Source organism: Phacochoerus africanus, chromosome 7 (genome assembly GCF_016906955.1).
Source record: "Phacochoerus africanus isolate WHEZ1 chromosome 7, ROS_Pafr_v1, whole genome shotgun sequence".
Taxonomy (NCBI): domain Eukaryota; kingdom Metazoa; phylum Chordata; class Mammalia; order Artiodactyla; family Suidae; genus Phacochoerus; species Phacochoerus africanus.
In genome coordinates this window covers 19,924,105-20,062,554 of record NC_062550.1, presented here as the reverse complement: position 1 = coordinate 20,062,554, position 138,450 = coordinate 19,924,105, and the positions used below count along the sequence as shown (strand labels likewise).

The window sequence follows — 138,450 nt, the reverse complement described above, 5'->3', positions numbered from 1 at the left end:
CATCCAAATGGGTCCATGTTTAATCCCGTGGTTTAAATTCTATCTCAGGAGTCCCATTGTGGCTCAGCAGTAAGGTACCCAACTAGTATCCATGAGGACGTGGGATCAATCCCTGGCCTTGCTCAGTGGATTAAGGATCCAGCATTGCCAGGAGCTGTGGTATAGGTCACAGATGTGGCTTGGATCTGGCATTGCTGTGGCTCTGGCATAGGCTGGCAGCTACAGCTCTGATTAGACCCCTAGCCTGGGAACCTCCATATGCCATGGGTTCAGCTCTAAAAAGACCAAATAACAAATAAATGCTATCTCAGACATGCACCCGACTTGACGAATTCAAAGGGAGGCTGGAGGCCTCGTGGTTCAGAGCCTAGAAACAGACCACCTTGGCTCAAACCTGTCTGAGCTACCTACTGGGTGACCTTGGGCAAGTCATCTAACTTTTCTGTGCCTCATTTTCTTCAGCTGTAAAATGGGAATGGGCAAAGCCTCCTTGCATTCTCTCACAAGCATCTTATTTTAATAAATCTATTTCTTGCCTATCAAAAAAGTAAATAAATAAAATGGGAATGGTGGTGTCCCCACTGTGGCACAGTGGATTAAGGATCTGGCATGGTCACAGCTGTGGGCTAGGCTGCAGCGGTGGCATAGGTCACAGCTGCGGCTCAGATTCAGTCCCTGGCCCGGGAACTTCCACGGGCCATATGCCGTAGATGTGGCAAAAAAATAAAAATAAAAATAAAACGGAGATGGTAATACCACCTCATAGGACTTTTGCAAATTCTGTGTATAAAAAGCCTGGCGAGCAGTAATTCCAAGGTAAGTGTTTGCTGTGAACACTATGGAAACAACTCGTAATGATGAGACATTTATTCCAAGATCTTACACTCTCCATAAACTCTCCCAGCTCCCTCGCACCCACCGGTATTTTCTGTTCTATGTCTCTCCCCCGATTTTGCTAACTCCCAGTCCAGTTTCAAAACTTTTCCAGTCCAGCAAAACTCTCCTCTCACTCATTTGGCCTGACTCAGAGCCCCTCTCCCCTCCACAGCTTCTCAGGGGAAATATGCTTCTGGCTCACCTTCCTGCCACATGAAGCTGGTTTTGCCACAGCCTCAGAATGGTGCCCTTCTGGAAGATTCTAGCCAATCATGGTAGCTGTTGAGTCACAATGCTGGCAGCAGCTATCTCCAAGCTGAGTGATTACACCTGCTTTTATTTTCTTATTTTTCTGTGTTTTCTGCAACAAGCATGACTTATATAATCCATTTACACATGCCATATGCACGAGGTAAAGGTCATGAAAAGGACAACAGGGAGGGCCCATTGAGGATGCTGGTTCAATCCCTGGCCTCACTCGGTAGGTTAAGGATCTGGTGTTACCGTGGGCTGTGGTGTAGGTCGAAGATGTGGCTCAAATTCCGAGGTGCTGTGGCTGTGGTGTAGGCTGGCAGCTGTAGCTCTGAACTTCCATATGCTATGGATACAGCCCTAAAAAGAAAAAAAAAATGCCACGCAAAAGACAATATACTAAACCACCTTTTCCAACCTCATGCATAGGGAACAATGCATCATTCATTGCATGATTGAGTTATTAACATGCTGGCGATTATTACTGTAATGAAAGGATGCCGAGTGCCTCCCTGCATGCTGGCAAGTGGGTTAAGAGCTTACGGGTGCAAAGGAGAAGACAGCGCTGGTGGCTTATCCAGAGGCCTCAGGAAATGGACAGAAAAGTGTACCATGATTTGTGGTGCAAATCCAGCAGCACAGCCAGCTGCCTTGGGTGCCACTCTTGTCAGATTCTTAACCCTAACCAAGTTAGTAAGGAAACTTTCCGTGGATGGCCGCCCTGGATAGAGAGAGTCTCATTCTGATAATCACCGGTTCCTGCCTGCACCTACTACGTCCCAGTAACTCAGTGAATCCTTGCAACAGCCTGAAGTGGTGGGTTCTTTGATTGTCTGTTTCATAGATTAGGACACTGAGCCATAGAGGCTCTGAGCTAGAGCTGGGATTTGAACCCAGGTGATCTGGCTCACAGCCCACGATATTTTTTTTTCTTTCTTTTTTTCAGGGCTGCACCCGTGGCATATGGAGGTTCCCAGGCTTAGAGGTTTAATTGTGAGCCTACACCACAGCCACAACAACATGGGATCCGAGCCACGTCTGCAACCTACATCATGGCTCAGGGCAATGCCAGATCCTTAACCCACCGAGCGAGGCCAGGGATCGAACCCTCATCTTCATGGATACTAGCCAGGTTCTTAACCAGCTGAGCCATGACAAGAACTCCATCATAGCCCATGATCTTAACCTCTATACTCTACTCCCCAGGCTAGCCTGCTCCCCACAATGGGACCCAGCTGGGAGACTGCAATGAGGTGGTACCTCGAGGCCCCATCCGAGAGGTAAACCCACACTGCAAATCCCTCCCTTGCTGACTTCACTTGGCCCCGCTTCTTGGCTCAAACTGTCAGTACAGCCTGAAGTGTCCTGTCCCTTTCCTGCCCCCCTCTGCCCCCCTCAGCAACTCTACCTCCGAGAAGCCCATGACAGCGTCCCTGGGACACTGAACCCCATCACCAGAGGATGGATTCAGGTCTTCCCAGCTGGGCAAGTAGGCTCTACTCGCTGGTCCCGGACACCCGACTCTCTGGGTGGGTAGGAAGCCTTGTCAGCGCATCCCCAATCCAATGGCCTTTCACAAATCTTTTGAATGATTCCAGCTCTCGCAAACCCCTGAGATGTGACCACCGAAACATCCTTTCAACCAGCAGGTCAAGTAGTTGCCTGGGAATGAGCATTAGGTGCTGCAGGAGGTCCCCATGCAGGAGGGGAAAGCTCCCTGGAGCGCCAGCCAGGAGGCTAGGGCCGTTCTTGGATGAGCCCTTCCCTTATCCGGAGCCTCAGCTTCTTCCTATCTGGGAATGGGGAAACAGCTGGTCTCTCTAGGTCTCCAGCGACCTCCCTGTTTGAAAGCTCTCTGCCTGGAGATTCGTCAACAAGGCCCTTGTCTCCCCGGAAGTGGGGATGAGAAGTGGCCCTGAGCCCCATTCTCACAGTCTCTTCGCCCTCCAGGAGTTTGCAGTAAGTGGCGATCTCCACATCCAGGCCCAGCTTGGAGTTCAGCACCTCCTGGTACTCCTTGAGCAGGCAGGCCATGTCCTGCTTGGCCTTCTGCAGGGCGGCCTCCAGGTCCGCCAGCTTGCAGTGGGCATCATTGAGGGCGGCCTTGCCCTGCTGCTCTGCCTCTGCCACCGTGGCCTCCAACTTGCAGCGCTGCAGGGAAGGAGGGGTGGGAAGGAGCTTAAGAAAGATGTGGGCGTGGGAACTCTCATGGGTCTCCCTGGCCTGGGTCATCCTAGTTCATCTCCATTCAAAACGGTCCATTGTTAAATGAACCAGGCAGGGAAATCACAGCCATTTAGAGCTTCCTTCTTTTTTTTTTCTTTTTTTTTTTTTTCTTTTTTAGGACCTCACTCAGAGCATATGAAAGTTCCCAGGCTAGGGGTCAAATCAGAGCTGCAGCTGCTTGGCCTATACCGCAGCCAGAGCAATGCCAGGTCCTTAACCCACTGGGTGGGGCCAGGGATCGAACCGAGTCCTCATGGATACTAGTTGGGTTCGTTACCACTGAGCCACAACGGGCACTCCCTTCCTTCAGTTTTTGTAACCACTGTTGTAAAACTCAAGTCCATAGTGAGCCCTTAGGGAGAGAAAATATCAGCACTAGAATAGGGCTACTGCTAATATGAGATAATTTGTGATATTATCTTTTATTTTTATACTGTTGTGTTTCCAAGGCACTTTCTGTGCCTTGGAAAATATTATCTTATTTGACCTTGACGTTACTCTTGATTTTGTCAGAACAGGCATCATTATTCCCATTATGTAGATGAAAAAATTGAGTCTCAGAGAGGCTGTGACTTGCGCTGAGCTACCCAGCTGATGAGTGCCAAGCCCAGGGTTTCAGAGGCCTCTGCCCAGGGTCTCATTCTTTGGCCCACTGAGGTCAGCATGTAGGGAGAAATGCCTATGACAACACCCCACACACTAAATAGAGCTCCTCCCTCTGTAAGTTCTTTCCGTGTCAGGTACTCCTGCAGCTCGAAAACAAAATAATAATAATAATGGTAATAATAACCCAATTTTTAAAATGGGCTTAGGACTTGAATAGACATTTCTGCAGAGAAGACATATAAGTGCTAACAGGTGTATGAAAAAAGGTTCAACCTCACGAATTCTCACGGAAATGCACATCAAATCCACAGTGAGCATCCCCAATATTTTATAACTTTACATGGAGTATAATAGATAAAAATTTTGAATCGCTGCATCATACACCTGAAACTAGTATAATATTGAAAATCAAAATACCTCCATTTTTAGAAAGAGAGAGGCGAGGACAGAGAAAGCAGGAGACAAGCACAATCCTAAACCATATGGTCTAAGGTGTATTTAGGAGAGAGAAACAGTGAAAGGACACGGAGGGCAATGAGAGCAGAATTCAAAGGCAGACAGATGAATCTTCTCCCTAAACATCCTGTGCGCTGTTGGTCCTTCAGATGCTGATGGTTAAAATATAAGCCTCTCCTAAGTTAGCAGCAGCCTCTCCAGGCGGGAGGAAAGCAGAAAGCAGACCCGCAGCAGCAGCAGTGCGCTGACCTGCTGCTTGGCGTTCTCCACCGCGGCCGTCAGCCTCTGGAGCACACGGGTCAGCTCCTTGATGTCCTCCTTGGTCCTGCGGAGGGTCTCACCCTGCTGTGTCACCGTGGCCTTGAACTGCTCGCACTGCAGGTTGGGAGACAGACGTGGGGAAACAGCTGATGATCTCGAGGTGGCCGAAGAAGGGGCTGGGATGCGGCTACGCAGAGCCAGCTCCCTGTTCCTCTGGAGAGTCCCGCCTGCTGCCCCCTGCTCTGCCCAGACCTCCGCAGTAGCCCCCCTGAGTGCAGGGGTGCATCTCCAGGGGAAGCTCCCGAGGATCCTCTCTGCCCTGTAGGGCAGCCCGACCCTCCAGCTCACCTTGGTTTGGTACCAGGACTTGGCCTCAGCCCAGCTGCGGCTGGCGACATTGTCATACTGAGCCTTGATGTCGGCCACGACCGAATCCCTGCTGAGCTCCCGGCTATTGTCCGTCTTGACCACCACCGACGTGTCAGAGATTTGGGACTGAAGGAGGTAGATTTCCTGTAGGGGACACAAACCAGGGCCTTCCGCTCCAAAGCCCCCTCTGACTCCCAGCTCCGCGGATAATCCAAAAAACAGCCCCAACGCTGAAACTTCAGAAAAGAAGTTAGAAAACTCCTGGCAAGCCAGGACATTTTTTCAAGGGCCGCTTTACTAAAAGGTTAGATTTTGGAGTTCCCATCGTGGTGCAGTGGTTAACAAACTCAACTAGTATCCATGAGGACGTGGGTTCCATTCCTGACTTCACTCAGTGGGTTAAGGATCCAGCATGGCTGTGAGCTGTGGTGTAGGTCACAGACATGGCTTGGTTCTGGCATTGCTGTGGCTGTGGTGTAAGCTGGCAGCTGTAGCTCTGATTCGACCCTTAGCCTGGGAGCTTCCATATGCCACAGATGCGGCCCTAAAAAAGATAAAAATAAAACATAAAAAATAAATTTTTAAATAAAAGGCTAGATTTTGGACCTTGACCTCAAGGCAAGGAATAAGGTGGAATTCCACTAATGCCTGAATCCACAGAGGTAGATTTCTAGGGATAGAGACAAACTGGATCCCTCCACTTGGGGCCTAAACTACCCAGATCAGCTGTGACTATCTGCATAAATCTAATGCACCAGATTACAGATAGGTTCAGAGTCCTGGGTTTTCTAATTGCATTTTCACACTACCCAAATTTTAAGATACAATTATTATATCCATAGCAAATCTTCACGTTGTGCTGTGTAGACAGGCAATGAATCACAGTCTTTCGAATATTTTTCATTTGTTTGTTTGGGGTTTTTTTTAATTGAAATATATGTTCATTTACAACGTTGTATTAGTTTCAGGTGTGCAGCAAAGTGATTCAGTTAGACATACATAATCTATCTTCTCTTCGGATTCTTTTCCCTTATAGCTTATTCCAAAACACTGAGTATAGTTCCCCGTGCAATCAGTGAGTCCTTGTTGGTTATGTATATTTCATATATGGTCTCGTGTATAAGCTGATCCCCAAAAGGAAGGGCATGACCCATTTCCATTTTGAAAGGAGACCTGAACCAGAGAAGAACCTCCTCTGGTCCCAAAAGGAAAGGAGGTTGAGGTCCTAGAAGAATAAGGAACCAAGCAGAAAAACCAAGAACCCCCCCCTCGCCCCCTCTCCCACCTGCTCCTCCGGAGATGGAGAGGGACACTCACCCCATCATGGAGGGACCGCAGGAAGCCCATCTCCTCCGTCAGCGCCTCCACGTTGGCCTCCAGGTCAGCCTTGCGCAGGTAGGTGCAGTCAATGTCCTGAAGGGGACACACAGGAGAGCAGGGCACAGGGACGTTCAGTGCCCCTGGACCTCTGCACTCTGTAGGGAACCTTGAAGCCATCCCCCAGCCCCCCACTCTCCCATCACATAAACCTCAGTGGGACCGCTCGATGGAATAGGAAGTAGAGAGAAGCCTGACCCCTTCTCTCTAGCTCCTCAAGAATTGGGGATCCTGCAGGAGCAAGGAGCCTTAACACCACAGCCCGAGGTGTCAGGCTGCTGCCACCAAGCCCACAGAGCACGACCACGTGGTGGCTGCAGAGCCAGGGGTGCACGTCCCCAGCAGGTGGTCCTTGGCACCCAGATCTGGCACCACCCAACACTCATGCAGCTGACTCTCCTGCCTGAGGCCAAGGTCACACCTCTCCTGGCAGATTTTCCACCAGCCCTCTCTCTGCTCCGTGATTGCTAACAAATAAGGCGTCTGGTCAGCACGTTATGTACAAAGAGCATCGACATACTGAAGCCACAGGGAAACCATCAGCAGATTTTCCCTCTGGTGTTTTCATCTGTATTTGCACTGAATGAGGCCACAGCTCACCCAGTCACTAGCAAGTCAACACCTCCCGATCTGGGAGGCAATGTCCTCAGGAGAGTGAAAATGATTTGAAAGTGACCTTTTCAGCTAATCAGGGAATTTGCAAAAAGCCAAAGAGCAGCATGATGAGGTCCCTTCTTCGGAAGCCTCCATCAGCCTAGTCTGGGTTCCTGCACCGGGGCCAAGCTGGCTTTAACAGCCAGACCCACGGGCCAACCTCCTTTTGCCAGGGGACTGGAGGGCCTGGCTGCCACAACCAGACTATTGTGACCTTGGCAAGATGCCCAGCCTCAGAGCACCCAGCATCCAAGATGTAATTCCTCCCCTTGTGGGAAGAGACACTCACCTTCTTCAGCACCACAAACTCATTCTCAGCTGCGGCCTTGAGAGCCACCTCTTCTTCATACCTGCAGAGAGAGGGCACAGGTGGAGGTCCCCGGGGATGAGGGCCTTGGGCTGGCCAGGGGAGCCCTAGGTGTTCATGGCTCCCTGGTTCAGCCCTTGACTTTCTGTGTGTCTTCAGAAAAAAGGCTTGGCCTCTCTGGACTTCTGTTTCTCAGCCATAAAGAACCCACTAAAAGGATGCTGGGCACGGAGTCCAGGTGCCTGGTTTCTGGTTCAAACAGAAGCTGATGTCACTGCAAATGCTCAGACGAGGCATTGAATCTCTCTGCATCTCGGATTAAATTGCCTGGTGTGCGATCAGGCACTCAGTAAATATTTGTGGAATGAGCTAAAGACAGATGCTCCGGGGCAGGGGGGTCTTTCGACCCTGAAATTGTACACAAGGGCCAACCCGCCCCATGACGGTCATCACCCCTCCCCCAACATCCAAGGCCTTGAACTCATGGAAGCCGCCCACAGTGCCCAGACCACTGGGGGCATTTCCACAGCCCTCCTCTAGCAGTCTGGCCTGTTCCCTTGCTCTTATCCTTGGAGCAGCCCTGGCCCAGTCTGACAAGGAAGATCAGAGTTCGCAGAGCACGGTTTTCACAAGTTTTTAATGACAGGGATAACTGGGGCTGCTGTAAAGTCTGAGCCCTGTCATCACCGGCCCTCACACCCCTAGAGCGGGAGACAGACCTTGACACTGGCAAACGGAATTCGTGTCCAAGTTTGCCTCCCCCGAGGGGAAGAGAAACCTCATTGCTAGATGCTTCTGGACAGTAAAGCCTGATCTCCCAAGACCAGGATTTCAGTTACTTCCCAGTAAAGTTATCGGGACAGATTATGTCAAAATTACCCTGCACTCTGTCTGTACCTACCAGGTAAAGAAGAGCAAGTTCACAGGGACCCACTGAATCTAAACTAGGTAACAGCCAGACTAGAGATTTACATGGGCCTTTGAATTGCGGAGACTTGCAGAACAAGAAGACTTATCTGCAGAATCAACAAAATTATCCAGGGTCATCAGATGCCTTGAATGGCACGGGCCAGATCATGTTCAAGGTCTCTCTCCCAGCACCTCTCCTTTCCACCCACCCTAGCACTGACTGCTCCCAGCCCAACTGTTCGCCTCTGTCCTGCTTCCTTTGTTCCTCTCTGTCCATCTCTGGGTCAGGTTGTGCCCTGGATGGTGTGACCCACCTCTCCCACGCTGGGAGCTCTTCTTCCCTGAAAATCTTTGCCCAGTTCCCAGGATAGGGCTGCAAGAGCTGGAAGCTAAAGCAAAGATACAGCAGACCGATAAAGCAGTACCACCTGCTAGGTAGCCTGGGATAACCCCGACTTTCAGCCATTTCCACCTCCAGGAAAGTTGTGTGAGCCCAGCCAAGACCCACTCCACATCTATAACCACTCCCATCCCAGCCACACTCACTTCTTCTTGTAGCCCTCCAGCACCTCCTGCACGTGCTTGAGCTCGGAGGCCAGCCTCCCGCTGTCAGCCTCCACGCACTCGGCCTCCCGCCTCAGTGTCTCAATGTAGCCATTGAACAGCGGCTCCAGGTTGCTCTTGCAGCACTTTCAGTTCTGGTAGAACTGCCACTTGGTCTCCAGCAGCTTATTCTGCTGCTCAAGGAAGCGCACCTGCCACCCAGGGTGGAAGAAAGAGACTCAGGGGCAGCCCCAGGAGGGGCCAGGTCCCCCAGAACTCTCTCTGCCCTTGGGGATGGCCCCTGATCTTCAGATCCCATGACCTTCCCCCAGAGGCCAAATTATTTGGCAAAGTCAGAAAGCACAGGTCACAATTGTTCCCCAAGGAACTACCAACATCACCCCATCCCTTCTCCCAGGAAGAGCATCCAATTTATTTGTGATTAACTTATGCTATACAGAGTGACTTAACATCTGATCCTGCGAAAATATCCCAGACCACGTGGGGTAGGCCCAAAAATGGATCCTCGAGGATGCCCATAGCCCAGTCCCTGGAACCTATGAAAATGTCACATTACATGGCAAAAAGGATCTTTTACTGCCTTTTTTTTTTTTTTTTTGCAGGTGGATCTGAAAATCAGAGTGTATCCTGAAAAATGAAGGTGGCCCCAAGGAAATCACATGGGCCTTTTAAAGCCGACAAGGAAAGGAGAAGACTGAAAGAGATGCTTAGGAGAAGGAGGCAGAGGAGAGATCCGAACCATGAGAAGCTCTGGACCTCCATCACCTTTGAAGATAGAGACCAGGCCATGAGTCTAGGAACATGATGGCCCCTAGAAGCTGAGACCAACCTTCAGCAGCCAGCCAGCGAAGGAGCAGGGACCCTGGTCACCCAGGCACACGGACCTCAGTTCTGCCCAAAGCCTGACCCCGAAAGTCTTCCCCAGGGCTTCCAGAAGAATATGCAGCCCTGCTGACATCTTGATTTTGGCTTCATGAGGTAATAAATTTGTGTGAATTTAGGCTGCTAAATTTGTGAACTTTTATGGCAGCGATGAAAAAAGGCAGCCCATGTGACTCTCCCTCGCTCTGACCATAGACGGGCGATCTTGCAACAACAGAGAAGTACAGTTCAATGGCACCTCCATGGCTCTCCTCCTTAAGTCTCTCAACTCACTCTCTTTTTTTTTTGCTTTTTGCTTTTTGCTTTTTAGGGCTGCACCTGCAGCATAGAGGTGTTCCCAGGCTAGGGGTCGAATCAGAGCTGCAGCTGCCAGCCTACACCACAGCACAGCAACGCCAGATCCGAGCTGCCTCTGTGACCGACACCGAAGCTTGCAGCAACACCAGCTCCTTTACCCACAGAGGGAGACCAGGGAGCAATTCCTCATCTGCATGGATACTAGTCGGGTTCTGAACCTGCTGAGCCACCATGGAAACACCTCAACTCGCTATCTTTCATCTGTGTAAGTGTTGAGTCAGGGAGGGCATTTGGGCCTGAAGTCCTGGAAATTCTCAGCCTCCTCCAAAGTCTCTCAACCAGGATGGAAGAGGAAGGGAGCTTCTGGCTCCCCTGCGTCCTGGCTCCCCTGCCCACACTGAGAATGGCACCATCTCCTCTAGGAGAGGGTCGGACACCAGCCTAAGCAGAGATGCCCAGGCCGCCTACCCCCTTACTAGGTGATGGCTGAGATCCAGAAGATGGGGCCACAGACACACACTGAGCACCAGAAAGTGTTTCTGGTTCCATTGGGTGTTTCACATCCAAGACTTCATTGGCGTCTCTAGGCAACATTTGAAAATCAAGACCCTGATTCAGGGTCCATGTGCTCGGGGCTAATCAATAGCAGGGCAGGATTCCAAGTGTTGGACCTCAGTCCATCACTGGGTTCCAAGGCCCTTACGTTTCCTAAGCCACAGCCCCAGGAAACAACCCAGACACCCACCTCGTCGATGAAGGCAGCGAACCTGTTGTTGAGACACTTGATCTGCTCCTTCTCCTCCTGCTTCACACACTGCGCATTGGGGTCGATCTCCAGGTTGAGGGGTGTGAGGAGGCCCTCAATGATGGACACAGTGGTGATGCAGGGCGGGCTGGGGCCACCAAGGCCCCCTGCCCGGTAGCCAAAACTGCCCCCGCTGCAGAGAGGCCATGCACAACTCGCTGCAATCCGTGGGGACCCCAGTGCACACAGGCTCCGGCTGCCGAAGCCCCCGAGACGCCTGTAGCCAGGGCCACCTGGACTGCCCCTGCAGAAGGCCAGGCCACCAGCAAAGCTGTGAGCCTCAGGCTTGGGTATGACGGCCGAGCAAGAGCTGAAGTTCCTGACCCCATGGCCGGAGCTGATGCAGTAGGAACGGCTCGCCATGCCTCTGCTCAGCAGGCCAGTGTGGGGGACCAGGATGGGGACGCGGGGAGGACAGAAGGACACCAGGTCCCATGCTGGAGACCACGAGTGCTCCTGCCTTTTATCAGGCAGACGACAGGCCTCTCGACAACATAAAAGGCAAGAGAGTTATTAAGGCCATTTACGAGCGTGGGAATCTCCCGCTAGGCAGCCCCAGAGGAAAGCTGGAACTTGCCTCCTTTAATAGGCGTATCAGGGAGACCCTGTGTCACAATAAACCTGCCCCTGCCTTTTCAACCTCACAGGCCTAGACACATCTAGAAGCCCCCGATTCCCCTCCAGCCCGGCGAGCAGACCTGAGCTCATTATCCCACACAGGCAAGCGGAGACTTGGGCCGGCACCTTCCTGAGACTCCAAGGGTCCCGTGTCCCACGAAGGTCCCTGGGTAGCCCATCCTTCCAGGCAGAGTCCAGGACTCCTGGTGCATCCCTCAGGATGACCAGTGGACCCCTTCAAGCCTTTCCCCATTGCTGCTGAAGGTTCTGGCATCATACACGCTGCTGGCTGGCCCGCCATTCTTCCCTTCCAACAGCAGAAGGAAGGTGATCGCAGGGTCACGCAAGTCACTCACTGCACAAAGTCATCCTGTCTTATAGTAGAGTTATCGGAGCCAGTAGTGCCCCCTTGATTCAGAAATCGTGCCTTATCTGCTTTTATAGCCTCACGGGAATCAGCACATACCAGGTCCTCAGGAAGCTCTGCTTGCATTGAATAGACGGGACACCGGAGGGCATGGCCAGTAGGAGCTTCTCCATCCAGTCCCTGGACGACAATTGACCCTCCACACTGTGCCAGGTCCGGGAGCCAGCCTGGAGGAGGTGCCTTCATTCTCCGGCAAGAGCTAAAGTCCCACCAGAGCAAGATCTAGATCCAGATACTGAGGGAAAAGAGGGGGGTGGACAGAGGTGACCTTGAGGAATCTGGATTCCATGGGGAGACCAGATAGAGGCAGGAAGGGTCAAGGGCAAGAGAAGGCAAGAGGACCAATCAGGCAACGGGAGTGCTCCTGGCTTTCTGAGGAGTGCCGCTCACTTAGGGCAGGCTAGGGGGTCCAAAGGAGGTGGGCGGCAAGGCAGGTCCTGGAGGAAGGGAAGGTCTGGCAGACAGAGTAGAGGAGGGGGATGCCAGGCAGAGCCATGATGCAAGCTCGACACCAGAGAACTTGCCCAGTGCTTGAGACCCCTGGAAAAATCAAGGTCCTCAGCCCTGGCCTCCCATCCCACCTCCCAAGATGCCACAGCCCAGAAGAGCAGGATGGAAATGGGACCTGGGGGAGAAAGCACCTGCCTTTTGTAGAGAGTGCCATTGGATTTTTTTTTTTTTTTTAATGTCTATCCACTGCAAATGGAAGTTCCCAGGTCGGGGACTGAATCTGTGCCGCAGTTACGGCAACGCTGGATCCTTTAATCCACTGCGCCAGGCCAAGGATCAAACCCGTGCTGCTGCAGTCAAATTCTTAACCGACTGCACCACAGCGGGAATTCCAGGAGAGCGCCGCAGGCAGCCCTGATTACTATGGTGCCAAAGCTCTCAGCTCCCCAGTCTTGAGGAAAGAGCTCATTGTAAGAATCTCTGTGCGTGAAGCCAAGAAGAAGGTATGACCTTCTAGAGCTCCCTCTTCAGGAAATGGGCTTGGGGAGAGGGCACAAGAAAAGAGCCAAACAGTATAAAAGAGAATAAGGTCTCTCTGCTCTCTTTCACTCTCTCTGTGTCTCTCTGTCTCTGTCTCTCCCTCCCTCTGTCTCTCTCTGTCTCTCTCTGTCTCTCTCTCTCTCTCTCTCTTTCACACACACACACACACACACACACTTCCATGCATGCACCCCCCCTCACAGCAGGAAGCACAGAGGATAGAATCCCACTCAATGTGGGGAGGGCAAGGATGGATCCAGAGGGAGCAGGACGAGCCCCAGGAGCATGGGTCTGAGACGAGGGTCCAGTTTCTGCCTCTGGAAGACAGAACCCCAAGGGTGACCAAGTTTGTAGGATGCAGAGACACCCCACAAACTGTTTCCCTAAGTTAAGCTTACAGAAACAGCTTAACTCCAGTCTTTGACTCCTGTGGCCACACGGCTGCCGCCTCCCTTGCTGGCACAGCTCCCACACTAACCATGACTACTGGGCTAGAAGGCTGCATTGCTTCTCCACGTGGACTCACTGAACAAGGGAAGCAAAACAGAAACCAGAATTCAAAGCGGATGCTCTGGAAGGGGCCTGCCTCGTGCTGGTCTCTGCACATTTCTTAACGCTCGACCAGTATTTATTGAGATCCTCCTACGTGCCAGGAGCTTGGGATGCTGTGAGCTTGGGATGCATCCAAGAATAAAACACAAAGATGCATATTTTTGTAAGTTTCCATTCCTGGGGAGGAGACCGACAATAACCTTAATAGACGAATATATTATATATTAGATGATGATAAGTCTTATGGAAAAAAGAAAACGAGCAGGACAAGGGGAATCAGGAGAGTGGAGAGAATGGGGGCCAATTTTAACAGGGTGGTCTGAGAAGGTGACAGTGAGCATATTTTTAAGGAGATAAGGGAACGAGCCACATGGGCAGAGGAAGAGCCAGGGCAGCTGCCCCAGATGTGAACAGGCCTGGTGTGTTTGGTCCAGGAGTGGGGAGGCTGGTGTGGTTTGAGGATCAAGAGGGAGTTGTGAGCGTAGGCGAGTCTGGGAGATACAGGGATCCTGGGGGCCAGTGGGTGACGAGAGGACTTCAGCTCCTACTGAGGACAGTGCGGAGCTTGGGGAGGCTTTGCGCAGAGGACACACATGCACTGATGTGTTAAATGATCCCCATACACACAGACAGCAAGGGAGGCAACAGAGAAAGGAGGGAGAAGGGTCCGTGGGTCCTGCAGGACCCCAGGAGATGGTGGAGGAGCGTACCGGGGAGGAAGCCCTGCAAGGTGTGAAAGTGGCCAGCTTTAGATGCAATTGGAAGAAAGAGCCAACCAGGTTTCTTGGCAGATTGGATGTAGGATGTGAAAGAAGGGGGGGGACTCAAGGATGCCTCCATGCTTTCGTGGGGGTAAACCTGTTTTCACAACAAAGAAAAGCAGTGATGCAGTGAGGAAAATGCCAAGGTCAACACCCCCAAGTGCTCGTCCTGGCTCTGCTGACTCTGCAGCCTGGCATGAGTCACCTACCCTCTCAGGTCCCCGGTGCTCTCAACCGAAGAGGCAACGCTTGGACCAGATGCCTTCCAACATTTCCAAGGGAAGCCATGGGCCTTCTGTTTGTCTGGAATCTTTTAGAACCCATCACACCATTGGTCCCATGCTAAGTACACTAGTGGGATGATTGATAGATAGATAGATAGACAGACAGACAGAAAGATAGAAGACAGAGGACAAATTAATAGTAGATACTTAGATAAATTGATAGATATTTATTTGGTTGATAGACACCTAGATAATAGATAGATATAGACACTTACCAAATTGATTGATTGATAATAGACACAGGTGATAGATTAATAGATATTTAGATAAATTGATAAACATTTATTTGATCAATCGATAGATATACTTAGATGACAGATTGATAGATACTTAGATAATAGATACTTATTTGATAGATGGTCGATAGATAGACAGACAGATAGACAGTCGACAGATAGGCAGTGAGACGCTGGGCTTTCTTCCCCCACCAACAGGCCCATTCCCCACCATGTCCCATTCTTTACCTGTGTGTATCTGAGCTGCTTCTTGCCCCAAGCACTGCTTGGGGGAAATAAGAGCAAACCTACTTTTCTGTCTTTGGAATTGAAATGATGTGACCTGCCCTCAAATCACTGTGACGGTAGCCTTTTAAAATCTGAGTTCAAATCCCTCTCTCTTTAGCAACATTCACTTCTTTGAATGCCTAACTCTCTTTTCATTAAAATTATTTGTGACAATATTGTCAGAATTTCATTTTTCTATTCTTTCATAGGGTCTCTGAGTACACAGTCATACGATTTTTTTTTTTTTTGCTTTCTTGCTTTTTAGGGCTGCACCCTTGGCATGTGGAAGTTCCCAGGCTAGGGGTCCAATAGGAACCACAGCAACTCAGGATCCAAGCTGCATCTGCAGGCTACACCACAGCTCACAGCAATGCCAGATCCTTAACCTGATGAGCAAGGCCAGAGATCAAAACCGCATCCTCAAGGATACTAGTCAGGCTCATTATCATTGAACCACAATGGGAATTTCCATACCATCATTTCTTGAAATTTAATTTTAAACTATACTTTTCTAGAGCTTGGTAAATGATGAGTATGTTCAGAAATGTTCCTCCGCTGCCATCGTAGAATGGCGAGGGGCGAGGTCTCTTCCCCCTATAGGTTTATTTACTGTCACACCACAAACCAGAGCCTCCTGGAGCAGGAAGGCAGGAAGGCATGGTTTCCTCTGCTGAGAAGACAGAACTGTCGAGGAGGGACCCCAAGAATCACAGACACTCTGCTCTGAGCATCTCTGTTTACGCACCTGGCAGGTGTCCCATACATGAAATCCTTGACTCAACAATATTCAAGTCCTGCATTTTTACAGCATCGCCTCCATCCTCCGGATGAGATGATTGCTTTCATCCAGTTTTGCTTCTTTTCCTCTTTCCTTTTCACCGAAACACCTCCTTCCTTAACTCCATGGGTTTTTTTAATGATGTCTTCACAGTGAGACTTTCTCCCCTTCCATTAAAACTCTTTCTTCTGGGAGTTCCCTTTGTGGCTCAGCGGGTTATGAACACGAGTAGTATCCATGAGGAGGTGGGTTTGATCCCTCGCTCATGGGTTAAAGGATCCAGTGTTGCCGTGAACTGCAGTGTAGGTCACAGATGCAGCTCAGATCTGGCGTTGCTGTGGCTCTGGCATAGGCCAGCAGCTACAGCTCTGATTCATCCCCTAGCCTGGGGACTTCCACATGCAGCAGTTGCAGCCCTAAAGAGAAAAAAAGAAAAAAGAAAAAAAAAAGTTCTTTCTCCTGTATAAAATCAACTGTTCTTTAAGTCCTGAGTTCCATCCCAACAAGCGGGGAATTTACAACTCAGGGGAGAGCCAGGTCTGTCCGGTGCCCAAGGCCAGTGTCCTATGCCTCATACCAGGCTGGCTGGCTGTCTCGAGGAGGCTGGACCGGAGAGCCGGGGCGCAGGCAGAGGTTGGGAGTGTCCTCAGTTGCGCCTATTCCTGCTTTAATGACAAGCACTCAGCATGTCCCTCACCTGCCACAGGGATGATGGTTGGCACTTAATACCTCTGCAAAAAAGCTTTCCAACCAGGCACCCTGTATAAAGAAGACTCTATCTCCCTGGGGTCTTACATAAACCAGGCAAGGGGCAGTTTTGCAGCAGGAACGAGCAAAAAAGACAAGAGAGCGGGTGAGAGCGTGTCCTCTGCTCTTCCCTAAGCATCTGGACCCTGATCCCAGCCCTGCCTGGGCTTGATGTGACAGTCATAGGGGCACTCAGCTGAGTGACATACTGCATGCTCAATAAATGATTGCCACAGAGTTCCCATCATGGCTCAGTGGTTAATGAATCCAACTAGGAACCATGAGGTTGTGGGTTCGATCCCTGGCCTCACTCAGTGGGTTAGGGATCCGGCGTTGCCATGAGCTGTGGTGTGGGTGGCAGATGCAGCTCAGATCTGGCATGGCTGTGGCTGTGGCGTAGGCCGGTGGCTACAGCTCCAATTAGACCCCCAGCCTGGGAACCTCCATATGCTATGGGTGCGGCCCTAGAAAAGACAAAAAGACAGAAGAAAAAACAAAAAACAAAACGGTCGCCAATGTGTACGAGAAATAGCTCAGGCCATGGTGTCCTTCGGCACAGGGACAAGGTATTCCTGGGGTCAGTGTGCAGGTCTCATTAAACGTGTCTGTGAACCAGCATCACACTAGAGAGGCGCTACATTCTTCTGCCAGCTGCTGTGACATGAGGCAGCGACTCCGGCGGGGGGCGGGGGGTGGGGGAGATCCCTGGCTTCAGAGCCGGGAGCTGGCATTGCCAGTTCTGTCTAGGCCTTGAGCTGGTCGTGGGGCACAAGGACAGCCACACACCTGCTCTCTCAGCCATTCCCGACTCTGCAGAAGGAAGGATGGCATTGCGTTCCCTGTGGCCCTGAGCCATGGGATCAACCTCATGTCACATGCGATGCACTTTAATGTAACAGGATCAGCAACAGAAATGTCTCCACACGCGCAGAAGTTTGGGGCTGAACTTCAAGTATTTAAAGTTTTACTCAAGCTAACCCCTCTTTCCATCACAATTCCAGACCAGCAGAACGTTCCTGCCTGCGGGTTGGATCCCTGCTTCTGAGATGCTTTCAAGCTAAGTGAGACATCCAGAGATGGGGAGAGGATAGACAGCCCAGCGCAGAATAAGAACCTGGAATGGGGGCGAGAAGGGCCGAGACACGGTTCTATTGAAGGCCGGGGGGGGGGGGCGGGGGGGGGGGCAGGAGCAGGGCTTCTGGGGCCTGGAGTCATCAGAAGAATATCACAGCCAAGACCAGCTCAGCAGGTTGGGGCTGAAGAACCAGTGCTGTGAAACTTAAGGGGAAAAGTTAACATAAAACAAGACAAAGAGGGAGTTCCCGTCATGGCGCAGTGGTTAACGAATCCGACTGGGAACCATGAGGTTGCGGGTTCAGTCCCTGCCCTTGCTCAGTGGGTTAACGATCCGGCGTTGCCGTGAGCTGTGGTGTAGGTTGCAGACGCGGCTCGGATCCCACGTTGCTGTGGCTCTGGCGTAGGCCAGTGGCTACATCTCTGATTCAACCCCTGGCCTGGGAACCTCCATATGCCTTGGGAGCGGCCCAAGAAATAGCAACAAAAACAACAACAACAACAACAAAGACAAAAGACAAAAAAAAAAAAACAAGACAAAGAGGCATTTATCTTTGATAAATGGCATTTATCTTTTATAAAGGAGGGAACCAGGGGACTCAAGGTCTCAGGGACCAGGAGCGCCACCTCAAGAAACCACACTGCTTTTATTGTGCTCTTGAGGATTACGTCCAGTGAGGAGGGGGCTGTCGGTGCAGGATAAAGGTTTTTTTAAGTTATTTTAAAAGTTGCATCGCTGGTTGCTGATTAAGCTTTTATTCTGACCTTTAGGCATTTAACAGTCATTAGCATTGTGGAAGCTTGGCGTCAGCTATCTATGCATAGCATCAGAGAATCACCGTCGTGCTTCTGCAGAAGGCGTGCCTATCTGTAGCAACCGGGCGTGCCTAGGTTTGCACCTCTGTTCTCCTTGCTAATACATATCTTGCTAACGACCCTTCATAAACCCCTTGGGGCCATGAGGCTCATCTTCCTCATATTCTTTAGAGGACATATCATGCTGGGCAAACGGCATGCCTATCTGCACAGGTCTGCATGCCTAGACCAATGCATTACGTCCTCATTCAGCAGACCCTATGAATAACTGATGCCTTTAGGTCTTTGTTTTTAAGCTTAAGTCATGTACCAGCACTGCGACTGTTTTTCAAGCAGGAAGATGGGGTAAAGTAAAGCAGGACAAGGTGGAGTTTTCAGCATAGAAAATAGAAGCAAAGAGGCTAAGAAAAGATTGTAGAAACATGTCTCGCGACATCACATCATTGGGGAAGAAGGAGGACAGCCTGGGGGAACTGAATCGAGTCTCCTGCATCTGACCGGAGATGGAGACAAGGGCTGCTTTGATTTCTAGGGTGAAGGAGCCATTAAAGAGCTATGAGACAGACCTGCAATAAACCAAGGTATTGGAGTTCCTATTGTGGCTTCGCGGGTTAAGAATCCGACTAGCATCTATGAAGATGAGGGTTCGATCCCTGGCCTCGCTCAGTGGGTTAAGTCGCAGACGTGGCTCGGATCTGGCATTGCTGTGGCTGTGGCGTAGGCCGGCAGCTGCAGCTCTGACTTGACTCCTAGCCCTGGAACTTCCATATGCCATACATGCAGCCCTAAAAAGGCCGAAAATAAATAAACAAATAAACCAAGGTATCCACCATGATATTGCAAGTGGAATGGGGATCCAGTGCTTTTTTTTTTTTTTGTATGTGTGTGGCCCTAGAATGTCAGCCAAGTCCCAAAGCTGTGAAAAAAGGATGATAGTTCCCAGGTTCTAACGCAGCTACTTATTGGGCCCGGCCTCATGGGGTCATCATGGTCACAGACCCCAAAGATGGTCTGGGAGGACAACTGAGTGGAAGGGCCACACTCTTGCCAGAACCCAGCAGCGTGGAGAGCAGAGGTGGCCAAGCATCTCAAGGCAGCACCAGTGTTGGGGGACCTCAACCTTCAAATGCCAGGCTTGTGGGGCTACCACCCAACTACAGAGATGGTCATGGAACCTACACCCCCTCCAGCTGCCACCTGGGTAGGGGTCTCTTGACAATACCTCCCCCTGGTGCAACACATATTGAAAAGCTCCAAAAAGGAGGAGGTGGAAGTATGTGATGAGAGATACCGCCCCACCAAGCCAAGCTATGAGAGCCATAAGCGGGCTGGCTGGGCACTGGGGAGGTAGTTTAGATGTGAGAAGAGAGAAGAGGGTTTGAGCAGAGCTTAAAGATGAAATTTTACGATGAATTTAAAATACCTGAAATTCTGGACAAAGATGATTCTAATAATCGAGGAGTGCCCACTGTGGCTCAGCGGGTTAAAAACCCGAGTAGTATCCGTGAGGATGAGGGTTTGATCCACAGCCTCGCTCAGTAGGTTAGGGATCTGGCCTTGCCACAGCTGTGGTATAGGTCAGCAGCTACAGCTCTGATTTGACCCCTAGCCCAGGAACTTCCATAAGCTGCAGCTATGGCCCTAAAAAAAAAAGTCTAATAATCTAGAATGTTTGCAAATTATTGAATCCAGCCAAGATGTCTCTTCCAGTAACTATGGTTGTGTAATAAACCTCCCCAAACTTAGTAGCTTTAAAAATCAGCATTTGTTTTACTTCTGAATCTGTGACAGGGGCAGTGGTCAGCAGGGACAGCCCATTCGCAGACTCTAGGAGCTCCTGAACCTGAAGGCAGCACCCACGGACACACAGTGTCCAGAGCCGTGGCACCCCCTTGCCCTCTGCTGCTCAGACTACACAGGAGGAAGAGTGCCCAGTCTCAGCTCCCTCACTGCTGGAAGGACACTGCTGGCCAAGACAATACCCCATGGAGGTCAAGGGCACCTGCGAGGAGTCCTGAAGACGGGAAGGTTTGGTGTCTTTCTTGGGGTGGGGGATGAGGTGGGTGTGGAGGGGACATGTGAGACATCTGTACCCACAAGCACTACAGGACATTCAGCTTTGGACTCTACTTAAAGGCCACTTCCAGGGCTGCCCCACCTGGTCCAGGAGATAGGGAGGCAGCCAGCTGCCCAGAGGGCACCATGGGACCCAGTGTCCTCCAGAGTTCCAACTCCAACAGCTCAGAAGCCTTGCCATAGAAGGAGAAATTTCAGGAGTCATTTAGGAAGAAAACTTGGCCCCCAAACACCTATAATTGCCCCTTTTCTGTCTACTTCCAGGACTTCGTCCAGCTGCATCACACCTGCATGACGTAGAACCCATTTCACAGACCGAAACCCTGAGCTCTGTGGTTCAGCCAAGCCCATGGGGCTGTGTGAGTCACTGCTCTGGGGCAGAGGTGCCCTAAGAGAAGCTCTTGGACTGCCAGGACTACCAGGCTTCCCCACTAGAGGGCACCCTAGCCTGGCTTCCAAAAGCCCCCAGTGCCGTGATGGGGAAAGCCCTTTCCCTCCAGGAAGCCTTCCCAGATTGATGGATACAAAGTCTGGCTTTCCTGGCTCTGCCCTGCCTGGATTTCTCACTCTCCCAGCAGCCTCCCTCTGAGTGTTCAGTACCCTGTGATGTACCTTCCCCAGGCCACCTGCAGCCATCACCCCCATGTGTTAACTTCCTTACAGAACTTGTGTACCAGGCTTTTCTCCTCCGGTCCTGCCTATGCCTTGACAGTCTCAGCTCCCTAAAAATCTGCTTCCAAGACACATCTCCCCAGCCACCAAAGGCTCTTTCGCCTGGAAGGCTCCTCAGCCCAGTCCTCAGGCTGGCCCCAAGGAAGCTCTCTTTCTCATTTCCTAGGTCCTTCCACTTTCTTGGTTTTACTTTTGGGTTTTTGTTATTGTTGTTGTTGTTGTTGTTTTTCGGACCTCCTGGGCAGAGAGTTGAGTCCACCACACTCGCCGGTTCTTGGCACAGTGTTCTCACCAGCCCACAGAAGCCCCTTCTCTGTTTCATTCATCAGTTCCCTCATTTCTAATCCCTCCTCTCATTCTCTTCGCCAAAGACACCCACTGTAGAGTATGTTGTCCCTAAATATGTATTTATTAGTGTAAAGTAAGTAGCAGCGCTTTTGCATATATTTTTATTAACGCATAGTTGGTTTACAATGTTGTCTCGATTTCTGCTGTACAGCAAAGTCATATATACATACACACATTCCTTTTCTTATATTATCTTCCACCATGATCTGTCCAAAGAGACTGGATATAGTTCCCTGTGCTACACAGCAGGACCTCATTGCTTATCCATTCTAAATGCAATCGTTTGCATCTACTAACCCCAAACTCCCAGCCCAGCCCACTCCCTCCCCACCAACCCCTTGGCAACCACAAGCCTGTTCTCCATGTCTGCGAGTCGGTTTCGGTTTGTAGATAGGTTTGTGCCATATTTTAGACTCCACATACAAGTGATATCATATGATATTTGACTCTCGCTGACTTACTTCACTGAGTATGATAATCTCTAGTTGCATCCATGTTGCTGCAACTGGCTTTATTTCTTTTTTACAGCTTAGTAATATTCCATTGTGTATATATACCATATCGTCTTATTCCATTCATCTGTCTATGGAAATTTAGGTTGCTTGCCTGTCTTGGCTATTGTGAATAGTGAAGCAGCAGTGCTTTTGTAAAGAATCTGTTTTTGTTTGTTTGTTTGTTTGTTTGTTTGTTTGTTTTGGCCATGCCCATGGCATGTGGAATTCCTGGGTCAGGGATCGAATTCATGCCACAGCAGCAACCCAAGCTGCCGCAGTGACAATGCCAGATCCTCAACCTGCTGTGCCACAAGAGAATTCCTAGGGTGTCTGTTTTATTTACATAAATGGTATGATTTTGACATTGTTTAATTCAACACTAAGCACATGGATTTTGTGGCTTCCGACTTCCCTAATACACATTAATCATTTTTCTGCCCTCCAGGCTGCCTCCCACATCCTTTGCCAGAAACAACGCCTCCACGAACCATCTTGTGCTTGCATGATACCTGCTCTCAGATGTGGGGCTGGGCTTCCCTCTGGAGTGGGGTTTCTGGGTCCTAGGGTTTACGCAGGCCCAAATCCTCCGCATAATGCTACCTCCCTTTCCAGAACGTCTACACTGGCCACCTTCCCATCCCCCGTGTACAAGGGCCCCCATCTTCCCAACTTTCCACCCATTGTTGGTAGCTCCCACTTTCTAATCCTTGCCATTCTGATGGCACAAAGCTACCTCGTGGTTCTAGTCTGCATCTTCCAAGGGCTGGCAGGAGCATCCTTTATGCACTTGTTGGCTCTTTGGTCGTTTCCTTTGGGGGACCCTCTGTGCAGACACTGGTTACTTTCCCCCTGCGTTTCCGGTCTTTCACTTGTTCTGCAGGAGCACTTGTATTGTAGATATTAAGCTTTTCCCAGGCTATTGACTCTCTGTTAACTTTTTCTTTACACTGTTAGAAATAGAACTAGAATTCTTAATTTTGTTGTGATCATGTCAATCAATTTCTTATCTTGTTCAATTTCTTGTCTTATGGTTTGAATTTTCTGTGTGTTGTTTTGATTTTTAAGGTTTGCTTAAGAAGTCTTTCCCCACCTCCTAAGTCACAAGGATTTTCTCCTACATATTCTTTGTGTGCCTTATGTTTTTATCTTTTATTTATTTCTTTTGTGGGGGGGGGGGCCTGCACCTGTGGCATATGGAAATTTCCAGGCCAGGGGGCAAGTCAGAGCTGGCTTACACCACAGCCCCAGCAATGCCAGATCCAAACTGCATCTGTGACCTACGCCGCAGCTTGCAGTAATGCCAGAAACTTAAGCCAACTGAGTAAGGACAGGGATCAAACCCGCATCCTCACGGACACCAGGTCAGGTTCCTAGCCCACTGAGCCACAACGGGAACTCCTATACTTTAAACTGTTATGTCCAGTCCTTTCAGGCATCTGAGGTCTCCCATGGCATATGGTACAAACTGGACTCCAGCCTTATGCTTTTCATTCAATAAGTCTATTTCTACTACTCTCACCAGCTGAGTAAATAGTCCTTTGCTTGTTGCCACCATCATCAAACACCATGTTTATGTTACGTTAAAGGGTCTGTTTTGAGCTCTCTCTTCTGTTCCAATGGTCCATATACCGGACCTACATAGAAACTAGACTTTTTTTTTTTTTTTTACTATTCTGAATCTCTAATTCTCAGACCATCTCTTTGCTTTCCTTTTTCATAACCCACTTTATTATAAATGGATTTTATCCTTTCGCATAAAAATTAGATTAATTTTATCAAGTTCCCTCAAAAGAAATTCAGCTGGAAGTTTCTTGCATTATACTTATACATTAATTTAGAGGAAACAGATATCTTGAGGACGTTAGGTCAAATTTTATCTGAATATGATGTAATTCTACTTAATCAGGCTTCCTTGTATTTTTTTGTAATAGAGTCTTACGCTGTTCTCCACAAAGATCATATGCACACTTTGTTGCTATATCACAGCTTCTGCACTGTTTCTATCACTCTTGGGAATAGTATCTTCATTTTTCTACTTATTTTTTAGTTGGTTGTCACTCATATGGAAAAACACTTTTGCAGTTCCCACTGTGGCTCAGTGGGTTAAGAATCCAGCATAGAGTCTGTGAGGATGTGGTTTTACCCCTGGCCTTGCTCAGTGAATGAAGGATCTGGCATTGCCACAAGCTGCAGCATAGGTCACAGAGGCCAGCAGGTATAGGCCAGCAGCTGTAGCTCCAATTCTACCCCTAGCCTGGGAACTTCCATATGCCAAATCTGCAGCCCTTAAAAAAAAAAAGAAGAAAGAAAAGCATTTTTATTGGGTTTTTTTGTTTTTGTTTTTGTTTTTTCTTTGGTCTTTTGTCTTTTGTCTGTTGTTGTTGTTGCTATTTCTTGGGCTGCTCCCACGGCATATGGAGGTTCCCAGGCTAGGGGTCGAGTCGGAGCTGTAGCCACCGGCCTACGCCAGAGCCACAGCAACACGGGATCCGAGCCGCGTCTGCAACCTACACCACAGCTCACGGCAATGCCAGATCCTTAACCCACTGAGCAAGGGCAGGGACCGAACCCGCAACCTCATGGTTCCTAGTCGGATTCGTTAACCACTGCGCCACGACGGGAACTCCAAGAAGAGCATTTTTAATTTGCTAAGCTGACATTGTAACTAGCAGCACTGCTCTACTAATCCTATTATTTCTAGAGTTTATTGGTTGATTTGTATTGGGGTTTCTCTGTAGTTCATCTCATTGTCTAGAAATAATGCCAGCCTTCTCTCTTCTCATAGTTGCATGTATTTCTTTTCCTGGCCAGGAATTCTGGCTTGTCAGGCATGGCATTGAAAGTGGGCGTCCCTGACTTCCTCCCAAGCGTCACTGGATGAACTTCACTGGAAGTTCATCCTTTAGGTCTGACGTCCTCTGAGCTCTACCAGTGCTCATCCAGCCCTTTGCATAGTCCTGGGCTTTTCAGCCACTCTCCTCCTGGCAGAGGTTCCACCCTTCCGTCTTCCCTAACTTCTTCCTAAACTTCAAAACCCAGGTCAAGTCAGACCTTTCCTACAGAGCCTCCAGCGATGGCACCAGCTCACACTGCGCTCCTCCCCTGAAACAGACAAGACTCACCCAGTAAGGAAATCGACAATCCCCAACTGCCTTGAAAAACCACTGCATCTACCACCCATTTAACTTGTACCTATTTACCCATCTACCCGACTAAGCGGTCAGCTCCTGGAGGACAGGGACAGTTGTGGAGTATGTGAAGATGCCACGTTTTATCAGCTCCAGTCCACAGGACTCAGTGTGTTCCAAATTCAAGGCCAGAAGGCAAACCTGGAGGCAGCAAGGTTTTGGAGAACAGAGCAGGCAAAGGCGCAGCAGTCCCCGTCTTGGCTCGCAGGTTCAGACCCTGGGGGCTTTCACATTCCCATCTCAGTCCACCCTCACGGAGGCCCAGGAAACCAATGTTCTAATCATCACATCACAGACGAAGACATAAGGGACTCAGAAATGGACTCACTTGTCACGTAGTTAGTCAGAGCCAGAAATGGGATTTGCAGCCACACTGCCTGACTCTCAGATCCTCTATTTCACCGCAGCAGCCTCCCCACTTCCACGGCCAGACAGGCGGCAGACAGGCACAGCCTGGCCAGGACAGTCCTTTCAAACCCAGCGGTTCAACCTCCAGCAATTTATTTTAAAGAAATCAGTAGACGGAGGTCCCTTGGTGCCTCAGCAGTAATGAATCCGACTAGTATCCATGAGGATGCAGGTTCAATCCCTGGCCTCTCTCAGTAAGTTAAGAATTCGGCATCGCCATGAGCTGTGGTGTAGGTCGCAGACGTGGCTCAGATCCGGTGTTGCTGTAGCTGTGGCATAGGCCTGGCAGCTGCAGCTCCAACTCAACCCCTAGCCTGGGAACCTACAGCCTTCAAAAAAAAAAAAAAGAAAGAAAGAAAGAAAGAAATTAGCAGATATGGGCGTGATCTATCTTTGAATGTTCACTACAGAGTTGTTTATCAAAAATCCATGAGGAAGAGACAAAAATCTCAAAGGTCCATGGATATTTAAGCAAGAAGAAATGACAAGTGTCAGGGCCTCCGAGGGTCAGAGGCCAGGCAGACCAGCAGGTGGCCACTTGAAAACCATACATTTATGAATAAGGCCCAGAGGTGCTCGCAGCTCCAGGGACAGAGGCAGGAATCTCAGCCCGGAGCTGCGGGCAGGTCATCATTCCAGGCAACAGGCCAGCCGTGTGAAGGTCGGGGCGCAGGCCTTGGCCCCTGAACAAGCCTGGGGCTCAGCTAGAGCCTTTATAGCCCACGGTGAGGGCAGGGGCCAATCCAGCCTGGAGCCCAGGTGGAAGAGGCCGCCTGTCCGGCTGCTGCTCTCCCTTTGGCAGCTTCCTGTCTCTGTCTGTTTTCAAGGGACTCATCCAGTCTCCGTTCTCTTTGTTCTGGGCCATTTACAAAGAGCTGTTCTGATTAAAGCTGGCTGAGGTGGCCATGATTGCTTTGTAATGCTGCCAGGCTGCTTTCTGCTCACACAGGGATGACACGTCCCAGCTGATGCTCACTGTCCCTTTGCATATCACCCAAACCAGTCATCTTGTCAGTGCACAGTCCTGGGAGGGGTGGGGGAGGCACCTCCCCCTCCAGACACTCACCTCATCCTCCCAACAGCCCAGCAGGCCTGGATGGCCATTCATATTTTACAGGTAAGGAACCTGTCCCAGGTCACAAATCTAGTAAGGGGCCTTTTGATCGCCGGCCTTTGCCATCCCATCATCTCCCATCCGAACAGGAGCCTGGGCCCACTTGTGGCTCCCTCAACCCAAGGAGGTGGGTTTATCTGCACAGAGACCCTCACTGAAGGGTCCAACTTGATACGGAGCCACCTGGGTTGGGGCAGATGAGCAGGATCCGAGGACAGAGGCGCAATTACCAGGGCTTCATGGATGATGTGCCATCTTGCCCCCCTCGGCATCTGACTGGGAGTTAGTGCCACATAACCATTGAACTCGCCGGGAGACCCTTCCAGATGCTCACCAGTTCCAGCTGAGACAAGAGAAGAGAAACATCTGGTTCTCTCTTGGCAGATGTATGACCCAGCAAAGGCTGGGCATGAACGTACCCACCAGCCACAGAACTGGTCCAAAAATCACAGCTGGAATCAGCCACCCCAGTGCCCCCAAGCCTGGCCTCTTCGTGTATCTCTCACACCAGAAGTCCCTGTCCCACAGCCCACAGCCATAGAGTTCCCACCCCAGTCACAGGAGTCTGCAGACATCTTTCCATAGGGCTCAAGAGGAGGGGCTGGGAGGGTCCATATTTAGGATTTGAGTGGAGGTTAGCCAGCCCCCGATGGCTCACCACAGCCCTCCCATCCCCCAGCCTCCCAGACCAGATGAGCCTGGGACACAACTGAGAGGCAGGAGGGAGGCCAAAAGGTGAGGCTCCGGGAGGAGACCTGGAGGGCTATTTTTAGACCAGATCAAGTCAGCATTGGGCTGCGAGGCTGGTCAGGAGACAGGCCCATCAGAGGAGTCATCCCAAGTACAAAGACACACGCTTAGAAGGGTTTATGGGCTCAAATCCTCATGTCAGTGGAAGATCCTGGCTCGGCTCCACCGTCCACCCATCAAAGCCATCAGTGGTCCAAGCCCCAAGGGGAAGAGGCGGAGGAAGGGATCTTGACCTTCAGGACAGCTACACAAGCCCCCACCTCCACTCACCCCAAGGGTCCGGGGAGAGGCGAAAGTCACCATTTCAGGACCCAGGTAGCCTCCCCCCACCTCATCACTTTTCACCCTTCCCAGTGGGTGTGGACACACAGCCATCACTCAGCTTTCCTGCTGGGAACCCAGAGAACTCCCACCCCACCCCCCACATCAGACCCCAACTCAGCCTGGGCAGCAGGGGCCTCTCCCCCACCTGTGGCTTCTCCCCTGCCCCACTAGGCAAACGTTGGCACCCCCATGTGCATGCCACCCTCTCTTACAGAGCGAGGCAAAGGATCAAACCCGAATCCTCATGGATGCTAGTTGGGTCCTGAACCTGCTGAGCCACAGTGGGAACGCCAAATAATTTTTTTTTTATTAGAAAAAAAAAAGAAGAAGAATGTACGGAATGAATGAGGGAATGAGTGATGACACAGCCTAGTCCCCAAAGCAGAGTTGGACTCCTTTCCTGCCTCCCATCATTTCTATCCCTATCCCACCCAGTCTTCCTTAAACTCACCTCCAAGAAGTCTTCCCTGATTAATCCCTGTGGCTCTGCAGTATCTCATTCCCACTCCTGACCCCTGGCCCTCCAGCAGCAAAGCCCAGAACTCTGAAGAACAGCCCTGGTTCTCACCTGAACTCTCTGGCTCAGTTTCTTCCATGTCCCAGCAGGTGCCCCATGGCTCCTGTCTTCCTAGAAAACCCAAAGGACAGGGACCATGCTTCCTCCCAAATCTATCCCCCCACTCCCACCTCTGACTAGGCTCTGCGTAGGAACACATTAGGAGAAGCTCATAGCGACAGTGAAGAAATGAACGTGCTTTAAGAGACAGAGAGGAGAGTTCCCTTCGTGGCGCAGCGGCAACGAATCCTACTAGGAACCAGGCAGGTTCAATCCCTGACCTTGCTCAGTGGGTTAAGGACCCAGCGTTGCTCTGAGCTGTGGTACGGGTCACAGATGTGACTTGGATCCTGCATTGCAGTGGCTGTGGTTGTGGCATAGGCTGGCATCTGTAGCTCCAATTGGACCCCTAGCCTGGGAATCTCCATATGCCCCGAGTGCGGTCCTAAAAAGAAAAAAAGAGAGAGAGAGAGAGAAAGAGAGAGACAGAAAAAAAGACAAAGAAGCCCAGAGGTTGTTGTTTGGGACACTGCCCCCAACTTGGGACAGGTCAGCCCCTCTATTCCAAGGCCAGATCATAGGTCCAGGGCCATAGCCCAGCTTCCAGAAAAGGATTCGGAGAGCAAGCTCCACCCAGGTCACTGCACCCATTCCCTGCACTCGGAGCACGGAGTCCACCTAGATGCTTCCAGGAGGTCTCCACTTCCAGGAGCAATGGGAGGGAGAGGCAATGAGGAAGCTCATAAAGGGCTTTGAAGATGAAAAAGGCCTGCAGCCAGGCTTGTTGACACAGCTACACTGAAAGGCAAGCGGGTTGACTCCTAAGAGGCCGGGGTGATGCCAAGCCAATAAAACGCAGCTATTGTCTCTTTGCTGCCCCTTTTACTGCCGGCTGCCCTGGTGCATAAAAGGGCCTGCCTCAGTCCAGGGAGCACAGGCCTTTAGCTCCGTCCTCTGCCAGCTTCTCCACTGTTCAGACACCTCCCTGTCTCCAGCATGACCTGTGGCTTCAGCTCCATGAGCTCTGGATTCAGCGGCCGTGCTTTCAGCTGCGCCTCAGCCTGCGGACCTCGGGCAGGCCGCTGCTGCATCACGGCCGCCCCCTACCGGGGCATCTCCTGCTACCGCGGCCTCACGGGGGGCTTTGGCAGCCGCAGCGTCTGCGGAGGCTTCCGCGCTGGCTCCTATGGCCGCAGCTTCGGGTACCGCTCTGGCGGCGTGGTCCGTCCCAGCCCGCCCTGCATCACCACCGTGTCCGTCAACGAGAGCCTCCTCGCGCCCCTCAACCTGGAGATCGACCCCAGCGCCCAGTGTGTGAAGCAAGAGGAGAAGGAGCAGATCAAGTTTCTCAACAACAGGTTCGCCGCCTTCATTGACAAGGTGGGTGTCCTTGATCACACCCTTCCTGAAGCCTACCTATGCTCAGGGCCCAGGCTGGGCATTGAGGAAGTCAGAGACAGACCTATAGCAGCTGTCCAGAGGGAGAGGCAGCCATACCTCTAGGACAGAGACAGAAAGACAGAAAGACAAGACTAGGGTCAAAAGCTGCCAGGTCTGATGGAGGACACACACTGAAAACACAGAAAGAGAGCTAAGGGTAGAACCTCTAGTGCCAAGAGAGAATATCTTATGAGCAAAGAGCTGCTATGTGGGTGTTCAATGCATCTGAAGCCAAACAACTGCTTACATGGCAAAGAGATGCTCCCTGTGTCCAGGGGTGGGCTGGTCAGTGTGATGCTGAAAGACCGCCTGGCAGGAATCTCCTGGATCACACAGAGCAGCTTCTGTACCAGTGGCGACTTGGCCACTGAGCAGGGACCAGAGCGGTCTGTCCAAGCCACTGTACCCGAGGCTCGGGATTCAGGGATGAGCAACAGACATGGTCTCCATTGTCTTGGGCCTCATGGGGAGGAAGGCAGCATGTTGTCTGGACATGGTTGAAAACACCTGCAGCTGTTAGTGTCCAGCCCAAGTCTGCAGCTGTCTTCATCAAATTCAGGCAACCACCACACGGCAGTGGTTTGAGGGGCCGAGGGAGAAGCCTTCACTGATGAAGAGGTTCTGGGGCCAGGGAAGGCTCTCCGGAGCCAACCTTGAAAGAAGTAACGCTGGAGAGCCACCCACCAGGAAGGGCTGAAAAAAATCTGGAACTCCTAACAGCATGAGAAACCATGGATAGCACAAGAAAGGACTTACCAGGGATGTGACAAAGTTATCACACAAAGGGATCCAAATGGGGTGGAGGACCGACATCATGGCAGGGAGATGGACATGAAATTTTCTTTGCACGCAGTAATTATTACAGTAAGAGAAGTAGCCCCCTGCCAGGCAAGAGATGAGTTTTTCTTCTGCCACCGTGAGGTCTCAGGCACTCAGGGAACCTCCCCAGGCCTTCAAGTCCTCATCTGGAAAAACGGAGGTTTGAAGCACACGACATCCCTGTACTAATAGTCCAAGAGTTTATTACTCTAATTGCACTGTTGTTGTAGAGTTTTCTTTTTTGTTTTTGTTTTGTTTTGTTTTGTCTTTTGTCGTTTTAAGGCCACACCTGCAGCATATGGAGGCTCCCAGGCTAGGGGTCTAATCGGAGCTGCAGCCACCAGCCTACACCACAGCTACAGCCACAGCCACGCCAGATCCGAGCCGCATCTGCAACCTACACCACAGCTCCCAGCCACGCCGGATCCTCAACCCACTGAGCTAGGCTAGGGATCGAACCTGCAACCTCATGGTTCCTAGGCGGATTCGTTTCCGCTGCACCACAACGGGAACTCCTGTTGTAGAGTTTTAATAGTTGGCACATGCTTTACTTTTTTAACTTTTATGGTCTGCCTTTCTTAAAAGGGTCACCTGTGCATTTGCACACTGACAATCACACCTGTCTTAGAGTAGTAACTGTTCAGCATATGCAGGTGCCCTTCTGTACCAGGGCTCATTCAACCCTCCTAGCGAAGCGAGCCCTCTGCACCAGGGTTAGCTGCTGAGCCCTCGGACACAATAGTAACAAGTGGCAGCAGCATCTGGGCTCAGCACGGCTTAGCCCTTTCCATGTCACTAGATATACCGCCTTAGAGGAGACGGAAATGAGCACACAGGAACGACTTCCAGGCGAGCCGACCAAGCCTGAACGTGATTTTGAGAGAGGTGACATAAGCCTTGCCAGGGAGGACTCTGGGTCAGAGAGTTGGGGGCCTGTGGGTCCTGGTTCTGGGACCCCTGCTCCTTGCCCTCTGGTCCTGCAAGAAGAGATTCTCAGACTCTGCCTCTGGGCGGCAGGTGCGCTTCCTGGAGCAGCAGAACAAGCTGCTGGAGACCAAGCTGCAGTTCTACCAGAACCGCCAGTGCTGCGAGAGCAACCTGGAGCCGCTCTTCAATGGCTACATTGAGACGCTGAGGCGGGAGGCCGAGCACGTGGAGGCTGACAGTGGGAGGCTGGCCTCTGAGCTCAACCACGTGCAGGAGGTGCTGGAGGGCTACAAGAAGAAGTGAGTGCAGGAAGGGGCCAACTCTGGAAAGGGCTTGAAGGAGGCTCCCAGCACAGGGGCATGTCCAGACCTGTGGCTAGATCTCTGCCTGAGGATGGGAGGCAGAGACCTGCACCCCCTGCCTTTCCTTAAACCACATGGGTCCCCTGGGTGGGTCCTAGTCCCCTGGGGACAGACCTCACCTTGACTTCCTACCAGCAGGTCAGGGAAATGATGCTTGCTCCCTTTCTCCATCCTCCAGACCCTTCTCTCAGGACCCCAGAAAAATTAATCTTTCTGATCCCTATTGAGTCTAGCCCTCAAAGCCCTGACATTCTTCCTAAGTTCACTCTGTCACTCAGCTAACACTTTCTGAGCACCTCCCAGTACCAGCCAGGTGCTGGGCTGGATGCTAGCGATCCAGGGGCAAACGGTAGATTCAGTCCCTTCCTGATGGGGCTCACGGTCCCCTGGGAAGCAGGCGTAGCAGAGTCACAGACATAGACCTCCAGGTCTGATATGCTGTGAAGGTGCACACTGGGTGCTCTAAAGGAATCTGTTTTTGAGGGCTGATCAGCTTCCTTCAGTGATGCTCTCAGCCATCCCAGCCCACTGTGCTCCCCGCCTCTGGCTCTGACTCCTCTTGGCTAAGCGAGGAAGGGAATGACAGAGGGGAGATGCCGCTGCCTGTAGCTAAGCCAGGGGCAAGGAGTGGGGTCAGAGGAAAGGAAAATGGAGACCTGGGTGCAAAAAACAGGCACTTCCCGCACCCCAGGCACACACACATGCTCGTGCATGCACACACACTCACACACACACAGTTTCCAGATCCTGCTCCCCCACCACACACACACACACACACACCCACACTGAAAAGCTCAGAGGTGATGTGCGAGTGGCTAATTTAACTCTCCCATGTGACCTGGAGGCTGGACCAGCAGCCTGATTTCTTCACGCCCCATTTCTCTCGGAGGTGGGCAGACCATCCAGGGAAGGGGCTGGGACTCAGGCTTGTCCGCATGCCTGCTTCATGGCCAAGTTGAGACCTTCTCAGGCAGACAGCTCCTGTTTTCCCCGCCCACCTCAGGTATGAAGAAGAAGTGGCACTTCGAGCTACTGCGGAGAATGAGTTTGTGGCTCTAAAGAAGGTGAGTGCCTGAGCCAAGCCCAGCCCTGAGCCCCTGGCCATCCTGTCCTCTCTGCCCGGCCACACTGCAGCCAAGCCCAAGAGCGCCTTTGAACCTCACACCCCCTTCAACCCCACACAGGACGTGGACTGTGCCTACGTCCGCAAGTCAGACCTGGAGGCCAACGTGGAGGCCCTGGTCCAGGAGCTCGACTTCCTGCGGCGACTGTATGAGGAGGTGAGCGGGCTTTGAGCCATAGCGGGCATCTCCCATCCCCTGCCTGGGCCTGCGGACATGGGAGCACAGGCGGAGGCTGGAGGGTTAGAAAGAGCAAGGAGAGGGAAGAAGGGAGGCAGAGGCGTGGAGGATTAAAAGGGACAGAATTAGTAGGGGGCAGGACAGGGTGATCGCTAGGACCACTGGGTCTTGGAAATCAGAATACAGACCCACAGCCTGATTTCCCTGACCCAGCTTTTCTCTGGCAGCCAAAAGCCTTCCCTTTGGGTGGCTGGTCCAGGAGAATGGGAAGTGGGTCCCAACACAAGGGTCTGGACCCCCAGAAAGTAGGTGCAGCATGCTGGCTGCAGGGACCCTGCCGAGGTGCAGGTGGCCGGAAGAATGCTCAAAGCAAGCATTTGAGAAGCAGTTGCATTTTCTTCGAAAGAGGACTTCTTATCTGTATAGAAAACCATGCAATTTCAGCAGAGGACTGACTGCTCCAAACCAGAGACTTTGGCTCCAGATGGACCCAAGAGATTATAGGCACCAGCAAGTGAGGAAAAGCCCAGATAACTTGCTTATTCTTCCTCTTTACTGCTTCCACAGGAGATCCGCGTTCTCCAAGCCCACATCTCAGATACATCGGTCATTGTCAAGTTGGACAACAGCCGGGACCTAAACATGAATAACATCGTGGCGGAGATCAAGGCTCAGTATGATGACATCGCCAGCCGCAGCCGGGCCGAGGCTGAGAGCTGGTACCGCAGCAAGGCGAGTGGCCCAGGACACCTGCATCCTGTTCATGACCATGGGAGGAAGGCGAGGAGTATCTTTTGCCTGGGGATTCTGATTCCTAAGGATGGTAGGAGAAGGGCAGGCAGCTGTCAGGTTATAGTGCAGGACGGGGTTGCCCTGTGTGGTGGCACAGGCTGAGCACTGTACCACCTAAATCATCAGCCTCACAAACCTCTCTGCTTCCCCCCAGTGTGAGGAGATCAAGGCCACGGTGGTCCAGCACGGGGAGACCCTGCGCCGCACCAAGGAGGAGATCAACGAGCTGAACCGCATGATCCAGAGGCTGACGGCCGAGATCGAGAATGCCAAGTGCCAGGTAGGGGTCCCTGGAGGCCCACCCAGGCTCCCACAGCCCGTGTGCGCCCAAATGGATCTCACCACTCATTCTCCAGCCCCTGTGCATGACTAGGTGGTGGTCACTCAGGGAGACCCGTGTGATGAAGGGGAGAGGCCTGTTCCTGGGGTGATCCCTGCTGGCTGGGGAGAGCCTGGACACATCCAGGACGTGGGCACAGAGACCCAGGGACCACAACCCACCTTGTTCTCTTCTGGGCCCCCAGAACTCCAAGCTGGAGGCTGCCGTGGCTGAAGCTGAGCAGCAGGGCCAGGTGGCCCTCAACGATGCCAAGTGCAAGCTGGCGGAGCTGGAGGCCGCCCTGCAGAAGGCCAAGCAGGACATGGCCTGCCTGATCAAGGAGTACCAGGAGGTGCTGAACTCCAAGCTGGGCCTGGACATCGAGATTGCCACCTACCGGCGCCTGCTGGAGGGCGAGGAGCAGAGGTAGGGCCATCCCGGCTGCCCCAAGAATTCCTCTTGCATAGATCTGCCCACTTTCGATTTCTCTATACCCCAGTCTCAGTCCCAAGAACTGGCCCCAAGCTAGACTCTGGGGTCTTTGGAACCCACATCTCAAAAGACTAGAATTTGGTCATAGCATATAGCAAAGAAAGGAAGGTCAATGCCACTATGTCCAGAGTCACTGAGAGCCCAGGGCCTTCCTAGGACTAGAACTTGGGCACCCTGCTTCTTGGGTAAGGACATCCTCAAAGTATCCCATCCTCGGCTCTTGCAAGATCTACTACTCCCTGCCTAGTTTCTAGGCAACCACCCTGCCCTAGGGTGGGAAGGCTGGCCAAATTCTGATCCTGGCCTCGTTTCACTGCCCAAGAGAGAACCTCTCCCTTCCTAAAGCTGAGCCCATCCATGCATGGCATGTACAGTTGTTCCAGCCATGCACTGCACAAAGGCATCTGGCTGAAGAGAATTTCAGCCTATACTCTGCTTGCCAAATATTGTCCTAGAATTGCTGTAACTGTCGGAAAGTCACTTTTTACAAGTTACACGAAGGCATAAATATAGGCCAGAAATCGCCCTGAGATGATGCATCCCAGCTCCTGGGGGGAACGGGAGGATCTCATTCTGACCCGTTTTCTCTTTCCTGTTTTCACCTTTTCTCCACTCAGGCTGTGTGAAGGCATTGGAGCTGTGAATGTCTGTAAGTACCCTGAGCCCCGAAGAGGAAAATTCAAAGTTGGGCAAAAAGAATGCCCTTGGCTATGAGTATACAGAGATACTGGGAGGAGTGTTTCCAGTAATTTCCCCAGTAAATGGAAGCGGGCTGGTCATGCAGCAGGAGAGACTGAGGTTAGCTCATAGGAAGACCCTCACAGCACAGAAAGCGGTTGGGAAGCAGCAAAGAATAGTATGTCCCTGCAGGAAGGGACCTCAGATGTCACCCTTACCTTGTATAGGTGAGGAAGCTGAAGCCCAGGGAGAGGAAGGGACTTGCCCAAGTTGGAAAAGCAGAGCCAGGGCCAGAACCCAGGCCTCAGCACTCCCGGGCTAAGGTTCCTTGCACACCTTCAGAGGTAGAACTGAAGGCCCTCTGAGTCTTTCCCAGGAGGGCTGGACAAATCAGAGAAGCCAAGGGTGCCCACCAGCTGGACCTCTTGACCCTGACCTTGTCTCTGCAGGTGTCAGCAGCTCCCGGGGCGGGGTCGTGTGCGGGGACCTCTGCGTGTCTGGCTCCCGGCCCGTGACGGGCAGCGTCTGCAGCGCCCCCTGCAGCGGGAACGTGGCAGTGAGCACCGGCTTGTGTGCGCCCTGCGGCCAGCTCAACACCACCTGCGGAGGGGGTTCCTGCGGCCTGGGGAGGTATTAGGCCGCCCCCTTCCCCGGGGAGAGCCAGAGAGGCCCTTCGATCCACCAGTCGTGCCACAGCCCCCACTGCCAGCTGAGAACAGCGGCTCCTTGGTAGATTTCCACCCGCGTTCCTGAGAATACATCACGGCATCCTTCGCATCAGCCACTCCTCAGTGCTTCTGGTCCCACTGGAACGGGTGCTGCCAGGGAAAGGACCCCTCCCTTCCTGGGTCTCGGCCCCTGGCCCCACCCAGGAAGAAGGGTTCTCCTTCCACGGAAAGAGTGCCGCTGGACCCCCTCCCCTAACTCTCTGGTCTCTTGTCCCCTGTTTTTCCAATAAACTGAGGGACCTGCTTTCTGTGGCGTGACATCCTGCTTTCTTGGAGTGACCCCCTGCTGAGCACCCCAGGCACGGGAGGATGGCCTGAAGACTAGGGTGCTTCTGGCCTGCCCTCAACCCCTGCACCTGCAGGATGGGTTCCCAAACAGTGCCAGCCTCCCTTGGCCAGACAGTGCGACCTTCCACCTGTCACACCTGTTGGTCTGAGGTAGCTGGGGATTTATTCCTCTGACTTGTTTTGAAGGGAACCAAAGGAAGTCATGGGATCTGCTGGAAGGCTGGGGGGGGGGGATTAGCCCCCTCTCCACCCCCACACCTTTTCTTGGCACATCTTCACCCTGCTCCACACACACACACACACACACACACACACCCCACAGCAGCAACCACAAGCACCAACAGCCTCTTGAGGGGGCCACCCTGCGTCAGTCTGGACTCCACCCCACCCCACTCCCTCTGCTACCCATCAAACAAGGGCAGATGGGACCTTTGGCATTGCCCCTCCCCCCATACACGCACCTCTTGTGCCCCTGGAACACCCTCCACAGAAGCCCCGTGGCAGGTGAGGGGACCCTGCCCATTCGCCTTCTCCACCGTCCCACTCACTGCCTTCACCCCAGCCCCCGGCCCGGTACCCCGAGCTTCAGCTCCAAGGGTTCGATGGCCCCTGCCCCCTGCGTGGCCTGACCTTGCCTGTTCTCTGTCCAGGAAGTGTCTGCGGGCTCTCAGGCAGAAGGCCCTGAGGGGTCACAACCCCACTCTGGTAGCAGCAGCCCTGGAATGGCCCTCCCCCTCCCTCTCCTGGGCTGCCCATGACCTTTTCCCTGGTCTTTCATATCCCTGTGCCCAGCCCCAGCCCAGCCCCAGTGCTGCTCCTTCCTCAGGCCCTGAGCTTCCTACCCACTGTCTGAGGAGGACCCCCTCTCCTGGAGTTTCTAGGGTCCTCTCTGCTTGTCACCTAAGCCACTTCTGCTCCCCATTACCCTCCTCCTTCCCCTTCCTGAGCCCTGAGTCTCCAGCCTTTCCCTTCCTTGTTCTGCAGGCCAGGCCCTCGGCCTCCTTCTCTCACCCAGATGACATCACCCTCAAGCATGAGCGTGGGCTCCTGGGCTCACCTCTCTGCACACACGGCCCAGGCCATCACATCAGCCTCTTGCCTTCAGTAATAACAGCAGCAAGGATAATAAATAGCAATTTCTGGGTATTAATTGTGTGCCACACTGTACTCTAAACTTGGTATTGTCTCCCTGAATCCTCGGAAATGGCCCTGGCTTTTCCTCCTCTCAGAGACAAAGCCTGTCTCCCCTTCCCTTGAATCCGGCCAGCCCGGTGACTGCTCTGACCAAGAGAATGTGGTGGAAGTGACATTCTGAGGCTTCTGCACCCAGGCCTCAACAGGACTGGCTGCACGGAGGAGAGCAGAGCCGCTGGCCACCACCCCCAGCTGAGCGAGCCCTCAACCGGTAGCCAGCATGAAATGTCAACCTTATGAGTGACGGCATGTGGACCTCCCAGAGCCCAGCCAACAGCATGAAGCACAAGAATCACTTGGTCAATCCGCGCAATGGTGCAAAATATTGTCGTTTTAAACCAGTTCCGTCTGGGGAGGTTTTCTCGTACAGTGCTGTTGCTGAACCACACTTGGGTCTGTTTGCCCACACACAGTAAAAGCCCAGCTACCAACACTGGTTCATGGTGAACGAAAGTGCCGTGTTTATTGCAGGGCACCAAGTAAGGAGACCTGGTAGCTAGTGCTAAACAGACCTGAACCCCTCTAAGGCTTTCCAGGGAAATGTTTTTAAAAACAGGGTGAGGGAGGAGGGTTTGGGCATGTGCGATCAGTTCATGGACATTCTTCTGATTGGTTGGTGATGAGGTCATTGGGAGTCAATATCATCAGCCTTTGGGCTCCAACTGGTCTGGGGGCTGCGTGCTTGTGGGCAGAGTACAGTTAACTTCTTCCACCTGATGGGGGTTTCAGTACTTGCAAAACAGCTCAAACAGTAAGTCTCAGATTATCTATAGCCCTTGAGGAGGAGCTAAAGATCCTTGACTTTGTTTAATGGCTAAACTCTTGTTTTGTCTTGCTTGATGGTTTTCCTTTCTTTCTGCTTTTTCTCATTTCTCTGATTAATTTTACTCTTTGGAATCTGGAGAAGGCTTGGAGGCTGAAGTTTTTCTAGAGACGAGAGGCAGACAGGGGACATGGATGGGGGCAGGGGGTCCATGCTGGGAAGGCCCCAGAGGATCCTGCTTGGTTCCAGTATGGGAGTAGGTAGTGAAGGAGAAATTGGTACCTGGAAGTGGGGTGCTACTCTAACAAAACCTAAAACCTATGATATTGATTTCAGGATCAGGCACCAGACAGACACAGGTGACCATTAGTGAAGGCTGTATGGACTATGAGAAAATTATTATTAGATGCTGGATAAAAGTGACCCATATTATGTAGTGGTAGAAAGTTTGGCAAAACTATTGCCTGTGATTATATGGATGATAAAAAGGGCATCTAAAATTTGTGGATCTGTCTAAGGAGGTTTCTGGGCAGAGTGTTGAAAACACCCCTGGCAGAGTTCCATCATGGCTCAGTGGTTAATGAACCCACATCCATGAGCACACAGGTTCGATCCCTGGCAACATTCAGTGGGTTGAGCATCCAGTGTTGCCAAGGCTGTGGCATAGGCTGGCAGCTGCCTCTCTGATTCAACGCCTAGCCTGGGAACTTCCGTATGTCTTGGGTGAAGCCCTAAATAGCAAAAAGAAAAAAAAAAGAAGAAAGGAAGAAAGGGAGGAAGGAAGATATCAGAGGAATATTGGAAAATATAGAAAATGTTAAATCAGAAACCACCCAGAAAGCTTTCAGCGCACAACATACCCTGCAACTTTCACAATAATGATAGTGCCCCACAAGAAACAAGTCACAAAAGACACACAAGAAAGAAAGAGAGAGACCGAGACGTCGGGGATGGCAGCGCGAGGAGGGAGCCCTCGGACTGCATCCTTGCTCGAGGGATCTGTCTGTTCCGTATAAACTCTGTCACCTTGGGACGAGAAGTGACAGGATCGTTTTGCCTCGTTGCTATTATCCAGTGAACGGTTTACCACCCCTATGCGAGCTGAGGGAACAGTATGAATAGACAGAATAAGAGATTGAGGTTGAGTTTCGAGTTTATTTTTTGACGATGACCGTAATCAAGGACCTAAGAGAGCAATGATAAGTTAACGATATCCAGAAAGATAAACCGAAAGTCAGTTAACCCCCCTCTCCCCGTAACGAAACGTTCCATCATAGGATATTTATTGATTTAAATCAATGTCTTTTGCTTAAAGTCACCCTTTACGTCCACCACTAGAAACGAAAAGTTAATTCTTAAAGACCCCATCGGTTTACACGCTCGTACCAAAGTACCATCTAAAGTAATAAGATTATTCCCAAGAAAGACTTGACAAGAATAGGCCAAGACTCTATTAAATAAAACTTTTCCTTCTCCCTCGCACAATTTTCTGAGTCAATATGAATTCAAAGAATTCACTGATTATCCCACGTTAACCGACGTATTAGACACCGCCCCCCTCTATACAGGCTGCCCCGCTAAGCGCCATAAAAGTCCACCGGCAGACATCATATAAATAGATTATTGTTTTTAAGCCTCTAAATTTTGGAGTGATTTGTTATGTGCAATAGATATCTGAAACCCCTCCCTACAGCCCAGTAGATACCATTATTCCATTTTACAGATGTAGAAGCTAAAGCTCAGTGAGGATCAGTGAACCTACCCACAATTACAGAGTTAGTAGGTGGCTGAACCAACATCCAAACATAGGTTGGTATTAACCAAACTCTTTTAAATACTTAATCTCACTTAGGGAGCCAGAGGAGACCTTAGGAATAGGGTCCAACATCCCTCATTCTAGAGCCAAAGAAACTGAAGCTCAGTGGGTAGAAGCAATTTGCCCAAGTCACACATTTAGGAAACAGCAGAGTCAGGACTCTGAATTACAAGCCTGGGTCACTTGACTCTCAACCCAAAGCTCTTCCTCTCCATCAAGCTGTTGTCTCACAGGCCTCCCTTCCATTCTCACCTTCCCCCATTTCCTGTCCTTCCCCACCCCAGAAGTGGGGGGTCACCTTGGTTGAGAAGATCTAGGGTACATCTGGCCACATCTAGAGTCATCTTTGGTTGTCACAATTGACTTTTTTTTTTGTCTTTTTGCTATTTCTCGGGCCGCTCCCTCGGCATATGGAGGTTCCCAGGCTAGGGGTCGAATCGGAGCTGTAGCCACTGGCCTAGGGGCGCAGCAATGCAGGATCCGAGCCGAGTTTGCAACCTACACCACAGCTCACGGCAACGCCGGATCGTTAACCCACTGAGCAAGGGCAGGGACCGAACCCACAACCTCATGGTTCCTAGTCGGGTTCGTTAACCACTGCGCCACGACGGGAACTCCCTGGTTGTCACAATTGAGATGCAGGGGTAATACAGGCATTTAGTGGGTAGAAGCCCGTGACACTATTAAACATCCTAAAATGCATAAGACAGCCCCCTAACTAAGACATCTCCAGCCCAAAATGTCAATAGCGTTGAAATTGAGAAACCTTAGTTTAGAGAAACGCATGACCATGCAAGGCAGGGAGGGACTCCCCCACCTCCATGGGACTTCTCTTGTTTTCCCAAGGCTCGGGTTGCTCAAGGCCAGATGGGCAGCTTCTACTGCTGTCATTTCCCCCTTCTGAAAAATAATTAAATGAATGGAGAGGTCTTCAGGCAATCTCCGGCAGGGAGCACCTATCATAGGAGGGCCCTGGCATTTGCAAGACTCTGAGACACCAGGTTTGATTAGCTACAATTAGTTTATTGGAAACAAAGAGTGAAACAAAGGCAAACAACTAGGCAGGCAGTTGAGTCACTGGCTTTTCAGAAGCTTCTGCAGGCATCCCTGGAAGGTGATGGTCTGCCCTCCCATGGGTCACGTGCCTCACAAAGTTACAGGAAAACCACTGTCAGTGCTCCCCATCTCCATTCTCCAGGGACTAGCACATTCGCAGATTCCCAGGACATGCAGAAGGGGAGATTCGGTGGCCTTTCCTGTCTCCACGCTTAAGTGAATGGGTCAGGCAGGACCAATGAATCCAGCAAAAAACAAACAAAAAAAAAAAACCAGAACTGGAAAAAAAGATGAATCCTCAGGGCAAGAAAACAGCTACTAGGAAAGGTTACAGAAAGAGGCTAAGGGCACCCCAGCCTCCTCGGAGTTCAGGCGCTTGGGGGATGGCACACTGAGGGAGCAGGTGTGGAGGATGGGCAGAGAGTACCCATCTGGCCCCTGGTTCCGCAGAGGCAGGTGGTTCGTGGGACAGTGGGAGGGGCGTTCCAGTGGCGTGAGGTCTGGACTGGGCAGAGAGCGAGCCTAGCACCTCTTACAGCCCACGCTGCTGCTGACCACCGCGGAGCAGGGGCTGCAGGCGTTGGCGGTGCCCACCACCACGTTGGCGCTGCAGGGGGCGCTGCAGACGCTGGTGGTGACAGCAGGGGCAGCACCGGAGGCGCAGAGATCTCCGCAGACTATGCCACCTCGGGAGCTGCTGACACCTGAATGGGGGGGGGGGGGGGGAAGGGGGCGCGGGAGAGGAGAGAACACGTTGAGATGCGGGTCAGGCACAGTCACAGCCAGGCGGCTAGGGGCAGCGGAAATGCTCCCTCCCCCAAGGCGCTGGGACCACCCTGCTGGAGAAGGGGCAGGTTACTTACAGACATTCACGGAGCCCACGCCTTCGCACAGCCTGCCGGGAAAGGAAAAAAGCGATCAGTGCCGCGGAAAAGCCGCTGGACCACACAGCCAAGGTGAAAGGGGAGGTCCCCCGCCTTCCCGCTGCGCATTTGGCCAGGGGAAGCATCGATAAGCCTTAGCCCGGTTACCGGTCACCATAGGGGTTCTGGAGACAGATGCCCTGGTGCACCTGGCTCTCTACCCCTTATGAGCGGAGCAACCTGAGATGTGCCCTCCCTCAGCCGGCCTCCTCCTGGAGAAAATCCACTCCCGCGATCATTTGTGAAGACAAACTCAAACGATGTGTGTGTGTGTGATGCCTGCCACACGACGCACGCATGCTTCAGAAGCAGGAGCTGCTACTGTTTCTTTGGGTTCTGATTGACTTGTACATGCATCAGAGGGGCAGCAGATTGAAATTCCTGAATCTGTTTTGATTGGTGTCACTAAAAGGTGGGCTTCTGGACCACAGCAGTTTTTGTCTCTTCTTTTCCCCCTTGCAGAATCCACAGTGCCCTCCAATGATGCCTGGCTCAGGAAATAACTTGCATGAATGAATAAGGTGTTAGAACCCACTGAGAGCAGGCTCAGAGACTAGCTACACCAATTCCCTTACTTGACAGGTAGAGACGCGGAGGCCCAGAGAGAGGAAAATACCAATGCTAGAGGCAGGATGATCACTCCAGCCACCTAACTCCACCCAGCCCGCCGTTCCTTTCCACACAGTGCTGTCTCCTTAAGGAAAATACACGGAGGTCCTTCTGAGAGTCTGTGGCAAAGGGTTGTCAAAATCAGCTTCGGGATGAGGAGAATCTGCAGCCCCCCCATTCACCAGCCCACGCCCGAGATTCCTAGAGAAGCCACACCATAGCCTCTGAGTTCACTCCAAGAACACTGCGGGGCGGAGGTAAGATGGCTCTGTTTCCAGTTCTCTCTCCGTGTCTCTCCAAGATCCAAACCCAGTCCTGAAAAACTGCCCCTGGAAGTCTTTACCGATGAAACACCCCAGGCCCGGCAAGCCCCAGCGCCTCCAGGCGCTCTGATGCAATCACATGAGTTTGTTGCAAGACTCACCATGTGATCGCTTTGCTTCCAGCTACCAAACCTGTGTCCCCATCTCCCCAGGACAGAGGATGCTCCCCCTGCATCCTCACCCTCCGCTCTGCTCTACCCAAGGCCAGGGGCCTGGCTATATCAGAGACGAGGAAGGCTCAGGGTGTGAGCTCCTGACTAACCCAGGGAAAGCAGCAAACACAGGAAGACGGCTGACCAGTGGGTCTCCTCCTGCCCCCCAAAGCAGTCAACAAGCAAAAACACCCAGAGTAGGGCATAGCTGTCTCCAGAGACTATTCCCAACTGTCTGTCTACCCTTATTCCACGTGCTACAATGGAAACCACTTAGGGGCACTGTCTGTATTTAGAATATATACATGTGTTCATAAAATCCATTAGTGAAGCAGTCATTTGGGGATAAAGCTAAACTCCCAGGACTGGGACAAGGACCAGGATTGAGAGAGAGCTGAGATGCTGAGGGGCACGGGCAGTGAGGGCCCCAGAGGAAGGAGGCACTGTCACGGGAAGGTGGCCCCAAGCCGGACCCAGCTTCTCAAAAACAGCAATTACTATGGCCTTGACTACAGGGTTGCAGGAACATATTTGCATAATCCCCCACCAGCATCCAGGTGGGCAGGAGAAACTTAAATTGGAGCCAGAAACATACCCGATGACATACTCAAATTGCCTGTCCATTAGTGGGATGGGAGGTTTGAGTCAAGTAGGGGTGTGAGGGTCACAGAGCACTGAGAACCCAGCCAGGGCTGGGAGAGGAATTTGGCAATGATACCCACCTCTGCTCCTCGCCCTCCAGCAGGCGCCTATAGGTAGCGATCTCGATGTCCAGGCCCAGCTTGGAGTTCAGCACCTCCTGGTACTCCTTGATCAGGCAGGCCATGTCCTGCTTGGCCTTCTGCAGGGCGGCCTCCAGCTCCGCCAGCTTGCACTTGGCATCGTTGAGGGCCACCTGGCCCTGCTGCTCAGCTTCAGCCACGGCAGCCTCCAGCTTGGAGTTCTGGGGGCCCAGAAGAGAACAAGGTGGGTTGTGGTCCCTGGGTCTCTGTGCCCACGTCCTGGATGTGTCCAGGCTCTCTCCCCAGCCAGCAGGGATCAGCCCAGGAACAGGCCTCTCCCCTTCATCACACGGGTCTCCCTGAGCGACCACCACCTAGTCATGCACAGGGGCTGGAGAATGAATGGTGAGATCCATTTGGGCGCACACGGGCTGTGGGAGCCTGGGTGGGCCTCCAGGGACCCCTACCTGGCACTTGGCATTCTCGATCTCGGCCGTCAGCCTCTGGATCACGCGGTTCAGCTCGTTGATCTCCTCCTTGGTGCGGCGCAGGGTCTCCCCGTGCCGGACCACCGTGGCCTTGATCTCCTCACACTGGGGGAGGCAGAGGGGCCTGTGAGACTCAGCATGAGACTGCCTACCCATTCAGGACACCACAGGTGTCACATTCAGGTGATGGTGCAGGCCGTACAGTGCTCACCTGTGCAATTGCACATGGCAGCCCCGTCCTGCACTATAACCTGACAGCTGCCTGCCCTTCTCCCACCAGCCCTAGGAATCCGAATCCCCAGGCAAAAGAGGCCTCGTTCACATGCCCCTCCCATCCCTGCCACTGCCGTGACGAGGACGCAGGTGTCCTGGGCCACTCGCCTTGCTGCGGTACCAGCTCTCAGCCTCGGCCCGGCTGCGGCTGGCGATGTCATCGTAGTGAGCCTTGATCTCCGCCACGATGTTGTCCATGTTCAGGTCCCGGCTGTTGTCCAACTTGACAATGACCGAGGTGTCTGAGATGTGGGCTTGGAGGATGCGGATCTCCTGCAGATGGCGGGGGTGGAGGGATGCCAGGGTCTTGTTCACATCATGGCCTCACCGCCCCCCTCGCCCAGTGTGGACCCAGCCTCCTCAGCCCTGCCCTGCCCCCCAGCCCTGCCCCCCTCTGACAGCCTCTCCCGCCCAGATCCCCGTCCAGCTGGGACCCCAGACCGACACACGCTCTCGTCTCGGCCAGCTGCTGCTTTTCTGCCTGGACCACAGCCGCTCACCTCCTCATACAGTCGCCGCAGGAAGTCGATCTCCTGGACCAGGGCCTCCACGTTGGCCTCCAGGTCTGACTTGCGGACGTAGGCGCAGTCCACGTCCTGGAAAGGCGCAGCGGCTTTGAGCTCAGAGGTCCCCCGGGGATCATCAGCTCAAACTCCTCTCTCTTCTCCCCCATGGCATGGAGGTGGGGCAGGGGGACCTCTCAGTGGTCCTCGTCCCTTCCCATCGCCAGACCCTCTGCCCTGCCCTGGAGGTTCGTCCCAGTCTACTCTCCTTCGGAGAACAAACCCCTCGAGCCTTGGAGACGGACCCAGCATTTCAGCCCCCACGTGAGACCTTTCCCCTCCCACCCAGCTCTCCTTCTTACCCTCCCCTGCACCAGGAAGCCTGCAGACCGGCGGACTCTTGCTCAGCCACCTTGGCCCTTCCCTGTGCCCTAGCACTCCTCCAAAAGTCCACTCCTGGCTCTGTCCCATCCTGCCCCAGACCCCAGGACTATGCGCCCCCTCCCGATCAGACTTCCTGCAAAGCGAGACAGCCACTGCCCCTCAGCAGAGGGGCTGAAGCTGCCACGCCTCCAGGGGATGCCAGCCCCAGCCCCAGCCTCTGAAGCAGCACCCAACATCCCGAGGTCAACTCAGCCATCCTCCTGCCCCAGGGCGGGGGGCCAGTGGACCTTCCAAGGTGATTGCCCTTGGCAAAGCCCTAGCGAGCCCTTCACAAGCTGATCTCTGGAATTTCCCATCGTGCCTCGGCAAGGTCACCGCACCCCACACGGACGGAGCTCGAGACCATGGGTCTTCCCAGCAGGAGTCTGGCATTCTCAGACCCCTCACGTGTGTGCGTCCCGATCCCGTGTCACTCACCTTCTTCAGAGCCACAAACTCATTCTCGGCCGTGGCCCTCAGGGCAACTTCCTCCTCATACCTGAGGCAGAAGGGGGCAGAGGGTGAGGTCAGGGAAGGGCGAGGGGCAATTTCAGCAACTTCTCAACCAGCCGGAGCCCTGGCAGCCCTGCCGGGTCTTCTCTGGTTGGGTCTGGGATGTGTCTGTGCTTCTCTCTCCGCTTTGAATGGGGGGGGGCGGTCCGTGGGGCTACTCCTCTGGGACCTCACAGCCCTGTTCCCAAGGCGGCTCTGAGGTCACCTCTGGGGGAAATAAGGACTCAGCCCCAGCCCCTGCTAGGAGTGGACGCAGCACCTGGGGGGCACCGCAGCCCCGGCCTCCCCTCACCCAGCTCAGCTGTGGGAGGGCCTGGGAGTCCCAGAGGCCCTCAGTTAGGTCAGCACCTTGAACTTGGCAGCTCTGAGTGACACAGAGGCTCCTATCAGATCCAGGTGCTAAGGTGGGAGCCTGAGAGGCCCGGAGGAGACAGCCTGGCAGACCGGAGGCCTCCCCTCTCTGAGAAGAGAAGCCCAAAGGAGGAGCGGTAGCTCCTGGGGGATCACGGCCCTGCTCCCAGGCGTCTGGTCAACAACTGCGTGATGAGCACTCGACCCGGCCTGCAGGGTGCTCGCCCTTCTTGGAACTCTTCTCTGGTCTCATCCAATGGGCTTTCACCCAAGTGCATTTCCTGAGCCCAGCATCACCCCTGGCCACACTCACTTCTTCTTGTAGCCCTCCAGCACCTCCTGCACGTGGTTGAGCTCGGAGGCCAGCCTCCCGCTGTCGGCCTCCACGCGCTCGGCCTCCCGCCTCAGCGTCTCGATGTAGCCATTGAAGAGCGGCTCCAGGTTGCTCTCGCAGCACTGGCGGTTCTGGTAGAACTGCAGCTTGGTCTCCAGCAGCTTGTTCTGCTGCTCCAGGAAGCGCACCTGCCATTTGGGGTGGGAGGAGGGGTCAGTTGGCTCCTAGTGTCCCAAAGCCCATGGCGGGGGGAGGGGGGTGAGGAGTGGGCTGGGGAGGGTGCTGATTGTTTTAAGACAAACCGCCAAACTGAGAGCTCCGCAGAGAGTAGATAGAGAGAAGCAGTGGGAGACAAGGCAACTTCTGGATTTCAGGATTGTGATCTCTGTTCGAATTTTCCAGCTTAGGAGTGAGAGCAAGGGGCCGGGAAAGATCATTCCTAGCTCTCAGCTGAACTGAATTATCCTGACCCATTGAGTCTGGGTGGCATGTTGGGCAGAGGTCTTTTTGCCTCTGACTCCACCGTCAGTGCCCAGCCCGGTTTGCGAATGGGTGGGTTCAGGTAAGGTGTGATCAAGGACACCCATCCAAAGGATGACCTGTGATCCGGTTCCTATTTCTTATGTGCATTCTTTGCGTCTTGTTTGCATGTGTGGCTTTCTTCCTCTGGCATGCATTTCCAAGCCTTGTCCTTGTCTGTCTGTGGGGACTCTGCCCGTCTGGACAGAGGTTGTATATGATAACGGTGCTCTCATCAGGAGCCCCTGGCTCTGTACTCATTCCTCTGGTCTGTGTGTGCCCCGGATCTGTGTCCCTCGCCTCCCTCAGCGTGGGAGCTCACCTGGACCCCATCTCTTCTGCGCCCTGACTACCCGCTCAGGGCCTGCCCAGGAAGGGAAGGTTCAGGAAGGGTGTGATCAAGGACACCCACCTTGTCAATGAAGGCGGCGAACCTGTTGTTGAGAAACTTGATCTGCTCCTTCTCCTCTTGCTTCACACACTGGGCGTTGGGGTCGATCTCCAGGTTGAGGGGCGCGAGGAGGCTCTCGTTGACGGACACGGTGGTGATGCAGGGCGGGCTGGGACGGACCACGCCGCCAGAGCGGTACCCGAAGCTGCGGCCATAGGAGCCAGCGCGGAAGCCTCCGCAGACGCTGCGGCTGCCAAAGCCCCCGGTGAGGCCGCGGTAGCAGGAGATGCCCCGGTAGGGGGCAGCCGTGATGCAGCAGCGGCCTGCCCGAGGTCCGCAGGCAGAGGTGCAGCTGAAGGTGCGGCCAGCACAGTAAGATCCACAAGTCATGGTGCTCGTTTTGGGCACGGGAGGCTCTGAGGAGGGAGGCGTCGGCCTAATGGAGTGCACAGTGGAGGTGTTTACTTCTTCGACATCAGTCGGCCTTTTATACATGTGGGGAGCGTGACGTATCCCCGGGTTAGGAGCAATTAGACATATTTATGGGCTTCGGTTGTTTAACTGCTGTGGTGCCTTTCTCAATGTGTTTAATTGGGGGCCAGATGCGACCACATGTGGGCAGATGTTTACGGTCTTTTACCCGAAACTGCACGTTTTTGTCTTCAAAGAGCCAGCTCATCCTCCCCCACATCCACCGTATCCTCACCCTTCACAGCTGGCAAAACTCAGGATTTGGAGGATGGAGGAGCGGTGACTCAGGTTGGAAAGGGGGGTGGGAGGCGGGGCTGTGGCTCCTCCCCACCCTCCCATTTGATGCTGTCACGCCGCTGTCCGTGGTGCTGATTGCACCGGCCCTGCACCACTGGGGGAGCATGAGATCAACAGATGATGTGGAACTTCTGGTGTGCTTGGTGATTTGCCTGGCAGCCATGGCCTCTTTCTGCATCTCAAAGCTCCGCACTTACACAGTCTACCACCTAATCACACATATGTCCCCAATGCCACCAGAACTGCTCCCAAATCCCTCACCTATACCCATCAACATATCCTCCATCCCCGCTCACTTTCTCTTTTTCCTCCCTCCCTCCCTCTCTCTCCCTCTCTCTCCCCTCACCTCCCCACCCACACATAGTGCACTCACATGCTGGCCTTTCCATCCAGTCTCACACACACACACACACACACACACACACCTGCTCGTGTACATACTCATCTACCCCCAGTTGCACATAGACCAACTCATTAGACCTCTTGGTCAGCCTATGCTGAGAGGAGTTTCTCTCTCTCTTAGAGTCTCCTATGAGGCCTAAGGAGGCACACACTGGCTCAATGGCCTCAGAAATGCCCAACTATTTCCAACAAGGTTCCCAGGAACAATAGCATGACTGGATTTCACCTCAAGACACCATGTCTCCTCCAGAGCCCAGAAGGACCATCACTGTTGTAAATCTGTATAGCATTCAGCTCAGAATATAAGAGAATCATTCTACATAGAGCCATATGAGGACAGCATCCAGCCCCCTGCCATCACTTCCTTGAGCCTGTGCTGTTTTCTCTGCTATTGATACAAACCCTGCAACCCCCTTTCCTTTATGGCAGTTTGTCAGTATCCTTGAAAGATATCAGAACAGGTTTATATTGGTGTGTGCTATCCAGCCAGTGTGGATAGGTTTGGCCTTGAACCCGAAAGGGCTGGATAGGAACCAAGGCTCTGTCTTAACTAGCTCTGTGTGATGGGATGAGGAATTTCACTCCTCTGGGTAATGAACTAAGCCTCTTTTTTACCAGGGCTTCCTTGGGGAATTGCAGAGATATGCACAGGCTCAGTAAACTCCTGAGCACCGTGTAGATATGCTTATTGGAATCATTAAAAAGCAGGAGGTTCTGGGGCTGCATTTTTTTTTTTTGTCCTTTTCTACACCCATGGCATGTGGAGGTTCCCAAGCCACAGGTCCAATTGGAGTTACAGCTGCTTGCCTTTGCCACATCCACAGCAGCGCCAGATGTGAACCACGTCTGTGACCTACACCACAGCTCACAGCAATGACAGATCCTTAACCCACTGAGCAAGGCCAGGGATTGAACCCACAACCTCATGGTTCCTAGTCGGATTTGTTTCTGCTGCACCATGACGGGAATTCCTGGGGCTGCATTTTTTTCAGAGTTCACATTGTGATTCAGCAGTAGGAGCAACCAGAATTTTAATGAAACCGATTAGGACAAAAATCAAGTAGAAGGGAAAATGGAAAATATCAGAGTGTTTCACATGTGGTAAAAATAACATTTCAGGACTTTTTATTCAAAAATATGTGACATGTATTATGTGTATATTTAGTCACTATGCAAAATAATTTCTTAATATAATTGAAACTAAAAAGTCTAAATATGTGACCTATCACTTAAGAACGCAGACCCAGATTCCAAACTACCTAGCTGCAAAGTCCTGCTCTGCCACTTTCTAGCCATGTAAATTCTGGCAATGACTTAACCCCTTCATACCTCTTTTCATGATTTGTAAAATAGCAATAAAGGTACCCACTTCATAAAGTTTTTATAAGGATTAAAAGAATTAATCCATGTAAAGCATTTAGAACAGAACCTGGCACGTCTAAGTACATGATCATATTACTGGTAGGGGTCGCTGCTACTGCCACTGTAGTTATAGTGGCAGATTTGTTGGGGAGGTAGATGTAGGTGTTATTGTTGCTGCTGCTCCTGTGGATGTATCAGCAGGTTTGATGGAATATACCTACCCACATCCCTAAACTGCTTATATAAAATTACCACTAATGGTGCCTATCTTAAAGGACTCATAGAAGGACTGAATTTTAAAATACATGGGCAGTGCTTAACACAACACCTGGCACATAATAAATGCTCAATAAATGTTATCCACCATTATTCTACCATGGGGGGGGGCAGTCCAAGGGGCAGGGAGAACTGGAGACCTTTGACTATGGTTACTTCCTTTATCCTGGACAAGAACCTAAAATCAATTGTCCACCCTCAATCCCCACTCTAGCCTGTCTCCCCCAGGAAAAGCCCAATAAGAATCTCTCCTCTTAAGCAAAGAGAAAATGTCACCAATCCATGGGCAACCGCACTACTGGATGAAAAGAAAAGCTCGGACAGTCCTAAAAGTCTGTTATCTGAAATGATTTATCAATTTGTATTTCTCACTTGGGCTTAACCAACCATCAGAAATCCTCAGCCATAAATCAATGAGCCATAAATCAAGCTCATTCTTCTTGCTTTTTGCCTGATTCTGAAACCTCACGATTGGTCAGTAGCCCAGGGATACCATGGAGTTGAAGGTAGGGGATATGCCCTTGGTAATCCATCCGGGTATAATGGAATTCCAAAGAGGGCAAGAGAAGTCAGGCTGGACCAATGGAAGTTGGGTTTGAGGAAAAATCTGCCAGAAGGGGAGCAGATATTTACGGTTTCCTAAGGAGGTTGCGTTATGTCTCCCATTGAGGGGAAACTTATGTAAAAGAGAAAACATTCTTTATTCTGAAGTGGCTGCCATGTTTGTGAAGACGGGTGAACCAAAAGGCCTCCTTATCTTGAAATCAGAGCCTCTTCTTTTAGACCAAGTAGATCTTGTTTCAAGGGATGCCTGGAAAGAAGAGGTAGGTCAGGTGGTTTTAACATTAAGAAGTTCTTCCTTCAATCCGTCCTGTTCCTGTGAAGGATGTTTTAAGACAAATTCCCCAAGATAGACGGTGAATTAGACAAGACAACATCGTGTTGCTGGATTCAGGGATTCTGTGATTGCTATGTCCCTGCAATATGCTGAACCCTGTCTTAATTTTGGATAGAGGGAGGGAGGCACTAAGAGGAGGAAAGAGACATGGATTCTGGAGCTCCTGATCTAATGGGGCAGACCCAGAAGTTCAGAAGTTCATGAGAAAGTCCAGACATCTGAAGAGGGCTGCCTTTCAGCTAGACCACCAGATGCTCAGGAAGACAAGTCCTACCGACAGTGCCTATTCTGGGGCGATGTCAAGTACAGCCAGACTGATGAGAAAGACAAGAAAGGCTCCCAGGAAAGGGTGAGGACAGGTTTCAGGAAGGCAGCAGGACGGACATTGTTGGTTTAAAAGATGTGCCTGGAGGTATTTCAGAGAGTGGATGGTAGGAGCCCTTGAGGGCCCTTGCAGAAGAATAAAGGATCATAAGCTGCTGTGACAGTGGAGAGTCACTTGAGACAGAGACCTCAGAAGCAAGGCTCATGGCATTCTGCTCCATTGTGACAGCCTGTGGACTCTACATCTGGAGGATATCAAAACTGTACTCTAGACTTGCAGATATCCAAGAGGTCATGACATTTCTACCCTGGAAGCACACGCTTTTTGTTCACAGAAAGCAGGTGCAAGGCCAGGTTCCAGTGAGGGAAATTGAGGGGTGAGGGCGTGGCTATTCACATAACCCTTGGGCTGTTGTTAATCAGGGAGTTGACCTCAGATCCAGCTGCCACCGGGCAGCAGCACAGGGATTCGAGGAGAGCCTCACATCAGAGCCCTGCCTTCTCGGCCAAGAGAGCCTGGGACAGTGGCCAACTACCCGTGAGAACTCACCAGAGGACTGAGGGCCAAGGCTTTCATGGAGAGTCTGGCAGAGGATGAAGCCAGATTCAGGAGCTCCACCCTTGGTGAGGTCCCTTCTCATAAACAGGCTGAGCCCCTGGGCCTCCCCCAGCCATGTCCCTGCCCCGTGATGGTTCATTGCTTTAGAGCCAGAGCCAAGGTTGCCTACCTCTTGGATCAGTCTACACCTTGCCTTCAACTCTGTGTCCCTTCCCCCTTCAACCTCCTCCTCCCCTGCCCTTCCACCCCTGGAGTGTCCCCTGACCACCCTCCTCTCTGTCTGCTCCCTCTTTTTCCTCCACTATCTTCCACTTCCCTCCTCTCCCCTCTCTCTCCCCCAGTCTCCCCTCCCATTTTCCTTACCCCCAGCCAGTCTCTGTCCTTCTTTCCAGTGGCCCTGGAGAGTAATTGTCCAAGACCAAGCATCTTGTCACTCCTTTTCTCTAGAAGTCTACCTTCCACCCACTTCTCTCTTTCCTTCCCCAACCCTCCCCCATCTCTACTCTGGCCCGTGGCCTTCAGAATTCTTGCTTTTATTGGTCACTTCTCCCTTCCATCCCCATCATCACTCAGGTCAAGGTCTTCACTTTGGTAAAGGGCACATCTGCTCACTTCACCCTTCCTTCAGGCCCCAGCCAGGAACTTCTCCCCGCCCCCCAGGAATGGCCGCCCTCTGGTCTGCTTCATCTGGGCCCCACCCCATCCTACCAAAAAGCTTTGCATAGTTAATCTTCAAGCTTTGATGGCTCCATTACTCAGCACTTAATATGTAGCTGGTACTCATTTCATTCACACAACAAATATTTATTGAGCACCTACTATGTGCCAAGCCCTTGGACTATAGCCATGAACCAAATATTTGTACTCACTGGTGTGTTCAGGGTTTGCATTTTTATTCCTGATCTGGCTACATGTCAAGCTTTGCTCTTAGAACTGGAGGCTCCCAACAAACAAGGATAAGCTCTCCTCCAACCTCTGGTCCTGAACCCTGAGAGCACATTAAAGGGCTCGTACCCTGAAGAGGTACGGGATGAAGGCAATTAGTGAGTGTCTGCAAATGTGCCAAATATAAACCATCTACTATGTGGTGCTTTGATCGATGGCAGACAGTGAATAGATAGGAGTGCAATACAATGAGATTAAACTCATCCCTTACATTGGGATCAAACACAGCAGGCACTGAGGGCCAGCGCTGTCTCCAACGACACAACCTGAGCAAATCTCTTAATCCTCTAGGCTTCAGTGTCCTCATCTGTAAAACTAGGATAATAACACCTGCCTCAGAAGGTAATCATAACCATGAAATGCATTAATCCATGTGGGGTAATTAGAATATTTTCTGAAGATGAAAACAAACATCAAGAGATATTCTTTTTTTTTTTTTTAGGGCTGCGCCCACAGCATATGAAAATTCCCAGGCTGGGGGTTGAATCAGAGTTGTACCCACTGGCCTACACTACAGCCACAGCAATGCCAGATCCTTAACCCAGTGAGCAAGGCCAGGGATCAAACCTGAGTCCGCATGGATGCTAGTCAGATTCATTTCTGCTGCGCCACGATGGGAACTCCAAAAGATATTCTTATATTTTAAGTTTGGAAGAATAATTATAAAACCATTTTCTATGCTAAGCATATGCCACCTACATACTTTTTTTTAATAGCCACATACCCTAGAAAAACTCTTGCACAAATACACCAGAAGACATGGAGGAAAATGTTCACAGCAGCTCTGCATAATACAAACTCTGGAAACAGCCATGAGGCCATCAGGGTGGAAAGATGAATAAACTGTGACCTATTCATACAATGAGTACAATCCATAGTGAAAATGAACACAATACAGTTACGAGAGGCAACACCGAAGAAAAGAAACCAGAGATGAAAGAATACACACAATGTAATGGATTTTTATGCAGCGCAAAACCTGGAACACTAAATAGTATATGATTTAGGGATGTGTTCCTTAGTCTTACAACTGTAAAGAAATGCAAGGGAATGATGCAACACAAAAGCCCAGAGAGGAGCCATCCGTGGGTCAGGAAGGAAGGCAGTCCAGTGAGGACAAGGCTCAGAGGAAGCTCCTGAGTTATACATATGTTCTATTTCTTCCCATAGGTGGTAGACACACTACTGACACATTCTCTTCTGGGGGTGATATATTTCACAATAAGAGCAATTTTAACTTCCATTAAGTGCCCATTGCCAGAGCCAAGATAATAAAGTGGTGATTCTGCCAACCCCTCCCCTTACCTCTCCCCTTTCCCCACCACAAGCTTTTCTTACTCCAAGAAAATCTACAGGGAGTTCTCACTGTGGCTAAATGAATGAAGAACCCAACCTAGTGTCTGTGAGGATGCAGCTTCCATCCCTGGCCTCTCCTGTGGGTCAAGGATCCAGCGTTGCCACAAGCTGTGACATAGGTTGCAGATATGGCTCGGATCCAGCATCGCTGTGGCTGCGGCATAGGCCAGCAGCTGCAACTTCAAGGTGACCCCTAGCCCCAGAACTTCCATATGCCACAGGTGCAGTCAGAAAAAGAAAATAAAATAAGAAAAAATAAAATCTACCCATTAACTATCCTTTCATTTATTTATTTATTTATTTCTGGCCACACCTGCAGCATGTGGAAGCTCCCAGGCCAGGGACTGAATCCAAGCCATGGCCGCAACCTATGCCACAGCGATGGCAGTGTCAGATCCTTAACCCACTGAGCTGGGCCAGAGATTGAACCCGCGCCCACGCAGTGACCTGAGCTGCTGCAGTCAGATCCTTAACCCACCATGCCACAGTGGGAACTCCTTGACTGGGAAGTCCTTTTAGGTCTTTGAAAGGAGCAGACATTAATAATAGCAGAAGTTGAATAAAATGGGGTCACATTTGAATTTTTTAAATATCTTGTCCTAAATTGTTTCTTTGAAATTGCTTGGCAAGGGTCAGCCAAAAATAATTAGCTCGTGTTTATGAGTATCATGTTTATAGGGAGTAACACTGGTAGAAAAGGCGAAGGAGTGTGAGCTGCACTCTGACTCATGAGGCTTCTGCTTGGGGGATACCCAGCCAGCTGGCTGGGAGCACTACTGCTCCGTGGTGGGCAGTGCCCAGTGGCGGATGAGGACATAAAGGGCGTCAGAAGAGCTGGCCCAGCTCCCCAAACATATAAAGTGACCTCAGGAACCACGCCCTTCTCTGGGATGGCCAGATGGCTGACACAGTCCATGACCCCATGTCCGTCCTGTCACAAGGCCCCACTTCTGAATATTTTGCTCAGATGCACTATTCTCTTGTCCTTCTTCCTTCTTTTCCCACCAACCCCATCCTCCCTCCTGCCCTAAGCTGCGCTACCCTAAGGCACAGCAGCTGCCAGCCATGGCATTTCACTTCTCTTCCCTGTACTTTATGGGGTCACCTTCTTAGACCTGCTCTATTGGAGTGAGGTGCGTCATGGGTACGTAGAACCCAGTACAATCTATCAGGGTACCTACAATATACCAGAGGTAAACAAATAACTAAAACTGCCCTTCTCCATCCCTCCCTTCAGTTCTCAGCCACAGGGCCTTGCAGTACTCCAGCCCCGAGCCACTCATTGCCCCATGCCCCACGCATGCCCACTGGCCCGCCTGGTTCTAACCAGCCCAACCTCCTCTGACTCTGCCCAACTTCCTTAGACTGACTCTCCCAACCTTCCATCCACAGATAAGCTCTCCCGAACAACTTTCTCCACCCCACCCCCCTTTTTTTTAGGGCCACACCCACAGCATATGGAGGTTTCCAGGCTAGGGGTGGAATCAGAGCTGCCTATGCCACAGCCACAGCAATGCCGGATCCAAGCCAGGTCTGCGACCTGCAGTGCAGCTCACGGCAAGGCCAGATCCTTAACCCCCTGAGTGGGGCCAGGAATCGAACCTGCATCCTCATGGATACTAATCAGGTTCATTACTGATGAGCCACACAATGGGATCTCCCTGTACCCCATTTCCCCTAGGAAATCTAGGGGTTGACATAGCCTGTAGGTGAGAAGGCATGGCATCTCCTGAGCTCCACGACTTACTAGCTAGGGGAATTTGGGCAAGTTATTTAACCTCTCTGTGTCTCAGTTTCCTTATCCGTAAAATGGAGATAATGATATATAGTTGATATGAGGATTAGAGATCATGTATGACATATAAGGATGGTCACATAGTAGACAGACAATGAAAAAAAAAAAAAATAGCACCTCTGTTGCCTTATAGAGTTCTTTCCAGTTGTAAAGGGGAAACGTTCTCAAGTGATCCAATTTAGCATCGCCAATAACAGGGCAAACTGACATTTTGTGCCTCCTTAGATGATACAAGAAGAGCTACATAGCATCATTGATGAAGAATTCTGCCCCAAAATGTTTCAGTTAAACCCAATCAAGCCTCTAGACCAGCGCTATCCAGTAGATGCTGGTGTGGTGGTGGAAAGGTTCTGCATCTGTGCTGTCCAGTAAAGCGGCCATTCATCATGAGTGGCATGCGGCTAGTGCACCTGAGGGACTCGATTTGGAATGTATTTCCTTTAATAATTAAAATGTCAATAGCCACATGTGCCTATTGGCGCTCACATTGAACAGCCTAGCTCTAGACTACACTGCCAGTTTATAGAAAACACAGGATCGGACTTCTTGGATGGTCTAGGGGTTAGGATTTTGTGCTTTCACCGCAGTGGCCTGTGTTCAATCTCTGGTCTGGGAACTGAGATCTCACATCAAGCCACAGCACACCAAGGCCAAAACACAACAAAACAAAAAGATAGAGCCATATGCGAAATTATAGAAAAATCAGTTTTTTTTAATTCATAGGAAAATTGGGAAATTTTAATATGAAATGGGTAGTAAAAGATTTATGGGGAGTTCCCGTCGTGGCTCAGTGATTAATGGATCTGACTAGGAACTATGAGGTCTCGGGTTCGATCCCCGGCTTTGCTCAGTGGGTTAAGGATCCGGCATTGCCGTGAGCTGTGGTGTAGGTTGCAGACGTGGCTTGGATCCTGCGTTGCTGTGGCTCTGGCGTAGGCCAGTGGCTACAGCTCTGATTCGACCCCTGGCCTGGGAACCTCCATATGCCACGGCCCAAGAAATGGCAAAAAGACGGAAAAAAAAAAAAGATTCATGGCAATTATCGTTTATTTTCGTGCATGTGAAAATGGTACTGTCCTTATTCTTAAGAAGTGCATGCCGAAGTATTTAGGGGTTATATGTCATGCTCTGTTATTGTCAAATAATTAGGCAAATGGGAAAAGCAAATATGGCACAAGGTTAACGGCTGAATCTAGGTTCCTGGGCGGAATATATCAGGGGGGTTGTTAAACAGGTACTATTCTTTCAGCATTTCTGTATACTTGAAAATTCTCATGATAAAACCTGAAGAAGACATACAACACAAATAGTTAATAATCTACTGGCTGCTGGCCTGACAGGAAACGTCAGATGTAATTGAGAAGCCAAATGGACTATCTGGAGACGGAGGAAATATAGATGTATGTTATACTAGCACCTTGGACAGTAATGGGATGAAATTATTGGTTGATACTGCAGTCGTTCCTAGGTCCCCCATTCTCACCCCCCACACACACACACAGGTCCCCGGCTTCTCCCACATCTGGCCTCCCTTCGCCTCCCCTTTGCATGACCCCATTCCTCCCTCCCCAGCCCTGCCCTGCCCTTCTCTGTCCAGGATCATCAGATGCGTTCATGCCAGGCTGGCAGGCACTTTGAAGATGAAACATGCTGAGTCCCCCTGTAGCCCAGGTATTGGCATCCTTTACACAGAGGAGGGTGCGGGCCACTCCACTATTAAAGCACATTCTAGAGAGGCGTTGGACCCAGCCCGCCACCCAAGCCCATAAAGCACAAATTGCCACAACCCCATCTGCATAGCCAAGCCCTTTCCAGATGAGCATAAATAGGACCGGGGCTCCTTCAGAGGCACATTGGAGTTTCCACAGGGCTCCAGCTCTCCCATCCTGTGCTGTGCAACCCAAACGCCTGGAAGAACCATGACCTGCAGATCAGGATTCAGCAGCCGCACCTTCAGCTGCACCTCTGCCTGCGGACCTCGGGCAGGCCGCTGCTGCATCACGGCCGCCCCCTACCGGGGCATCTCCTGCTACCGCGGCCTCACCGGGGGCTTTGGCAGCCGCAGCGTCTGCGGAGGCTTCCGCGCTGGCTCCTATGGCCGCAGCTTCGGGTACCGCTCTGGCGGCGTGGTCCGTCCCAGCCCGCCCTGCATCACCACCGTGTCCGTCAACGAGAGCCTCCTCGCGCCCCTCAACCTGGAGATCGACCCCAACGCCCAGTGTGTGAAGCAAGAGGAGAAGGAGCAGATCAAGTTTCTCAACAACAGGTTCGCCGCCTTCATTGACAAGGTGGGTGTCCTTGATCACACCCTTCCTGAACCTTCCCTTCCTGGGCAGGCCCTGAGCGGGTAGTCAGGGCGCAGAAGAGATGGGGTCCAGGTGAGCTCCCACGCTGATGGAGGCGAGGGACACAGATCCGGGGCACACACAGGCCAGAGGAATGAGTACAGAGCCAGGGGCTCCTGATGAGAGCACCGTTATCATATACAACCTCTGTCCAGACGGGCAGAGTCCCCACAGACAGACAAGGACAAGGCTTGGAAATGCATGCCAGAGGAAGAAAGCCACACATGCAAACAAGACGCAAAGAATGCACATAAGAAATAGGAACCGGATCACAGGTCATCCTTTGGATGGGTGTCCTTGATCACACCTTACCTGAACCCACCCATTCGCAAACCGGGCTGGGCACTGACGGTGGAGTCAGAGGCAAAAAGACCTCTGCCCAACATGCCACCCAGACTCAATGGGTCAGGATAATTCAGTTCAGCTGAGAGCTAGGAATGATCTTTCCCGGCCCCTTGCTCTCACTCCTAAGCTGGAAAATTCGAACAGACATCACAATCCTGAAATCCAGAAGTTGCCTTGTCTCCCACTGCTTCTCTCTATCTACTCTCTGCGGAGCTCTCAGTTTGGCGGTTTGTCTTAAAACAATCAGCACCCTCCCCAGCCCACTCCTCACCCCCCCTCCCCCCGCCATGGGCTTTGGGACACTAGGAGCCAACTGACCCCTCCTCCCACCCCAAATGGCAGGTGCGCTTCCTGGAGCAGCAGAACAAGCTGCTGGAGACCAAGCTGCAGTTCTACCAGAACCGCCAGTGCTGCGAGAGCAACCTGGAGCCGCTCTTCAATGGCTACATCGAGACGCTGAGGCGGGAGGCCGAGCGCGTGGAGGCCGACAGCGGGAGGCTGGCCTCCGAGCTCAACCACGTGCAGGAGGTGCTGGAGGGCTACAAGAAGAAGTGAGTGTGGCCAGGGGTGATGCTGGGCTCAGGAAATGCACTTGGGTGAAAGCCCATTGGATGAGACCAGAGAAGAGTTCCAAGAAGGGCGAGCACCCTGCAGGCCGGGTCGAGTGCTCATCACGCAGTTGTTGACCAGACGCCTGGGAGCAGGGCCGTGATCCCCCAGGAGCTACCGCTCCTCCTTTGGGCTTCTCTTCTCAGAGAGGGGAGGCCTTCGGTCTGCCAGGCTGTCTCCTCCGGGCCTCTCAGGCTCCCACCTTAGCACCTGGGTCTGATAGGAGCCTCTGTGTCACTCAGAGCTGCCAAGTTCAAGGTGCTGACCTAACTGAGGGCCTCTGGGACTCCCAGGCCCTCCCACAGCTGAGCTGGGTGAGGGGAGGCCGGGGCTGCGGTGCCCCCCAGGTGCTGCGTCCACTCCTAGCAGGGGCTGGGGCTGAGTCCTTATTTCCCCCAGAGGTGACCTCAGAGCCGCCTTGGGAACAGGGCTGTGAGGTCCCAGAGGAGTAGCCCCACGGACCGCTCCCCCCCCCCCCATTCAAAGCGGAGAGAGAAGCACAGACACATCCCAGACCCAACCAGAGAAGACCCGGCAGGGCTGCCAGGGCTCCGGCTGGTTGAGAAGTTGCTAAAATTGCCCCTCGCCCTTCCCTGACCTCACCCTCTGCCCCCTTCTGCCTCAGGTATGAGGAGGAAGTTGCCCTGAGGGCCACGGCCGAGAATGAGTTTGTGGCTCTGAAGAAGGTGAGTGACACGGGATCGGGACGCACACACGTGAGGGGTCAGAGAATGCCAGACTCCTGCTGGGAAGACCCATGGTCTCGAGCTCCGTCCGTGTGGGGTGCGGTGACCTTGCCGAGGCACGATGGGAAATTCCAGAGATCAGCTTGTGAAGGGCTCGCTAGGGCTTTGCCAAGGGCAATCACCTTGGAAGGTCCACTGGCCCCCCGCCCTGGGGCAGGAGGATGGCTGAGTTGACCTCGGGATGTTGGGTGCTGCTTCAGAGGCTGGGGCTGGGGCTGGCATCCCCTGGAGGCGTGGCAGCTTCAGCCTCTCTGCTGAGGGGCAGTGGCTGTCTCGCTTTGCAGGAAGTCTGGTCAGGAGGGGGCGCATAGTCCTGGGGTCTGGGGCAGGATGGGACAGAGCCAGGAGTGGACTTTTGGAGGAGTGCTAGGGCACAGGGAAGGGCCAAGGTGGCTGAACAAGAGTCCGCCGGTCTGCAGGCTTCCTGGTGCAGGGGAGGGTAAGAAGGAGAGCTGGGTGGGAGGGGAAAGGTCTCACGTGGGGGCTGAAATGCTGGGTCCGTCTCCAAGGCTCGAGGGGTTTGTTCTCCGAAGGAGAGTAGACTGGGACGAACCTCCAGGGCAGGGCAGAGGGTCTGGCGATGGGTAGGGACGAGGACCACTGAGAGGTCCCCCTGCCCCACCTCCATGCCATGGGGGAGAAGAGAGAGGAGTTTGAGCTGATGATCCCCGGGGGACCTCTGAGCTCAAAGCCGCTGCGCCTTTCCAGGACGTGGACTGCGCCTACGTCCGCAAGTCAGACCTGGAGGCCAACGTGGAGGCCCTGGTCCAGGAGATCGACTTCCTGCGGCGACTGTATGAGGAGGTGAGCGGCTGTGGTCCAGGCAGAAAAGCAGCAGCTGGCCGAGACGAGAGCGTGTGTCGGTCTGGGGTCCCAGCTGGACGGGGATCTGGGCGGGAGAGGCTGTCAGAGGGGGGCAGGGCTGGGGGGCAGGGCAGGGCTGAGGAGGCTGGGTCCACACTGGGGGAGGGGGGCGGTGAGGCCATGATGTGAACAAGACCCTGGCATCCCTCCACCCCCGCCATCTGCAGGAGATCCGCGTCCTCCAAGCCCACATCTCAGACACCTCGGTCATTGTCAAGTTGGACAACAGCCGGGACCTGAACATGGACAACATCGTGGCGGAGATCAAGGCTCACTACGATGACATCGCCAGCCGCAGCCGGGCCGAGGCTGAGAGCTGGTACCGCAGCAAGGCGAGTGGCCCAGGACACCTGCGTCCTCGTCACGGCAGTGGCAGGGATGGGAGGGGCATGTGAACGAGGCCTCTTTTGCCTGGGGATTCGGATTCCTAGGGCTGGTGGGAGAAGGGCAGGCAGCTGTCAGGTTATAGTGCAGGACGGGGCTGCCATGTGCGATTGCACAGGTGAGCACTGTACGGCCTGCACCATCACCTGAATGTGACACCTGTGGTGTCCTGAATGGGTAGGCAGTCTCATGCTGAGTCTCACAGGCCCCTCTGCCTCCCCCAGTGTGAGGAGATCAAGGCCACGGTGGTCCGGCACGGGGAGACCCTGCGCCGCACCAAGGAGGAGATCAACGAGCTGAACCGCGTGATCCAGAGGCTGACGGCCGAGATCGAGAATGCCAAGTGCCAGGTAGGGGTCCCTGGAGGCCCACCCAGGCTCCCACAGCCCGTGTGCGCCCAAATGGATCTCACCATTCATTCTCCAGCCCCTGTGCATGACTAGGTGGTGGTTGCTCAGGGAGACCCGTGTGATGAAGGGGAGAGGCCTGTTCCTGGGCTGATCCCTGCTGGCTGGGGAGAGCCTGGACACATCCAGGACGTGGGCACAGAGACCCAGGGACCACAACCCACCTTGTTCTCTTCTGGGCCCCCAGAACTCCAAGCTGGAGGCTGCCGTGGCTGAAGCTGAGCAGCAGGGCCAGGTGGCCCTCAACGATGCCAAGTGCAAGCTGGCGGAGCTGGAGGCCGCCCTGCAGAAGGCCAAGCAGGACATGGCCTGCCTGATCAAGGAGTACCAGGAGGTGCTGAACTCCAAGCTGGGCCTGGACATCGAGATCGCTACCTATAGGCGCCTGCTGGAGGGCGAGGAGCAGAGGTGAGCCATCCCATTCCCACCCTTTGCCCAAGCTCACCCTTGATCTTGGCTGCACTATGGCCCAAGGTCTGGGACAAACCCATCATTTATCACTTCGGGATAGGGTGGTAGTTTTGGAGTTACTGTTCCTTCAGACCCTCTGCTTTTACTGTCTTGACCACGGCTGGACTTCATTTCTAGAATTTGTGGAGCTTGGTCTGCAACCCTGGCCATCACTCATGTTGCCTTTTTCCTCTTCCCTCTTAGGCTGTGTGAAGGTGTTGGCTCCGTGAATGTCTGTGAGTAACACAGGCCCTCCGTGGATGGATTTACTGGCTTCCTGTAAGGGATGGAAGGAGGAGGCTTAAAGATAAGAGTGCCTAAGACCTGCATATAAGAATGAGCTGGCATCACACGGGGAGGGATCTGGGGTCTGACAGCAGGAGAGGCCACAGCTTGGGACTAGAGGGACCCAGAGCTGTTAAGTAAAGATGCCTGGAGGGACCATCCCCAGGGAGGCGGGGGTCTCTACACTCCAAGAATTCTGACTCAGCCTTTGGGGTTCGCAGGTGTCAGCAGCTCCCGGGGCGGGGTCGTGTGCGGGGACCTCTGCGTGTCTGGCTCCCGGCCCGTGACGGGCAGCGTCTGCAGCGCCCCCTGCAGCGGGAACGTGGCAGTGAGCACCGGCCTGTGCGCGCCCTGCGGCCCCTGCAATTCCGTCACGTCTTGTGGCCTGGGCACCGGCGGCGTGGGCTCCTGTGGCATCAGCTCCTACAGCCTGGGCTCCTGCACCAGCAACTGCCGCAAGTGTTAGGCGCCCCAACGCAGGCACGTCCCAGCACCTCTCAGGCGCGCAGCCCGCAAGCCCGCCCTGCCTGGCCGGGCCCCGCCCACCCCTGGGCGAAGCCAGCCCGGGGCTGCTTCTCTGGCACCTTCCAAAGTCCACCCCATTCATGACCTCTCGAGCCTATGCTTGATCCCCTGTCCCTGGGCTGTGCGCCCGCGCTGGGAAAGGCTACCGTAGAAAGAAATCTCTTTGGCGCCCAAGGGAAGGACATCCCTGGGCAGGGAGGACCAGAACCAGGACCCTACCCTGGGCTGCCATGGGGACAATGGCCAAAGCCCCCACTCTGTCGCAGCATCTTCCCTTCCTCTTATGCCGTGTTCATCTCTTTCTTTATCTGTGCTTCCAATAAATCACTGTAGCCAACCCTGGACTTTGTCTGCACTTCTCTTATCCTTCTCAGGGCTCAGGGTTTGGGGGGTGGAGGTCCCCAAAGTCACATGGAGCAGAGAATCCCACCCCCCCAAATCTGGGGTCTCCACTCCAGTCCCCTGTCCCTGGGTTCACAGTAGTCTCAGATTTAGCCAAGCATTGTGCTGAATCACTACATCCTACAACTGTATCCCCACTTCCTTCACCAGATATCTTGCAGATGAAGAAATCAGAGCTCAGGGGCCCCAAGTAGACAGGACAGGGCCCCACACCTGAGTTCTGTGGCGCAGCTGGGATTTGAACTTCGTGTGCATATCTAGTGCTCATCTTACTTAATCCCACCTGCCTCCCAGAAGACAACTCTGTGCATTTGTAAACTGATGGATAGATTCACCAGTCACTCAAAGCTTAAGGAAATATCACTCCTGGTTTTGGTGGGAAAGACTCATTCATGCCTGAGTCATTTATGAGAATTCTTTAAGGGGCGACTACATGAACATGACAAATTTCAAACAGCCTTTGATATGGCTACCTTTTTAAAAATAGAGTCCTTTGGGAGTTTGGAGAACTACCATTAGCTGATAAATTGCCTCCAAGCTAGAAAACAGTAAGATTATGTGACATGCATACAGGTGAGCATGCAGACTCTGGAGCCAGACTGTCTGGATCCAAACATGGGCTCTGTTCCTAGCTGAGTGACTTTAGGCAACTGTCTTACCCTCTCTGTGCCTCAGTTTCCATATGTCTCCCATGAAAAATGATTTTTTAAAAAAGAGCACCTCTCTTTTTACCTCCTAGGGTTGTTGGGAGGCTTAAGGAATTTTATATATGTACACTATTTAGATGGCGCCTGCCACAAAATAATCCCAATACATGTTTATCATCATAGGATTCTATTGTAGAAAGGAAAGCGCAAATCCTTCCAGGGACCAAGGCCATGGCCAGCCTCTCGTTACACTTCTATCTGTGATCAGAGATGGCAAGCCCATTGAGAGAGGTCCCCACACCTTTCAGGCCATCAAACTCCTTTATGCAGGCAATGCAGTCCCAACACAGATGAGGATCTTACGAGTGCTGGTGGGAGTGGGGAGATGGCCCCTCAGCTTCACTAAAGGTCAAGGAGAGTCCCTGAAGATACATCAGTACATAGAGTGAATCTCTACATTTCCAATTCCAGGCCCAGGAAACCGTAGCAGAAATGAAAGTCCCCATCCACACCTCTAAGGGCGATAGACATAATTAAGAATATTGAGGAGGTCCCGTCGTGGCGCAGTGGTTAACGAATCCGACGAGGAACCATGAGGTTGCAGGTTCGGTCCCTGCCCTTCCTCAGTGGGTTAACGATCCAGCGTTGCCGTGAGCTGTGGTGTAGGCTGCAGACGAGGCTCGGATCCCACGTTGCTGTGGCTCTGGCGTAGGCCGGTGGCTGCAGCTCCGATTCAACCCCTAGCCTGGGAACCTCCATATACCGCGGGAGCGGCCCAAGAAATAGCAAAAAGACAAGAAAAATATATATATATATATTGAGGAGGTCCCGTCGTGGCGCGGTGGTTAACGAATCCAACTAGGATCCATGAGGTTGCGGGTTCGATCCCTGGCCTTGCTCAGTGGGCTAAGGATCCAGCGTTGCCATGAGCTATAGTGTAGGTTGCAGACACGGTTCGGATCCCCCGTTGCTGTGGCTCTGGTATAGGCAGGTGGCTGCAGCTCCAATTAGACCCCTAGCCTGGGACCCTCCATATGCCGCGGGACGCCACCCTAGAAAAAGCAGAAAGACAAAAAAAAAATATATATATATATTGACAGACCAGAAGTGAATGGTCTGAAAAGACACAGGCTCTTTTGAGGGGTAGGATTAATCCCAGGGCTCCTGGCCACCAACTTGTCCCCTCCACACCTCCAATGGAATTCTGAGGACTGAACTCTTGGAGAGTTCCAGAATATGCAACTGTTCTAACCAGCCCTCTGTGCTCTGACACTACACAGCTCAGAAACAGGCCCTGTCAGGAGAGCAGACCTGAGGCTCCATCCCTCCCCAGTTCAGAAGCCACCAGTCCTGAGGGATTTCTCAGCTCTGTCAACCCACCCCGCCCTCCCTGTATCACTAGTCTCACCAGTCCAGCTGGGCCTTCATTCTCTCACCCTCCCTCTGGCTCTGACCTCTGACCTTCTCTTTCCTACTCTGGCTCCACAATCCTCACCTCCCTCTGGGTTCCCACTCCTGGACAGGCTCAGGCAGAGCAGCGAGTATGAATGAATCACATCCATAACACCCGTGATGCCGAATGGTGAAGAAAATGAACCCCCCCCCCGCTGTGTGACCTTTAGCAAGTCACCTCCCCTCTCTGGGCCTCAATGTATTCTCTATTGGGTGTGGGGAGGGGGGCAGAGGAAATGCTTGGACTATGGCTAATGGCTGCTGAGTTCCCTTAGCCATTTAAAGCATTGTTATTTTTTTTATTTTTATTTTTTAGTGAGTTTTATTTTTTCCATTATAGCTGGTTTACAGTGTTCTGTTAATTTTCTACTGTACAGCAAAGTGACCCCATCACACATACATATACACTTTCTTTTTCTCTCATTATCCTCCATCACACTCCATCATGTGACTAGAGACAGTTCCCTGTGCTATACAGCAGGATTTCACTGCTAATCCATTCCAAAGGCAATCATTTGCCTCTATTGACCCCAGCTTCCCAGGCCACCCCACTCCCTCCCCCTCCCCCTTGGCAACCACGAGTCTGTTCTCCAAGTCCATGAGTTTCTTTTCTATGGAAAGATTCCTTTTATTCTTTTTTTAAAAAACTGAAGAATAGTTGATTCACAACGTTGTGTTTCAAGTGTACAGCAAAGTGATTCAGTTATATGTTTTTCCAGATTCTTTTCCATTATAGGGTTTTACAAGCTATTGAATACACTTCCCTGCGCTCTACAGTAAATCCTTGTTTTCTATATACTAGGGGGCATCTGTTACTCCCAAACTCCCCACCCCACTCCCTCCTCCCCCTTTCCCCTTTGGGAACCATGTTTGTTTCCTGTGTGACTCTTTCTCTTTTGGAAAAAATTCATTTGTGTCATCTTCTCATTTTTTAAAGTTTTATTGAAGTAGAGTTGATTTACAAGGTTGCGGTCATTTCTTCTGTAAGAAACATTTTTTTGTCTTTTGTCTTTTGTCTCTTTAGGGCTGCACCTGCAGCATATGGAGGTTCCCAGGCTAGAGGTCAAATTGGAGCTGTAGCTGCTGGCCTACGACGCAGCCACAGTAAGACAGGATCCGAGCCACGTGTGCGACCTACACCACAGCTCAGAGCAATGCTGGATCCTTAACCCACTGAGCGAGGCCAGGGATGGAACCCACATCCTCATGCATACTAGTTAGGTTCGTTAACCACTGAGCCATGACGAGAACTTCATATTCTTCTTTCTCGTGTAATTTCTTTGCTGTATAATAAAGTGATTCCGTTATGCATATACACACCCATTCTCTTTCAGATTCTTTTCCCTCATAGATGATCACAGAATATTGGGTGGAGTTCTCTGTGCTATACAGCAGGTCGCCGTTGGCCAAATATTCCAGATACCTCAGTGTGCACTTGCCAATCCCAAACCCCCAGTCCACCCCTCCTCCCCTGTCCCTTTTGATAACTGTAAGTCTTTCAAAGTCTGTGAGTCTGTTTCTGTTTTGCAGATAAGTCCATTTGTATCCTCTTCTTAGACTCCACATATGTAATATCATATGATATTTGTCTTTCTCTGACTTAGTATGATAATTTCTAGGTCCACCTATGTTGCTGCAGATGGCACTATTTTGTTTCATTCCTTTTTACGGCTGAGTAGTATTCCACTGTGTATATGTACCACATCTTCTTTATCTGCTCACTCATGGACATTTAGTTTGCTTCCATGTCTTGACTGCCATAAATAGGGAATGTTCTAGGACTCTTAAGGAGAAGTGGGACAAGACGAGGACCCAGAGGGAAGTAGGGAGCCCAGGTGCCACACACTGTGTTGTGTGCACATTGATTGTATCTTCATCAAGCACAACTCACTGTCTCTAGGCTACTGGGAGTTTCGGAAGGGAATGATGGGCTCCAGGTGCCTGATCGCACACATTTGGGCACCTGTGTGGAAACATGTACGTGTGTGGGTGACTGTGGGGGTTCTAATATGATGTGATATTGTGTGTGAATGTGTGTACCTCTGTGTACATGTGTGAAGAGAGTTTTGTGGGTACATGCGGGTATGGTGCAATGTGAGGACACAAGTGGACCTGTGCTGGTGAGATGGGGTCACAGATGGAGAACTGGGCTCCAGCAGGACTGGTGATGTCAACTCCTGCTGAGGGTCACCCTGGGGAGATGCCCTTGGCTAGGGAACCCTAGCTCCAAGCCTTGGACTCCCCAAACTACACTGCCTGTCCTGTAATTACTGTAGCTCCTACTGGGGCAGAGGAAATTCAATTGGCCTTCTTAAAGTTCAGAGCCTTCTTAAAAAGTGCTCAAAATCCTTCCCAAGAACTCCAGTAAATGAAAACTTAGTTACAATGTTTACTATGTTTTAAGCGTATGGTAATACATTTAATTCTGGAACAATCCTATAACCGGGGCTATTCTTGTTTTACAGATAAACTGTAATGCAGAGGGGTTAAGAAGGGAGGAAAAATAAAAGGGATAAGTGAATCTCCACCAGTTAGATCTGGAGAGGATGAGACTGAGGTCCAGAACTAGGCCAAAGTAACAGCAAGACTGGGAACAGAACCTGGGTCCTTCCTTTTATTTTGGTCCGGACAGGTTGATATATTGCACCTAGCAGCGCATTTAGATGTATTGAGAAATTCCCAAGGGGGCTCCCTAGCGTGACACATGTTAATAGTGGAAGAATAGGGCCCAATTCCTAAACCCTCGGTCCCTTCATCCCTACTACGTGGCAGGCTCTGGAGACGGATGGCTGAAATAGGTCACGGTCCCTGAGGGGCTCAAATAAAGACTCAAACACAGTTGATAGGGATGGAGTGGGCACAGGTAGTTTTAGAAGTCCCAGTAGAGGATCATAGATAGAGAGGGAAATCTAGGGGACTTTGGGAGGTCACTATAAGTTAATAAACTGCTCAAAAAAGCCATCAGAACAAGGCAGGCTTGCTTGACTAGTGGAGGGGTGACAATTGCCTCAGGTCGTTGGATGGGGGATGGAATGAGGTTTGCATTCAGATTCAAACCAAGGGCAGGATGATTTGAATACACTCCTTACCAGACTAAGGAGGAGCCACTACTCCCAGAAAGGAAGAGGCAGGCTTTTCCAACCCCCCACTCCCCTTGGAGGATAAAACGGTAGCCCACTGGATCTGCCTCGCCTGCCCCCTGGCATCTCACAAGCATCCTATCCTAATACATCTATTTCTTGCCTATCACTTTGTCTTTTGCTGAATTCCTTCTGCACAGAGGCATAAAGAACCTCAACCTCATTAAGCCCAGACATCGGGTGAGGGCTAATTTAAAACGCGGGTTCAAGTCCCAAGCCGTGTTCTGGCTAGGTTCAGGCTGTTAGTTGTCAGTTTCACAGTGAAGTCACATCCAACCCTTTAAGCGCTGCTACCAAGTGTGAGGCAGGCGTGGTGAGCCAACAGGGCTGATCCCTTGGGGTCCCCTTTTGCTGAGAAGCGATGACTGAATGGGTAACATCCCTCCACGCTTCAGAAGTCACCCTGACTCACAAAGCTTGTCAATGGGCGTGGGCTGACTCTCCAGACGTGGCCTGGAAGGTTGCCTGTGGCCCAGGAAGTCACTCAGAAAATTGGTCCCCAAACCGCAAACATTGCTGGTGGCCCACGTGGCCCTGGCCCAGCAAGAACCTCAAACCTGACCCCTTGACCCTTAGGATCTCCCGGGAGGACATCAGGGCTGTGTATTTGGAAAGAAGACATGTGGCCGATGACCGATCCATGACGGGTCCCCGGTGATGCTGGATGCAGTAGGCTCACCATCACTCCTGCCTACAGCTCTGGCGGGGCGGGGGTATTTCCTTCTGCGCTTCCCCCAAAGTTCCTGTGTTCACATCACCAGCACAGCAGGAGCTGAGAAAACCTGAACTTGAATATCAGGGACTGTTGTTAACTCCTCGAAAAATGCAGGGAACACCAAATCCAACTGAAACAAGCTTCCAGAGGAGCAGCTCTGCTTTCAGGCAGCTGCTTTACACTGGGGCGGGGGTAGGGGGGGAGGTTGGGAAAAAAACATTTATACCCTTGGTGTTGGTCAGATTGGATCAAGTGGGACTGGTGTGAGTTCAGTAGGCCCATGTCCCCTACCCCTCAGGTGGGTGGCAGCCTGCCCAGCCAAGTTCTGGTCCCATTCCTCTTGCATGAGACTGCTCTCTTTATCCAGGAAGGGGGCCTTCTGGGTAACTGGTCTCTGGGCAGAGACCCAAGAGAACACAGCAGACACCCTGGCACTAGCAAACCTTAAAAGGTAAAGCCGAGGCCTCGGGCCAATGACGCACCTTCGCTCCACCCAAGGACACAGAAAGCAGGAACCATTGTTCCCCAGATGCTTCAGTGATGTAATCCTTTTTGCAACAGAAAAGAATGTGAGCTCCCTGAATGGAGGCTTCTCTCAGACACCCAGCCTCTCCCTGGCCACACTCCCCCACAAACTGGCCCACCTTCTGCTCACCCAAAGTCCAGCTGCCTTGAGAAAACTCAAACTACACCAGAGACCTGGGAGTAGAAACAGAGCTGGATCCTCTGACTCCAAAGCTCATGCCTTCCTCTGCCATGCTCTATGGTTCTGTTGCTCCCAGCCCAATGTCCCATCACTTGTTCAGCTGAAACCGGGGCGATGCTATTGTTTTGATTTCCTCCAGCCCCCATCATCGAGGGCCATTGGCCCCTGGTATGTCCTCAAATGACCCTGCCAGGGCAGCAGCGGGAGGTTCCCCTTCATTTCCATCTCACTGTGTTTCTTTCTTTCTTCCTTTCTTTTTGTCTTTTTAGGGCCGCACCTGCGGCATATGGAGGTTCCCAGGCTAGGGGTCTAACAGGAGCTACAGCTGCCAACCTACACCTCAGCCACAGCAACACCAGATCCCAGCTGCGTCTGTGACCTACACCACAGCTCACGGCAATGCCGGATCCTTAACCCACTGAGCGAGGCCAGGGATCGAACCCACAACCTCGTGGTTCCTAGTCGGATTCGTTTCTGCTGCGCCACGACGGGAACTCCTCACTGTATTTCTTTCTGGTCCATTTCCTGGTTTCTGACCTGCCTCCCCACCAGACCACCATCTTGGGAGGGGCCGGGACTGGAGTGTCTTGTCCACCAAGTGCTATGCCTGACCCTCAGGGGACCAGTCTGTGCCTGTGGAGTGGCCTGTGAGTGGCTGAATGAATGCGGTTCTCAGCAACTCTGCCAAGAACGGCCACCTGCGGACCCGTCCTGGGAATAAGTCCACCCTCATGCATGAGGTCACCCCTTCCTTCCCTTTTACCAGGTGCTCTTTCTCTCTCTCTCTCTCTCTCTCTCTCACACACACACACACACACACACACACACACACACATACACCCAACTTCTAAGATGCCACTGTAAACTGAAATCATGTGGACCCACATATTCCAAGGGAAGGGTTGCTTCCTGGTAGTGTTCCCCCTTTTCTCTCCCCTCCCCCAAATCGAACCAGCTTTGTCTTTGCTCTGAGGATAAATAGCCTGAGGAATCCAGGCACAAACAGCCTGCAGGCTCCATCCTTCCACCGCACAACTTTTTATTGCAAAGGAGGAGTCCCAGGAAAAGGGGCGGAGGAGGGGGGTGTTCCGAGGGGCGGGGTGCTGGGTCCGGGTAAGTCACACGCCATGCCTCCCAGTGGCACAACGCCCAGCCAGTCCCTGTGCTGGGGACGAGTCTGTCATGGTCCATTAAACTACATTCCAAGACTTTCCACTCTGGGGCGGGGGACAAGAGGGAGAGGTGAGGCCAGGACCAGCACCATGGCGGGGGGGGGGGGCGGTGTCTGAGACACAGGGCCAAATCTTTGGGGCAGAAGCTAGGGTTCCTTGACTTCTCCGGGGCTGGGCGGCAGAGGTTCAGCATCTGGGGGAGCCGCTGCAGCCGCAGCCCGCGACACAGCCAGGGGAGCTGCAGAGCGTGCAGCCGCCGCCAGGGGCGCTCGTGTCCAGGGCGCCGGGGCCTGTTCCAGGCGGCAGGAGGCTGGCGGACCCCGAGACTGAGGGCGAACCGCCGGTGGGAGCGCTGCCCGGGGCTGAGCGAAGAGCGATTATCGGAGGAGGAAAACCCCTTCTTCCCTGCTGCCCGCGCCGCCCCAGAAGACAGGCATATAGAGATGCAGAGAACCTCCTTCGCCGCGGGAGACAGATGTGCAAACTCTCCAAAATGATAGCTACACAGAAGTCATCCCCCAAGAAACAAACTCAGCGACCCCCTCCTCCCTGACGTGAGATACAGACTCTCCTGCTGGGACAAACCAAAACAACTTCCCCAGGACACATCAACAGATGCTCCCCACCAAGAGCAGACCACAGAACCACCTCTCCCAACACACATAAACACAAAAAGTCACCCCCACGTAAAGAAACAGCCCCCCCATCCCCACCCCCGCCAAGAAAGGGGGACACCCGGGAGGAGGGGAGCTGGAATAAGATTTGACCCCTCTACGAAAAAAAAAAAAGGAGTTCCCGTTGTAGCTCAGGGGAAACGAATCTGACTAGCATCCATGAGGAGGAAGGTTCCATCCCTGGCCTGGCTCAGTGGGTTAAGGATCCAGCGTTGCGGTGAGCTATGGTGTAGGTCACAAAAGCAGCTGGGATCTGGTGTTGCTGTGGCGTAGGCCAGTGGCCAGAGCTCCTTGCTCCTTCCATATGCCGTGGGTTCGGCCCTAAAAAGACAAAAAAAAAAAGAGATTTGACCCCTCTGACCCAAGTTACTCCATTTTTTACTTACTGATGCTCTGTGCCCCAAGTCCCAGACCAAGCCTGCAGGGAAGAGAAAGCGGGTGAGGGGATCCAGCTACTAAGCAGAATGTTTTCCATTCTCCAAAACAAAACCCTCCTGGGCCTCTCCGCACAGGCAGAAATCCTACCCGCCTGCAAGCTGTTTGGTTCTCTCAGGTCGCCTCAGCCCTTTGGAGCAAAGACTCCTTCCAGATGTTTAAACTCAACCCTTCCTGCCATTAATCCAAATAACTCGCTTTTATTGATGAATTCTTGAAGAAAGGAGAAGGGAGAAGGCCTACAACTGTCTTTGGCCTCAACTTATCTTGAAATTAGAGACCAGAAGGGGCCGTTTTGAAGGAGAGGACAGAGGCCATAGGTCAGTTGGCTGGAGAGGATTGTTCAAGCCTCACCCAGTCACTTTCTAGCTGTGTGTCCTGGAGGTGGTCCTTTACTCTCGGAGACTCAGTTTCTTCATCTGTAAAATGGGGATCAGAGCACCTCCTTCCCAGGGTTTTGTGCAACATAAAGGAGACACTCCGTGCAGCAGGTCTGTTGCATGGGGGGTTCCCTTTGCCTCCCCTCAGCCTGGTGGGCCCAGGTGGAATGGGCAACCCTTGAGTCCCTACCTGCCTAAGGTTAAAAGCCAGGCCCTACCTGTTGCCATAAACCCTGCCTCCCTCAGGTCTGGGGCAGAGGGGCAGCGTTGAGGAGAAGGCACCTCACACTGGGGACCTTCCTCCCTCCCTCCCTAGCCAGCCCTTGGTCCCTGCAATTGTTTCCACAGACAAATGAGCCCCTGCTCTCTGATCTTGACTTTGTGAGTGGCCCTATTCCAGGTGCCAAGAGTTCTTACTAGATGGGAGCTTTTGTCTAAAGGGCTGTACGATGCAGGGGGGAGAACTAGCTCCAAAACAAAGCCCTAGATCCCCAGGTCACCTCTCCCCACCCCTCTGCAGCTGGTAAAGTCCCAAGTGGGGCCCTTCCTGAGCCCTCGCACCCCTCACCTCCACATCTGAAGCACCGCCCGCCCTCACCTGCCCTCCTCGCTCTCCAGCAGCTTGCGGTAGGTGGCGATCTCAAAATCCAGGCCCAGCCTGACAATCATGAGCTCCTGGTACTCACGCAGCTGCCGCACCATGTCCTGCTTGGCCCGCTGCAAGGCGGCCTCCAGCCAGGCCAGCTTGCTCTTGGCACTGCCTGAGGCACCCTCCTCCTGCAGAGCTGGGGGGTCCTTGCCTCTCTCTGCTTCGCAGGGCTGGGGGTGAAGGGCAGACCATAGACAGGAGGACGTCCTTGGCGCTCCCCTCTCCCCGCTCCAGGATCCAGACCTTTCTCAGAGGATGGAGAGCCAAGGAGGGATTAGAGATCGTTGTGAGACGTGAGCATGCCTGTTCTGAAGGGTGTGTCTGTGTGTCTGCCCCCGCTTCCAGCGTGGAGGTTGGGGGCCAGCCGTCTGGGGTGGCTGAGAGCCTTTTGCCTCTAATTTCATGACACGTCTGAAATGAGCTAGGGTCCAGGAAGCATCACATGTTTCTTAGCATATCGTGCTAACATGCTGACATGGGATTATTGTTTCACTGGGGAAACTAACAGGGAGAGTCTCCTTTCCTCACAAGAGACTAGAATTTGCAGTCTCTGGGGGAAAATAATAATAATAAAGTCTTGCCTTGATGACATGTGTGGGCTGCTTAGGAAGCCAGTGGGAAATCAGAGCGACTGGAAGGGAGATGGAACCATGGTGGTCCACCCACCCGCTCTGCCATCCCCTGGAATCTGAACAGCTATGGGTCCCTGGAGAAGGAAGGACCCCCAAGAATATCCCACAGACCCTGAGACACTTGTATCTGCAGAAAACAATATCAGACCGGGAGCAGAACGCCTTCCCTCTGCCGGGTGGAACACAGGCGAGCGGGGCTTGACAGAGAGGGCGGCTGGCAGGAAAGAGAGGAGGTTGAGAGGGAGAGAGGTCGAGAGAAAAGCAAGCATGCATGTGGGAATCTCTTCTTTCTAAGACCTAAAGCCTGGGTCCTGGACACAAATGCTTACAGAGTCTGGCCAGAGGCATAAAAAATTAAGGCCAAATGTATATGTTAATATTATCCAGCTCCACAAAGAAATATACACACTTTCCTTTTCCTGAAATTACAAGGACCTCTTTCATATTTTCAGTTCTTTCCTTTCTTACCTTAGAGAGAGAGAGACCTAGGTCCAGAGCCTTTTCTATCTTACAAAGGTAACAGTACCAGCCACGGTGATGACAGATGGTAAAGACGCCTCTGCCTCGGTGTCAAGGGATGTGATTTGGAGCGGTGGGGACTGCGGCGCTCAAAAGAAGCATGTCCCCAGGGTGAGGATGACAGAGAAGACAGAGACCTCTCTTCTCTCGCCACATGTTACCATGGGGGATCATAGTGTAAGAGCGCCAGCTCTGCAGGTTCTCAGAGAGAACCCAGAAAACTGCATTTCTAGAGGAAAATCTTGCCATTTCTGAAGGTGGGCTCAAATGTCATGCTGTGTAGGACCCACAAAACATACGCACATAAAAGTGTGCATGCCTGTAAGAAGCAAAATACTAACAAGCATGCGTCCTTAGAGATATGTACCTACGTGTTAATTACTTACCCACAGGACACACAGAGGGTCCTGGGCAAACGTAAGCATGATGCACACAGGCAGCCACAGGCTCTTTCTTGCAAAGAGACAGTCTATCCATTTATTCCAAAGGATGGGGGTGTGGTGGGGGGTAGGAGGTCTAGTCTAGCCACCCTAAATAGTGGACACGCTCCTACCATCGCCACCCCGCTGTCCCCTCTTCCCCCTCACCTGGCTCTTGGTGCTGTCCACCTCCACCGTCAGCCGCTGGATGGCCTGGTTAAGCCTGTTCAGCTCCTCCTTGCTGTGTTGTCTCAGGCTCTGCATGTGCTTCTGTGCAGTTGTCTTTATCTCCTCGCACTGTGGGGCGGGGCCAGCAGCATGGGGGGCGGGGTCAGGGAGATCAGGAGAGCGGCACGGGGCCAGCAAGACCTTTCCAGTCCCGGCCCACCCACCTTCTCGCCTGGGCAGATCATTTAACGACCGGGGCCTCTGTTCCTCCATCTGTAATATGGGGGTGATCATCCTTCCTATCCCCAAGGGTTGCTGAGAGAAAGGATGAGCTTGCCGGGCATAGGGGCAGGTGGGCCACCAGGCCTGGAGATGCCAAAGGTAGCATAAACTCAGCCACAAAGGGCAGTAGTCCTTTGTAACAGGGGTAACCGTCTATTGAGTCATTGGACTGAAAATCACACAGGTTTAGCCCAGACATAATAACAGTTAACTCTTGGAGTTCCCATCATGGCGCAGTGGTTAACGAATCCGACTAGGAACCATGAGTTGTGGGTTTGATCCCTGGCCTTGCTCAGTGGGTTAAGGATCCGGCGTTGCCGTGAGCTGCGGTGTAGGTCGCAGACGTGGCTCGGATCCCGAGTTGCTGTGGCTCTGGCGTAGGCCGGTGGCTATGGCTCCAATTAGACCCCTAGCCTGGGAACCTCCGTGTGCTGCAGGAGCGGCCCGAGAAAAAGGCAAAAAGACAAAAACAAACAAACAAACAAACAAACAAAAAAAGCTCACTCTGAGGATGGGGCCTCCCCTCCCTGGGGGCTTTGTCACCTCACCTTGTCACAATTGCAGTTAACTCTAGAAAATCAATTATTGTCCTTTCCCACATAGGATCATCTAAATGGTTACAAAAGGCATCTGATGAAGCTCAGCAATAATTCCTAATTTTAAAAATACTTTTGTTGTTGGTTTTTAGGGCCACCCTCGAGGCAGATGGAAGTTTCCAGGCTAAATTGGTCAAATTGGAGCTTTAGCTGCCAGCCTACATCATAGCCACAGCCACTCGGGGTCCGAGCCACGTCTGCAACCTACACCACAGCTCACAGCAACACCAGATCCCTAACCCACTGAGCGAGGCCAGGGATCAAACCTGCATCCTCATGGGCCCTAGGCAGGTTCGTTGACTGCTGAGCCACAAAGGGAACTCCTAACAATACTTTTTAAAGTCTAAAACAATGAGGAAACTCTCCTAACTTGATGTTGCCTATTAATCAGTGACAAGTGGTCCAGATTCTGGCTCCTTCCCCAAACCTAAGGCCACTATGGGAAGTGCTGTCTACAGGGGACCAAAATCAGGGGGTCTTTTCCCTTCCTGCACCTTGTCTGCTCATGCCAACCCCTGACCAGCCAGGCACAGTGATGATGCTTTCAAGGTGCCTTACACACTCCAAAGTCTCTTCCCTGCACTGCCCTCTCACTGGGGCTCACGTCCGCCTGCGAAGGAGGCCAGGTAGATGCTACAGTCTCTGTTATTCTCCCCGGGGCAAGCTGATGCTCATTACATCCACCGTGCAAGGCAGGAGGGACCCACAGGTTCATGCGTGACCCTGCCCGTCAGCAGCTGAGCCAGGCTGTGTCCAAAGCCCGTGCACTTTGCTCTACACCCTGGTGAACAGATCCAGCCACACACGCACACCCCTCAACCCAGAGCACAGGAACCCTTCACGCCAGCCCAGTGCAAATGTCCTTCCAAGGCAGATGAGGTGGCGGCAAATGGACAAAAACAGATGACAAAACTTCACCTCCCACCCATCCCTGCCTCTTCCCACTGCCCATCTTTTCCTGCCCCCCTTCCCCAAAGGTGAAGACACAGCAGACAAGTTTGTGTCCCGCTGGGTCCAACAGATCTGGGTGGAGTCCAAGACCCCTCACCCCGTGTGAGCCAGGGAGCCCCATGGACAAGTCTCACCATGATGAACGGAGCTGGTGTCTCCTCCAACCGCCTCTGGGACCCGAAGCTTGGCTCTAGCCTAAGGAGCTCCCAGAATGCTCACTCTGAGGACAGGGCCTCCCCTCCCTGGGGGCTTTGTGACCTCACCTTGTCACAATTGCAGGGTTCTAATGGGGGATAGCGAGGCCCATCGCCTGAGCCCAGATGGGAAGGTGGTGGTCTCTGGGCTGGAACGGGCCTGGAAGGAAGGAGAGGGAGGAGAGGCGGAGGGGAGAAAAGGGTGCTTCAAGTGGGGAATGCGTGGAGCTGAGGAGTTTGGGCTTATGGAGTGGGCAGTAGGGAGCCATAGAAGGTGCATGAAAGCAGCCCAGCAGCCCGGCGTGTGGTGATGCAATTTAGGAAAGCCTGTCTGGTAACAGTGTGGAGGACAGATAAATAAATAAATAGTGACAATAATAAAACAAAACCTTGTGGGAACTCCTGTTGTGGTGCAGCGGAAACGAATCAAACTAGTATCCATGAGAATGTGGGTTTGATCCCCGGCCTTGCTTAGTGGGTTAAAGATCTGGCATTGCCGTGAGCTGTGGTATAGGCCACAGACGTGGCTCGGATCTGGCATTGCGGTGGCTCTGGTGTAGGCCGGCATCTGCAGCTCTAGTTCAACCCATAGCCTGGGAATGCCGAGGGTGTGGCCTTAAAAAGCAAAAAAATATATAAATAACACAAAACCTTTTTTACCCACCAGTACCTTCAACGGCCCCTTCTGATCATGGCAATTTCCCCTCTCTGACCCCACCCAAGCTCCAAAGTAGCCACTACCCTGGGTTTTTGTGTTAAGCACTCCCTTGCTTTTCCCTATTGTTGTGTCATGAGAATCCCCAAAATTATTTTGCCTACTGGTAAGCTTTCTATAAGTAGAATTACCTGTGCCTTTCTATGACTTGTTTTTTCCTCCTCAATGTTCTACTTGTGAGATTCATCCATTTTGATGCATGTAGCTTTCAGTTATTTCTGAGTGTTGTATCGTATTCCAGTGTATGATTATTTCTCCATTCTACTAGGGATATGCACATGTGTGCTTATTGTTATAACAAACAATGCTGTTACGAACTTTTCGGTATATCTGCTAGTATACGTTAGCAAGAGGTTCCTTAGGATACTGGCTGTCAAACTTTTTTTTAACTGCAACTCTCACTGTCTGACTGACTTCACTTAGCATGATAATTTCTAGGTCCATCCATGTTGCTGCAAATGCCTTTATGTCTTTCCTTTCAATGGATGAGTAATATTCCATTGTGTATATGTACTGCATCTTCTTTATCCACTCCTTTGTTCCCCATTTGTCTCATGTTGTTTTTGTTCTCTAACGTTCCTTTCCTACCTTCCCTTGAGTTAATCAAATGTTTTTAAAGATTTGATATAACTTATGCTATTGGCTTTTAGCAATATTTTATCTTTCATTATAATAAATGCATTTAATTTTAGTGATTGCTCTAGAGGTAAAAAATATGCACCCTTAATTTGCCAAATTCTGTTTAGAGTTCCTTCACTACTTCACCCTTCACAACAGTACAATTGTAATTGTTGCCATATCTTTTACGTCCACATGCATTACGAACAATGTCATTAATTTTGCTTTAAACAGCCAGTTGACTGGTAAGGAAATTATGAAAAAAATACTGTTTCATATTTACTCACTTTTTTTCTATTTCCAGTGTTCTTCATCTTTCATGGGATCCAAAATTCAGTCTGGTGTCATTTCTTTCCAGTCCGAAGAATCTCATTTACCATCCTTTGTACTGCAGTGATTCGTTCTACTTTTGTCTTTTGGAAATGTCTTTACTTCACCTTTGTTTTTTTTGTTTTTATTTTTTTCTTTTTTTTTTGGTTTTTTTTTTTTTTTTTATATTTCTTTGGGCCGCTCCCACGGCATATGGAGGTTCCCAGGCTAGGCGTCGAATCAGAGCTGTAGCCACCGGCCTACGCCAGAGCCACAGCAACGCGGGATCCGAGCCGCGTCTGCAACCTACACCGCAGCTCACGGCAACGCCTGATCGTTAACCCACTGAGCAAGGGCAGGGACCGAACCTGCAACCTCATGGTTCCTCGTCGGATTCGTTAACCACTGTACCACAACGGGAACTCCTGATCTTGGATTTTAAGTTGATGTTTTCATCAAATATGAGTAATGATTCCTTAATATGTTTTTCCACCTCATTCTGGCGCTTTTCCTTCTTGGATACCTATTGATACAGATGCTAAATGATCCTTCAATGTTTCCTTCCCTGTTGTTTGGATTGGAAAGTTCTATTCATCTGTCTTCAAGATCACTGACCCTATCTTCTGATATCTTCATTTGTTGTTAAGCCCATTCATTGACGTTTCACTTCAGTTATTGTACTTTTCAATTCTAGAATCTCCATTTTGTTCTTTTTTATATCTTCTCTTCTTCCATTACTTGTAAGATTATATATTCTTTTAGATTTTGAACATATTTGTATTAGCTGCATTTAACTCTTCATTTGCTAAATCCAATACCTAGGCCATTTGGGGCTCCATTTTTATTGATTTCTCTTTCATATATTCCATTTGTTTCTCTGCATTGCATTCCAGGCAATTTCTTCAGATTTATCTGCCAACTTACTCTCTCTTTAATTAGGTCTAATGTGTTGTTTAGAAGTCCACTGGGTTTTTAATATAATTAGTATAGTTTACATTTCTAGAAATCTGTTTGATTCTTTTTCAAATCAGCCTATTACCTTTTTTTAGAAAGCTCTTACTCCTCAGTTATATTTTAATACCCTCTTTTTTTGAACATATGAAACACATCTCTTTTTTTCCAGCTCTACTTAATTCCGGTATCTGTCATCTTCCTGGGGATGATTCTGGTTTGGAATGCTTCTGCTCAGTCTCATTTATGATGGCATCTTGTCCAACGTTTCATGGTTTTTTATTAATTGTGAGCTTGCTTTTGTTAGAACACTCTCTGGACTAATTCCTGAAAGCCTGGGTTTTTAAGAGAAGATCTGCATTTGCTTTTGCCAGATTTGGGGGAGAACTGCCAACCTGGACTCATTTTAAACTATGTTGTCACGTTAAGTATTGTAGGTATTTGCCGACCCCCCGCCCCACCCCAACACACACACACCCCATGTGAACTCCAGCCAGGACCTGTATGAGGGCAAACCTTGTTATGTTTATCTGGGAAAAGTTTTCTCTCCTTTACCCAAAGCCAAGGTCAAGACAGGCATTTTCCTTCTTCTCTCTTCACAGATGTTTTTCCTGCTCCCCTTAGGATTGTCCCAACTTTCTATTAGGGACATTGCCTCCAATTCTCCCTTCCACAGGCCTAGGCTTTATGCCCTGTCCCCTGACCACAGTGGGCTTCCCTTCCACCCACTGACCACCAGGGACCAAAAGATGCCCCCACCAGGTTGAATGCCTTCTGGAGGCCCCACCCACCTGCTCTGGACCTGAAATAATGGGCAGAAAGATGCACATGCATGATAGCAACTAGGTGACTTTATTTTAAGCATGGGTAGCAAGGAGGGAACGAAGCTTTAGGAAAGGAAAGGAAGAATAAGAATGCAAAGGGAAGGAAGTAGGGGGCAGGGGAACAGGGGCTGAGGGGCTGTCCTCTTCATGGGCTCAGGCAGCCCAGAATCCTCAAACAGAATACATCCATGGGTCACTCGTCCCAGCAGCCTTTCTCAGCCTGAGGGAGGCAGGCAACAAAGAGGGGGGATTCCCACACATCAATAAATAAAAAGTGGACAGTAGGAAAGATGGGTAGGGGGAGAACAAGCAGTTGCACCCATGCCCTGGGCTGCGCATGGTAGGGTTGGGCAGCTGGAATCCTCCAGGAGGGAGAGATGGACTGGGGGCTTGGGTGCATCCTCAAGTCCTGCCAACTTAACACTTCTTAGAGCTGCTGCCACAGGCTGCTATCCCACAGGACCTGATGCCACAGGTACGAGTAGCTGAGAGGTCCCCACAGACGACTCCACCCCTGGAGCTGCTCACACCTGCACGAGGACAATAATGATAAGTCAGAACCTTCAGGGGTGGAAAAGTGCTGGTCCCAAACACAACTCCCTCCCTACCAGCCAAGAGCACTCAGGAGCATGGCTCTGGCTCACCCACATCTCCCAGGAGAAAGACTATAAGCTTCCCTGTGATCTGTCTTTGGAACTTCCACCCTCACTGGAAGGGAGTCCAGCTTCTGGTTCAACCTCAGTACCTTCATCTATTTTTCTGTTGCTGATTTCAGGAGGATCTCTCTGGGAACAACCACACTGCTGAACTACTTGTTTTGATCCAGAAAAGTGTTCGATTTCTGGGGCATGGACAAGTGTGTTTGGACAGGGGGAAAGGCAGAGCTCCCTACGATGGGGGAAATCAGACTGACGCTCTGACATGTCTGGAATGAGGAATTACTCTTCACTCACGACCTGCCATCCAGCTCCCTCTTTGTAACCGTGTGGCTGGAGATCGAGTCCCTCTCCCCGGATCTCTCCATCCTTAGAGCTAAAACATTCTTCCCACAATCTAACGGCAGTGTCTCCCCTTCAGGGCCAGGATTACTCACTGATGTTCACAGCGCCAATGCCTTCACACAGCCTGATGCGGGAAAGAAAAGGTCAGCATTAGGACCGGGCGTTAGTTCCTGACAATGATCCCAGAGTCACGTGGTCACCAGCTCTGAACCCAGTCCCCTAAGGAGCCACCCAAGTCCCTCCCCAGAAGGTCGGAGAAGATCTGGGGTCCTGTACCCACAAAGGCTCAGCATCTCCCCAACCTTGTCACAAGAGAACACAAGGGCCAGGTACTCCCAGATCCTTCTGGGAAGTGGAACCTGCCAAAATGCTGCAGGACACGGAGATCTCTCTGCCTGCCCCCCGATTTGCCTCCCCACCCCTATTGACTGGCTCTACCGTCTTGAACAACTCAGTCTCCCCCGGGCCGTGGGTTTTCCATCTCTCTTTAATGGAAATGTGTTATTCTATTTGCCCTTTCAGTTTAAGGCCATTATTATTCTCCCCCCTAACCAAACCAACAGGGTTCTGGCACTAGCTCCCACCAGTTCGCAGAGTCTGTGTTGCACATTTCCGGCCAACTGAAGTTGGCTAGAAATCATCACAGTGGGAGCTTAAGATCAGCCATGATAGAAGTATTTATACCACTGAAATCAGCAACTATTATGAATTGGAGACTTTTCTTCAGAGAGTCAGCTCTTAAACCAGCAAACCATTGTGCCTAACTAAGTTTTGTACATAAGTTTATTGGAAATCAGGCAGTGGACCTCAACGAAGACAATTCTCCTGAGGCTCTCCTCAAGGCAGGGAAAGGTCCAGAAAGGGTTACAAGATGGGAGCAGAAGAAGAAATGGGGGTCTGGGGAACTAATGGAGGAAATAAAAAAAAATTGATTTATGCAAATAAGGTTCCGGCTCCAGCTGAGCTGGCTGTACCCACCTCTGCTCCTCGCCCTCCAGCAGGCGCCGGTAGGTGGCAATCTCGATGTCCAGAGCCAGCTTGGAACTCATCACCTCCTGGTACTCCTTGAGCAGGAAGGCCATGTCCTGCTTGGCCTTCTGCAGGGCGGCCTCCAGCTCAGTCAGCTTGTAGCGGGCATCATTGAGGGCCGCCTGGCCCTGCTGCTCAGCCTGGGACACAGCAGCCTCCAGCTTGGAGTTCTGGGGGCCCAGAAGAGAACAAGGTGGGTTATAGTCCCTGGGTCTCTGTGCCCACGTCCTGGATGTGTCCAGTCTGTCTTCCCAGCAGGGATCACCCCAGGAACAGGCCTCACCCCTTCATCACGAGGGTGTCCAGGATTGGCCACCACCTAGTCATGCACATGGGCTGGAGAATGAATGGTGAGATCCATTTGGGCGCACACGGCCCGTGAGACCCTGGGTGGACCTCTAACAACCCCTACCTGGCGCTTGGCATTCTCGATCTCGGCTGTCAGCCTCTGGATCACGCGGTTCAGCTCATTGATCTCCTCCTTGGTGCGGCGCAGGGTCTCCCCGTGCTGGACCACCGTGGCCTTGATCTCCTCATACTGAGGGGAAGCAGAGTGGTTTGTGAGGCTCAGGGAGGGACTTCCTCCCACTGAGGACACCACAGATGATAATGCAGGTTGTACAGTGCTCAGCCTGTGCAACCACACATGGCAGCCTCGCCTTTACACCCCAACCTGAGAGCTCTTAACATTTTACTCACCATCCTTAAGGATCAAAATCCCCAAACAAAGAAGCCTTTTCTAACATATACTTTGAATCCCTCCCACCACCAGGTCGAGGAGGCAGGTGTCCTGGGCCACTCACCTTGGTGCGGTACCAGCTCTCAGCCTCAGCCCGACTACGGCTGGCAATGTCATCATAGTGAGCCTTGATCTCAGCAATGATAGAGTCCATGTTCAGGTCCCGGCTGTTGTCCATCTTGACAATGACCAAAGTATCTGAGATGTGGGCTTGAAGGACTCTGATCTCCTGTGGGGCCAAGAGCCATTCACATTACATTTACGATCCAGAACCAAGGAGATCAGAGTTCACCTCTCCCTTTACACACACACACACACACACACACACACACACACAACTGCCATTTCTAAAGCCCTTGGGCCTGCAGACCCCTCTGCCCATTTCCTCTGTACACAGGTTGGCCTGGGACTCAGCAAGGAGGGCTGCGTCATGTCTTCCCTCTGGTGCTCACCTCCTCATAGAGGGTCTTCAGGAAGCCCACCTCCTCCGCCAGGCTCTGAGCGTTGGCCTTCAGATCTGCCTTCTGCACGCTGAGATTGTTAACCTCCTGGAGACACAAAATACACGGCAGTCGCTAATCATGGCAGAGGCGTTCCAGGGAGCTCCGCCTCCCCCAGCCCAACCAGAAAAGCCCCCAGTCCCATTCCCAGCCCTGCAAAGCAAGTCAAGGGCATAGATCCAGAAGTCAAGGGTCTGGGAACAAAGGTTTCCCATCAATTAGCAAGTATCATATGTGACTTTGGAAAGTCCTTCCACCTCTCTGGACCTCTCCATAAAGGAAGAGCCAGAGAACTCCTGCCAGATCCATCTTCCGGGGTGTGAGAAGGAAAATGCCCTTCAGGGAGTGGAAAAAGATCTGAGCTTATGAACTGAAGCAGGGCTGCCAGACTCCCAGGCTGCTAGACCCGCTCACCTGCTTGATTCTGACAAACTCATTCTCCGCCGTGGTCCTCAGGGCGACCTCCTCTTCATACCTCCACAAGAGAAGAGGATTTGGAAAAAGGGAAGTTATCCAGAGGTTGGACTAGGGATGGAAAAGAGGCGGGTCCGAGCAGACCCATCACACCCCTTCCCCAGGGTGTCCCAAAGAGCCCTCTTGCCTATTTCCCTCTTCCCAGGTCTGAAACATCTCTCTCACCCACCTCCCTGATAGTACATTTCTCTAAATTAAACATAGTTCATTTTCAAGATCTTGGTTTTGTTATTACTTGAATATAGTAAGCTGGTTGCCTGAACGTAGATCTGGAAAGGCAGACGGAATTAGTAACTTAAACCACTGGGAATGGGAGTTCCTGTCCTGGCGAAGTGATAACAAACCCGACTAGGATCCATGAGGATGCAGGTTTGATCCCTGGCCTCACTCAGAGGGTTAAGGATCTGGTGTTGCCATGAGCTGTGGTATAGGTTGCAGACGTGGCTCGGATCCCACGTTGCTGTGATTGTGGCATAGGCTGGTAGCTACAGCTCTGACTCGACCCCTAGCCTGGGAACTTCCATTTCCCATGGGTGCAGCCCTTAAAAAAAAAAGGCAAAAAACAAAAACAAAAAAAAACCACAGACAAACCAGTAGGCATGAACAGTGGAGCAGGGCTCAGTCATTTCTTTGTACCCCCAGTACCCAGCACAATAAAGGAATGCAAGTGCTCAGAACAGGTCTATGTGATGGATGGATGGATGGATGGATGGATGGATGGATGGATGGATGGAGATGTGGTCCCTATCCTAAGAAGCTCATGTAGTGGAGAAAGGCTCTTTGTGAGGTTTCAGCCCCTTTTCTCTTCTGTGTCTTCCTGTCACTGCCATTAAAGCTGCTAAAAGCACAAAGTGGCTTAATGAAGAGAGAAGTTTCTAAGGTCAGCATGCTCAGTGGCTCCCCAGTTGTCATGTCACACCACACTTCTGAGAGAAATGGACCTTCCCAACCAACTCACTTCTTCTTGTAGCCCTCCAGCACCTCGTGCATGTGGTTGAGCTCGGAGGCCAGCCTCCCACTGTCGGCCTCCACGCGCTCGGCCTCCCGCCTCAGCGTCTCAATGTAGCCATTGAAGAGCGGCTCCAGGTTGCTCTCGCAGCACTTGCGGTTCTGGAAGAACTGCAGCTTGGTCTCCAGCAGCTTGTTCTGCTGCTCCAGGAAGCGCACCTGCCGCCAGAGGAACAGCCATCCAGTCAGCCCTAATTCCAGCATCCTGCAGGATCCGTTCCCACCCCCAGCTTCCAAACCAGCCCTTTCCTCCCCTCCCAACAGACACCCAAGGGCCTTTCTCTATCATTTGAAATGGCTGCAGGTATTATTCCAAGTATCCTATGATCGAGTGGAGAAGTCCTTTCTCATGCTTGGCCTCACTGTGCCAGGGATCAGAATCTCCTCCAGACTGACAAAGCTTTGCCCTGGGAACCCTTCCCTGGCTAACTCTCCCGAGCATTTAAGGCAGGATGAAGGATGACCCTGTGGTCCTGTTTTCTACATCTTAGGTGCCTTTCTTGTGTGCTATATGTGTATGTGTGTGTCCTTCTCCCTCTGCAGCAGTCCCAAGCCCATCCTTGTCTGTCTGTGGGGACTCTGTCTGTCTGGACAGAGGTTGTATATGGTAACAGTGCTCTCATCAGGAGCCTCTATTCTATACTCATCTCTCTGTATCTATCTGTGCCCTGTGCCCATCTCCTCCATCAGCCTGAGCACTCACCTGGACCCCATCTCTCCTGCCCCCTGACTACCTTTTCAGTGCCTACCAAGGAAAGGAAGGTTCAGGAAAGCCGTGATCAAGGACACCCACCTTGTCAATGAAGGCAGCGAACCTGCTGTTGAGAATTTTGATCTGCTCCTTCTCCTCTTGCTTCACGGACTGGGCATTGTGGTCGATCTCTAGGTTGAGGGGCGCGAGGAGGCTCTCGTTGACGGACACGGTGGTGATGCAGGGCGGGCTGGGACGGACCACGCCACCCGAGCGGTACCCGAAGCTGCGGCCACTGGAGCCAGCACCGAAGCCTCCGCAGACGCTGCGGCTGCCAAAGCCCCCTGTGAGGCTGCGGTAGCAGGAGACGCCGCGGTAGGGGGCGGCCGTGATGCAGCAGCGGCCCGGCCGGGGCCCAGAAGCCGAGGTGCAGCTGAATCTCTGAGTGGTCACACAGGAGCTGGATTTGCAGACTCCACTACGGGAGCTAAGGCAAGACGATCCACAGGTCATGGTGATTCTGGGCTGGAGGAGATGAAGCCAGAGGAAGAAGGGAAGCAGTCTGACTTCTCCCTCACTGCCCGTCCCTTTTATAAGCCCAGACACCTGGGCTGCCCGCCTTGCCACACGGAGTGGGCTTCTTGTCACCTTTATGGGCTTGGGGAATTTCTCATTCATTTCTCCTCTCTCCTGGGATAACATCGAGATGGAGCTTTGGAAAATCCTAGACTCAGGCAACTCTGAAGCTCTGGCAGCATTTTTTCCACAGTTGAGAGCCTAGGAGTCAAGGTCAGCCAAGGCCTGGGGACTCTGCAATTTGCGAGGTAATTAAAGAGAAATGGGGAAGCCGTGGTGGGAGGATTTCTTTCCGGCACTCAGCTGGAATTATCACCTCCATCTTTCAGTTTGGGTCTCAAGATGAGCTGAGACCAGGGACAAAGGACAGGCCACCCTGAGGATCAGAGGTGGGTGGAGGGGCTCTTAGAGAGGAAGAGTCTTCCGGGGGCTTCGCGGCAGGGACTTGGGGGACAATTTTTTTTTTTTCTTTTTGCCATTTTCTTGGGCCACTCTCGCAGCATATGGAGGTTCCCAGGCTAGGGGTCTAATTGGAGCCGTAGCCACTGGCCTATACCAGAGCCACAGCAACTCGGGATCTAAGCCGCATCTGCGACCTACACTACAACTCACGGCAACGCTGGATCCTTAACCCACTGAGCAAGGCCAAGGATCAAACCCGCAACCTCATGGTTCCTAGTCGGATGCGTTAACCACTGCACCACAACGGGAACTCCTCCAGGGACAATTCTTCAAAGCAACCTATAACACTTAACCCTTAGCATGGCCAGAGGGAAATGGTGTTTACTCCCACCAAAGCATGGAAAAGTCCATCACACACCAACAAATTATTTGTTCAGCCACTTTGGGATACAGGATCCAGGAAGCTGTTGGATGTGTGTGAGCAGTGTGGGGTGAGCGCTTCAAATAAGTGAATTCCTACAAGCCCCAACCTGTCTACCCACCTCCATCCCTCTTCGTATGTCTTCAAGATTCCTCACCCCCGGAATTCCTGTCGTGGCTCAGCAGTAATGAACCCAACTTGTATCTATGAGGACGTGGGTTCAATCCCTGGCCTCACTCCATGGATTAAGGATCTGGCATTGCCATGAACTGTGGTATAGGTTACAGACACAGCTCGGATCCAGTTTTGCTGTGGCTGTGGTGCAGGTCAGCGGCTGCAGCTCCAATTCAACCCCTAGCCTGGAAACTTCCATATGTTGGAGGTGCAGGCCCTAAAAAGCAAAAAAAAAAAAAAAAAGATTCCTCACCCCCACCCAAGGCAGAGTCTCTCTACCAACTAGACCATAAGCACAAGGCCACATTCCCCAAACACTTTCTAAGGGCCCCCTGTTTTCTGGGGCACTTTCAGAAGAGCTTCTCCAATAAGCTCTGAGCCTGGACGGAGTGGTGGGATTTGGGGTCCCAGCCAGGAGAGCCTCAGTGTGCGGGAGGCCCGGGGTCCCAGACCCGGAAGAGGAGGCTGGCCCAGGGTGGGAGTTGGGGGAGCTGGGAGATGGGGATGTTATCAGGACAGGTACCTGGGCCAATGGGCCATAGAGGGGAAACAACAACAACAATAATAATATCAGCTAATATTTATTGACTGCTTACTATGTCCCAGGCACTGTACAAATGTTTTACGTACACACCAGACTTTCTCCTCACCACCTCCCTGGGCAAGTTTTATTACCTCCATTCTAGATATAAAGGAAGCTGAGGCTCAGAGAGGTTATGGAACTTTTCACCCAGATTGTAAGAGGCAAAGCCCAGGGTCTGATGCTAGAAACACTTTGACCACTGGACCACGGAGCAAAAGGAAAAGTGTCTCTGAAATGGGCAAGTTGATGTTCTAGATGTTTCCCAAGGATGCCTTGCGTTACCAAAAGTAGACACACACACACACACACACACACACACACACCCTCCATATACTAACCCCACGTCCCATTCACTCTGACACACCTGAGTATGGCCCTTCCCAGGTCAAGCACTTCTGGTGCTTGGCTCGACATTCCAAGCCTGTGCAGCCACCATACCCGCCAGTGGCCCCAGCCTGTCTCCTTTCCCCCCGCCCTCGTCCTTCCCCTGGTTTTCAGCCGGCTCGGACTGCCCGCCAGCTGTTCCTCCCACATCCCCTGGCCTCCCTGGCTTTGCGTCTTGGTGTCCACCATTCCCTCTGCCAGAATCCTCCTCCCCTCTCTTATCTCCGTGCATCCAACTCGTCACCCTTAGCCCCAGACAAATGGTCATCTCCTCCAAGGAGCCTGCCCTGACCTCTTGCCCCCAAGGCCCTGAACTGAAGGCTCCCCTTCCCGCTGAGCCTCCCTGGTGTGAGACTCCTGCATTAGAGCCAGGCCCCCTGCAGCCTCATATTAAGGCCCTTCTGGGTGTGCCTGCCCTGCCTGGGGACTGCAGAGTCCTTGGGATCTGGGCCTGCTTCCTGCTGGGGGCCTATTTGCTGCCTGTCTTGAATTGGGCCCAGGGGCCCACGGGGAGGTACAGGAGAGACATGACAGCAAGGGAGAGCAATAGTTTTTCACCCATAGACTGGTGGACTGGAGATAAAGGGGGCAAGGGAATGGTTTCTGGAAGATGGGGCCAAGAATGGAGCAGCCCTCCCCTTCCCCAGCACTGCAACCACTCACCCTCTCTCCGGGGGAAGCCTGTCCTTGATTGCACCTGAAATCTCTCATGCTTTATTTTTTTTCTTTTTAGGGCCACACCCAAGGCATATAGAGGTTCCCAGGCTAGGGGTCAAATTGGGGTGCAGCTGCCGGCCTACACCACGGCCATAGCCATGCCAGATTTGAGCCGCATCTGTGACCTACACAGCCACTCACGGCAACGCCAGATCCTTAACACACTAAGCAGATCCAGGGATCGAACATACGTCCTCCTGGATACGGGTCATGTTCATTACCGCAGAACCTGGGACTGAAATCTCTCAGTTTACAACAGGAACTGAAATCCCTCATGCTTTAGCCCATTTCTCCCCACTGGGTTTCTAGAATAATAACAGGGACACCAGGGACCAAGTGGCCCTGAGGCTGGGTCAGGGATTACCACTGACAGGTGGGGGGCCGCTGTGCTCTAGCTGTCAAACCTTTCAATTCCATCCACTTAGGACTGTGCTCTTAGAGGGCACAACTCAGCCTGCAGTGTTCTGATCTCTTTAGACTTTTTTTTTTTTTTTTTGTCTTTTTGCCTTTTCTAAGGCCACTCCTGTGGCATATAGAGGTTCCCAGGCTAGGGGTCCAATTGGAGCTGTAGCCGCTGGCCTACACCACAGCCACAGCAACAGGGGATCCGAGCCATGTCTGCGACCTACACCACAGCTCACGGCAACACCAGATCCTTCACCCACTGAGCGAGGCCAGGAATCAAACCGGCAACCTCACGGTTCCCAGTCGGATTTGTTAACCACTGCACCACGACGGGAACTCCTGATCTCTCTGGACTTTAAATGTACTTAATTATCAGCACGAACAAAAGCTGATTATTAGCCTCCCCATTGATTGTGATAGCGCAGAAATTCTACTCCGTCCACCCACCAAGATCCAGAAGGAGTTCCAAGCGAGCGTTATGTAAGTGCCTCCATAAATCTAATTTAAATCCTCCGTGCTTCAATATAAGTCCAGTTCCTCTTATGAGGGAGGTACTAAGGGAAGGCTATTCCCTTAAGAAAATTGGAGTAGGAGTTCCTGTTGTGACTCAGTGGTAACAAACCCAACTAGTATCCATGAGGACTCGGGTTCCATCCCTGGCCTCGCTCAATGGGTTAAGGATCTGGTGCTGCCGTGAGCTGTGGTGTAGCTCGCAGACGAGGCTCAGACTTCACATTGCTGTGGCTGTGGAATAGGCTGGAAGCTGTAGCTCTGATTCAACCCCTAGCCTGGGAATTTCCATATGCCACAGGTACAGCCCTAAAAAGAAAAGAAAAAAAAATTGGAGTAGAAATTCTAAAAATGCTGAAGCCATTAGTCAGATGACTGGTCACCCCAGGTGGAGCTGGGAGTGGAAGCCCAGACACTGTGGAGTTGGGTCCATCTTCCGTCAAGGATGGTACTAAGTTTGTGCTGAAACCCCTGCAAAATCAAAGCTGAACAAAAGGGATTTAGGTCCACAAGAGGGTCAGGAAAGATGGCAAAGGGGGCAGTGAGCCAATCCCTAGAAATGGGATGCCAGGCAGCCAAAGCCGGGCTCTGACCACGGTGACCTCTGGGTTCCAGGATTTAATTACCCCTTGCACAATAACAACTCACACTTAAAAGCAAAGGAAGCTAAGGGTGACTTGCATGTTTCTCTTTAATGCTGGCTGCTGAGTTCACACTCTCCTTTCCTCTGTCTTTAATTGAATACATAATTAACTTCTATTATGATGGGTTATAGCCTTCCAGGGTTGGTGGCCCTGACCAAGCATCATTTGAGAGGAAGGCTTTGGCTCACACTGATTTTTCTAAGACCTCAAAGCCTCATAATCTGGTCTCCTGCCCCCAGGAGGAATTTAACCCTCACTCAGTTCCCGAGACTCAGACCCTGGGAGGGAAGGGATGGGAGCCTCCTTTCAGATTCTGACTCTGCCCCTCTATGGAGCCTTCTATGCTTGACCTTAAACAAGTCACCAGACAATTCTTCCTGATCAGGTAAACAGGCACAACAACACTGACCTCAGAAGAAGGCCCTGGGAGTTAGATGAGATAATGGATTGTAATGCATGATATTGTTGGTACCCCACAAATGCAACCTCCCTTCCCCTCCCCCAAGCAGAGCGGAGAAGGACGTGGGGGATGAGGGGGAAGGACTGGACCTTTCTAGGAGAGGAGCCAGGAGCTGAATCCTGAGAAGGAGAGAAGAGAAAGTTTTTGCCACAAGGAAGACAGAATGAATGGCAAATTAATAACAGTAGAATAAATAGAACAAACAAACAAACATTTATGGAGTTCTTATTAAGTGCTAGGTAGGGCCCTAAAAGCTTTCCTGTCTCTTGTGCCATTGGGTCTTCCCAACAACTATGGAAACTATTACGATCCCTATTTTGCACATGAAGAAACTGAGGCTCAGAAAGGTTATTCGCCTGCCCAAGGTCATGGAAAGAATTTCTGAGACTGACTCGAAGACACCTTCCCTTCAACACACACACACAGAACACACGTGCCCCCACACCATGCGAAGACGCACGGATAACTAAGACCAAGGCTTCCCAGCCTGCAGGGCGGTGGCGCCGGCTGGGACCGAAGTGACGGCCGGGTGTGCCCAGCTGCCCAGCGTGGGGCTAAAACCAACCCGCGCTACCCGGCCGACTCCCGGCCAAGGGGCGCAGGGGGCCCGCCCCGATCCCGCCGCCCACGGCCCGCGGAGCTGACCATGCGCTTCCTGGCCCCATAAAGCGCGGGCAGGAGGCGAACGCCGTTTTATGGAGTTGGCCGGGCGGCCGGACTAGCTTTGTTTCTCGGCTCGCAGAGATGCGAGGCCCGACCTCCAAGCTCGTAAACGGGCTGGCCGCGCGCTCCCTCCCCCGGCCTGCCGGCCCGATATAAGGCTCAGCGCCGGTGTCGGGGTCCAGCCGCCTGCTGCCGCCGCCGCCGCCGCCGCCGCACCATGTCCTGCCTCTCCTCCCGCCTCGGCGCCCCCTTCGGGGTCCGATCCTTCAGCTGCGCCTCAGCCTGCGGGCCCCGGCCCGGCCGCTGCTGCATCACGGCCGCCCCCTACCGGGGCATCTCCTGCTACCGCGGCCTCACCGGGGGCTTTGGCAGCCGCAGCGTCTGCGGAGGCTTCCGCGCTGGCTCCTATGGCCGCAGCTTCGGGTACCGCTCTGGCGGCGTGGTCCGTCCCAGCCCGCCCTGCATCACCACCGTGTCCGTCAACGAGAGCCTCCTCGCGCCCCTCAACCTGGAGATCGACCCCAACGCCCAGTGTGTGAAGCAAGAGGAGAAGGAGCAGATCAAGTTTCTCAACAACAGGTTCGCCGCCTTCATTGACAAGGTGGGTGTCCTTGATCATACCCTTCCTGAACCTTCCCTTCCTGGGCAGGCCCTGAGCGGGTAGTCAGGGCGCAGAAGAGATGGGGTCCAGATGAGCTCCCACGCTGATGGAGGCGAGGGACACAGATCCGGGGCACACCCAGGCCAGAGGAATGAGTACAGAGCCAGGGGCTCCTGATGAGAGCACCGTTATCATATACAACCTCTGTCCAGACGGGCAGAGTCCCCACAGGCAAGATGAATATCCTTGATCCCACCCATCCTGAGCCTGGAAGTCCTGGAAGGACCTGAGAACTTCCAGACCAGTCTCTCTTAGAAATGGGGTATGGGGACTGCTGATATTTTAAGTGCTATTGGCAAGCGGTCCATTAAGGCATTAAATAACATTCCAACACCTGATGAGAAAATTCATCTCTTTAGTTTGTTTTCAATCCTTAAGATGAAATGGAGACCATCTCATTGGGTACATTAATATGTCTTTCATATCCCTCTACTACTTGTGACTTTCATGCTTTTAATAAAAGAGAGCAAGGCTCAGCTTCAGAACTGTCTGGGACAGTAGACTCAGCTAGAATGTCATGCTTTCTGATTTCCTCTTATGTATGCCTACTGACACTGGTTTTACACCTATGATGGTTACATAGTTACCCCTTTAGTCCCACTTACGTGTGAATGCTTAAAAAAAAATCCATTTATACACAAATCACAAGGAAACAAGTCCAAGGGGATGGCAAAATTCCGAAGTCAGCCCATGAAGGGCTCATGCTTGAGAATCACTGCTACCAGTGCAGCCGTTTGAGCGCACACGGTGGACAGAGACCTAGAAGGGGACAGGGACACAGGGCAAGGCCTGCCCAAGGGCCCCCTGACAATGGGTGGCAGAGCAGAACTCCAAACCCAGACTCTCTCTAGGTCCCTGGGGCTAGAGGGTCCAAAGCCGAGGGCCCAGCCTCCCCACTGGCCTCCAGCAGGATCTGGTCCGCCTCAGCAGCTGCTGCCTCCCCAGTGTGCTGGCACTCAGACCCGCAAAAGACGGCCAGGGAGTGTGGGAGAAAGCATGCTGGCCCACGAGCAGGAAGCCCAGCTCTGCGTCCAGTTTCTCCACGGATTCTCTGTATGACACTGGACAGGGGCTTCCCCTCTCGGCCCCAGAGTTTCCCCGCACCAGAGCTGTACGTGGTGCCATGTGTGAGCTGGCCATGACTTTGAAAGGAAATGTGGGGGTCACGACAGCCATGAGACTCCTCCGCTCAAGCCCTGTCAGCTGAGAGCACCTAAAATGACCCCACATAATATCTGCAGTTCCCATTCCCCATTTCTGGAAGTTCCAACCGTGGACTTGCCAGTTGCTCTCACTGAGCTGGATGAAAAGGGACCAGCGCTAAAAGGCAAGGTAACGTCTCAACACCAGCTAAAACATCTGAGAAGGGGAAAACCAGAGGCCAGGGAGCCTGGTCCTATTTGCTGATGTCCTTTCTGGCCGGCTCAGGGATTGTTGCCGGCACCTCTCTCCAGGTTGAATGACTTCTGGGAAAGGCTTGTCTGCTGTCTTTTCCTGCAGGTGCCACTGTCCCTATTTTCCAAAATCTTCCCCCAGTCACACCACCCACCTGGCATCCAGACACACAGGAGTGTCCAGCACAGGAGTTTAGGCCACTTTAGACCACGCCTCCCCTGCCTCCTCAGACCCCAGTCATCCCGCTTAGTGAGCCACTGCCCTCACCAAGCTCCCCAGCCAGGGAGCCCTTCCCACCGTGGCAATCCATGCAAACACTTGCTCAACAAGCTCCAGGCTGGCCCCTGAGGACAAGGATAAATAAGCCATAGGCCCCGTCCTGGGGAAGCTTGCAGCAAAATGTTCGATTCCTCCTCTATGCCTCCCAACTCTGCTCTATAGCCCTTTCCTCCAGGAAGCCTTCCCTGATTGTCACTACCCTTGAACCCTTACCATCCTCCCAGCCCAACCCAGCACCACCCTTAGGCCCCTTGGTTTCTCACTCCTCCCATCCAGGACCACCTGGACAGACCCTCACTCAGGCCCAAACAAGCAGTCATGAAACAGGGATTTTCTCTTTTTTTTTTTTTTTTTTCTGCCTCCTCAGGCCGGGAGAGCTCAGCTAGGGCTGTGCCATCCACCCCTTGCCTCTGCAGGCCTCATTGCTCATTCTATCTCACTCTGCCTGCTCTCTGAGGAGGGCTGGGGATGCAGGCACCTCACTCCGAGCTTCTCCTGCCTCTACACCAGGTGCGCTTCCTGGAGCAGCAGAACAAGCTGCTGGAGACCAAGCTGCAGTTCTTCCAGAACCGCCAGTGCTGCGAGAGCAACCTGGAGCCGCTCTTCAATGGCTACATCGAGACGCTGAGGCGGGAGGCTGAGCGCGTGGAGGCCGACAGCGGGAGGCTGGCCTCCGAGCTCAACCACGTGCAGGAGGTGCTGGAGGGCTACAAGAAGAAGTGAGTGCATCAGAGAGGAGGGTGTGGAGAAAGGAAATAGGGTTAAGTCAAAGCAGGATGGATTGGGGCTAGACCACAGGAAGAACTTTCCACCAGGAGGAAGACAGTGACAGGAAGCCTTTGGGGAAGTTTTTCTTTTCTGGGAAGGGAATTTAAGCATGGGAGAACCTCTGAGCTGCTCCAGCGACCTCATCATTATGTATTTATTTCATTTTAATTTATCAAACATGTACTGAGCATCTACTCTAGGCTCCAGGTGTTGTGTTGGGCCCTGAGGTGGGGCGGGGGCAAGAAAGTAAGCAGGACAGGAAAGGGTGGCACCAGACCTAGGACAGGGATTCCCCCCTGCCCGAGGGAATTACAATTCAGAAGCTGAGAGGAGGCCCACAGAAATGTGCCAGGCACCACCCTGCCCGCATCAGGAATGCCTGTCCCTGAAACAGGAAGGGCAGCGGGGGATGTGGTTGGTTTCAGTGCCCAGAGGAAAGGGATGGACATTTTTTTTGTCTTTTTTTTAGGGCTGCACCCCCAGCATATGAAGGTTCCCAGGCTAGGGGTCAAATCAGAGCTGCAGCTGCCGGCCTACACCACAGCCACAGCAATGCCGGATCCTTAACCCACTGAGCAAGGCCAGGGATCAAGCCCATGTCCTCATGGATCCTAGTCGGGCTTGTTAACCGCTGAGCCACGATGAGAACTCCAGCATGGACATTTTTGGATTCTATGACTACATCCAAAAATCCAGTTCCTAGAATGTTTGTCTAGCCTTCCTTCTCTTTTTTTCTCTTCAAATCTCAGCCTATGGAAATTCTAGCCACTGAAACTTGTGCCCATTTTGTCCCCAGGTATGAAGAGGAGGTGGCACTAAGGGCCACCGCCGAGAATGAATTTGTGGCTCTGAAGAAGGTGAGTGACCCCAGAACAGACATCCTACGACTCAGCACCAAGGACAGAGGCAGGAGTGCGCCCTCTGTAATTCAGAGAGGCTGAGCCACTCCCCCAGAATCACACAGCCCAACCTCTCCCCTTTTCCTTTTCCCAAATGTCCCAGTGCTCCCTGGGTGGCTCTAGACATCTGGGTACCCTGCCTGCTTCAAGCAGGGCACTCTTCCCCCATCCAAGGTAACTCCCATCTGGCCAGTGATTTCCCACATCCTTCCGCCCTGTGCCTCCATTAATTTTTGTGAATGGGAGAGTACATGAACGCTAGTGATGCCTGCATCCTCGGGCTGGGCAAGTTAGGAAATGCTGGCATGAACAGTGCCATTGCTCACTCACCTCTTGGACTTGACAGGGCAGAGCCACCATCGGTGTGCTGAGACTCAGAGGTCAAGGGTCTCGCCCTGAGTCACGGGCTTGGGGCCAGTGATGATCCCAGAAACTTCTCCTCCTCCCCCTCCTCTTCCCCCTCCCGCTCCACCTCCTTCTTCTTTTTTGTGTTCCCTGGAGCCCAGGATCAAGCCCATGCCACAGCAGGAACCCAAACCATAGCAGTGACAATGCTGAGTCCGTAACAGCTAGCACACCAGGGAACTCTCTGGAGACCTCTTCTTCTAAGCCCGGATCTCTAGATTTCTTTCCATGAGATTCTAGAGCAGAGAGGGGTGGAGCATCATTAGAACTGAGCCATTTTACACTAGATCCTAAGTTTCATGGTAGTGCAAGATGTGGATTCTAGAGGGAAGATCCCAATGGAGCCCAGAGGAAGTGTCTGGAAACGCTGGGGCCCCTTCCCTTACCCAGACCTGCTCCTGACCCCTTGAACTTCACCAACGCCATGACACCAGCTAAGGAAGGTCCAGGGATTGTGCTCAGCCTGATGGGAGAGTGAGACTCCAGGGCCACCCTCTCCTTTTAGGATGTGGACTGCGCCTACGTGCAGAAATCAGACCAGGAGGCCAACGTGGAGGCCCTGACCCAGGAGATCGACTTCCTGCGGCGACTGTATGAGGAGGTGAGGGACCACGGAGCAGCAGGAAGCAAGGAGGATGGGAGTTAGACATTGGAAAGGACTGCCACCATTTGGTTTCCGGGTGAGGGACGACAGAGCAGAGTTGAGAGACGCAAGGCAGGGTTACCCACAGAAGGTGAAGAAACACAGCTTGATGTCTTATCCGCCATGCCCAGACAAGCTGGTGTTCCTGGTTACCATGGTGACAGTGATCAAAAGTAGTACATCCTGGTCCTAGACCCAAAGGATGGAGAGAGGAGGCCCTGACAGCCAGACTCAGACTGGGCTCCTTTCATCCTCGGGTTCTGGGCCTGAGGAGCATTGAGAGGATCCGGGGTTGAGAGGAGGTGTCACCTTTGAGTGGGGGCTTCAGACAGTGAGGCGGTAGAGGAAGGAGGGGGAGGGGACGGGGAAGGACCCTGAGAGAGCAGGCTGCCAGCAGTTGGGCTCTGAGTCAAGAAGCTCTTACCACCACCCCCACCCCAGGAGCTCCGAGTCCTCCAAGCTCACATCTCAGACACCTCCGTCATCGTCAAGATGGACAACAGCCGGGACCTGGACATGAACAGTATTGTCGCTGAGATCAAGGCTCAGTACGATGACATCGCCAGCCGCAGCCGGGCCGAGGCTGAGTCCTGGTACCGCAGCAAGGTGAGTGGCCCAGTGCCCCATTCCCAGAACAGGGATGCTAAAAGCTGAAAGCATTGTGGGAGGGATGCTAAAAGGGCTTTGGCCTCTGTCTGTGTGGGATGGACAAAGGAGGGCGGGCAGCTCTCGGGATGGGATGGCAGATGTGTGCTGTGCAGCTCCACGGGATGACATAAGCCTCTCTGCTTCCCCTCAGTGTGAGGAGATCAAGGCCACGGTGGTCCGGCACGGGGAGACCCTGCGCCGCACCAAGGAGGAGATCAACGAGCTGAACCGCGTGATCCAGAGGCTGACGGCCGAGATCGAGAATGCCAAGTGCCAGGTACGGGAGCTTGGCCCACCTCTCAGTGTAGAAAGAGAACAGAATTGGCCTGCAGCAGAGGGGTTTAAGTCAGGCACCTTGCCAGAGTGTGGGAAAAGGAACGAACATCATACTTTAGGCCAGCCCCCTCCATGGAAAATGCTCTCCATTCCTGCTGAATATGGGATTGGGGGAGAGGTATGAAGGGGAATGGAAGGACCAGGGCCTTCCTGGTCTGAGGGGCAGAATAGGGCAGAAGAAATAGTGCCAGCCTCAGGGGCAGGAATCCCGGGCTCTCAAACCAGCCCTGCCACTAGCTCACCATGTGATTTGGGGAAGCATTTCTCTTCTTTGGCCCATTGTTCTAGACTGATGATCATACGCTCAGGTGTCACTCAGGTTAGTGAGTGAAGCGGGCTGTACCCAAGGCCCTAGGGCATGGTAAGCTGGAAAGCACAAAGGGCAGATCCGCCTCAGATCCAGATGAGGCAGGCGCTACAGAAATGCAGGTCCAGTGTGTCCAGATCCTCTGATTTTTTTTTTTCAAGAGAAGCCAGGCATCTGGACTTTTATGTTAAATTTCAAAAATTAAAGACACTGTGTCAACATTCCCCGGGAGCACAAATTTGCAACCTCTGACTTAACAAATGAGTAAGGCCCCACTCTGACAGTCAGTGGTCTGTGCATACCTGGCCTCTGACCCACACAGAATCCAGAACAGGGAGCCTTAATAACCTTCCCTTGTCCCCCAGAACTCCAAGCTGGAGGCCGCTGTGTCCCAGGCTGAGCAGCAGGGCCAGGTCGCCCTCAATGATGCCAAGTGCAAGCTGGCTGAGCTGGAGGCCGCCCTGCAGAAGGCCAAGCAGGACATGGCCTGCCTGATCAAGGAGTACCAGGAGGTGCTGAACTCCAAGCTGGGCCTGGACATCGAGATTGCCACCTACCGGCGTCTGCTGGAGGGCGAGGAGCAGAGGTGGGTACCACTCCTGAGGAATGTCTCTACATCCTCCAACCTGTGCTTTGAGCCAGGAGCTTATTTGCATATCATTTACATGCAATTTGCATCCAGATGGCTTGGAGGAGGGCATTTGCAAGTTCTGCTTCCCCCTACCCCTGAACTAATTTTTGTCCCTTTGCTCTCCCCACAAGGTTGTGTGAGGGCGTTGGCGCTGTGAATGTCTGTAAGTAATCTGTACTGTGGGGTCTGAAACAAGGACTTGGGCTTCCTGGTGGGCCGACTTTTTCTTAAAGGGTCAAACAGTAAATATTTTAGGTTTGTGGGTCATGCGGCCTCTGCTCAATTTGTCCTTGTGCTGGGAAAGCAGCTACAGCCATAGGGATACTTAACGAATACAACTTCATTTACAAAAACAGGAGGCCAGCGTGGGCCCCCAGTTTCCGACCCTGAAAGGAAGGGGAAGGGATGTGGCCATGAGTGATTCTGATCATGTAAATGGCTGTTTCTGCATATAAGGAGGGCCCGGGCTAACAGTTTATCAAGGATGCTTGAGGTTATAGACTGCAGAAGAATTACGAGTTGAGGGTGTTTGAGGGGAAAAGAGGAATAGAAATGGAGAGAAGGAGCTCTGAGCAAGGGGTCTGGGGAAGGGAGGGACTCTGGCCAGCAGCACGGGCCACTGGCGACCAATTCACATGGGGACTAATCTCTGTCCTCCCCCCGGCAGGTGTCAGCAGCTCCCGGGGCGGGGTCGTGTGCGGGGACCTCTGCGTGTCTGGCTCCCGGCCCGTGACGGGCAGCGTCTGCAGCGCCCCCTGCAGCGGGAACGTGGCAGTGAGCACCGGCCTGTGCGCGCCCTGCGGCCAGACCAGCTGCAGCCGCTCAGTGCGGTTAGCGTAGAGCCTCCGGGTTTGTAAATGCACCGCTCTGCCAGCCAACTCTCCCTGCCTCTGGCGGCGGTCCCGGAGCTCCAAAGCCCCTGGACTTGCGGCGCAAGGGCTGGGGAACCGACCTGCCTGATCTGCCCCAACTACTGCGTTCCCTTCCTGCATCTTTCTTCCACTTCGACTCTCCACTTCTTCTGGGGAGAAACGGGCTCCTCGCTGCGCAGGTCTGGTAGCTCCCTCCATCCTCAAGAGTCTGAACAACTTGTTTCCTAGAACCCTGGGCGAAGAGCCAATCCTGACTCAGGCTGCTCTGGGGGCTTGAACACCTGTGGCTTCTAAGGGACAGATTGGTCCCAGAGCCCCTCTGATGTGGACCTGCGCTCCCTCTCCCTCTCTCTCTCCTTTGTGCTCTGTCTCCGAGTTTCCAATAAAGCTCCTGGGTCCTAAAAACTGTGCTCCAAGAATCTCCCTACACACGTTGGTGCCTGCAGCAGGTGGCCTTGTGGCTGGATTTTCGCCACCTTCCAAGGCAACAAAGGAGCTGTTCTCAGCAAGGAGAGAGGGCTGTCTCTGAGACACCCTGCCCCTAGAGCCACACTGGAGGGTGCAGGGGGAACACGGACACCCAGGTCCCAAAACCCAAACACAGAGAAGCACGAGGAGGAGCTGGAAGGGAAGAGAGAAGGGCTGCGGGGAGGATCCTCAGCCAGGAGAAGAGCCAGGCTTCCCTGACATCTTCCGTGGGGACCCCATCACTTGAGGATGCTAGGACACCAGTGGTCTCCTTCCTCCACTCCCTCACTCCACCCTCACCCCACACATAAAATTTCCTGACGATGGGATCAAGCAACTTCACCTCCTCCCAAAAGCAAACACTCTTGAGATGGTCCCCCAACCCCCCAACATACCACCGTCATCACTTCAGGGGGGTCCGGATAGAGACCTCCCACCTCCCCGGTACCCATCATATGTGCTGCTCTCCCCAAGCACAGACCTCAGGACACCCCCTACACACACAGACACCCAGACCCCACATCAGAGACCTTGACACATACAGATGCCCCATCAGACACAGACTTAACACCCAGATGTCTTCCCCCGACCCCCCATTCCCACCTTCAGGGATCCAGATACACAGCCCACCCCTCTGCCCGCAGACCTAGGCACAGAGTCCCCCCACCAGGGATCTAGAGTCTGGAACCCTCCCCCCACTCACCCTATACCCCTCCCAAACACACACAGACCTCCTCCCACCCCCACAGACTCTGGGGCCCCCAGAGCCCCCTCCAAGACCCCCCCCCCCACACACACACACACACACACACACGGTCCAAGGCCCCAGGGCCTGGCAGATCCGGCACTAGGAAGGGCTGAGGGTGGCTGATACTCGAGTTGGCTGCTCAATCCGAAACCCAGGCCTGGGGCAGCTAAATGTTTGTGGCCATCTCACCACTGCGGAATGTTCTTTCACTGACAGCACAGGGGGGAGGGGCGGGGGAGGGTTTGTGTGCAAACAGCCCTCCCACCACCTCAGCAGGAGAGGACTCTAAGCGCCCACTTCCAGGCAAAGCCAGAACTTCTGGGAGTTTCTGGGCTTCTTCCAGAGAGGAGCTGGAATCAGCCCCAGCCCTTGGAGGGGGCCAAGGCCTCACTCTGGATGAGAACCGAGTTCCTTACAGCAGCACCCTATGTCACCACTGTGCTCTCCCAGCTCCCAGGGCAGACGCTGTGCTCTCCAGAGCCCCCACCACCACTTTCCAAGCCTAAAGAAGCCAGGACACCAGCTGCTGGGCATGGGGCCCACCCAGGCCTCAGAAAGGGACTGCTTTATTGAAAGCTGTTCTGACATCACTTTTCAGACTGCTTCGCAGTCTTGGGACCAGGGATGGGAGTGCTCTTGTGACAACGGGGGCAGGTGGTACAGGTCTCCCCACACCCAGGGCTCAGTTGTGGGTGTTCCGGCCAGTGGCAGATGTGGTCCTAAAGGAATAGCTCTTGAGGGTCCCAGGCCCTCCGCCGCTGGAGAATCTCAGGGCGTTGCTGCCCATGGTTCCCCCGAAGCTCAGCCGGCTGCCAGTGCCACCCGTGGAGTTCACCACAGCTGAGAGAGAGGGGAGGAGGCCCCATGAGCTGGGAGGCCCACCACCCAAAGCCCCACCCTCCCGCCGGAGCTGCCCTGTCTCCTCCCCCACTCCCACCCCCTCCCCTTCCACCTGCATCCGGGGGGCCGGTCCAGAAGGAGCCTCTCCACACCGCACCCCCCCACACACACACACAACTCTGCCCTCTTGCATGGCTTCCCTGGGCTGCTGAGCCCGGCTGGATGGGGGCTCCGGGGCCCCTGCTGAAAACTGTTAAAGGGAAGGGGCCTCTGGCCTCCATAAGGCTGGGCCTTCAGGCCAATGCACCATCCAACCGACCCCGCCTTGTCTGGACAGCACAGGTGATGCGCCTGCAGCCGGGGACTTACAGATGTTCACGGCTCCCACTCCATCTCCAGTCAGCCTGTGGGCAGAGGAGAGCAGAGACCTGTGAGGGTGGCTGTCTCTGAGCACCGAGGAAGCGCCCCCCACCCTTCCGTCCAGGCCCCACCCAGGACCGATTTCCTTCCCCCCTCCCCTGTGACAACATGAGGAGTGGAGGCGTTCCCGTTGTGGCTCAGCGCTAACAAACCCAGTTGGTATCCATGAGGACGCATGTTCGATCCCTGGCCTTGCTCAGTGGGTTAAGGATCCGGCGTTGCCGTGAACTGTGGTGTAGGTCACAGATGCAGCTCAGATCCCATGCTGCTGTGGCTGTGGTGTAGACCAGCAGCTGCAGCTCTGATTCAACCCCTAGCCTGGGAACTTCCATATGCCGCAGGTGCAGCCCTAAAAACCAAAAAAAAAAAAAAATGCGGAGTGGGTTTCCTTTGTGGCTCAGGGAGTTAAAGATCTGATGGTGTCACTGCTATGGCTCTGGTTACAGCTGTGGTGAGGGTTCGATCCCTGGCCTAGGAACATCCCCATGCCAAAATAAAGAAAAATAAAATGTGGGGCAAGGAGAGGGGTTCATTTAGGCCCTCCGACCTCCTGGCTACGTGTCCTCAGGATGTCTCAGAGCCTCCAATTCCTTACCGATAATGAGGTCTAACTCAGTACCAACCTCACAGGGTTGTTTGTGAGGGTTAAACAACATAACTTACCTAAAGCCCTGGGCACACAGGATTCGGTCAATGGCAGCTGCTCTTATTGTTTATGCAGATGGCTGCCTCGCCTTAAGGGGTCATAAAATCCCCAAAGAAGGCTGCGGCTCATTGATTCCTGAATCTCGAGCCCCTAACATGAGGTCTGGCGCATACTAATTACTTAATATGTGTTGAAATAATTAGTGAATCACTGACTGAGTGGATTCAGCCCCAGCAGAGATGGGGGTGGGGAGAGAGAAAGAGGGATGGGGGGGTGGCTTTAAGCAGCCCGAGGGGCTGAAACAGGTCTTGCACTGGAAATTAAAAATCCATCTGAGACAGCTGGGTGTGTTTGTTTGGTGACTCACTGCCCCACGGTCACCAAGCCCTTGGCCTTGGGGATGAGTTTACTCAAGAGGGGGAGAGGAGACTTCAATTTATGGAAGCAGTGAGGGAAGTTCAGTGGCCTCCGAAGCCCCAGGTCTAGGAAGGAGGCGAAACAAAAGCCAAGGGCAAGAGATGGGGATGCTGGGAAGCTTCCAGGTGTCTTATCTGTGGATGGAATGAATTCACCAATCCATCAAGGTACGAATGAAGATCCAACTTCCTGGACATAAGTTTTATGTCTTTCATGAAGAATTCCCTGTAAGATGAACCCAGCCTAGCTTCATCTCAGGCTGCAGGTGAGTATGCAAATTTCTCTGGGGACAGGGAAAATGTACGTCCTCCACCACATTCAGTCAATTCCACATGACCTGGCCCTCAATTACATAGTGACAAGCAGCCTGTCGCCATAGAAGATGCTTGGACCACGAATCAGCAGAACTTGACTGCACACTGGCCTTGTCCCCTCAATTAATAAAACTAACCACAGTTTCCCCTCTGTAAACTAAGGGGTCAGCACTACCTGACTTGCTTACCTGAAGTGTTCTGAGGATCAAATTAGATGACCCTGGAGTTCCCATCGTGGCTCAGCGGTAATGAACCCAACTGGTATCCACGAGGACTCAGGTTCGATCCCTGGCCTCATTCAGTGGGTTAAGGATCCAGTGTTGCCATGAGCTGTGGTTTAGGTCACAGATGCGGCTCAAATCTGGCATTGCTGTGGCTGTAGGGTAGGCCAGCAGCTGCAGCTCTGATTCAACTCCTAGCCAGGGAACTTCCATATACCATGGGTATGGCCCTAAAAAGACCAAAAAAAAAAAAGAAGAAGAAGAAGAAACAAATAAGATGACCCTAGTAATGGCCCCACCCAAGAAAGCACAACTATTACTCCAACTTTCCCACTAGCTTTATGCCATATGGCCTTTCCTTCTAGAAAGTCAGCTCGTCAAGGGCAAGGAAGCAAGTGTCAGCTGTGCCTTCCCTGCACTTCCCACCCCCAGTGCCCCGTGGACGAGGGTACACAGGAAATGCCTGCTGATGGATGCATGTCAAGCCCCAGGCCCCACAGAGCCTGAAAGGGATCCCCTTTCCAGTTTCTGTGTCCTCACCGGCTCTCCTCGCCCTCCAGCAGCTTGCGGTAGGTGGCGATCTCGATGTCCAGGGCCAGCTTGACGTTCATGAGCTCCTGGTACTCGCGCAGCTGGCGCGCCATGTCCTGCTTGGCCCGCTGCAGGGCGGCCTCCAGCTCCTCCTGCTTGGCGCGCGCATCCTTGAGGGCCAGCTCCCCACGGTCCTCAGCTTCGGCGATGGCGGCCTCCAACTTAGCACGCTGCGGGGAGCAGTACGGCTGTGAGCTGGGGGGCAGACCTCACCAGGCACTGCCTTCCCGCCTCCCTGTCCTGCAGTGAGCACCTGGGCAACTTGCTCACGGTGGCTGCAGTGGCACCAGAGAATCCCAAGGGTTTAAAGCACGGGTTTGGGTACCCGATGCCTAGGTCCCAATTCTGGCTCTGCCACTTACAAGCCGTGGGATTGATCTTGGATGAATCAACCCACTAAGTCAAAGTCTCCTCTTTCTAAAATAGCAGTAATTGGAATTCCCGTTGGGGCGCAGCAGAAATGAATCCGACTAGGATCCATGAGGATGCAGGTTCGATCCCTGGCCTCCCTCAAGGGGTAAAGGATCTGGTGTTGCCAGGAACTGTGGTCTCGGTCAAAGACGCGGCTCGGATCTGGCGTTGCTGTGGCTTGGAGCTGTAACTCCAAGTGGACCCCTAGCCTGGGACCTTCCATATCCTGTGGGTACGGCCCTAAAAAGACCAAAAAAAAAAAAAGCAGTAATCACAGTATAGATAGGTAGATAGAAATATTGCAAGTAATTAAATGAAATTACACACAAGTCCTTGGCACAGTGTCTAGCATACAGTAAGCATTTAATAAATGCCATTATGATTTACTAATAAATCTTACCGCCCACCCAACCCCCAGCTGGAGGAGCTCCAAGGCTGTGGGATCCTAATGCAGTCCTCAAATGTCAGGTCGTTGACCAGAACCAAAACCACCTTCAAAACAGGAACTGGTTGGGAACAGGCTCAGAACAGGGAAACTTGGAGCACAGAGATGCTGCTTGGAAGCCCCAGATCAAAATGCCTAATCAACACCCACCCTCCAGGAGTGGGCAGGGGTGGTCTGATTCACAGTCTGAGCAGCAGGGGCCACGTCCAGCCTGGCCTTAGTCTTCCCTCTCGTGTGGCCCATCCCCCACAAGTGAAGACTGTATGTCCTGGGCCTCCTCTGGTTCAGCTCCGAGGGCCACCATCCCCGTCCTCCAGCCCAGAGCTTCTCCTCCTTCCTCCTCACGTCCATCCTCAGCCCTCAGATCCTCTTGCCTCAGCACACACACTCTGCCTCTCTGCCCAATGCCCCCAAGCTCGCCCGGGAGGCTGGCTGATGCCCTCTGCCCCCATCCACGGGCCAGCGTCCTCCTCTGTCACACTGGTGCCCCCTTGGCAGCACCACTCTGAGCCTCTCCATGGTGGTAGACTTCCAGCGCTGGGGCCTGACTCTGCCCTGCTGTGTGAGATGAGAACCGGATGTGGCAGAAGCTTCAGGGGTTTGGGAAACTGCCATTCATTATTCTGTCCCTCCCCTCCTGGCCTGGTCGCTGGCTCACGGCACCAGTGACTCAAGGCCCTGCATCTGGGCCAGGAGGCAGCCTCCGCCCTCGCCCTCATGTAAACAGGGCTGCAGGGCTCCAAGCGGAGGGCCTTTCTGGGTAGATCAGCCTGTATCCCATCCCTGGGCTCATCTGGAAATAAGCCCTCTGAAGCTGCAGCAGCCATCAGCTCCCCTCTCTCCCTCCCCACGGCGGACACCTGCTCAGGTTTAGCTACCCCTTGACCCCCACGCCTTGGCCAAGGCTTGGGGGACCCTTCCTCATCAATGTCCCCCCCGCCAGCTTCACAGCACCTCCTCCCAAATGACCTCTCTCTGAGACCTGAGCCCTGACCATATGCCAGGTGTTGAGAAGGGAGGAGCTAGGAACCAAACCCCAGATCGGGGGTCTCTGTTCTTAAGGCATTTTTTTTTTTTTTGCTTTCTAGGGCCACACCCACAGTATATGGAGGTTCCCAGGCTAAGCGTCAAACCAGAGCTATAATTGCCAGCCTACACCACAGCCACAGCAATGCAGGATCTGAGCAGTGTCTGCGACCTACACCACAGCTCACGGCAATGCCAGATCTTTAACCCACTGAGTGAAGCCAGGGATCGAACCCTCATCCCCAGGAATACTAGCGGGGTTCATTACCACTGAGCCACGACGGGAACTCCAATATATTTTAAGGCATTTTTAATATTTCAGTGGAGGTGGGGGGCAGTATTTATTTATACCTAATGAATATGATTTATCTAATAAGTCAATCCTAAATTAATCAAACAGAAAATGTCAGAGAGTGAGAGGTGTTTTCGGGAAGCTCACACAGCCTGCTGAGGGAGCCATCTCTGGGAAGAGGTCTCTTGTCCTAAACCCCGGGGCTGAGAGGGGCCGCCACAGGCAGAGCTGGGAGAACTGCATTCCAGGTAGAGGGAATGCCGAGTGCCAAGGTCCCGAAGCACGAAGATGTTTAGCAAAAAAAAAAAAAAAAAAAGGAGTTTCCGTTGTGGCGCAGTGGTTAACGAATCCAACTAGGAACCATGAGGTTGCGGGTTTGATCCCTGCCCTTGCCCAGTAGGGCAAGGCGTTGCCGTGAGCTGTGGTGTAAGTTGCAGACGCGGCTTGGATCCTGCATTGCTGTGGCTCTGGCGTGGGCTGGCAGCTACAGCTCCAATTCTACCCCTAGCCTGGGAACCTCCATATGCCGCAGGAGTGGCCCAAGAAATGGCAAAAGGACAAAAAAAAAAAAAGATATTTGGCAAATATAAGCTCCAGGAAGCAGCAAGAGGAAGCAGTGGGGAGTGGGGGAGGCACACTGGGAGCCACAGTGAGGGACTCTGCCAGCCTCCGGCCCATCGCACCCCAGTACACCTTTGCACCCAGAGGCAGGTGCAAGGAGAGGGCTCAGTATCGATGTGGTCGTGAATGATGGTTCTAGTCTGGCCAGCCAGCCCGAGGCTTCCTCCACAGGAATTCTTGTCCTCCCTTGGGCCAAACCAGGACCTGGCCAAGGACGTTTTGTCCTGGAGAGCTCACAAGTGGGCCTGAGGGACTTGACTGTACCAGCCTCAGCCGCCAGGGTGGCAGCGGGAGGGCTGACACCCTCGGCCCTCCCCTCCCCTTCCCCACTCCCCAGCCTCCTGCTCCTCATCCCGAGCTGGGCCCCAGCTGGCTGCCCTTCACCTGCCCCAGGGAGGAGGGCTGGTGCCCACCTGGTTCTTAATGTTGTCGATCTCCGCCTGCAGCCTCTGGACGGCTCGGTTCATCTCCGCAATCTCATTCCGGGTATTCCGGAGGTCGTCCCCGTGCTTTCCAGCCTGGGCCTGGAGGGTCTCAAACTGGAGGGGCCGCAAAGAGAAGTATGGCGGGGGGGTGGGCCATGCGTACAGGTACCTCGTCTTCGCTGCACCCAATGATGCCCCCAGGTTCTGAGTGACAAGCCCTCCCAGCTTATCTTCCCTCCCTGGGAAGCTCCAGGTGGGGCTGGGGACAGGGTGGACAAGGATGGCTCCCCAGGCCCATCCCCCTGACCCCAGGGCTCTTCCCATTCGCATGATGTCCTGATGCTGGAGGATACGTGGAAGTCTGAGACCCTCACCTGTTAACCCCTTTGTCAGAGCCTCCCATTTCACAGATGAGGAGAACGAGTCCCAGAGGACAGAAGGGACTGCCCGAGGGTCATGGAGCAAGTCTGAACCCAGCCATCCTCACTGGCATTGCCTGTGTCCTCGCATGTCCCTAGCTCTGCAGAGACATCACTTCTCCGCTGCTTTTAACCCCCACCTGAGACCCCCTCCCCCAGGACGCTATTACCCCACCCCTGCCCCTGCCCACTCCCTCAGCACCTGCGCCCACCCAGTGCCTGCAATGAAGATGTTTGGCGGATGTGAGCCCGTGGACCCAGGATCCAACTCTTGCTCCTCCGTCTACTAGCTGCGTGGAATTAGCCAAGCTACTTAACCTCCCACTGCCTCCGTTTCCTCATCTGTAAAAGGGGGAGAATAATAGTACCCACCTAATAAAGCTTTTCCGTGCTTTATGCGAGTCAATACAGGTATAACATCTGAAACACTGCCTCTCACGGTGCATCCTCGCCAACTATCAGCTGTAATAATCATTAATCCATGTCCACTTCCCCCGTCCTGTCCCCCCATCAGGCTCAACTCTCTCCCTGCATGGGAACCTGGCCTTCTCCTCCTCTTCTTCCCAGGACCCTGGAGACCACCACACACTTGAACCCTGTGTCTGTCCGCACAGGGGTGCTCAGGCCCCCAAGGCTTGAGACAGGGTGAGGAGGAAGGGAAGCCGCCACCAAGGACTCTGCCAGGAAGAGAAAATAGACCCCCATGGGCCACACACCTTGGTCTGGTACCAGGCCTCGGCCTCGGCCCGGCTGCGGTTGGCGATCTCCTCGTACTGGGCCTTGACCTCGGCGATGATGCCGTCCAGGTCCAGGGAGCGGCTGTTGTCCATGGAGAGGACCACGGACGTGTCCGAGACCTTGGACTGCAGCTCTTTCAACTCCTGTAGGGACCAGACAGAACCTCGGGATGTGGGGCATGACCCATCCCTGTCCCCACACCCATCCTGGGATTCCCTGCACTCTAGGAAAGGAAAAGGGAGATGAGGCAGAGTGGGAGGGAGTCATCAGGCACTGAGGCGACACAGACTGAGCACCTTCTAAACAGCTGCCCAGCCCTGGCTCCCAGAAAGGACCCATTAGCACCTTTTCAAATCAAAGAGTCTGGCGGGGTTACAGCAGACAAATAAGTGACAGAGGGGTTCCGGTCTCAGTGGCTCAGTGGTAACGAACCCGACTAGTATCCATGAGGATGAGGGTTTGATCCCTGGCCTCACTCAGTGGGTTAAGGATCCAGTGTTGCTGTGAGCTGTGCTGTAGGTCACAGATGCAGCTTGGATCGCACGTGGCTGTGGCTGTGGCTGTGGTGTAGGCCAGCAGCTGCAGCTCCGATTCAACCCCTAGCCTGGGAAGCTTCATATGCCACGGGGGCGGCCCTAAAAAAAGATCAAAAGAAAAAAAAAGTGACAGAGTATAGCAAATTGTGGCAGCTCCTGGCTACGAGGTGGTATTGGGGTTGAGCTCTATTGTGCAGGGGATCGTTAGGGATGGGTCTGACTTATTTTATAAGTCACATTCACCCCATCACGGAGAACTCTGCCGCCTTGAACACTGATGATACAGCCGTATTTATGAACAGGAATTGAACCCATGGTATACCATTACATGAAAAAGGTATGATTCTATTTTATTAAATATATATCTTTCTATATAACTCTATGTGTAGATATGCACAGAAAAAAGTCTGAAAAAGTAGATAACAAGATGGTAAGAGTAGGTATAGGAGATCTGTTTTCAATTTTATGCGTTTCTTAGTTTTCTCGAGTTTTTGCAATGAGTATGTATTTCTCTCATAATAAGAGGAAAAAATGTATATACATGTATATATACACACTCGCTTATATATGTAACATGTGATAGACATATGGAGACCCACTCTGAGACTAGAAGTGCCCAAAATCAGCCTCCAGGATCCAGCCCCTGAAATTAACGCGCGTGGGAATTCTCCCAGGGAAGCTCGTGGAGGCTGGATGTTCAGGCAAAGACCAGATTGAAGAGAAATGAGAACTGGTCTGTAATTAGCCTCACATTCCAGACCAGCCGTGATTGGCCATCCTATCTCCTGTCTAAAGTCAGAGGCACACACTGATGGAATGAAAAGGTTTTTAAATCCCTGTAAGGGAAAGGAGGGAGAAGCCTGGGACAGGGCTAGGATGAGTGGAGAGGAGGAGACAGGGTGGCAGCAGATAAAGTGGCTGGGTGGTGGCACTCCAGTCACTCCTGACTCGGGCACCCCTGCCAGCCTACCCAGCCCACCTGTGAACCCTGTCACAGCCGGGATCCCTTCATCAGCCTCCTGGTTTCCTCCAGCCCCTCCCAGGTCCCCTTCCTGGGAAACGGTCATCCCAAGTCTCGGAAACGCCAATTTTGACGGACCCTACCCTGCTGTGCTGCCCTAGCTCCTCCTGAACTCCTCACCCACCATAGATTCCTGAATCCAGAATGAATAAAGAGCAGGATCGACTCCCTACACACAGCCAGACTAACCCTGAGGCAGGGGGTAGACCAGATGGCCCGGTGGTTAGGCTGTGTAGGACACGGTGTATCTCTCCCACCCCTGAGATCCTCACCTCCTCATAGAGGGTCCTGAGGAAGCTGATCTCATCATTCAGGGCGTCCACCTTGGCCTCCAACTCCACCTTGTTCATGTAGGCGATATCCACATCCTGGGAGGGGCGGTGGCAGAAAGGGGACGAGGGACATCATGTCCTCAGTAAGAGAAACACCAAGCAGGGGTGGAGCAAACTAGCACTGTCCGACCCCCAGGACCAAACACCACTGCCCAACAAGAGACACACGAAGTCCTCCAGGCTGCCTGATAGGCCCTGGGCAGGAAGCGCCCGCCACTGGACCCACCCAGGCTGAGACGGACATCATCCCCACACCTCACCCGGACCAGAGATGCCTTCTCAGCACGGCTGCCTGGAGCAGCCCGAAGCCCCAAACCTAGCACTTCACCAGTTCCTAAAGGCTTTGGTGGTTGAGACGTACCCCCGGCTCTGCCACCTCCTAGCTCTACGACCTTGACCAAATCACTTCAACTCGATGAGCCTCAACTTCTCATCAGTCACATGGGAGAGCATGAAATCACTCAGACTCCAGGACACGGCTCCCAGAGATGGAAACTCTCTGGCCTAAATGTGTAGCTTGCCGCATGGGCGATACAAGGCAGGCAGGCCACAGATAACAGTGCCGGTCCAGAGGATGTGGTCTTTCCCTGTGGCTAAGCTCCTGTGGCAGGCTCACCCTTGAACCTCCAAGGAACCAGTACGCTGGGAAAGGTTTCTGTGGAGGGGCCAGGAACCCTGAGTGAGTGTGCTTTGAATTAGAATCTTAAGCCCCTCAAAGATATTCCTAAGGCCTTCCCACCTCAGCTTGCATACCTCCAGGGATGAGGAGCTCACTCTGCCTCAAGGCAGCCCATCCCATTCATTTAGCAAATATTTCAGGTCTGCCATGTGTCACCCTTGTCTGTAATGAAAGGTTCTGTGATTGAGCTCTTCCTGATTTAGGGTTGAAATCACCCTTTCTAACCTCCATCCTCGAGTCTTAATTCTAACCCCTCCAGAAACAAGTCTAGTGACTCGCCAGACACACACATAAATACACACACAGACATGCGCGCACGTACACACAAACACACACACACACACATGACAGGATGTGCTATGAAGGCCTGACTTCCAGATCTCTCCTTCCCCCAGCCCAGCACTCCCTTCTTGGAGACGCCAGCCAGACCTTGAACTCGGGTTCCCTCTAGCTGCTCAGGTGAGAGGCATGTAGTCCCCTGTCCCTTGTGTTTTCAAACAGTGTTCCCCACCCTGCCTGGCTGGCCCCCTCACCTTCTTCAGCACCACGAACTCATTCTCAGCAGCCGTGCGATGGTTAATTTCATCTTCATACCTGTGGCGCAGAAGGGGAGCAGAGTGTTGGTGCAGCTTTGCCTCCGTCCTAACCTATCTGCCCTGCATGACCTTTGCTCCTAATGCATGCCTAAAAAAACAGGTGTCAGCTACAAAACAAAATGTTCTGGACTTTTCTTTCTTTTTTCTTTCTTTCTTTCTTTCTTTCTTTCTTTCTTTCTTTTTTTTGTCACACCTGCGGCATGTGGAAGTTCCCAAGCTGAGGATCAAACCCAAGCCACAGCAGCCACCTGACCCACAGCAGTGACAACACCTGATCCTTAACCTGTGGCACCACCAGGGAACTCCCCTGACTTTTCCCTAGGGTTCTTCCTGGGGCTTTGAATCTTGGCATGGGATGGGGGTGGGGGAGCAGGGAACAGGTGTGAATTAAAGGATAAAGGCTGCCTACACTGGGCGTGAGAAAGCAAATAACAGCCATGCTTACAGACCACTGCATAAGGGCCGGCACTGTAATGTGCTTCCCATATATTCGCTCATTTCATCCTCACAACGATCCGGTGACTCACAGGGAGAGGAAGAGAGGCCCAGAGAGCCCGAGCACTCTGCCTGGTCACTAGGCTCCTGAGTGGTAAAGCCCAGACATGAAGCCTGGCGGTCCGAGTCCTGAGCCCACACCATAACCACTACTCAGTCCCACCCCCTGAGGGTGAAGAAGGAGCCTGAAAAGAGGAACCTTGTGGACTCAGGAAGGGGGAAGAACCAGGTCCCAAGTAGGGGGTCAGGCCCCCATCCCCACCCCCGCAGCCCCCCCGCCCATCCCTCTTTCTCCCAAGGAGCCAGCCCCCTGCCTGTAGGTGGACATCAGCAGAGCAGATCACAGAGGAAGCCAGCAGGTGGGCCTGACCCAGGATTTACTTGAGGACCCAAAATAGGTTTCAGAAACGAAAACACAGCCATGTCCATGAGGTTCTGGAGAGCAGCAGGAGCAAGGTGGGGCAACGTCAGTGGGGAGCAGGAGGCTGGGGCAGGCAGAGGCCCCCCCCAGGAGCTCAGACCCCCAAAGTCCACCCCCCCACACGGCCTCTAGAATTGTTAGGAAAACATCCACCAGGCTATCTGTCCATGCTTCTGCACTGCTGGTCCCAGAGAGGGTGCAGATGGGAGCTCCCTGGGCACCTGCACTCAAGGGCCCTCCCAGCATCCCCTTATCCTCTTCCAGCTCTTCCTTCCCCCTCCCCCACTCCACCCAGGGCTCAACCTGGCTCCCCAGGAAAGTACTCTGCTGGATGGGCTCTGGGGATGGGGATGGGTGGGGGACGGGGTGGGGGGGGGGAGACACAAGCACACCTGCCAGCAGGGGCTCACTGGTTGCCCCAGGCCCTCCCCGCCCTGCACCTGTCTGGTTCCACCTGCCCTGGGATTAATCTTGTTGATTGTTGCCCTAGGGAAGTGGGGGGTTGGGGGGAGAGGCCTTTGTTTGTTCTACCTCCAGTCAGAGACAGTGTCCGGCTTAGTCATACACCCCCAGGCAGCGCCCAGAGCTCATCACGCTCAGTGCCCACCAGTCAGGGCTGTCCACCCCAAGCCTCGGGCTTTGGTTTCTATTCAGTGAGAACAGAGAGTTCAGCAGGCACCTCAAAGGCTTGGGCTTAAGACCCTTTCTTCCTGGCGTCCGCACTTCCTGCCCCTCTTAACAGCCTCCTTTCTGGCTCCTGCCCTGGGCAGACCCAGCCCCCAGCCCTTGCACCCCCTCCCCTCACTCACAAGGACCGGGCTCTCATCCGTTCTCTCCATCCCAAGTCAGCTCCCTGTCTCCTCCCAGGAGTCAGGGGCCCAAAAACAAGCCCTAGAATTCTCAGCGATCTGCTACAGAATCTCGATCAAGTCCCTGAAACTCTCTGGACCCTAATTCTTCATCAGGGGAAAAAAAAAAAAAATGGAGCTGGCCCAGAACCATCTGAGAGTTGTGCAAGTTCTGATGCACGTGTGTCACAGGACACCTTTCACCCTGCCCTCTCCTGGGCCTTGGTCAGGCTCCCAAAGGGAACAGTGCAGATCAGGGCTGGTTTGAGATCCATCGCACTGGGAGTAAGTCAGGAGAAAAGACCAGAATGACTTGGAAACAGCCCCCAGAGACAAAGAGGAGAGCGGAGAGGCAGGGGACAGTTTAGTCAAGACCTTCCCTTCCTGGAGTCCTTGCACGAAGCAGCTGCACCCTCTGACCTCTGACCTCTGACCCAGAGAGGAGTTGCAAAGAGTAAGCTGAGAGGGGCACACTGGCCCAGGGCATGGATCCCCCCAGTCGCAGGGGGGTACAGTACTTATTCTTGAAGTCTTCCACGATGTCCTGCATGCTCCGAAGCTCCGCCTCCAGGCGGCCCCCATCCAGCTGCAGTGCTTCAAGCTGCTTCCGCAGGCCAGCAATCTGGGCCTCAAAGATGCCAGGAAGGCGGCTGCTCTTGGTCGACTTCTGCTCCTGCAGCAGCGCCCACTTGGTCTCCAGCAGCTTGTTCTGCTGCTCCAGGAACCGCACCTAGAAGGGGCAGGGGAGCAGGAAACTCAAGAGGGGCAGACCTGCCCCCTCACAGCGGATCTGGGAGGGTCTCCAGCCACTCAGCAGAGTCTGCGCTCCCACTTCCTCTGTTCCCACCCTGGGTCCTCAGCCCTTGCCCTCTCTTCCAGGAAGCCCACCCTGAATAGGCCTGTCCTCCAGGCCTCTGCTCAAGTGTCTCAGGGTGTGTCCAGGGCTCAGGTCACTGTTGTGTCCCTGCGCTGGTGCTTTCGGGTCTCTTCCTTCCTCCGCTCCCCATCTGGTCACCAGTGATGGTCTCATCTCCCTCTCTGAAGGGCTGCCCTCTTCCTGTCTGCGTTCCTGAGCCTGTCTTGGCCCCTTTCCTTTCAGGCTGGGACCTCATCTCATCATCTCTCAGTAGCCTCTCTCCCCTTCCCTCTTCCTCCAACAAGACCTCAGGACAGGATGCTAGAATCAAGTCAGTGTAAAAGGAGCCCCTCAGGAAGACCAGTATAACTGGGGGTGGGAAGCGAGCCTCCTCAAAACCAGCAGCTCAGGGAGCAGGACCTGGGGGCTGCTGCTCGGCAGCCGCTGGAGGAACCTGGGCCTGGCGCTTCCTGCAGAGGCTGCAGTGGAACCTGAAGATTGTGTAGGGTCTGGAGGGCGAGGAGAGGAGGACACAGGGGGCCAGGGAATCAGAGAGGTACACAGAGGCAGGACAGGGAAAGCTTGCTCCATGCCCAGGGAGGAGACCTTGGCCAGAGGGGACCCTCAGTTCCTGGGTCCAGCCCCACGAGTCTGCCCCTCCCCCCTGCCTCCATCCCCCAACACCTTTGGGACCTAAACAGCCAGGAAAAATACCTCCTAAATGGCCTTCCCCAGAGCCCTTAGTGTCCCCAGATGGGCTATCTCCAAGGTCAGGTATAACCTCCCCTGTAAGCGTGAAAAGGCGGATGGAAGACCAGGTAGGTGTGGCAGAAGGACCCAGGATCCTCTCTGCCTCTAGCCCTTTATTTCCAGCATCTGCTGGAGAGCAGCTCCGGGGGAGGGGTGTCACCCTTCCCCATCTCTGACTCCACACAGCCGATTGGCAGAGAAGGGGGCCCAGAGAAAGAAGTCCTGGCCCTGGTGTCTGGAACTCGCAACCTGAGTCTGGTGACAAAAGCGGCACAAGAACTCCAGTGGAATCACAGACACAGCCGGCCAGGGCAGCTGGACAGACCCATCCCATTCTGGGAGGAAAAAGCAGGATGATTTGGGCAGCTTGCCGAAAGAGAGGGACAAGAGTCACAGGGTACTTGGGCAGGGTACGGTCCCTGATTTTAGCAGGAAGAGAGCCCGCACCAGCCCTCGCAGCCCTCCCAGCACGCTTAGCCCCTGTGCGTCAGGGCGCGGCGCCTGCTGCCGCCTGGAGCCTGGCTCCGGGCTGCGCTCCAGGCTCACCTTGTCGATGAACGAGGCGAACTTGTTGTTGAGGGTCTTGATCTGCTCCCGCTCCTCCTGGCGCACCTGCTGGATGGAGGGGTCGATGTCCACCTGCAGCGGGGTCAGCAGGTTCTGATTGATGGTGACCTCGCGGATGCCCGCGCCCACGGGGGCCCCGTAGGATGAGCGCACGGCCACGCGCGGCCGCGAGGCGCTCAGGCCGTAGAGGCTGCTGCTGCTGCTGCCCAAGCCACCGAGGCGCGCTGAGCTCAGGCGCCCCTGGGTGCCGCGCCCCGGGAAGGCGGCCGAGCGCGAGCTGAAGACCTGGGAGCTGAAGTGGACGGACATGCTGGCTGTGCGGGCTGGACTGAGCGGCAGGCGACAGAGGGCGGAACTCGCTGACCTCTGGGAGACTGGCCACTTTTATCCGCTAGGCGCGGGGCGGATCGGCTTACACAGGTAGGGGCGGGGCTGGCCGCTGGCCACCTTTCTCTGCCTGCCGGCCCCTCCCCGGGCCGCACTTCCGCCCTCCGCCGAGGCCCAGGCTTTCGGTCCAAGCCGGAACCGTCCAGAGTATGGAGGAGGGTCATAGGCGCCCAGATTCCTTGATGCCGGCAGACGCGGAGAGCGGCAGGAGACAGCGGTGCAAGCCATCTGAAGCTCAGTCAGGGAAGGCTTCCTGGAGGAGGAGTGGGGACGTGGTAAAGAATATCCAGATTCCTGAGAAAGAGCAGAAAGATCGGGCGGTGAAAGATTGGGGAAAGTGGGAGTTCCCGTCGTGGCTCGTTGGTTAACAAATCTGACTAGCATCTAGGAGGACACAGGTTCGGTCCCTGGCCTCGATCAGTGGGTTAAGGATCCAGCGTTGCTGTGAGCTGTGGTGTAAGTCGCAGACTCTGCTCGGATCCTGCTTTGCTGTGGCTGTGGCATAGGCCAGCAGCTACATCTCCAATGTGACCCCTAGCCTGGGACTCTCCGTATGCTGTGGGTACAGCCCTAAAAACCAAAAAGAAAAAGAAAAATGCAGCTCGGATCCTGCATTGCTGTGGCTATAGTGCAGGCCGGCAGATGCAGCTCTGATTCAAACCCTAGCCTGGGAACTTCCATATGCCGCAAGTGTGGCTCTAAAAAGCAAAAAATAATAATAATAATAAAAATTAAAAAAAAAAAAAGATTGGCAGGACAAAATGTTCTAGTCCAGGAATCAACCCCAGTGCCCTGAAAACCAGGAAGGCAATCCCTGACAGCCTGCCTCCCAAGTCCAGGTCCTCCTTGAGAGGTCAGCTCCATTCTTGAGTAAGCTAACCCCAAGGTGGGCCTGGCCACATGCCCCCACATCCCATTTCCACACAGAAACTAGGCCAGGTGGGGCCCAAACCCCACCCCCTTCCTCCCCACTCCCATCAGCATCTGAAGCGCAAAGGCCTCTGGCATGGATGGGTCCCCCTGGGCCTGCACTTCCCCCCACCCCAAAGCACATTCCTGTCCATTTATTTTATTTGTCCTTCCAGAGAAAAGGACACCCCTGTGTATCTGGGACACTTTGTGTGAATGTCTATTCATTGCTGTGTTGCACACACCTGCAGGCCCCTGGGCTTGGCTGTGTGCGTTTACATATGTGTGTGCATGTCTGTGAACGTGTGTGCGTTTACATATGTGTGTGCATGTCTGTGAACGTGTGTGTGTTTACATATGTGTGTGCATGTCTGTGAATGTATACACAAGTGGGAATCTATATTCTGGGGGCAGGGGAAGCACAGGTGCACCCTTGTGTACTCACACTGTGCACAGGCTTGCATGTGCGCTCAAACTCTCCTCCCCATCCCTCACTCCTGCCATTGTCCTATGTAAAGGTCCCCAGCTCTCATCATCTCCTCCGCTGGAAGCCACCACCAAACAGTTCTCAGCAGTGCAAACTCAGCCCAAGATGGGCCTTAAATGTGCTGGAACAGGGAATGCCGGACCAAGGCTGCTAAGTGCAGGTCTCATTTCCCGGTAGCCTCGGGCCATGTGCCGCACCCTCTGCATGGCCCTGCCCCCACTTTAGCTAAGCTCTAGGGGCAGCCTGAGGACCCCCCCGGAAAGAGCTGACAGGACTGCTGTCAGCTTTCGCCCACCTCTTTCTAGCCCCACCCAGGGAGCTGGCCAGGTTTTCACCTTAGACGGTCAAGGCGACTTGGGGGCTCATTGTTAAAATGGCTCATCGTGCTGACCTCGCAAATAAAGTAAGAGAAAGGCACAGTGACTCATGAGATGGACCACCTTGCTCAAGTGACATCCTAATTTCGCCACTGGTGCCTACTTTGCCAAGACGAAGAGAACCCCCCCCCCCAACCATGGGACCTTGCACACCTCCAGCTTTCTCAAGATTACGAGACCACCCTACCCTGAGACACCTCCGACTTTCTCACGACTATGTGACCACCAGAGTCCAGCTGCAGGCAAAGGAGAAACTAACCTCCCCCCATTGAATCCAATCGCCCATGCGTGGGGTACAAGAAGGACCTGCCAGAAGCGCGGAGGGCGGGGGGGGGGGGTGGGGGAGGCTCTTCTCAAGGGTCTCCTTACCCTTTAATAAATTTCCTTCTCTTTGCCTGAACACCCGGCTCGTTCGCTTCTTCTTCTCCGCACTCACCTTACACAGACCAAGCCCTTGGGGGCATCGTCTGGAGGAGGCTTGGGGTGGAACACCCTTCCTGGTTTCCATTTCGGTCACACCAGGAGGACCAGCCAGCAGCTGGTCAGTGATCGCAGTGGAGACCCCCCCCTCCCCTCCCTCTCCTCCATAAAGGTATTGGGACAGCTCACACCAGAGGCCACGAGGATGCCCGAGGAGACCTTCAGTGTGTCTGCTGCAGGATGTGTGTGTGTGTGTGTGTGTATCTAAGAGAGAGAGATTTACCCTGGAATTCTCTCACTTGAAGCTTGAAGAGCATACAGATTTCCTGGCCCCGCAGTGGTATCTGTAATATGGAGAGAAAGTTCAAAACGGAGGACCTGAAATCAGCCGTATCATCAAGATCCCACCCAGGCTCCAGACACAATTCTAGCTGACCAAACAAACAGGAAACACAGACTCCAGCACGGATGAAGGCTCCAGGACCAAGATACTTTAACGAGCTGTTAAACCTCTAAATGAACAGAGTCAAAAGGGCTGTCAGTGGAAATGAGGCTGACTAGCATCCATGAGGATGCAGGTTGGATCCCTGGCCTCGCTCAGTGGGTTAAGGATCCAGCGTTGCCATGAGTTGTGGTGTAGGTCACAGACACAGTTGGGACCTGCGTTGCTGTGGCTGTGGTATAGGCCGGCAGCTACAGCTCCGATTGGACCCCTAGCCTGGGAACCTCCATATGCCAAGGGTGTGGTTGTAAAAAGACCAAAAAAAAAAAAATCACACTTAATGGCCTACATCTTCCTTCTCCGTTTCCCAAGCCCCCTTCCCCTTTCTCCTTGAGACTATGTGACATACTACGTGACCTATCACATGAAACCCTAACTAGAAAAAGCCCTTGCCCGAATAGCAGGGGGTCCTGAGTGCTCTCTGATCAGTGCTCCCGGCCATTCTGTTGGTGGATAAACCTGCTTGTGATCTCACTGCTCCAAACTCTGTTTCTCTCACCTCCACCCTCCTAACCCTGGGGATCCCACTCCTCCCAGCCCCGAACCTCCAAGCAGGCGAAAGAGACCAATCGTTTAATCTCCACCCCCTCACCCACTACCACGTACACACACACATACACAGACACCACATCACTCACATATCCATGCACACCCACACACTCATTACACATACACACTGTGTCACTCACACACACACACACACATGCACGCACATACCACATCACTTATGCAAACACAAGCACACACACATACACATGACACAGTCACGTGCAAATTCACATGCACACATACACATTCACAAACACACACACACACATTCACACACACACACACACACACACACTCCAAAGTCCTTACCCCTCAGCACTCACACTCGAATCTTTTTCCTACTACCTCCCACCCCCAGCCTCCTAGCCCTCTGCCCCCTAAACCCACCCAAGTTCCACAGCTGGTCCCTCTTTGCACCTCCACCTGCACCCCCCCCCGCCCCCACAACTTGAGCCTGCCCAGGAGGCTATGCCCTGCCCATGCCAGGAATTCTTCTCACTGCCCCCCCACCCCCCACACTGCCCCCTTAGAGCCTGGCCTGGGAAACCTTCAGCCGGGCAATGCTGGTGACCCTGAGCAAGTCATTGCCCCTCCTTGGGCCACAGTTTCTCCACCAAAGGTGAGATCCCCAGGTTCCTGGAGAGAGGGAGCTGGGAAGACACTGCCAAGAAGAAAAGTTCTGCAGGCTTTTCAGGCCCAGGACACGGCCTCACCTCCGGCCACATTTCCCCATTCCAGAGCTGCCCGGGATCCGCCCCTCACCTCTCCATCCCCCCACCAAGCCTTCCGGGCAGCTCCAGCCCTGCCCAGGCTCCTCCTGTTGCTCCAGGCCCAGGCCAGCACCGTGAGCCCGTGGGGTGCCAGGCCGCCCGCACAAACATCCCCTGGAGGACTTACAAGGGGCTGTTTACACCGAGAGGCTGAGGACCATCAAAGTCCTGCCCCCCTAGAGTGCCCCGTTCAGTGGGTCACCTACGCTCAGTCTCCCACAGGCCCGTGCTTCGGCTGGCCTCACAGAGAACCCCTTCGAAGATTCAGGGCAGACTCTTGAGATGAATTAATTCTCCAAACCTTTCCTAGTTGTCCTTTCCCACTTTAGACGCTTACTCCCATCTCTGCGTGTTTTCTCTCTCAATCTCTCTCTCTCTCTCTCTCACACACACACACACACACACCCCTACGTGCCATGCACTCTCACCTATCCTCCCACTACCCTCCTGGCCTCCCCTACACCTCTGGACCCAGAGCTATGAACAAACAAACAGCCCCAGGTCCTCAGCCCCGCTTGGTTTCACTCATCCTGCTCAGACGTCATGGTCCTGCAGCCCTCGCAGGTGGTTCCCTCCTGAGAGCTGGGAGAGACCGTCTTTCCAGCTCTGGCAGCACTTGCAGATCCATTATTTATTGTCCATGCCCTAAAAACACCTCCTCAAATTCCTAAAGACAAAAAAATGTTTAAGGCATAATTTGTTTTCATTATCTTGGAATTCCAAAGATTGCAATCATAACAAAAGCCATTTCACATTTCCGCATGGAATGTAATACTTTATAAACAAAGTCAAATGATGAAACACAAGGAAGCAATGTATATGCCAGCCAACAGGCTACTTTCCAAGAGAGACAAATCCATAAGAAAAAGATAAGCCCGAAGAAAAGTGGGCAATAGACACCGATAAATATCAGCCAGTGTTTATAGAGCACTTGCTTTTTTTTTTTGTCTTTTTAGGGCCGCACCTGCCGCATATGGAGGTTCCCAGGCTAGGGGTTGAATTGGAGCTACAGCGGACTGCCTACGCCACAGGCGCAGCCACTAGGGATCCCAGCCTCGTCTGTGACCTACATCACAGCTCAGAGCAATACCAGATCCTCAACCCACTGAGCGAGGCCAGGAATCGAACCCACATCTTCATGGATCCTAGCCAGCCTCATTTCCCCTGCGCCACAATGGGAACTCCCAACAGAGCACTTACTTTACATGCAACTGGCCCTGCTCCAAGCATTTCGCTTAGCATAGGTTATTATCCCATTTTAAGAGAGGAAACTGAGGCACAATGAATTTAAGTAAATGGCTCATGGTCACATGGCTAGTGTGTAGAAAAGCCAGGATTTCAACTTTGGCAATTTGAACCACTAGGTTACTACAAAAAAAGAAAAGACACAAGATCAAATAGCCAATATGGAAAAAAAAATTTTAAAAAGATGCTCAACTTCACCAAAATTGAAAAAATACATCAAGAATAGCAATAAAAAGCTATTTGCTTTTGTTAGCTTATGAAAGACTAAATAGTTCAAGAAGTGTTGGGGAGTATGTGGGTGACCAAAAGTTGTGTCCTTTGTTTGTGGAGTCATCCATTGGCACTTTCTCTTAGAGGGGAGGTTGGCAATAGCTATCAAAATTAAAAACATTTGGGGAGTTCCCATCATGGCTCAGCGGTAACAAACCCGACTAGTATCCATGAGGACGAGGGTTCAATCCCTGGCCTCCCTCAGTGGGTTAAGGATCCAGCATTGCTATGAGCTGTGGCGTAGGTCACAGGTACGTTTGGGTAGGGGGGAGAAGGTAAGAGAGTTTTTAACCAGAGAGTGTGGATTTTCTCAGTGATCCATTGTTGAGAGTGAGGTGTAGGGTATAGGATGGGAGGTAGGAAGAAAATAAACAATAGCAACCAGGGGGACCTGGAGAGGGTGTTGAACAAAAGCAGAGCGAAGAGCTTAGCAGAAAAGAGGATGTAGCTGAGCCTGGGAGCTGTGAGTCGATGGTGAGCCCGGGTCTTGAGGATCTGGTTTTCTTCATGATGCTTTGCAGTTTAGAGCAGAGAAGGTCAGCCTTCAGGCTAAACAGGACTCGGAGTTTATCCAGCTGGAGGAAACTGAAGGGTAGGGGTCAGAGTGGGAGGGGTCCAAGCTGCAAAAGCAAGTGGGGGGCAGAAAACGGAACAATTGCAATCAGGCCTGGGGATGTTGGTACAGCCAAAGAACCCATCTGCTGAGAGTGAGAGACTTATGAATGGTGTGAGATCAGAGTTTGAGACATTGGAGCAGTTTAGGGTCTAGAGAGGGGCCATGAGCAGAGACAAGAGAAAGAGATGGATGTGAAAGTCACTGGAACTGAGGAGCTAAAGAATGATTAAATTAAGATGGTGAGTGGGTCACGTGACTGGAGATGAGGGGGCCAGGGTGGAAAGGGGCACCAGGAACCAGGTGCCAGAGTTCTTGGTGAGTGTGAGGGAGCGGCTGGGGGACAGGAGGTGACCGTAGGGCCCACAGGGACAGGGTAGACATGATACAGCCGCTGGCATGAGCATCCTGGGATTTTTAAAAATTATGGAGATTTGTGCAATCAATATATAAAGGTAAGGAGTTTCCCTTGTAGCTCAGGGGGTCAAGAAATAGATGCAGTATCCGTGAGGAAGTGGATTTGACCCTGGCCTCGCTCAGTGGATTAAGGATCCCATGTTGCTGCAAGCTGTTGCAGATGTGGCTTCGGATCTGGCATTGCTCTCACTGTGGCATAGGCCCCAGCTGCAGCTCCAATCTGACCCTCAGCCCCCCACTGATGGACCCTTGTGTTGGTTCCTGGCAGCAGAGACCACATGTATGTGTGCACTCTTGGTGAGAATATCTGTAGGATAAGTTCCTGGCAGTGGAAATATTTGGTCAAGAACAAAGTGTATTCATCGCTTTGTTTATTGGGACATAAGGTGAAGTTTTTAATATTCCTTTTTTTTTTTTTTTTTGGCTCTGCATGTGGTATGCAGAAGATCCCAGTAATCTCAGGGATCAAAACCTTGCCAGAGCAGTGACAATGCCTGACCCTTAACCCACTGAGTCACCAGGGAACTCCCAAATGTCTTTTTTAAAAAAATTTTCTCTTGTCTTTTTAGAGCCACACCAGTGGCTTATGGAAGTTCCCAGGCTAGGGGTCCAATTGGAGCTGGAGCTGCTGGCCATTTTCTGCCCCCCCCTCCAAGTTCAATCTTTCTTTTGCAGCTTGGACTCCCTGGACCCCTCCCACTCTGATCCCCTACCCTTCAGTCTCCTCCAGCTGGATAAATCCCCAGCCCTGTTTAGCCTGAAGGCTGACCTTCTCTGCTCTAAACTGCAAAGCATCATGAAGAAAACCAGATCCTCAAGACCCGGGCTCACCACCGACTCACAGCCCCCGGGCTCAGCTACATCTTCTTTTCTGCTAAGCACTTCTTTCTGCTTTTGTTCAACACCCTCTCCGGGTCCCCCTGGTTGCTATTGCAATGTTTCTTTATTTTCTTCCTACTCCCCACCCTGTACCCTACACCTCACTCTCAACAATGGGTCACTGAGAAAATCCACGCTCTCTGATTAAAAACTCTCTTACCTTCTCCCCGCTACCCAAACGTACACCTCTCCACCCATCTTTTCTCTGTCCCTCCAGGATCTGAAGTCAGATTGACTCTCCCCCTGTACCCTGGATGCCAGCCTCCCTCATCTCCTCAGTTACTGGATTCCGTTTCATGGCCACCACTTCCAACACTGTCACCCTCTCTTTCTCCCCTCCCCCTCCCCTCTCTCTGACTGCCTTCCTATTTCTTTCTGCCTGCACATTCACTGGAGCTGTAGGGGTGGAAGCCAAACATCAGCGGGCTGAGGTTTGAATGGGGTGAGGAAACAGAAAGAGTGACGCCAAACACAGCTTCGAATGGAGTTCAGCCGTAAGAGGAAGTGAGATGGGAAATTAGCTAGAATGGAAAGCCAACTAAAGGAAAGGATTTTTGTAGAATATGAGACTTGAGCAGCCAGGTAGGCAGAGGAGGAGAAAGGCTACAAAGAAAGATGTTAAATGTGAGAGGGGGTGAAGCTAAATCAGGGAGTAGGTGGGATGAGGGTGGAGCATCCCGCCCTGGTGTAGAAGAGAAACCCTTCTGTCTATGGCAGGAATGAGCGAAGGGGTGGACAAAGAGCTAGGTCTTCAAAGGTGGGCAGAGGAGGCTAGTTCACAGAAGTTTCTACAGATTCTTAAGAGAATGGCTGCTTCGGCTTCCAAAACATTCTATGGGGCTGTTCTGACCAAACCCTCTGCCTGGTCATCCTATGCATGTATTTTCTCTGATCTCAGCCCATGTGACAGTGACTCTCCCTCGAAGAGATCAGCAGTCTCGGGGAAACCTTGCAGCCCCAGGTGAAAGGTGAGGACTCTGACTCAGGCTGCCACTTCCCAGCTACACGACCTTGCAGCTGCCCTCTCTGAGACTCAGTTTCTTCTTCTGTGAAATGGGGACGTAGCAGTGTCTGTCTCACGAGCTCTTTTAAGTATGGAAGAAGATAACGTAGGAAATGTACTTGAAGATACAATAAATGGGATCTGTTGCTGGTGTTGAAATGATTGTGGCATCAAACATTTGCTCTTGGCGATTCCCACCCTCCTTTTCTGGTAGGAGCCCAAGGAGACTGGGACCTGAGACACCACTTCCCTTGATCTGTCCATCAGTTGATGACATGGTGCTACTGGGGGGTGTTCCATTACCTGTGGTGGTGCCACCACCCCGGGCCCAGCTCCCAGCCCCCATGCCCTGGTTCTTCCCTCTCTTTCCTGCACGCTGCCCTGGCAGTCTTCACCCACCTTCTCTTCCCTTTCATCTGCATCCTGGCATTTCCCAAGTACCAGCTGGACTTTCTGGGCATGTGGAACTGGATATGCCAAAAAATGGCTCCCCTACTTCTTGGCAAGGTTCCGTGTGATATACAATGAACAGATAGTGAGCAAGAAGCGGGAGCTCTTCAGCAACCTGCGGGAGTTCGCGGGCCCCTCTGGGAAGCTTTCCCTGCTGGAGCTGGGCTGCGGCACTGGGACCAACTTCAAGTTCTACCCCCCCGGATGCCGGGTGGCCTGTATTGATCCCAACCCCAACTTTGAGAGGTTCTTGATCAAGAGCATTGCCGAGAACCGACACCTGCAGTTTGAGCGCTTCGTGGTGTCGACCGGGGAGGACATGCACCAGGTGGCGGACGGCTCCGTGGATGTGGTGGTTTGCACCCTGGTCCTGTGCTCCGTGAAGAATCAGGATCGGGTCCTCCAGGAAGTGTGCAGAGTGCTGAGACCAGTGAGTGTGGGGCGTGAGAGGGGAGATGCGCTAAGGCTGCGTAGACACCCATAGGCTTCAAGCAGGGCTCCCACCGGCCTTGGGCAAGTCACTTCACTGCTTCCTTTAGTCACTGATTGATTCAACAAACATTTAGATAATGTCGACTCTGTGCAGCAACGAAATATTTCTGGGGTGAGAAATGCGTCTCAGAGAGGGTAAAATGACCTGCCCCGCCAAGACAGGTGGCTCACAAGATGACAAGAGATGCAACTAAAATCCGGACACCCTAACTTCTATGTTATGAAGGCCTAGACCAGAGGTCTTCTCACCAAGCCACACCTCTAGTGGATACCAACCCAGGGTCACCCAAGTCCCATCACAGAGTCCAATTTTCTAAAGAGGAAGACAATGAATCCCCTAGGGGGCTGCCTTCCGCAACAAATGAGAACGTGTAAGTACACAGAGAGAGCCGTCTTCATTTATAGCGTATGTCCTTCATTTTTTATCTTGGGTCCTCAGGGGTTATCTACATACCATTCCTCGAGCAATAGTCATCAGTCATTTGTAGAAAATGAACAAATATGCTGGGAAAGAAAGGGAGAGTCAGGGCAGAACAATTTCTCCAAAGACTTTGCAGATGGTATCACCATGCATCTTTGACCGCTGTTTACTTTTCAGAGTTTCTTACTGCCCTGTCTTTGATTTTAAAGGCAATTAATCAATGTGTCCTACTTGTTTAAAAGAATTCAAGGGCATTCCTGTCGTGGCGCAGTGGTTAACGAATCCAACCAGGAACCATGAGGTTGCGGGTCCCGTCCCTGGCCTTGCTCAGTGGGTTAAGGATCCAGCGTTGCCGTGAGCTGTGGTGCGGATCGCAGACATGGCTCGGATCTTGCGTTGCTGTGGCTCTGGCGTAGGCCGGTGACCACAGCTCCGATTAGACCCCTAGCTTGGGAACTTCCATATGCCACGGGAGCGGCTCAAGAAAAGACAATAAATAAATAAATAAAATAAAATAAAATAAAATAAAATAAAATAATTCAAAACTTAAAGAAGAACTAAGAAGGGAAAAAGAAAGTTCTCCCTTTACTTCCCTAAATGCCACTCCCCCACCTGTCCCCAGAGGTCACTGTGTTAATAGATATACCTCTGGTTCTTTTTTTTTTTCTTTTTTTTCTCTTTTTAGGGCTGCACCTGTGGCATATGGAACTTCCCGGGCTAGGGGTTGAATCAGAGCTGTAGCTGCCAGCCTAAGCCACAACCACAGCAACACTAGATCCTTAACCCACCGAGTGAGGCCAGGGATCAAACCCACATCCTCATGGATACTAGTCAGGTTCATTACCACTGAGCCACAGTGGGAACTCCAGTTTTCAGTTGGAAGGTTTTCATTGTCTTCTAGTTGTTAATATTCCTGCTAACAAGTTTGAAGTCATTCTGCTTCTAGATTCTGTTTGGTTTTTTTTTTCTTTCTTTCTTTTTAAGGCCACACCTGCAGCATGCAATTTCCCAGGCTAAAGGTCAAATCAGAGCTACAGCTGAGACCTGTACTACAGCCATGGCAACACCAGATTCAAGCCACATCTCCCCTACAATGCAGGATCTGAAATCCACTGAGCAAAGCCCAGGGATCAAACCAGCATCTTCACAGAGACAAGTTTGGATGCTTAACCTGCTGAGCCACATCGGGAAATCCTGATTCTAGATTCTTTATGTGAAACTTTTTTCTCCTCTCTATCAGTGTGTAGAATCCTCTCTTCCCCAGTAAAACGGCTTGATGACATCTGTCAGAGTTTTCGTGGTCCGTTTTGATCTGCAAACTCATGTCCTTCAGTAAGGGACATTTTTCTAGGATTATTTCTTTTATTTTTTTTCCTCATATTTCTCTTTCTCACTTTCTGGGCTTCTTATTTAATCGCTGGACCTCTTGAACTTGTCTGCTAATTGTCTTATCTTTGATCTCCGATTCCCCACATCTTTATCCTCTCTCTCTACTTCCAAGGCTTTCTTCATATTCTTTATGTTCTCTTCAAAATGATTTCTAAAGTTTTCATTTCTGCTATGGGCTGATTTCAAGGGCTGATTTTTTTCTGACTATGCCTTTTCTATTGCATCCTGTTCTTGTTTCAAGGATGAAATATTATCTCTTTCTCTTGGAAAATATTAATAAAAGGGAGAGCTTTTTCTTTTAATATTTTCATCTCCCTACTTAGTCTCTGCTTCCTCCAGGTTTTTTTTTTTTTTCCAGTTTCTTGTCTGAGCATCAGTGTTTGTGTTGGAGGAGGTTCTTCTCAAATGACAGATGACAGTCAGTCTATGGCTGATTATTCACATTTCCAGGGGCAGCCCTAAGAGTGCCATGAGCATGGATGAAACATGTTCACGCCAGGCTTCTCTAGAGTGAGCCAGCTCAGCTGTACACGTGGAGAGATCCCAGTGTCAGTGTTTGGGTCTTTCCTATGCACTGGCCAGAAAAATCTTTCAAATCCCCTGGCCGCATCTCTAAGCCTGACTTCTAGCATTCTGGAAATCAGTTGAGAGAAGAGAGAGGGCTGGTGATCTCAGCATTTTGTCGTAAACTTTCTCTCATTCCCCACACTTTCACTAAGGCGTCTATGTCCTACTATGCCTCGTTATAAAGACCCTCTGTTCCACCATCTCCAGAGAATAAGCCAGAAGTCCTCCGCCAAGGTGCAGGGGGAATAGTGTCTCCCTATTCTGAGTGGGGGAGGGGATTCCAAGGTCCAATGGCTTATTAAATAAACTTCAGCCTATCTTCCAGGTTTTTTTAAAATCAACTTTATTGAAGCACAATTTGCATACAATAAAATGCATCCATTTTAAGGCTACAGCTGGATCTGTTTTGATGTATGTACACATTCACACGGTCATGTATGAAGATTTAGACATACCTATTACCTCTAAAGGGTAAAGAAAAATATAGACATATTATAAAATAAAGATATAGACATACCTATTACCCCTAAAGGGTTCCCTTGTGTCTCTTTATAATCAATCCACAACTCTAGACCCCAAGCCGACACTCATCTCTGTCGCTATAAATAGATGTGTCTCTTCTAGAATTTCACATAATAGAAGTATATAGTAAGTATTCTTTAGTGCCTCGTTTCTTTGGCATTTAACATAAATTTAACATAAAAATTTAACGTAAATTTTTTGAAACTCATCCATGCCATTGCATGGATAAGTTTTTATTTCTTTTTGTTTCTGAGTGGCATTCCATCGTACGGATATCACACAGTCTATAACTTTTATAGACGTTTGAGTTTGTTCCCAGTTTGGGGTTATTTTGAATACCTGATATGAACGCCCTTGTACATGCATTTTTATGGACATTTCGTTTCATTTCTCTTGGGTAAATAAATACCTAGATGTGGAATTACTGGGTCATAAGTAAATCTATGTTTAACTTTAGAAATGGCAATGTGGTTTTCCAGAGTGGTTATGCAATTTTACTTTTTTACCAGCAACAAATGAACATTCTAGTTGCCCCACATAGTCACTAATACTTGATATTATCAGTAATTCTAATGAGGGTTTGGTGGATCTCATGGTGGTTTTAATTTGATTTCTCTAATAGCAATAACATTAAGCATCTTTTCATGTGCATGTTGGCCATTCGTGCATCTTATTCTGTGACGTGTATGAGCAAATATTTTATCCATTTTTAAATTGAGTTATTTGTCTTCCTACTGCATTGTAAGTGTTCTTTCTATATTCTGCATTCAAGTCCATTGTCAAATGTATTAATTATGAATATTTACTATCAGGTTGTCTCAACTGCTCATTTTCTTTTTTTGTCTTTTTTTTTGTCTTTTTTATTTTAGAGCCCGCGGCATATGGAGGTTTCAGGCTAGGGGGTCCAATCGGAGCTGTAGCTGTCAGCCTATGGCACAGCCACAGCAATGCCAGATCTGAGCCACATCTGTGACCTACACCACAACTCATGGAAATTCTGGATCCTCAACCCACTGAGCAAGGCCTGGGATTGAACCTGTGTCCTCATGGACGCTAGTCAGATTCATTTCCACTGAGCCACAATGGGAACTCCATCAACCTTTCATTTTCTTAATGGTGTCTTTTGAAAAGCAAAAGGTTGTGGATTGGCATCGTCCCTGCTATGGCTCGGGTCACTGCTGTGGTACAGGTTTTGTGGCCCCCTTTTGAGGGCCACATATGCAGTACGTGGAGGTTCCCAGGCTAGGGATTGGATCGGAGCTGCAGCTGCCTGACTACACCACAGCCACAGCAACTCGAGACCGGAGTTTGTGATCTACACCACAGCTCACGGCAACACCAGATCCTTAACCCGCTGAGCAAGGCCAGGGATCAAACCCAAATCCTCATGGATACTAGTCAGGTTCTTTAACCACTGAGCCACAGCAGAAACTCCTGCCATGCAGGTTTGATCCCTGGCCTAGGAACTTCCATATGCTGCAAGTGTGGCAAAAAAGGAAGGAAGGAAGGAAGGAAGAAAAAGGGTTTGTTTTGATAAAGTCCAATTTATCATTTTTTTTCTTTTATGCTTCATGCTTTTTGTGTCTTAGCAAAGAACGCGCTCTCTACCCCAAAGCTTATGTTTTCTTCCAGAAGTTATATAGTTTCAGCTTTTATGTCAATCTCTATGATCCACTTACAGTTAATTCTTGTATGTATCATTGAGTTCTCCTTTTTCTTTGTTTTTACATTTTTTTCTTTTTTCTTTTCTTTTTTCTTTCTTTTTTTTTTGGGGGGGGTGGTTTTGTTTGTTTGTTTGTTTTCCGGCTTCCTCTGGGGCATATGGAAGTTCCTGTGCCAGGGACTGAATCCGAGCTGGAGCTGCAACCTATGTCACAACTACAGCAACACCAGATCCTTAACCCACTGAACCACATCGGGAACTCCAAAGTTGTGTTGTTTTGCTTTGTTCTGTTTTTTGGCTACCCTACAGAGTATGGAGTTCCTGGGCCAGGGATTTTTTTTTTTTTTTAAATAGATATCCAGTTCTTCAAGGACCATTTGTTGAAAAGACTATTCTTTCTCCACGGAATTGCCTTTTTGCCTTTGTCAAATATCAACTGACCATATATGCGTGGGTCTATTTTTTTTTTTTGTCTTTTTGCCATTTCTTGGGCCGCTCCCGCGGCATATGGAGATTCCCAGGCTAGGGGTTGAATCGGAGCTGTAGCCACCGGCCTACGCCAGAGCCACAGCAACGCGGGATCCGAGCCACGTCTGCAACCTATACCACAGCTCATGGCAACGCTGGATCGTTAACCCACTGAGCAAGGGTAGGGATCGAACCTGCAACCTCATGGTTCCTAGTCGGATACGTTAACCACTGCGCCACGACAGGAACTCCTGTGTGGGTCTATTTTTAGATTCTGTTGGTCTATGTGTCCATCCTTTTGTCAATATCCCACTGTCTTAATTACTGTAGCTTTATATTAAGTCTTGGAATTTGGTAGCACAAGTCCCCCAACATTAAGCTCTGTTAGGGTGAATTTAGAGTAGTCTTTACTCTGGACAAGCTTGGGCTTTCCACTAAAGCCCTTCTGGGGTCTCTCCCAAGTGCCCCAAGTGTTGATTATGGACTCTTCTCTCTGATTTGCAACTTGGGGGAGCTCTGGGAATTTTTCGGCTGACAACTCCCCAGTCTGTCTTTGCTTAACCTCACGGTGTGACACTCAACACGTATGATGTATGAGTCATTATTCGCCCATCGACTCAACGAGAAGCCAGGCAGATTTCTGAAGCTCTGTGATGCTCCCTTCTTTCTCCCAGCTTGCTTCAGGTTCAACTTTCTTGGGTCTAAATAGTGAATTAAAAAACCTACAGTTCTCCTCCTCTGTGTCTCCATTACTCGTTACACTTCGCTTGTGACACTTCTGGTCACGCCAAATGTGTGTGTGGTGCAATGCCATCCAGGTGTCTTACAATTTAACTCAATTCCGACACTTATCTAGATGTCGGAGATGGGGACAGAAATGGGGTCAGATCTCACAGGTGAAGGGCTCAGTCTCACAAGATTGTCCCCACCCTTCAGTCACCAATCACAAGTGCAGCTTGTCAGGTGTGCTTCTGATTGGCTCTCAATCAGATGTTCCCACAACCCCCTCTTCAGGTTCCATTAATTTGCTAGAGTGACTCACAGAACTTGGGGAAACATTATTCATGTTAAACAGTTCTAATTTAAGGATATGATAAAGGATACAGAGGGACAGCCAGATGAAGAAATATATGGGGCAAGCTGTGAGAGGGTCCCAAGACTAGGAGTTCCTATCTCTGTGGAGTTGAGTTGCATCACGCCACCAGCCCCATCCATGGATGTGTTTAGCAATTTGGAAGCTCCCCAACGCCCCTTCTCTTGGGATTTTATAGAGACTTCCTCACATAGGCAAGATCAATTTTTTATAGAGATTTTTATTTTCTCCATTATAGCTGATTTACAGTGTTCTGTCAATTTTCTACTGCACAGCAAGGTCACCCAATCACACGTACATGTATATATTCTTTTTTCTTACATTATCATGCTCCATCACAAGTGACCAGACCTAGTTCCCAGTGCTATACAGCAGAATCCCATTGCTTATCCATTCCAAAGGCAATAGTTTGCAGGCATGGTCAATGATTAACCCCATTTCCAGACTCTCTCCCCTCTCTGGAAGATGGGGGGGTGGGGCTGAAAATTTCAAGCTTCTAATCATGGCTTACCGTCCTGGAGCCCACCCCACAAAGAACAAAATGCTCTTACCATTCAGGAATTTACAAGCATTTTAGGAGCCCTGGGTCAGGGACCGGGTCAAAGATCAAAAATTAGGACAAAAGATGCTCATCAGGTTCTTATCAGTTAGGGAATGACAGGGGTTTGAGGAGCTCTGTGTGCCTAAATGGGAGGTTGGGGGCAGAGATCAATATAGATTTTTCTGTTATTTTTCACTATTAGTTACAACTTGTTTTACTTTCTAGCTTCCGGAAATGTGCTGCAATCCTCTCCCTTGCTGTTTTCTTTGCCTTGTAGACAATCAGTTTTGCTATAACATAATATATGCATTCCTAAAAAAAAAAAAAATCACGATACAGTGTGTACATCAACTATACCTCAATTTAAAAAAAAAATTTTAATCACATACTATGCAAAGTCATGCAACAAAACCACGGAGCTTATGGAAGGGAAAGGGAGGTTAGGGACAAAATATTCAAAAGTGTCATCAGTGACCCATTAAAAAAAAAATAGAAGCCCAATCAAAACAGTAACACAGTTTTACACATATTAAGTGGTTAAGAAATGCATAGGATAGGGGGTGGGGTGATGGGTGGGGGGCTTTGGGATGGAAATGCTATAAAATTGGGTTGTGATGATCGCTGCGCAACTATAAATGTAATAAAAGTCACTGAGAAAAAAAACCAACAAGTAATTTAAAAAAAAAAAAAAGCAAAACGCCCTTTTATTTTGAAGCACAGAATGGGATTTTTGCTTCTTCTCTTAGAGTCGTTGCATTTTTTTAACTCTCTACATTAATTTCCTTTGTGTATTTTAACTCATGTACATGTGCTATTTTTACAGCTGCGAAATTTTAATAAAAGGCAACATATTTTAAAAGGCAAAAAAGAAAGAAAGAAATGCATAAGAACGACAATACAGAAAGCATTTTACCTGGAAAAAGACGATGTTTGCTTGCGGACCTGGGCACCCAAAAGGGCTACAGCTTGTGCGTTGTGAAGTTCTTGCACGTTATGTTATATGTTATGATATGTTATGTTATGTTATGTTATGTTATGTTTTATGTTTTATGTTATGTTATGTTATTAGGAGGAGGGTCACCTGAAATCTGATAGAAAGTTGCCGCACCTAATGTGGATGGGGGTGGGTCGTGAACGGACGCAGCTGGTAGATGTCGGAGTCAGGTGCGCTGTGTGTATTTCTACCTGCTTCAGTTATCTGCAGTCACCCGGATTCCTCACACCCCAAACTGTGCCTGAGCAAATGTGACGGTCACATCAGGCTCAGATTGTTCCCTAACATGGCAATCGTGTGGAAATGAATTCTCATTTTCCAAACAACCAACTGGTATTTGTATCCAAACAAACCTCACTGCAGTTTTAGTGGATTTGGGAGGGAAGCAGAGGTAAATACGTGTGTTCAAGCTTCCATATTTATTTCTTTACACGGGTGACTCCCCCAAGTAGACAGGGGGACCTTCTGGGGTAAGGACTGGTGACTCTCCATTTCCCCACTGTCTGGCTCAGCATCTGACCCTCATTAGGGACTAACAAATCTTGGGGGAATAGAGTTGAAATGAAAGTTGTTCTGTGGCCTAATAATGCATTTATGAACTTATGAAGACAGACTATTTATGTAATTTTTTTTTTTGTCTTTTTGCCTTTTCTTGAGCCATTCCCACAGCATGTAGAGGTTGCCAGGCTAGGGATCTAATCGGAGCTGTAGCCACCAGCCTAGGTCAGAGCCGCAGCAACACGGGATCCGAGCCATGTCTTTGACCCACACCACAGCTGGATCCTTAACCCACTGAGCAAGGCCAGATATCGAATCCGCAAGCTCATGGTTCCTAGTCGGATTCGTTAACCACTGAGCCACGATGGGAACTCCCGAAGACAGACAATTTAAAACAGATTCCCATCTCCAGGAGATGCCCTTATCTTCGTGGAACACATAGCAGCTGAATGCTCTTGCTGGAATTTCTCCAGTCAGCAGTTCCTCAGCCCAGCCAGACCCTTCTTATTTGAAACCTGTCAACAAAGCCAGAATGTTCTGGAAGGAGCTGCTTTCTCTCAGCCAACATTACAGCTCCCGCGCGCCCACTGGCCAGGGAGCTATCTCCTCCTCATACCTCTGAGTACACAGAACTAAAAAGAAAGCATGTGGGCACTGTCAGGGCCTTTGCACCCCAGGGATTCAGGACCTGCCCTTTCTCAGTCAGGTGCCAATAGGTTAAAAATAGTCACAGGAACAGGAACAGAAGGAATTCAATGCAAAGAATTGTTAACCGGATAGAGGGTTATTCACTGGGTGACTGAAAGAGAGCCCTAAGACATGGCACAGAACTGGCACTGACCAAAGTGAATGCTAGATCTAGGGCTCAGGGAACAAAGGGGTGAGGTTAGAAGTATTAAAACTCAGGACTTCACAGGAGTGGCCCCTGAGACGCTGAACCCCGGGGAGGAGGCACGGCTTGCCTGGCCCTGGTACCTCCAGGGGGAGGCACAGTGAAGCTGATTGATTCTTCAAGGTCTGGGAAAACTGCCAACTGGATTCAGCTGCTGCTATGGGAAGGCACTGCTGCTGCCAGGGTGAAGGCGCAAGGCTGGGGCCCTGCGCCGGGACAGGAAACCCGCAGAAAGCAAATACCGTGCAGTCACCTTCTGGCGCCCCCTACTGGCAGATCCTAGCAGCCCCAACTGGCAAAACCAAGTCTCACCCCTCACATTGGAGCTGGGACACAATAACTGTCACACCTATCAACTGGGAATCCCATCTACCCCGCATCACATTTTTCCTGAACTGACTAAACCAACCCATTGTTCTGGCATTTGCCCCCACATCACCCCTCAGGCTTTCAGGGAGGGCATCTCCCTCACAGCCTCTAAAGCAATCAGCTTAGTCATTAATTTGAATTAATTGAGATGCTTTGATGTTGGTTTTCTGACCTAGTTGCACAATAAAAATATCTTTCTTATCTTCCACTCCCACCATCGATCTTAGTAAACAGCAGGTAGTCCTTATGCGTTCCTTGAATAAAAACACACATGTGCTCAAATAGATGCTGATGAATCAAGATAAAGTCTTTTGCCTTCTAAAAGGCTCTCTCTTTTTTTTGTTTGGTTTTGTTTGTTTGTTTGTTTTTTAGGCTCTTTTCTTTAAGCGATAATATACCAAGGTCATTTCACTGTGGCATTCAAATTAGGTCAACCTTTTAGAAAACTATTAGCAAAAAACCATATCCATGAAAATGTTCATTAAGGCTGAGGTGGGGGTGATTGAGATGGGGGGGGAGCAGCCCACACATCCTGCAACAGGATGAAAATCAGAGTTATGGGCATTTTATTCAAGTTTGAGACACATAATTGACCTCACTTGTAGTGGGAAGGAATATAGACTACTGCCTCAGCTGTTGCAAAAATCAGAGCTATGGAACTAATGTTTTATTATGGAAAAATAGTACTTCTCTTTAGGGAGGCTCATAGCAAACCAAAATTTGGAGTCAATGATACCTGGGTTCCAATCCTAGCTCAACTGCTTATTAGAAGTGTACCTTTTAAGTCTCCCTGAGTCTCAGTTTCTTTATCTCTAATATGAGGAAAAGACTTACTTTGCAAGGTACATTAAGGATTCAATGAGAAAGAGAAATTGACCTGTAAAGAGCCTGGCACATACTAGGTATTTCACAAATAGTAAGTGTTTTTACCGTTGCCTCAAGTATACATGCGGGTGGGAAGTGTAGCAACATTACAGCTATAATTGCATTTAAAAGAAAACTGATGCACTGGGGAGAAAGCTGAAAGGAGATACATAAAAATAATGAATAATGGTTGGATTTGAGTGGTAAAATCATGGATGATTTTTCTCTTCTGTTTTCCAAATACTCATCATGCAGTTTTTTTGTTTTGTTTTGTTTTGGTTTGGTTTGGTTTGGTTTGGTTTCTTTTTAGGGCTGCACCTGCAGCATATGGACGTTCCCAGGCTAGGGGTCAAATTGGAGCTGTAGCTGCTGGCTTAGACCCCAGCCATAGCAATGTGGCATCTGAGCCACATCTGCAAACTACACCACAGCTCACAGCATCTCCGGATCCTTAACCCAATGAGTGAGGCCAGGAATCAAAACCACATCCTCATGGATACTAGTCAGGTTCATTACCACTGAGCCACAATGGGAACTCCCAGTTTGGAATACTTAAAATGGCAAAACAAAAATCTTTTTTAAGGAAAAGTTTTGAGAAAAACCTCCAAAGATTAGGGAAAGTAATAATTCATTGGTCAATAAAAAGTCCAAAATGGTGCCTGCCTGTCTGCCTATAAAATTCAGCCCCAATGCTATTAGGTGAGGCCAAGGAAAGCAGGCATCCATACCAGAGAGCAATGGGGCAGGCCCGAGGGTTCTTGTCCCCACAGAGAAGAGGGCATCTGTGCTGGGGACAGTGGCTACAAGGGGACATGATGGAAGGGAGAAAAATAGAATGAACCATGCAGTGTTGGGATTTGTACTGAAAATATAAGTGTAGGGAGTTCCCATTGTGACTCAGTGGGTTAAGAACACAACTAGTATCCATGAGGAGTCAATCCCTGGCCTTGCTCGGTGGGTTAAGGATCTGGTGTCGCCTTCAGCTGTGCCATAGGCGCAGATGCGGCTCAGATCCTGCATTGCTGTGGCTGTGGTGTAGGCCAGCAGCTGCAGCTCTGATCCAACCCCTAGCCTGGGAACTTCCATAGGCCATGAGCGCAGCTGTAAAAAAGGAAAAAAAAATAAGTAAATAAAAATAACTGGGTGGATTTTTTTGCGGGGGGGGGAGCACATCTGGGGCATATGGAGGTTCCCAGGCTAGGGATCAAATCCGAGCTATAGCTGCCGGCCTACGCCACAGCCACAGCAATGCCAGATCCAAGCCTCGTCTTTGACCTACACCACAGCTCACAGCAACGAGGCATCCTTAACCCACTGAGCGAGGCCAGGGATCGAACCTGCTTCCTCTTGGATACTAGTCAGATTCATTTCCACTGAGCCACGGGGGGAACTCCTCAATGGGTACATTTTTTTAAAAAAAGAAATAAAGTATAGGTGTAGACTCATGGCCTTCAAATTAAATTAAAATGCATAGAGAGTTGTGTATATGTGTGTACATGTACATATACGTATATATATGTGTATTCCCTACTTGTCTCCACTGATGCCTCAGAGTCAATAAAATATTATGCTTACTCAAACTGTGTCATATATTTCCATTAAAATTCTTATTATTTCCATGTGGTCCACCACCTGAGCAGGTTTTGCCATCCCTGGTCTAGAAAGTTAAAGCTTGAACACAACATCCTGTACCTGGCTTAAGAGTTGGAAAATTACTGACAACATTTCCAAAACTATGAGCATACCTAGTGCCCACATCTTGGTTTCTAAATACCATTCTCCACTAAAAGAAACTAAGTTTCCTTGGAGAAATGACTAACGCTAAGGTTGGGCCAGATAAATCACAGGACGAGTCAGGACTATCTTGTTCCAGATGATTGGGAAGCGCCAAAAGAATGGAGGGGATATATACATATCAAGAGGACAGAGAAGCCAGCTTGAAGGTGTTCCCACTGGCCAAGGCTGAGACAATCTGAGCCTCAAAATAAATAACAAAGAAAATGGGAATCCCTGAGT

At 51.9% G+C, this 138,450-nt stretch overlaps 9 protein-coding genes across 12 annotated transcripts in view; 4 read left to right on the top strand and 5 right to left on the bottom strand.

The window, feature by feature from the left end:
* LOC125131659 (keratin, type II cuticular Hb5-like) overlaps positions 1–11,204 on the bottom strand; it is a 13,179-nt gene extending 1,975 nt beyond the window's left edge. The window contains 8 exon segments of the mRNA XM_047788434.1: positions 2,315–2,316; positions 3,061–3,279; positions 4,666–4,791; positions 5,026–5,190; positions 6,364–6,459; positions 7,367–7,427; positions 8,840–9,048; positions 10,782–11,204. Coding sequence (XP_047644390.1) covers positions 2,315–2,316; positions 3,061–3,279; positions 4,666–4,791; positions 5,026–5,190; positions 6,364–6,459; positions 7,367–7,427; positions 8,840–9,048; positions 10,782–11,204 — 1,301 coding nt within the window.
* Positions 11,205–29,273: 18,069 nt separating this feature from the next.
* LOC125131658 (keratin, type II microfibrillar, component 7C) lies at positions 29,274–36,377 on the top strand. Its single transcript, XM_047788433.1, has 9 exons — positions 29,274–29,701; positions 31,598–31,806; positions 32,873–32,933; positions 33,054–33,149; positions 33,738–33,902; positions 34,117–34,242; positions 34,487–34,707; positions 35,391–35,422; positions 35,901–36,377. The coding sequence occupies exons 1-9, from the start codon at positions 29,318–29,320 to the stop codon at positions 36,086–36,088; spliced, it is 1,482 nt and encodes a 493-aa protein (XP_047644389.1). The 5' UTR covers positions 29,274–29,317; the 3' UTR covers positions 36,089–36,377.
* Positions 36,378–41,242: 4,865 nt separating this feature from the next.
* On the bottom strand, positions 41,243–77,576 carry LOC125130841 (keratin, type II cuticular Hb6). Of its 2 annotated transcripts, XM_047786686.1 has the most exons (11): positions 77,539–77,576; positions 75,576–75,704; positions 47,842–48,214; positions 46,890–47,098; positions 46,151–46,211; positions 45,287–45,382; positions 44,895–45,059; positions 44,493–44,618; positions 44,026–44,246; positions 42,160–42,191; positions 41,243–42,000 (listed from the first exon to the last, which is right to left on the bottom strand). In XM_047786686.1, the coding sequence occupies exons 3-11, from the start codon at positions 48,208–48,210 to the stop codon at positions 41,819–41,821; spliced, it is 1,461 nt and encodes a 486-aa protein (XP_047642642.1). In that variant the 5' UTR covers positions 48,211–48,214; positions 75,576–75,704; positions 77,539–77,576; the 3' UTR covers positions 41,243–41,818. The 2 variants fall into 2 exon arrangements, with proteins under 2 accessions (XP_047642642.1, XP_047642643.1); XM_047786687.1 differs by lacking the exons at positions 75,576–75,704; positions 77,539–77,576 and having other exon boundaries at positions 47,842–48,274.
* On the top strand, positions 58,409–63,406 carry LOC125130840 (keratin, type II cuticular Hb1). 2 transcript variants are annotated; one of them, XM_047786684.1, is made up of 10 exons: positions 58,425–58,793; positions 59,538–59,746; positions 60,430–60,490; positions 61,259–61,354; positions 61,582–61,746; positions 62,023–62,148; positions 62,393–62,613; positions 62,860–62,891; positions 63,162–63,218; positions 63,345–63,406. In XM_047786684.1, the coding sequence occupies exons 1-10, from the start codon at positions 58,425–58,427 to the stop codon at positions 63,404–63,406; spliced, it is 1,398 nt and encodes a 465-aa protein (XP_047642640.1). The 2 variants fall into 2 exon arrangements, with proteins under 2 accessions (XP_047642639.1, XP_047642640.1); XM_047786683.1 differs by having other exon boundaries at positions 58,409–58,793; positions 63,162–63,406.
* Positions 71,846–75,820, bottom strand: LOC125130340 (keratin, type II microfibrillar, component 5-like). The gene is made up of 5 exons (XM_047785714.1): positions 75,800–75,820; positions 75,597–75,704; positions 73,787–74,007; positions 72,760–72,791; positions 71,846–72,009 (listed from the first exon to the last, which is right to left on the bottom strand). Exons 1-5 carry the CDS (start codon positions 75,818–75,820, stop codon positions 71,846–71,848), a joined length of 546 nt encoding a protein of 181 aa, XP_047641670.1.
* Positions 77,577–81,106: 3,530 nt separating the features above from the next.
* Positions 81,107–87,024, bottom strand: LOC125130842 (keratin, type II microfibrillar, component 7C-like). The gene is made up of 9 exons (XM_047786688.1): positions 86,560–87,024; positions 85,717–85,925; positions 84,699–84,759; positions 84,237–84,332; positions 83,849–84,013; positions 83,458–83,583; positions 82,995–83,215; positions 82,109–82,140; positions 81,107–81,545 (listed from the first exon to the last, which is right to left on the bottom strand). The coding sequence occupies exons 1-9, from the start codon at positions 86,968–86,970 to the stop codon at positions 81,433–81,435; spliced, it is 1,434 nt and encodes a 477-aa protein (XP_047642644.1). The 5' UTR covers positions 86,971–87,024; the 3' UTR covers positions 81,107–81,432.
* A 5,376-nt stretch (positions 87,025–92,400) lies between these two features.
* Positions 92,401–100,645, top strand: LOC125130835 (keratin, type II microfibrillar, component 7C-like). The gene is made up of 9 exons (XM_047786678.1): positions 92,401–92,997; positions 95,242–95,450; positions 96,296–96,356; positions 97,309–97,404; positions 97,888–98,052; positions 98,246–98,371; positions 99,103–99,323; positions 99,500–99,531; positions 100,036–100,645. Exons 1-9 carry the CDS (start codon positions 92,614–92,616, stop codon positions 100,206–100,208), a joined length of 1,467 nt encoding a protein of 488 aa, XP_047642634.1. The 5' UTR covers positions 92,401–92,613; the 3' UTR covers positions 100,209–100,645.
* Positions 100,646–101,980: 1,335 nt separating this feature from the next.
* On the bottom strand, positions 101,981–119,542 carry KRT7 (keratin 7). Of its 2 annotated transcripts, none has more exons than XM_047786679.1 (10): positions 119,247–119,542; positions 116,363–117,064; positions 114,729–114,940; positions 112,384–112,444; positions 111,112–111,207; positions 109,261–109,425; positions 108,114–108,239; positions 104,855–105,075; positions 102,666–102,724; positions 101,981–102,296 (listed from the first exon to the last, which is right to left on the bottom strand). In XM_047786679.1, the coding sequence occupies exons 2-10, from the start codon at positions 116,690–116,692 to the stop codon at positions 102,139–102,141; spliced, it is 1,428 nt and encodes a 475-aa protein (XP_047642635.1). In that variant the 5' UTR covers positions 116,693–117,064; positions 119,247–119,542; the 3' UTR covers positions 101,981–102,138. The 2 variants fall into 2 exon arrangements, with proteins under 2 accessions (XP_047642635.1, XP_047642636.1); XM_047786680.1 differs by having other exon boundaries at positions 102,666–102,700; positions 119,247–119,539.
* Positions 119,543–125,481: 5,939 nt separating this feature from the next.
* On the top strand, positions 125,482–134,945 carry LOC125130339 (putative methyltransferase-like protein 7A). The gene is given in 3 exon segments (XM_047785713.1): positions 125,482–125,688; positions 125,690–126,095; positions 134,725–134,945. Coding segments are annotated over 3 exon segments (834 nt in total).
* Positions 134,946–138,450: the final 3,505 nt, after the last annotated feature.

Excerpts from the sequence above, each read along its gene's own strand:
- LOC125131658 (XM_047788433.1), top strand. The coding sequence starts at position 29,318 with ATGACCTGTGGCTTCAGCTCCATGAGCTCTGGATTCAGCGGCCGTGCT. Across the intron at positions 32,934-33,053 it reads AGTTTGTGGCTCTAAAGAAG|GACGTGGACTGTGCCTACGT; the intron begins GTGAGTGCCTGA and ends AACCCCACACAG. Across the intron at positions 33,903-34,116 it reads AGAGCTGGTACCGCAGCAAG|TGTGAGGAGATCAAGGCCAC; the intron begins GCGAGTGGCCCA and ends GCTTCCCCCCAG.
- LOC125130841 (XM_047786686.1), bottom strand. The coding sequence starts at position 48,210 with ATGACTTGTGGATCTTACTGTGCTGGCCGCACCTTCAGCTGCACCTCT. Across the intron at positions 46,212-46,889 it reads CTGGAGGGCTACAAGAAGAA|GTATGAGGAGGAAGTTGCCC; the intron begins GTGAGTGTGGCC and ends CTTCTGCCTCAG. Across the intron at positions 45,060-45,286 it reads TGCGGCGACTGTATGAGGAG|GAGATCCGCATCCTCCAAGC; the intron begins GTGAGCGGCTGT and ends CGCCATCTGCAG.
- LOC125130840 (XM_047786683.1), top strand. The coding sequence starts at position 58,425 with ATGACCTGCAGATCAGGATTCAGCAGCCGCACCTTCAGCTGCACCTCT. Across the intron at positions 60,491-61,258 it reads AGTTTGTGGCTCTGAAGAAG|GACGTGGACTGCGCCTACGT; the intron begins GTGAGTGACACG and ends GCGCCTTTCCAG. Across the intron at positions 62,892-63,161 it reads TGTTGGCTCCGTGAATGTCT|GTGTCAGCAGCTCCCGGGGC; the intron begins GTGAGTAACACA and ends TGGGGTTCGCAG.
- LOC125130340 (XM_047785714.1), bottom strand. The coding sequence starts at position 75,820 with ATGATCTGCCCAGGCGAGAAG. Across the intron at positions 74,008-75,596 it reads TCCAGCGGCTGACGGTGGAG|CCCTGCGAAGCAGAGAGAGG; the intron begins GTGGACAGCACC and ends CTTCACCCCCAG. Across the intron at positions 72,792-73,786 it reads CTGGAGAGCGAGGAGGGCAG|GCTTGGTCTGGGACTTGGGG; the intron begins GTGAGGGCGGGC and ends TCTTCCCTGCAG.
- LOC125130842 (XM_047786688.1), bottom strand. The coding sequence starts at position 86,970 with ATGACCTGTGGATCGTCTTGCCTTAGCTCCCGTAGTGGAGTCTGCAAA. Across the intron at positions 84,760-85,716 it reads CTGGAGGGCTACAAGAAGAA|GTATGAAGAGGAGGTCGCCC; the intron begins GTGAGTTGGTTG and ends TCTCTTGTGGAG. Across the intron at positions 81,546-82,108 it reads CATTGGCGCTGTGAACATCA|GTGTGAGCAGCTCCAGGGGT; the intron begins GTGAGTAATCCT and ends GTCCTCGTGCAG.
- LOC125130835 (XM_047786678.1), top strand. The coding sequence starts at position 92,614 with ATGTCCTGCCTCTCCTCCCGCCTCGGCGCCCCCTTCGGGGTCCGATCC. Across the intron at positions 92,998-95,241 it reads TCGCCGCCTTCATTGACAAG|GTGCGCTTCCTGGAGCAGCA; the intron begins GTGGGTGTCCTT and ends CCTCTACACCAG. Across the intron at positions 98,053-98,245 it reads AGTCCTGGTACCGCAGCAAG|TGTGAGGAGATCAAGGCCAC; the intron begins GTGAGTGGCCCA and ends GCTTCCCCTCAG.
- KRT7 (XM_047786679.1), bottom strand. The coding sequence starts at position 116,692 with ATGTCCGTCCACTTCAGCTCCCAGGTCTTCAGCTCGCGCTCGGCCGCC. Across the intron at positions 109,426-111,111 it reads TCAGGACCCTCTATGAGGAG|GAGTTGAAAGAGCTGCAGTC; the intron begins GTGAGGATCTCA and ends TGGTCCCTACAG. Across the intron at positions 105,076-108,113 it reads TCGACAACATTAAGAACCAG|CGTGCTAAGTTGGAGGCCGC; the intron begins GTGGGCACCAGC and ends TGCTCCCCGCAG.